At 43.4% G+C, this 111,841-nt stretch overlaps 3 protein-coding genes and 1 pseudogene across 6 annotated transcripts; 2 read left to right on the top strand and 2 right to left on the bottom strand.

Moving 5' to 3' along the window:
- The first annotated feature begins 12,511 nt into the window (after positions 1–12,511).
- LOC135528214 (diphosphoinositol polyphosphate phosphohydrolase 1-like) lies at positions 12,512–19,622 on the top strand (annotated as a pseudogene).
- A 1,417-nt stretch (positions 19,623–21,039) lies between these two features.
- On the bottom strand, positions 21,040–27,211 carry LOC135528213 (small ribosomal subunit protein eS10). Its single transcript, XM_064957148.1, has 6 exons — positions 27,121–27,211; positions 22,477–22,626; positions 21,871–22,045; positions 21,503–21,589; positions 21,267–21,322; positions 21,040–21,149 (listed from the first exon to the last, which is right to left on the bottom strand). The coding sequence occupies exons 2-6, from the start codon at positions 22,624–22,626 to the stop codon at positions 21,102–21,104; spliced, it is 516 nt and encodes a 171-aa protein (XP_064813220.1). The 5' UTR covers positions 27,121–27,211; the 3' UTR covers positions 21,040–21,101.
- A 3,402-nt stretch (positions 27,212–30,613) lies between these two features.
- On the top strand, positions 30,614–87,375 carry LOC135528209 (protein kinase C and casein kinase substrate in neurons protein 1-like). 4 transcript variants are annotated; one of them, XM_064957133.1, is made up of 12 exons: positions 30,614–30,977; positions 42,103–42,167; positions 69,809–69,938; positions 74,019–74,175; positions 74,665–74,900; positions 77,580–77,735; positions 81,501–81,676; positions 84,110–84,230; positions 84,500–84,612; positions 84,756–84,797; positions 85,092–85,324; positions 85,835–87,375. In XM_064957133.1, exons 3-12 carry the CDS (start codon positions 69,876–69,878, stop codon positions 85,942–85,944), a joined length of 1,407 nt encoding a protein of 468 aa, XP_064813205.1. In that variant the 5' UTR covers positions 30,614–30,977; positions 42,103–42,167; positions 69,809–69,875; the 3' UTR covers positions 85,945–87,375. The 4 variants fall into 4 exon arrangements, with proteins under 4 accessions (XP_064813205.1, XP_064813204.1, XP_064813207.1 ...); XM_064957132.1 differs by lacking the exon at positions 42,103–42,167; XM_064957134.1 differs by lacking the exons at positions 30,614–30,977; positions 42,103–42,167 and adding an exon at positions 58,727–58,832.
- Positions 87,376–89,501: 2,126 nt separating this feature from the next.
- Positions 89,502–105,061, bottom strand: LOC135528210 (SAM pointed domain-containing Ets transcription factor-like). Its single transcript, XM_064957136.1, has 5 exons — positions 104,549–105,061; positions 96,601–97,064; positions 94,517–94,714; positions 91,911–92,093; positions 89,502–91,362 (listed from the first exon to the last, which is right to left on the bottom strand). The coding sequence occupies exons 2-5, from the start codon at positions 97,049–97,051 to the stop codon at positions 91,184–91,186; spliced, it is 1,011 nt and encodes a 336-aa protein (XP_064813208.1). The 5' UTR covers positions 97,052–97,064; positions 104,549–105,061; the 3' UTR covers positions 89,502–91,183.
- Between the last annotated feature and the right edge of the window lie 6,780 nt (positions 105,062–111,841).

The raw sequence follows: 111,841 nt of genomic DNA, 5'->3' as shown, positions 1-111,841 counted from the left end.
ATCAACTAAAACAACAACAGGTAAAATGGCGATAAATGGGCAGAGGGTCGGTTAACTACACACAGGGCCTGAGTTTGCGGCTGGGGCTGACAGAAAAACAAAAAGTAAACAGAATGGGGTATCGTGATTATGTTCAACATAGGAGGGCCAATCACAGGAAGTAGCTCTTTCAGTAGTTTGGTCTATATAGGGTCTAGTAGGCAGCTGAAAGGTTTAGAGGCCACTACTATTTTTGTAATAGTTTCTAGAGATACAGGATTAAAAAACTTGAGTGTATCCATTGATCTTAGGTCCTGGCAGTTCTTTGCAGTCTCAGGACAACAAGATTTCACCTCGTGGGGCATCAATGATCATGAGGAAGGTGAGGGATCAGCCCAAAACTACACGGCAGGACCAGGTCAATGACCTGAAGAGAGCTGGTACCACAGTCTCAAAGAAAACCATTAGTAACACACTACGCCATCATGGATTAAAATCCTGCAGTGCACGCAGGGTCCCCTGCCCAAGCCAGTGCATGTCCAGGCCCGTCTGAAGTTTGCCAATGACCATCTGGATGATGCAGAGGAGGAATGGGAGAAGGTCATGTGGTCATGTGTTAGACAAAAATAGAGCTTTTTGGTCTAAACTCCACTCACCGTGTTTGGAGGAAGAAGAAGGATGAGTCCAACCCCAAAGAACACCATCCCAACCGTGAAGCATGGAGGTGGGAACATCATTCTTTGGGGATGCTTTTCTGCAAAGGGGACAGGATGACTGCACCGTATTGAGGGGAGGATGGATGGGGCCATGTATCGTGAGATCTTGGCCAACAACCTCTTTCCCTCAGTAAGAGCATTGAAGATTGGTCGTGGCTGTGTCTTCCAGCATGACAACGACCCGAAACACACATTGAGGGCAACTAAGGAGCTCTGTAAGAAGCATCTCAAGGTCCTGGAGTGGCCTAGCCAGTCTCCAAACCTGAACCCAATAGAAAATCTTTGGAGGGAGCTGAAAGTCCGTATTGCCCAGAGACAGCCCCGAAACCTGAAGGATCTGGAGAAGGTCTGTATGGAGGAGTGGGCCAAAATCCCTGCTGCAGTGTGTGCAAACCTGGTGATGAACTACAGGAAACATATGATCTCTGTAATTGCAAACAAAGGTTTCTGTACCAAATATTAAGTTCTGCTTTTCTGATGTATCAAATACTTATGTCATGCAATAAAATGCAAATTAGTTACTTAAAAATCATACAATGTGATCTTCTGGATTTTGTTTTAGATTCCGTCTCTCACAGTTGAAGTGTACCTATGATATAAATTACAGACCTTTACATGCTTTGTAAGTAGGAAAACCTGCAAAATTGTCAGTGTATCAAATACTTGTTCTCCCCACTGTATTTGCAAAAATGTTTTTAAAAATCAGTTTTTACTTTGTCATTATGGGGTATTGTGTCTAGATTTTTTTTTTCCTCTCATCAATCTAATCAGTTTTAAAATAAGGTTGTAATGTAACAAAGTGGAAAAAGTTGAGGGGTCTGAATACTTTCCAAATGCACTGTATATATACACATGATGACTGACAGGGGTGCTGTTCTGAAGCCCCCATGCCTCCATCTTGACACTTTCCCAACATTGTAAAAAATATTTTGGAAGCTATAGAATTGCATTTACTAACGTCTACAATTGTTTTTGCCACATTTATTATATTACAGACACCTTAATGCACACTTTTGAAATATATTATGAGAGCTAAACATACAAATACAAATTAAGATATTAAAACCTTTTCCTTAAAGTCTAATGTTTAAAAATACTAATGTTACTGTCCCCACTGTCAGGACCCGGTTTCGAACCTGGGTCTCCGGAGTGAGAAACAGTCACTTAACCAACTGAGCCACGAATAGACAGCAGAACCCAGAAGATGAGGCAGACACAGCAGTACTTAAGACGGTGTATTTAATAAAGAAAAAATCCTAAAATACAAAAAATGGCAAATCCAAAAGGTGGTAGGAAAAACACAAAAAGACCTCAAAAGAAACTCACCAAAAATAAACAAAAACAAAAAACAGAATACCACAAGAACGTCACCCGGAATCGACAAGAGCACACAGAACACTAGGGCAGGGTGCTAACATACAAACACAGAGCACAGAACTGAGGGAAACAAAGGGTTTAAATACAATCAGGGGAAACGAGACACAGGTGCAAATAATAATGGGGATCAAGGGAAAAACATAGGGACAAAAAGCACAATGGGGGCATCTACTGACCAAAACCCGGAACAACCCTGGCCAAATCCTGACAGAATCCCCCCCTAGGAACGGCTCCTGACGTTCCTACCAGCTCTCTCAGGGTGGAGGACCCTGAACTGACGAATGAGTTCAGGGTCCAGGATGTCTTTGGCAGGAACCCAGGAGCGCTCCTCAGGACCGTAGCCTTCCCAGTCCACCAGATACTGCCAGGACCGCTGCACCCGGCGGGAATCCAGTATCCGGTGGACGGTATAAGCCGGCTGGCCTCCAATGACACGAGGCGGAGGGGGAGGTCTGTCTGCCGGGACAAGGGGAGAAAAAACAACAGGTTTTAACAATGACACATGAAATGTGGGATTAATCTTAAGGGATCTGGGTAAGTGTAGGCGATAAGAAACTGGGTTAACTCTCCTGGCAACCTTGAAGGGACCGATGTATTTTTGGGACAGCTTGCGAGACTCCACCCGTAGAGGTAAGTCTCTTGTGGAAAGCCAGACTCTCTGGCCGGGCGCAGGGTAGGCCCGGGACGGCGACGTCTGTTGGCTTGTTGTTGATACCTCTGTGAGGAACGCATCAGATTAAGACGGGTCTTCCTCCACATAAGCCGACAGCGTCTGACGAACCTCAAGGCTGAAGGCACTCTGACTTCTGCCTCCTGGTCCGGGAACAATGGAGGAGCATAGCCAAACTGACACTCGTGCGGGGACATACCAGTGGAGGAGGAGCGCAAGGTGTTGTGTGCGTATTCGGCCCAAACAATAAAGGCTGACCATGTGGACGGGTTGTCACGAGTCATACATCGGAGGGTGGTTTCCAGCTCTTGATTCATCCTCTCTGTTTGGCCGTTGGACTCCGGATGGTACCCTGAAGATAGACTGGCAGAAGCCCCCATGAGTTGGCAGAAGGCCTTCCAAAACCTTGAGGCGAACTGGGGACCTCTGTCAGAAACCACATCTTGAGGAATGCCGAAGACTCGGAACACATGATTAATTACCAACTCAGCCGTTTCCTTGGCAGAAGGTAACTTAGTCAGAGGGACGAACCTGGCCGCCTTTGAAAACCTGTCGATTATGACTAGGATAGTAGTATTGCCATGGGATGGAGGAAGTCCAGTAATAAAGTCCAATGAGATATGGGACCAGGGTCTGTGGGGAACAGGTAAAGGGTGAAGGAGTCCTTGAGGGCGGAGGTGAGAAGATTTGCCCTGGCAGCACACGGGGCAGGCATTGACGAAAGTGGCAACGTCTTCTCTTATGGTAGGCCACCAGAACTTACGCTGGATGAACTCCAAGGTGCGACCTACGCCCGGATGACAGGTGAGGCGAGAGGAGTGCCCCCACAGAAGGACCTGAGTCCTCACTGCCTTGGGGACAAACAACCGATTGGCAGGGCCTCCTTTAGGGTCCGGTTCGCTAGCTTGAGCACGTCTCACGGTATCCTCAACTTGCCACGAGATCGGAGCCACAATCTTAGCAGCAGGAAGGACAGGCATGTCCGTGTCATCTCGAATGGCAGGAGCGTAGACTCGGGACAGGGCATCCGGTTTGAGATTCTTCGACCCGGGCCGATAGGTGAGGATAAACTGGAATCGATTGAAGAAAAGAGACCATCTAGCTTGTCTAGAGTTCAATCGCTTCGCCTGCTGGATATACTCCAGATTTTTGTGGTCCGTAAGCACTTGAAACGGGTGAGAAGCCCCCTCGAGCCAGTGTCTCCATTCCTTCAATGCCATCTTAACCGCTAGGAGTTCACGATCCCCCACATCGTAGTTCCTCTCAGTCGGGGTAAGCCGGTGTGAGAAGAAAGCGCACGGATGAAGCTTCTTGTCTTTACCCCTCTGAGACAGGACAGCTCCAACACCAACCTCTGATGCGTCTACCTCCACCACAAATGGTTCATCCGTAGTCGGTAGTATCAGGATGGGAGCAGAGAGGACGCGCTGCTTGAGTCCTTGGAAGGCCGTCTCAGCTTCTCTTCCCCACAAAAACCTTGCATTGCCACCTTTGGTTAAAGCTGAGAGAGGAGCTGCCACCAAACTGAAGTTCTTGATGAACTTGCGGTAAAAGTTTGTGAAGCCCAGGAAACGCTGAACATCCTTAACGGATTTGGGGGTGGGCCAATCCGCTACCGCCCCTACCTTCCTAGGGTCCATTTGGACTCGACCGGGTTCCACTACAAATCCCAGGAATTGTACTCGGGATGAATGGAATTCACATTTTTCCGGCTTAACGTACAGATGGCTGTCCAGGAGGCGTTTGAGTACTTGTCTGACATGCTTAGTGTGTTCTTGAAGGGAGCTCGAAAAGATGAGGATGTCATCCAAGTAAACGAACACAAATATGTTAAGCATATCCCTAAGCACATCGTTTATGAGCGCTTGGAACACCGCTGGGGCGTTGGTCAGGCCGAAGGGCATCACCAAGTATTCATAGTGACCAGTAGGCGTGTTGAAAGCGGTCTTCCACTCGTCACCAGGTCTGATCCGCACAAGATGGTATGCGTTCCGCAGGTCAAGCTTAGTGAAAACAACTGCTTCCTGGAGCAGCTCGAAGGCTGTGGCCATAAGGGGTAGCGGGTAACGGTTACGGACGGTTATGTCATTGAGTCCCCGGTAGTCGATGCAAGGACGTAATCCACCGTCTTTCTTGGCCACAAAGAAAAACCCTGCTCCCGCCGGGGAGGTGGATGGACGCATGAGGCCTGCTTCCAGAGCGTCCTTGATGTAGGTATCCATAGCAGCTCGTTCGGGTGGAGATAGGGAAAAGATCCGACCCCTGGGGGGCAAGTGCCCGGAAACAGGTCGATGGGGCAATCGTAAGGTCTATGGGGTGGTAGCATGGTGGCCCTCTGTTTGCTAAACACCAGTTTGAGGTCATGGTAACACTCGGGAACTCAGGTCAGGTCGATGGATTCTAAAGACTCGGGAGTAGAACTCGGGGAATTCTGGAAAATACAAGTAGCTTGGCACGTAGGACCCCACTGCTTGATAGTGCCCACAGACCAGTCGATGTGAGGGTTATGGCTGTGAAGCCAGGGGTATCCAAGGACGAGAGGGAACTCGGAACAGGAGATCAAATGAAAGTTCATCAATTCCTGGTGTTGTGAAACTGAAAGTCTCAAGGAGGTAGTGACATGAGTGACAAGTCCAGATCCCAAAGGGCTTCCATCCAATGTAGTAACCCTCATGGGGTCACTTAGAGGTTCAGAGGGAACGCCATTCTCCTTCGCCCAGACACCATCCATGAAGTTACCTGCGGCTCCAGAGTCTACCAAGGCTTGAAGGTGAAGCTTGTGGTTGTCCCAGGAGAGGGTGACTGGAATGAGCAGACGGGAGTTGGACGGATGGGAGGAGGTTATGTTTCCCATTACAGTTCCCCCCGGTCTGTACGGGACAGAGCGTTTCCCTGGAGCCCGGGACACGTGGAACGGAAATGGCCCGGTTTGCCGCAATATAGACAGCGTCACTCCCTCATCCGGCGGTCTCTCTCAGCCTGGGAGATGCGTCCAATCTGCATGGGTTCCGGTGGAGCCAGCGATGATAAAGGTGGGGACTCGGAGCTGGGACTGATAGGGGCTAGAGGTCTACGGTTGAGTTCTCTCTCTCTCAGACGCTGGTCAATGTGTAAGGCCAACTTGATCAGGGACTCGAGATTGTCCGGTGGTTCCCGAGTGGCCAGTTCATCTTGGATAGTGTCGGAAAGGCCTTTCAGAAAGCACACCGTGAGCGCCTCGTTGTTCCAGCCACTCGCTGCTGCCACCGTGCGGAACTGGATGGCATAGTCCGTCACGCTGCGCCAACCTTGATGGAGAGTCAGGAGCTGTTTGGCTGAGTCAGAACCACTGCTTGGGCCTTGAAACACTCGTTTGAATTCCTCAGCAAAGGCAGAGTAGCTGGCACAGCAGGAACTATGGGCATCCCACACAGCAGTAGCCCAGGCCAGGGCTTTTTCCGACAGCAGGGTGATGATATATGCGATCTTAGACCGGTCGGTGGGAAACGACGAGGGTTGCAGCTCAAAGGAGAGAGAACATTGAGTGAGAAAGCCTTTACAAGCACTTGGATCACCTGAGAACCGTTGGGGAGGTGGAAGACGAGGTTCAGCCAGGGGGTTAACTGCCATGGGTACGTGAACCTGAGGTACTGGGACGGGAACTGTTGCCGGGGTAAGTCGATCAGATATTTGCTTAATGGAAGTCAGCATCTCCGACAGAAGATGAGAATGTCTAGCCATTAAGGCCTCTTGCTGAACCAGGGCGGCTTCGTGGCGTTGGACAGTCTCCTGGTGGTGGGACAGCGTGGCAAAAGGTCCTGGGAACTGGCTGCCTCTGGGTTCATTTTTGGCTCTGTGTTTCTGTCAGGACCCGGTTTCGAACCTGGGTCTCCGGAGTGAGAAACAGTCACTTAACCAACTGAGCCACGAATAGACAGCAGAACCCAGAAGATGAGGCAGACACAGCAGTACTTAAGACGGTGTATTTAATAAAGAAAAAATCCTAAAATACAAAAAATGGCAAATCCAAAAGGTGGTAGGAAAAACACAAAAAGACCTCAAAAGAAACTCACCAAAAATAAACAAAAACAAAAAACAGAATACCACAAGAACGTCACCCGGAATCGACAAGAGCACACAGAACACTAGGGCAGGGTGCTAACATACAAACACAGAGCACAGAACTGAGGGAAACAAAGGGTTTAAATACAATCAGGGGAAACGAGACACAGGTGCAAATAATAATGGGGATCAAGGGAAAAACATAGGGACAAAAAGCACAATGGGGGCATCTACTGACCAAAACCCGGAACAACCCTGGCCAAATCCTGACACCCACTACAACAAAAAGTACTTAAAAACATATGATTTTGTCCTTGAAACAATTAAATGAAAAACTGTAGAAATCCATTCATTCCTATGGAGGACTGCTTTTCTGAGAATTGCCAATATGGCCGACCAGTGGCTTCAAAGGCTCTCATTGGCCAATACATAGCATCAGAAATCCAGCAATCCAGGACTTTCTACACTTGCTTTCTGTTAAGATTTCCAATTTTTAATTTCAAGGTACATAACTACAGTGCCTTGCGAAAGTCTTCGGCCCCCTTGAACTTTGCGACCTTTTGCCACATTTCAGGCTTCAAACATAAAGATATAAAACTGTATTTTTTGTGAAGAATCAACAACAAGTGGGACACAATCATGAAGTGGAACGACATTTATTGGATATTTCAAACTTTTTTAACAGATCAAAAACTGAAAAATTGGGCGTGCAAAATTATTCAGCCCCCTTAAGTTAATACTTTGTAGCGCCACCTTTGGCTGCGATTACAGCTGTAAGTCGCTTGGGGTATGTCTCTATCAGTTTTGCACATCGAGAGACTGAATTTTTTTCCCATTCCTCCTTGCAAAACAGCTCGAGCTCAGTGAGGTTGGATGGAGAGCATTTGTGAACAGCAGTTTTCAGTTCTTTCCACAGATTCTCGATTGGATTCAGGTCTGGACTTTGACTTGGCCATTCTAACACCTGGATATGTTTATTTTTTGAACCATTCCATTGTAGATTTTGTTTTATGTTTTGGATCATTGTCTTGTTGGAAGACAAATCTCTGTCCCAGTCTCAGGTCTTTTGCAGACTCCATCAGGGTTTCTTCCAGAATGGTCCTGTATTTGGCTCCATCCATCTTCCCATCAATTTTAACCATCTTCCCTGTCCCTGCTGAAGAAAAGCAGGCCCAAACCATGATGCTGCCACCACCATGTTTGACAGTGGGTATGGTGTGTTCAGGGTGATGAGCTGTGTTGTTTTTACGCCAAACATAATGTTTTGCATTGTTGCCAAAAAGTTCAAAAGTTCAAAGAAGCACCTTCTTCCACATGTTTGGTGTGTCTCCCAGGTGGCTTGTGGCAAACTTTAAACAACACTTTTTATGGATATCTTTAAGAAATGGCTTTCTTCTTGCCACTCTTCCATAAAGGCCAGATTTGGGCAATATACGACTGATTGTTGTCCTATGGACAGAGTCTCCCACCTCAGCTGTAGATCTCTGCAGTTCATCCAGAGTGATCATGGGCCTCTTGGCTGCATCTCTGATCAGTCTTCTCCTTGTAGGAGTTGAAAGTTTAGAGGGACGGCCAGGGCTTGGTAGATTTGCAGTGGTCTGATACTCCTTCCATTTCAATGTTATCGCTTGCACAGTGCTCCTTGGGATGTTTAAAGCTTGGGAAATCTTTTTGTATCCAAATCCGGCTTTAAACTTCTTCACAACAGTATCTCGGACCTGCCTGGTGTGTTCCTTGTTCTTCATGATGCTCTCTGCGCTTATAATGGACCTCTGAGACTATCACAGTGCAGGTGCATTTATACGGAGACTTGATTACACACAGATGGATTGTATTTGTCATCATTAGTCATTTAGGTCAACATTGGATCATTCAGAGATCCTCACTGAACTTCTGGAGAGAGTTTGCTGCACTGAAAGTAAAGGGGCTGAATAATTTTGCACGCCCAATTTTTCAGTGTATGATTTGTTAAAAAAGTTTGAAATATCCAATAAATGTCGTTCCACTTCATGATTGTGTCCCACTTGTTGTTGATTCTTCACAAAAAAATACAGTTTTATATCTTTATGTTTGAAGCCTGAAATGTGGCAAAAGGTCGCAAAGTTCAAGGGGGCCGAATACTTTCGCAAGGCACTGTACATGTATGCTACGGTCACAAGACGCAGGGCTCCTATTGTTCCCAGAATTTCTAAGCAAACAGCTGAAGGCAGGGCTTTCTCCTATAGAGCTCAATTTTTATGGAATGGTCTGCCTATCCATGTGAGAGATGCAGACTTGGTCTCTTTACTGAAGACTCATCGCTTCAGTAGGTCCTATGATTGAGTGTAGTCTGGCCCAGGGGAGATAAGGGGAACAGCAAGGCACGGGAGAGACAAACCGCCCCCTCTCTCCACCTGGATTATCTACCTCTGACCCTGTTATGGGGGTTGAGTCACTGGCTTACTAGTGCTCTTCCATGCCGTCCCTAGAAGGGGTTTTGCACCCCTTCGGGCTTGTGCAGTGGAGGAGATCTTCGTGGGCTTTAGTCAGCCTTGTTTTAATGTAGTAAATTGGTGGTCTGTTGTTATCCCTCTAGTGGTGTGAGGGCTGTGCCTTGGCAAGGTGGGTGGGGTTGTATCCTGGCTGGTTGGCCCTGTCCGGGGGCATCGTCGGACGGGGCCACAGTGTCCCCCGACCCCCACTGTCCCCCGACCCCCACTGTCTCAGCCTCCAGTATCTATGTTGCGCTAGTCTATGTTCCGGGACTCAGTCTGTTATATCTGGTGTAATTATCCTGTCTTATCTGGTGGCCTGTGTGAATTTAAGTATGATCCCTCTAATTATCTTTCCCTCCCTCTCTCACTCCCTTCCAAGAGAAGCTGAGCAATAGAACCATGCGTCAGGATTACCTGGCCTGATGACTCCTGGCTGTTCCCAGTCCACCTGGCCGTGCTGCTACTCCAGTTTCAACTGTTCTGCCTGCGGTTATGGAACCCTGACCTGTTCACCAGATGTGCTACCTTGTCCCGGACCTGCTGGTTTCGACTCTCTCTCTACCGCACCTGCTGTCTGGACCTCTGAATGCTCGGCTATGAAAAGCCAACTGACATTTACTCCTGAGATACTGACCTGTTGCAACCACTGTGATTATTGTTTCCCCCTGCTTGTAATCTATGACTGTTTGAACATCTTGAAGAACAATCTGGCCTTAATGGACATGTACTCTCTTAATCTCACCCCCAGCACAGCCAGAAGAGGACTGGTTCAGAGCCTGGTTCCTCTCTAGGTTTCTTCCTAGGTTCCTGCCTTTCTAGGGAATTTTTCCTAGCCACGTACTGCATTGCTTGCTGTTTTGGGTTTTAGGCTGGGTTTCTGTATAGCACCTGGTGACATTTTCTGATGTAAAAAGGGCTTTATAAATTTATTTGATACAGTGCCTTGAGAAAGTATTCACTTGCCTTGACTTTTTCCACATTTTGTTGTGCTATAAAGTGGGATTAAAATGGATTTGTCATTTTATGTCAACAATCTGCACAAAATAATCTGTCACAGTGGAAGAAAATGTCTGACATGTTGGATTAATTAATGGAAAATACAACATTAATATATCTTGATTCAATAAGTATTCAACACATGTATTGCTATGGCGGTCACAAAATTTGGTCAGCCAGTGATTGTCAAGAAAATAACTGTCGGTCTCACAGTAATTTACCGTGAATTAACAAAGACATTTAGCATCTCCTGGCTTCCACATATAGCCTATGCAGACCTTTGGAACATCTACCTTTTAAAAAGTCAAAGAAATCCATGTAATATAGCCTACACCTTCACAATAATTCCATTATTTATTTTAGAAGGGTCTAAAGAAGCATGACATGAAGAAAATATAGTCTATTTCAGAAGAACAGAATAGGATACTCTGAGTTGTCTTTATGTTAGTTCCTGATCTTGCTATGCCAAATGGCTGTGAGCTACACTAGAATTCGGTGGCATTATTTTATTATATTTTATAGTATGAAGAATACAATTGAACAAAGCTGAATCAAATAGAAAGGCTCTTTTCTCCAAACGATTTGCGCACATGTGGCTATTCTGTGTTGAGCATTTAACAAAGAAATACAGTTGAAGTCAGAAGTTTTCATACACTTAGGTTGGAGTCATTGAAAATCGTTATTCAACCACTCCACAAATTTCTTGTTTACAAACTATACTTTTGGCAAGTCGGTTAGGACATCTACTTTTTGCATGACACAAGTCATTTTTCCAACAATTGTTTACAGACAGATTATTTCACTTATAATTCACTGTACCACAATTCCAGTGGGTCAGAAGTTTTACATACACTAAATAGACTGTGCCTTTAAGCAGCTTGGAACAGCTTGGCTTTAAAAGCTTCTGATAGGCTAATTGACATCATTTGAGTCAATTGGAGGTGTACCTGTGGATATATTTCAAGGCCTACCTTCAAACACACTGCCTTTTTGCTTGACATCATGGGAGTTTGTCTGTGGAGATGGGAGAACCTTCCAGAAAGAAAACCATCTCTGCAGCGCTCCACCAATCAGGCCTGTATGGTGGAGTGGCCAAACGGAAGTAAAAGGCACATGACAGCCCGCTTGGAGCCAAAAGGCTCCTAAAGGACTCAGACCATGAAAAACAAGATTCTCTGATCTGATGAAACCAAGATTGAATTCTTTGACCTGAAGGCCAAGAGTCACGTCTGGTGTATACCGATCACCATCCCTACGGTGAAACATGGTGGTGGCATCATCATGCTTTGGGGACTGCGAGACTAGTCAGGATCAAGGCAAAGATGAACGGAGCAAAGTACAGAGAGATCCTTGATGAAAACCTGCGACAGAGCACTCAAGGATCTGACTGGGGAGAAGGTTCACCTTCCAACAGAACAACAACCCTAAACACATAGCCAAGACAACGCAGGAGAGGCTTTGGGACACATCTCTAAATGTCCTTGAGAGAGCCTGGACTTGTACCCGATCGAACATCTTTGGAGAGACCTTAAAATAGCTGTGCAGCAACCCTCCCCAATCAAACATGCCATTAACATTAAACTCTTGTTACTTTTTTTAAAATCATCATGGCCTCATGGTGAAGTCCCTGAGCTGTTCCCAGTTTCACTAAGCGGTTTCCCGCAATTGAGTTGGGAAGGGAGCCTGTATCTTTGTCGTGACTGGGTGTATTGATACACCATCCAAAGTGTAATTAATAACTGCACTGTGCTCAAAGGAATATTCAATGTCTGCTTTTCCCCCCTTCTTTTCAAACCATTGGAAAACCTCCCTGGTCTTTGTTGTTTAATCTGTGCTTGAAATTCACTACTTGACTGAGTGATAATTGTACGGGGTAGTCATTTAAAAATGATGTTAAACAATATTATCCATGCAACATATTATGTGACTTTTTATTAAGGTTTTACTCCTACAATTATTTAGGCACTGGTATACTTTAAATCAGTGACATAAAATCTCAATTTAAACCATTTTAAATTCAGACTGTAACACAACAAAATGTGAAAGTCAAGAGGTGTGAATTATTTCTGAAGGCACTGTACACATCATTGGGTAAAACTAGAGATCTACCAGACCGACCACGACTGCGTTTACAGTTTCATACTCTCATTCTCAAAGATTGACACGTGAATACCGATATGTGTAGGCTACGTTTGACTATTCTATCTACCGTAGCGCGTAATATACGCAGTTTAAAAAATGACAAATGAAGCGGAGAAGAAGTCTGTTGTAGAAATGTATAGCCTTTTACACGGGTTCCCACAAGTGGGCTGTGACCGTCTTTCTGAGTTTGTGGTTCACATTTTTTTTGTTTTATCCCAACATGATGAAGATCAAATCGAATCAAACGCGGATATATGACGGGGATGGCTACAAGAAACGCGCCGCCTGTCTGTCCTTCAGGAACGAGAGTGAGGAGGTAAATCCGAGGCTAGGAGTGTGGAGGTTGAACGGGCCATTTGGAGTACAGGTTGTCTGGTGGGGTAGCTATTTCTAATGTAGAGAATAGGCTACATGTTAGCTAAAGCATATGCTTGTTTAGTGGCAACATCGCCTGCGGTTAACATGTTATTGGATTTTTTTTAAGTACAATTTTAAAACTTACATTAACCTTAACTGTAGAGGCCTAGGCTGAATATATTCAAGTTGAATAACTTTATTTTCCCAGAGTTGCCAAATTAGTTTATTATGCAATGCAGGGTCTGTTAGCTCTGGGCCATTGCAGTACTTTCAAAAGTAGTCATACCACTTGACTTTTTCCACATTTTGTTACATTACAGGCTGTAATTTACAGCGTTAATATAAAATGTGTTTTTTAGAAATAAAAAACAAATATCAGAATTACATATGTATTCAGAACATTTACTCAGTCCTTTTTGGAAGAACCTTTGGAAGTGATTACAGCCTCAAGTCTTCTTGACTATGACGCAACAAGCGTGGCACCCCAGTCTGAGGTCCTGAGTGCTCTGGAGCAGGTTTTCAGCAAGCATCTCTCTGTACTTTGTTCCGTTCATATTTCCCTCGATCCTGACTAGTCTCCCAGTCCCTGCCGCTGAAAAACATCCCCACAGCATGATGCTGCCACCACCATGCTTCACCGTAGTGATGGTGCAAGTTTCCTCCAGACGTGACACTTGGCATTCAGGCCAAAGACCTCGATCTTGGTTTCATCAGACCAGAGAATCTTGTTTCTCATGGTCTGAGAGTCCTTTAGGTGCCTTTTGGCAAACTCCAAGCAGGCAGTCATGTGCCTTTTTCTGAGGAGTGGCTTCTGTCTGGCCACTTAACCATGAAGGCCTGACTGGTGGAGTGCTGCAGAGATGGTTGTCCCATATCCACAGAGAAACTCTGGAGCTCTGTCAGAATGACCATTGGGTTCTTGGTCACCTCCCTGACCAAGGCCCTTCTCCCCTGATTGCCAGCTCTGGGAAAAGTTTTGGTGGTTCCAAACTTCTTCCATTTAAGAATGATGAAGGCCACTGTGTTCTTGGGGGCCTTCAACGCTGCAGACATTTTGGGGGACCCTTCCCCAGATCTGTGCCTTGACGCAATCTTATCTCGGAGCTCTACGGACTATTCCTTTGACCCCAGGGCTTGGATTTTGCTCTGACATGCACTGTCAACTGTGGGACCTTATGTAGACAGTTGTGTGCCTTTCCAAATCATGTCCAATTTACTGAATTTACCACAGGTGGACTCCAATCAAGTTGTAGAAACATCTCAAGGATGATCAACGGAAACAGGGTGCAGCTGTGCTCAATTTCGAGTGTCATATCAAAGGGTCTGAATACTTATGTAAATACGTTTATTTTATTTATTTATTTTAATACATTTACTAAATGTTTTTGCTTTGTCATGATGGGGTATTGTGTGTAGATTGATGAGGAAAACGTTTTATTTAATCAATTTTATAATAAGGCTGTAACGTAACAAAATGTGGAAAAAGTCAAGAGGTCTGAATACTTTCTGAATGGACTATATATATATATATATATCCAGTACCAGTCTAAAGTTTGGACACACCGACTGATTCCACGGTTTTTATTGATTATTTTTTAAACTATTTTTTACATTGTAGAATAATAGACACCAAAACTATGAAATAAAACATATATTTTAGATTCTTCAAAGTAGCCACCTATTGCCTTAATGACAACTTTGAACACTCTTGGCATTTTCTCAACCAGCTTCACCTGGAATGCTTTTCCAACAGTCTTGAAGGACTTCCCTTGTTGGCTGCTTTTCCTTCACTCTGCAGGCCAACTCATCCCAAACCACCTCGAGGTCGGGTGATTGTGGAGGCCAGGTCATCTGATGCAGCACTCCATCACTCTCCTTCTTGGTCAAATAGCCCTTACACAGCCTGGAGGTGTGTTGGGTCATTGTCCTGTTGAAAAACAAATGATAGTCCCACTAAGCACAAACCAGATGGGGTGGCATATCGCTGCAGAATGCTGTAGTACCATGCTGGTTAAGTGTGCCTTGAATTCTAAATAAATCACTGACAGTGTCACCAGAAAAGTACCCCACACCATCACACCTCCTCCTCCATGCTTCACGGTGGGAACCACACATGCGGAGATCATCCGTTCACCTACTCTGCGTCTCACGAAGACACAACGGTTGGAACCAAAAATTTGGACTCATCCGACCAAAGGACAGATTTCTATTGCTTGTGTTTCTTGGCCCAATCAAGTCTCTTCTTATTATTGGTGTCCTTTAGTAGTGGTTTCTTTGCAGCAATTTGACCATGAAGGCCTGATTGACGCAGTCTCCTCTGAATAGTTGATGTTGAGATTTGTCTGTTACTTGAACTCTGTGACAAATTTATTTGGGCTTCAATTTCTGATCCTGGTAACTGTAATGAACTTATCGTCTGCAGCAGAGGTAACTCTGGGTCTTCCTCTCCTGTGGCGGTCCTCATGAGAACCAGTGTCATCATAGCGCTTGATGGTTTTGTCGAGTGCACTTGAAGAAACTTTAAAAGTTCTTGAAATGTTCTGTACTGACTAACCTTCATGTCTTAAAGTAATGATGGACTGTCATTTCTCTTTGCATATTTGAGCTGTTCTTGCCATAATATGGACTTGGTCTTTTACCAAATAGGGCTATCTTCTGTATATCACTCGTACCTTGTCACAGCACAACTGATTGGCTCAAGGAAAAAAGGAAAGAAATTCCACAAATGAACTTTTAACAAGGCACAACTGTTAATTTAAATGCATTCCAGGTGACTACCCCATGAAGCTGGTTGAGAGAATGCCAATAGCGAGCAAAGCTGTCATTAAGGCAAAAGGTGGTTACTTTGAAGAATCTAAAATGTAAAACATGTATCGTTATGTTTCACACTTTTTTGGTTACTGCATGATTCCATATGTGTTATTTCATAGTTTTTTTCTAAAATATAGAACATAGTAAAAATAAAGAAAAAACCCTTGAATGAGTAGGTGTGTTCAAACTTTTGACGGGTACTGTATATATGTATATATATTTCCTCCTAATATTGTACAGTCTGTGTGTCGCTTCATTGGCCTGGGCTATTGCTTGTTTGAATTCAAGACCAGGTTGATCTCTGTTTGCCAGTGTCGGAGTAGCCACTCATTTCGGTCATTTGTGTGGGATTAAAAAAAGATTGAGCTTATGTCTTCTATCATGTAAATTACGTAGAAAAGCATGAAATGCGTTTTTAAAATGTCTTTTTTCTAGTACAAAGCATAGCTCCAGGGTTTATGATTTCTTAATCTGGCCCTGCCTGCAGGTGTTGTTGGTTAGTGGTAGTCGGACTCAAGACAAGTGGATTGTCCCTGGTGGAGGAATATAGCCGGAGGAAGAGCCCAACGTGGCTGCTGTTCGAGAGGTGTGTGAAGAGGTAGGCTGAATTACTTGTCAACTTCATTTGTGCATTCAGAGTTTTTATTATGCAAGGAGCTCATTGAAAGTATCATTTCACTTCTGTGCAGCTGCCCTTTGAAATGGTTTGTAAAGGTTAAAGGCCTGTATAGACTGGTATAGACAGGAAATTACACTTTAATAACGTGTTTATTCATTAATAATCTGATTTCCCCCAAAAAAACTCGATGTCCCTTAGCATAATTGTATTAATAGAAAGGTTACTCTCATGCTAAATTGTTGCCTAAAGTTCTTAGAGGGTATATACGGTATTTGAACTGAAGCTAACCTTTTCTGTTGAACAAATGGGATAATGCCATCTTTAAACATTTACATTTTAGTAAATTTAGACACTTTTAGACACTCTTATACAGAGCAAATTACAGCTAGTACATTCATTTTAAAGTTTGCTAGGTGGGACAACCAAATATCTCAGTAAATACATTTTTCAGAAATAAAGTAGCTATCAGCAAAGGCAGTGCTTGTGGGGTGGGGGAAGTCAAGTGTGTGTGTTAGTTCACAGATGGGAATTATTTTATTATTTAGTTTTTTGGGGGGCGAGGGGGGTTGCTGTGGGATTATTTAAGATTCTCTTTAAAGAGGTAGGGTTCAGGTAGGGTTTCAGATCTTCTAGTCTTTTAAGTTTATTGGTTTTCCATTAACTGTATTCAGCCTCATTTGTGAGTTCCTCGTGATCAATGTTGAGCTCATTTGTTAGGGAAACACAATCTGATGTATTGTTGTCTGGGCCAAATGTTATTGCGGGGTTTTGTTGATGTACTAATTTTACACTAGCTGACTTAGCAGCCCTTATTTTGGCTCTGAAAAATCTAAACGTTCTTCTATGTAAGCTATTCTCTGAATGGGTTGAGGAGCCTCTTGATTGAGAGTCCATGTTTATAAATAGAGTAAAACTGTAACCTGAAGAAGAAAGTACTGCAATGATACCATGTTAATAGGAGCTGATCCCTCCCTCTCCTCCATGACATTGCCCCCGCCCTGGAACTGAAAATGGCAGCAATTCTCAGAACCCCCAGGTCTCATCGGGTGAAAACATTGCAGTGTCCTGCTTTTACTAAGAATCGTTATTCAAGGTTTAATCTGCTGTTTCATTTCTACTGAACATGTTGTCTTTCCAGGATGATGTCAAGGGGACATTGGGGCGACTACGAGGAATTTTCGAGGTGAGCTGAAAAGGATTTTCCATGTCTTTGTGTTGCTTGTCTTTAAACTTGGGGTGGGAGGGACTGCTAGTTTATTTCCACTGTTTGCCTCCTAACCTTGAGCACTAACAATTTTTCTTGATTTCCTCTTTCTCAGAACACAGAGAGGAAGCACAGAACATATGTCTATGTCCTAATGGATACAGAGATGTTAGAAGACTGGGAGGAATCTGTGAATATTGGTACATTGTTACTAGTTTTTTGTGGTGTTTGTGAAAGCTGTGATGACTGGAAATCTATTTTGTTATGTGTGATCAAATTGATTAATCGGCAACAGATTGACCAGCTGATCATAATAGATGCTACAACTGCTGCTACTACTACCACTACTACTACAATTGTAAATCCTTCATAGGCATTTCATTCCTGAGTTAATCTAGACTTAACCTGTTTTTGTAGCCCCCTTTCAAACTCTGCTCATTATCCCTCTGTTGACAGGTAGAAAAGGGGAATGGTTTGAGACCGATGATGCCAGCAGGGTGCTGCAGTGCCACAAGCCTGTGCAGGCCTCGTACTTTGTGGCCCTACAACAGGGCTTCCTGAGCAACAACATGACGCCCCTGGTGACCACAATAGGGGGAGGAGACCACTCCCCTACCTACAACATCAACCATAACTCTAGATCGAAGTATAAGTAAAACACAGAAACTCCTGGAGAATTCTCCACATCTTTTACCCGCTTCTTTTTCTTACCTAATCCTGCTCCTCCTACTACTACTACTTATTTTTTAAACTTCAAAATATCAACAGAAATGTTTGCCTTGACAGACTTTTTTTTGGTGCCAGAGTGGAGGTAGAGACTTGAAGTGTTGGGCGAAGAAGATATAATACTTTGTAATTTGAATGTTTTTTTTCTTGATTTTTATTAATAATTGCATGAGGTATTCCCAAACTCTTCCTCCTTTTCCTCGGCCCCTCATTCCTCTCTGTCATAAATGTGAGGTTTGTTGAATGCAACTCTCTGCTGTGGTGATGTAAAGTATTGCTATGCTATGTGTTTACCATTTAGTTGCCACACCCCTTTACATGTCAGTCATAAGAATGACATAACCTTTCACCGTGTACCGTGACAGATCGTTAGTCTAAGAGTTAAGAGTTATAGAGTGTGACAGGCCTTTTCTGTATGACATTTTCTGTATTTTGTTTTCTTTTCATATCTTTTCTAATCATCTAAAAATGCATTTATTTGGTTAATGGTTAGATGGGCTTGTTGGAAAGCTTCCTGTTTTGTATGTGTGGTTAAGGTACATGGGTGTGTCTTGTGTGATGTAATCTGTAGGAATGGAATTATCTGGTACAAAACGGGCTCCATTGTGACGATAGCACAAGCTTTGGTGATTGGAGAGAGAAGTTTTGATAAGGGGGCTGACATAAAAAAAACATTCCCATAGTAGCTTCGGCTTTTGTTATCACACTAGGGCACATCTAACCAAATCATTGAAATGTAAATAATCTGCACGTCTTGTTGTCAGTCTAGACTATAAAGATAATATATTGATTGGTTTTATAATGAAATAACCAGAAAAACAGAGAATTATGCATGTTATCTGATCCTCATGGGAAAGGAACAAGAACCCAAACTAGTTTTTGGTGCAGGAGACGTGCTCTTGCAGAGTTTTTGAATCATGTTGTGCATCAGGAGGTGGGTAGTAATGTCATCAGGTGTTGTTTATTATGCTTGACTCGTAAGGCTAATTTAAAATGGCACTTGGAAGATTATGCCGCTGCTGGATAACGTGTTTGTCATACTCTGGACCCCACTAAAATGGATGTGTTCATGGTTTTCACTTGATAAGTCTATATCCATTTACTTTGTTGTTAATATTCCTATTTATTTTCTAATGGTATGATGGTGATTGATTGCATATGACGGATGTTTTTCAGTCTGTACTAATCTCTCGGTGTGTGTATTGATGTAAGGTGAGGGCTGTTGATTGATTGGTGTGTGTGTGTGATGCAGGAAGAGATGTTGCACAACAGGAGATGCAATAACAAGGTAAATCACCTGCATGTTTTGGTGAGGGCAAATTTACGCTCATGTGAATCCATCAATTCTAAATTGTATTCTAACAAATGTTTACACTGTGATATAATTCTGCATTTTCCCTTAAATGAACACTGGACTTTTGTTTTTATGTTAGCTATATTTGTTTTGTTAGGTTTTTGTTGTTTCTTGAAATGCACTTTTAAATAGTTCATAAAATATTATTTGTCTACTTTAGGTAGGTTCATCATTGGTTGTTCAAATTGATCATTTAAATCAATCAAATGCCATTGATCTGATGAATGGATGGATGCTGATAAGTCTCAGAACCATAGTGATTCTGGCCCAGTCAAGACTTGTGAACAAGAATAACTGGGATTAGTAGATATGTTAATGTTCTCTAGCCTATGTCAATGCAGAGACCAACTCTCCACTACTGGCCCTGGAGTTTGGTACTGTTGTTTGCTTGTCACCCTGGCCCACGAAAATTGATGTGTAGATTCTACTTCACACTGTACTTTGCCCTGATGGGCTAGTAGATATGTGCCAATTTCAATAATGACGTTTTATAAAATCTTGTTTCAGGACCCCCAAAACTCCCAAGAAAAAACGATGTAAGTTGTCATGTAACTGACTGGCTCTGGCAGAACTGGCAGAATATTTCTCAACTGAGCATAATTTAGGGCACAAAGAATGAGAATATTATATTGTGCCAAACGTATTCATTGACCCAACTGATCTGGCACAAAGAGCTGTTAAGTTAGTTCTCAGCCTTTTTCATCTCCTCTGGCAATGTTTTTAAGTTTTACACAACAGCCTAGTCCTATCCTTGAAATGGCCCTAGACCCGTGGTATGTTGGGCCCTCAGTTGGCTAGCTTTGCTTAGATGGATGCATTGCTTTTACCTTTTAGCTGTTCATGCAACATTTATGTACTAGTAACTGACTGGGGAGGTTTTTTGATTTTCCTTTCCTCTTTTATTTTTACATGGAACCTGAACATAGGGAATATGTGGTGTTTTTTTACTTGTGAAAATAGAAAAGGTCAGGCCTACTCATGGTAGACCTAAGATAGTCATATTGCACCAGGACGTAATGATTGTAAAGACACTCCAGTTGAATGCATTCAGTTGTACAACTGACTAGGTATCCCCCTTACTTTCTAATAAGTACATACATGGCTTTATTTCTCACTATATGGCCAGTAGGGATTGGCAATTTCAGTATGCCCCATGTTGTTTGCGAGTCCTGGGGTGTGTTCAGTTCGCTTTAACGTTTGCACTGAACGACACGTTTCCCCCAAAACGGTGTGCACAGTTCAACAGCCTTTGAGGTACGTTTGGTGGGTGTGACCATCTGAAATCGTAAAACTCGTGATGCACACCATATGATAATGTCCCGCTGGGCCATCATAAGTGTTTTTCAACTGGTCATTCAGTACAGTAGTTTACATTGAATTCAATATTGCACAAAGTTCTATCATACTGAACCCAACCGTGTCATAAGATTTTGTGATGGCGCCATCTAGTGGTTATGGGTCATCTAACTAGGTGATGGCAGTTCTGGGTAATATGTTTCTGTTCTTGATGACTTCAGTTTACTGGTAAGTTTAATGGTTTTAACAGCATATAAAGCAAATCCACACATATCACTGATTTCTTTTTCAATGGGGAATTACCCTTTTATTATACTGTACAAGAACAGAGTCAGTGTTTTACTCCTGTGGTGGTTGCTGTCCTCTGCCACGTCCAAATCCGCCTCTCTGCAACACACAATACCAGTTGGTAAGTTTTCAATCGTTGAAGATCTCAATTGACAAGTGGGCATTAGGCTACAATAAGACATGGCACCCACTATCGATTTTAAATACTTTACTTACGAATTGGAACTCAGTAGCTGCACCAGCGCCTGCTTCAGCCTTCTTGTCTGCGCCAGCTAAAAGGACAGAAAGTATGATCATCAGACAAGTAGAGATTCAGGTCATTTACATAAAGTTTACCATTTGCTACAATGCCCTATCAGCCATCATGGCAAAGCAAATATTAGCATCGGCTCAGTGTTTCCATATTGGTGCATCATTATTGAACGTAATAAACAGGTGGCTTGAGTACTCACGTGGTGCAGCAGAACGTCTGTAGTTGTCTCTGTCTCCTCCTTCACGGTTAAACCTAGCTGGCCGCTCACCTCTCTCACCCTCCATACCTGAAACAGAAGGATATGTTTTACACCACTCCTCTGATCTGCACACTACTATAACACCCGCAACAACATTCACCACTATTCATCCATGACGGGAACCTGCTGACTGACCACAGGAAACAGTAAACCCTGGATTACTAATGGAAGTACAATACAAAAATCACATAAATAGAATGAATAGAGTGGCCATGATCCCCTATTCTACATGACAATTTCTATCTGAACTTTGAACCCTCCTGAACAGGCCCCAGGTGACACAGACATGGTCATGATATGCAGACTACCTTTAGGCCTGGGCCGGGCGGTCTCAGGGCGCATCTGACGACGCAGAGTGGCGGGAACAATCTCTGGGGGCAGATGCAGGAAGTCCCTCAGGTACTGGATGCCCTCATTGGTCAGGTACCAGTAGAAGTGGCGCCAGGCAAACTGCTCCTTCACGTACCCAGTTGACTTCAGAGACTGCAGAGGGAGGGTCACAGTCAAGTTGAGGACAAGGGCAACAGTTGAGAACATATTCTGCTAGGGGAAAGGGGGAAACCTAGTCAGTTGTACAACTCAATACCTTAAACTAAAATGTGACTAACGCATTTAACCGGACCCCTCTGAATCAGAGGTGCGGGGGGCTGCCTTAATCGACATCCACGTCTTCGGTGCCCGACGAACAGTGGGTTAATTGCCTTGCTCAGGGGCAGAGATGACAGATTTTTACCTTGTCAGCTCGGTTACTGGGCCAACGCTCTAAGCACCAGGCTACCTGTCGCCCCATTTTATTGCGTGTCAAAGACAAATTTCCCCTTGGGGACAATAAAGTGTATCCCATTATAGTCTCTATTTTCATTCTCCATCATGTAACACTATATGAGGCACCAGAAGAAAGTACAACATCTAACCTGCATGGCCTTCATTACGTGAAGGTTGGGCACATTCCTATCGGCCAGCTCCGGGTGCTTAGCCAGATGCACATCCTTTTTGGCCACCATCACCCCCTCCTTGAAGAGTAGCTCGTAGATGGCTATACGATTCTTCTTGGGCATCAGCATCTGGAGGGGCGGAGAAGAACATGTCCGTCACCTGTTGAACATGCTAAGCTCATGTTGCTCATGTCAACATGCATCAGCTGCGCCGTTGAGACCTCCATGAAGTGTAATAAGATAATGGTCAGACGAATGCTGCGTTCACGTGCTAGTCGGAGCTCTGTCATTTCCCCATTGGTTCCTGCATGAACACCCCCCTCCCCCCAAAAAAGGACTCCTCCTTGCGAGCTATCAAATCACACTTTATTGGTCACATACACCTATTTAGCAGATGTTATTGCGGGTCTAGAGAAATGTTTGTATTCCTAGCTCTAAAAGAGCAGTAGTATCTAACAATTCACACCAATACACACAAATATACAAATAAAATAATGGAATTAAGAAATATTAGGAAGAGCAATGTCGGAGTGGCATTGAGTAGAATACAGAATATACATAATGAATAAAACAGTATGTAGACATTATTAAAGTGGCCAGTGATTCCATTTATATTTACATAGGGCAGCAGCCTCTGAGGTGCAGTGTTGAGTAACCACTTTTTATGGTGCATCTGTAAAAGTTTGTGAGGGTCTATGGGGCCAAGCCACTTCTTCAGCCTGAGATTGAAGAGGTGCTGTAGTGCTTCCTTCACTGCACTGTCTGTGTGGGTGGACCATTTCAGATTGTCAGTGATATGGAGGCCAAGGAACTTGAAGCTTTTCACCTTCTCCACTGCGGTCACGTCGATGTGGATGGGGGCGTGCTCCCTCTGCTGTCTCTTGAAGTCCACAATCAGCTCCATAGTTTTGTTGACTTTGAGGGAGAGATTATTTTCCTGGCACCACTCTGCCAGGGCCCTCACCTCCTCCCTGTAGGCTCATCATTGTTGGTAATCAGGCCCACTACTCACACTCACACTTGATTATTGAGTTGGAGACATTCGTGGCCACGTAGTCATGGGTGAACAGAGAGTACAGGAGGGGGCTGAACTCGCTCCCTTGTGGGGCCCAAGTGTTAAGGATCAGCGTAGTGGAAGTGATGTTTCCTACCATCACCACCTGGGGGCAGCCCGTCAGGAAGTCCAGGACTCAGTTGCACAGGACAGGGTTCAGACCCAGGGCCCTGAGCTTAGTGATGAGTTTGAAGGACACTATGGTGTTGAAGGCTGAGCTGTAGTCAATGAACAGCATTCTCGCATAGGTATTCCTCTTGTCCAGATGGGATAGGGAAGTGTGCAGTGCGATTGCATCATCTGTGGATCTATTGGGGCAGTATGCAAATTAAAGTGGGTCTAGGGTGACAGGTAAGGTGATACGATCCTTAACTTGCCTCAAAGCACTTCATGATGACAGAAGTGAGTGCTATGGGGTGATAGTCATTTAGTTCAGTTACCTTTGCTTTATTGAGTACAGGAACAATGGTGGACATCTTGAAGCTGGTGAGAACAGTAGACTGGGACAGGGAGTAATTGTGTGTGTCCGTAAACACTCCAAGCCAGTTTGTCTGCACATCTTCTGAGGACGCGGCTCGGGATGCCGTCTGGGCCGGCAGCTTTGTGAGGGTTAACATGCTTAAAATGTCTTACTCACGTCGGCCACAGAGAACGAGAGCCCACAGTCCTCGGGAGCAGGCCGTGTCGGTGGCACTGTGGTATCCTCAAAGCAGGTGTTTAGCTTGTCCTGGAGCAAGATGTCAGTGTCTGTGACGTGACTGATTTTCCCTTTGTAATCCGTGATTGTCTGGAGTCCCTGCCACATACGTCTCGTGTCTGAACCGTTGAATTGTGACTCCACTTTGTCTCTGTACTGACGTTTTTCCTGTTTGATCAACTTACGGAGGGCGTAACTGCACTGTGTGTATTCAACTATATTACTGCATTCAACTTGCCGTGGTTAAATGCAGTGGTTCGCGCTTTCAGTTTTGATCAGGAGAAACATTGGTAGACAGTGTCCTTCTCTCCCACCTGCCCTCAACGTCATTAACAGAACTGAGGAAAACAGTGCCCAACAAGCGGGGCCGAAGGACACTGTCTACCTGTCACCCCCAAGGCGACACTCTGTGCTAGCTTGCAAGTTAGCACACGGTGTTGCCCTCGCCTCCCCCTGCTGTGTACCGGAGAAAACCTGTGCTCGACAGGTGGGGGGCAAAGGACACTGTCTACCCATCATCCACGCCTCCCGCTAGCAAAGGAGACCGAAGGCTAGGGCAATACCACAGATAGAACAATGAGCCAGATATTTCACCAGATGTATAAATGTGAAGCATCCGGTTGGCGTTTCCACTCACTTCCAAATATGGTGATGAGAGGAAGCCCAGGGGCTGGCATTGGGAGAAGATTGAGCGAGATGGATTTTGGATAACATTCTGAAAAAACATTTTATCTCCAAAAAATTACAATTTTCCAAAACTTGAATCTGTAACAAACAGAGTGGACTGCGTTTTGTAGACTTTACCCTTTGCATTGTTTAGAATAACACAGAACCCAAACCGGTTGTGCGCGTGCGCCATCGTGCATACATTTATTTTGTCCCCCCACACCCGATCACGACATGCAGGTTAAAATATCAAAACAAACTCTGAACCAATTACATACATTTGGGGACAGGTCAAAAAGCATTTATGGCAATTTAGCAAGCTAGCTTGCACTTGCTAGCGAAGTTGTCTTATTTAGCTAGCTTGCTGTTGATAGCTAATTTGTCCTGGGATATAAACATTGGGGCGACAGGGTAGCCTAGTAGTTAGAGTGTTGGATTAGTAACCAAAAGGTTGCAAGTTCAAATCCCTGAGCTGACAAGGTACAAATCTGTCATTCTGCCCCTGAACAGGCAGTTAACCCACTATTTGTCATTGAAAATAAGAATTTTTTCTTAACTGACTTGCCTAGTTAAATAAAGGTAAAATTGAGTTGTTATTTTACTTGAAATGCACAAGGTCCTCTACTCCGACAATTAATCCACACATAAAACTACCACCATTGGCTAAGCTAGCAGTGTCCTTCACTCCCGCCTGCCCTCGCAGTCCTGAACAGAACTGTGTGAAAACAGTGCCCGACAGGCGGGGGCAAATTACCTTGTCTACTGGTGTACAGCTGGCTAGCTATCTTTGTTGTCCCTTCCTCTATGGGGTTTATCTGTGGCAGTCAACCAACAGTTATTGTGCATTGTCACCTACTGGAGCACATCAAGCTGAATATAGTATACAACTGTGATTTCTGTGGAATGGAGGAGACAATTTTGCATTTGTTCTTTGCCTGTATTTATAGTAGAATGTTTTGGATTGAGATACATAATTTTGTTACAAAATAAATAGGACCGGTTGTACTATTTAATGGTTTTGATATGATTTATTTCAGAAATTCTGACATAGATAAAGATGTAGTATATTTAATTCAACTGCTAATAATACTAGGTACAGTTCATATTCACAAATGCAAATTGTCTAATTTTAATTTTCACTTTATAAATGAGTTTCAACAATATGGCACCACTAACTAAAACAAAAAACAAAAAGGCAATTAAAACTTGCATTATTAATGAATGATTTGTTTGTTTAGTATTCCTGGCAATGTAAATCGTTTGTTTGTATGCGTGTTTGCATGTGACTATTCCTCTTTTGTTTGTTGATATTTGTTAATAAATAAATGTATTAAAGTGAGCAAAACAAAAAAAGCTACTGGAGCACCCCTGCCTCCCGCCTGTCCTAAGATAAAAAAAGATATATTAAAAAACGGACCAACAGAAGTATAAAGAGGGGTTCCTGTAAACTGGTCGCATTTATACACCTGTTGCGGTCAACCAGTTAACAAGTCGGACATTTCCAAGTTTCCTAGTTCCGACCAGCACCTGAATGCGGCATACTGCAGCTGACCTGACCCACTGCCGGCATCAAAATAATATCAAACGTCTGATTCTGGGTGTGTATCCGGAAATTCAAGACGTGTAATTAACTTGACTTAGTGAGCTACCGCTAACTAGTTGGCAGCAAACATTTCTAGCTTGGGACAGCTAGCTCGCATCCAATAGACCACACAGAAGATACGAACAATATGGTAGAAAGGTTGAGGACTCGTCTGTGTCAAGGCTGTTTGGCATAGTTCGCTAGTTAATTACTGGCTAGAGCTAGCTGCTTGTTACTCGCTTTGCTAACGTTCTCAGCTGGTTAGTTAGCTAATGTTAACCCATTAGTTACTTCCTGGGTCCCTCGATAAATGTTTAAAGGAATAAACCAGGATATACTCGAACGCTATAGTTAGCTAGTTATAAAGCCACCACAGTAATGCTAAATCGTGTTATTGTATCGGTGGAGAACACAGGGCAAGCTAGCTGCCGCCACATAGGTATCAGTCGTGAAGCTAACGTTAGCTAGAAACAGACGTTTAGGGCCAAAAAACAACATTCAAGCATAAATAGACGTTAGACTATTTAAATAAGCACAATTCAAACACGACTTTAATTTATGACAACGCCATTTCGTACGATGTTTGAGATAATACAGAATAATCAAAGTAGGCCGCTTTTCTACCTTGATTCTCGTTTTGAGACCGGAGCCGGAGAGACCGACGCATGCGTATTGATGTGTTATCCAGCGCAGCCGTGAGAAATTAAAACGTCCCTGATTATTCAATGTTTTTGTGCGGGTGTGCGTATACCACTTGGTTTGAGTGTTATGGTTTTCTATATTTTTTACATGTATTTTTCAGGGTACATGGTTTTCTATATTTTTGGTGACGTCACATCATCAGCAGTCATGATTAGTCTACAGTTCATAGGTTAATTATGTAATGTACTTTAAGATATTTGCAAAAAGTAGTAATGTTCTGAGTGGATATAAATACCAGCCTGTTTCAGCTTTTGTCAAGGCAATGATTGGCTATGGTTGGATTTATCGAATCTGTATGCATCAAACTGTATGCACAGCGCCTTAAGCTTTATTGCGCAAAATGGTATCCAGCATCATCTGAATATTTATGCAACATTCACATTCTGCTACCATTTCTGTCAAGCAGTCTACACACAGTTTGACACATACCTTTTGATAAATCTAACAATACAGAACACACTGGAACTGCCTCTGCAATGCAATGATGCAAGGCAAAACAGCTTTCAATTGGAAATTGATGTACTTCTGGTGTACCAAAATGCAAATTCACTCTCGGTGTGATTGAGGCATGGATGGCTTGACAGAAATGGTAGCAGAAGGTGTTTGTTGCACTTTTGTGCACACAGAACCACATGATGGGATGGTCTGTGTGCACCGTCCCCCTGTTGTAAACAACAGCTGGTGCACGAAATCTAAGGAAGTCTCTAGATTTTGCTCGCTTGAAGTAGAGTATCTCATGATAAGCTGTAGACCACACTATTTGCCAAGAGAGTTTTCATCGTGGCTGTTTATTTACCACCACAGACGGCTGCTGGCACTAAACCCGCACTCAGTCAGCTGTATAACGAAATAAGCAAACAGGAAAACGCCCACCCAGAGGCAGCACTCCTAGTGGCCAGGGACTTTAATGCAGGAAGACTCAAATCAGTCTAATCTACTTTCTATCAGCATGTTAAATGTGCAACCAGGGGGGGAAAACTCTAGACCACCTTTACACCAAACACAGAGACGCATACAAAGCTCTCTCGCCCCCCATTTGGAAAATCTGACCATAATTCCATCCTGGTTCCTGCTTACAAGCAACAACTAAAGCAGGAAGCACCAGTGACTCGGTCTGGAAGACTGGAATATGTTCCTGTATTCTTCCGATGGCATTGAGGAGTACACCACATCAGTCACTGGCTTCATCAATAAGTGCAAAGACAACGTCGTCCCCACAGTGACTGTGCGTACATACCCCAACCAGAAACCATGGATTACAGGCAACATCTGCACTGAGCTAATGGGTAGAGCTGCTGCCTTCAAGGAGCGGGACTCTAACCCGGATGCTTAAAAGAAATCCCGCTACCCCCTCAGACAAACCATCAAACAGGCAAAGCGGCAATACAGGACTAATTGAATCGTACTACATGGCTCTGACGCTCATCGGATGAGGCAGGGCCTGCAAACTATTACAGAATACAAAGGGAAGCACAGCTGCGAGCTGCCCAGTGACACGAGCCAACCAGATGAGTTAAATCACTTCTATGCTTGCTTCGAGGCAAGCAATACTGAGGCGTGCATGACAGCATCAGCTGTTCTGGACGACTGTGTGATCACGCTCTCCGTAGCCGGCATGAGTAAGACCTTTAAACAGGTCAACATTCACAAGGCCGCTGGGCCAGACGGATTACCAGGACGGCCCCGGGCATGTGCTGACCAACTGGCAGGTGACTTCACTGACATTTTCAACATGTCCCTGATTGAAGCAGAACACCATAGTCCCTCTGCCCAAGGTCACTAAGGTAACCTGCCTAAATGACTACAGACCCCTAGCACTCAAGTCCGTAGCCATGATCTGCTCTGCAAGGCTGGTCATGGCTCACATTAACACCATTATTCAAGAAACCCTGGACCCACTCCATTTTGCATACCGCTCAAACAGATCCACAGATGATGCAACATCTATTGTACTCCACAATGCCCTTTCCCACATGGACTAAATGAATACCTATGTTAGAATGCTATTCATTGACTACAGCTCAGCGTTCAACACCATAGTGACCTCAAAGGTCATCACTAAGCTAGGGATCCTGGGACTAAACACCTCCCTCTGCAACTGGATCCTGGACTTCCTGACGGGTCTCCCCCAGGTGGTAAGGGTAGGTAACAATACATCTGTTATGCTGATCCTCAACACTGGAGCCCCTCAGGGGTGCGTGCTCAGTCCCCTCCTGTACTCCCTGTTCACCCATGACTGCATGGCCAGGCACGACTCCAACACCATTAAGTTTGCAGATGACACAACAGTGGTAGGCCTGATCACTGACAATGATGAGACAGCCTATAGGGAGGATGTCAGAGACCTGGCCAGGTGGTGCCAGAATAATAACCAATCAACGTAATCAAGACAAAGGAGATGATTGTGGACTACAGGAAAAGGAGGACCGAGCACACCCCCATTCTCATCAACGGTGCTGTAGTGGAGCAGGTTGAGAGCTTCAAGTTCCATAGTGTCCACATCACTAACAAACTAGAATGGTCCAAGCACACCAAGACAGTCGTGAAAAGGGCACGACAAAGCCTACTCCCCCATCAGGAAACTAAAAAGCTTTGGCATGGGTCCTAAGATCCTCAAAAGGTTCTACAGCTGCAACATCAAGAGCATCCTGACTGGTTGTATCACTGCCTGGTACGGCAATTGCTCGGCCTCTGACCGCAAGGCACTACAGAGGGTAGACTCCAGCCACCCCTGTCATAGACTATTATTTCTACTACCGCATGGCAAGCGGTACCGGAGTGCCAAGTCTAGAACCAAAAGGCTTCTCAGCAGCATTTACCCCCAAGTCATAAGACTCCTCAACAGCTAATCAAATGGCTACCCTGACTATGCATTGTGTCCCCCCAACCCCTCTTTTACGCTGCTGCTACTCTCTGTTTATCATCTATGCATAGTCACTTTAAATAATCCTACATGTACATATGACCTAAAATAGCCCGACTAACTGGTGCACCACTCTGTACAGGTACCACCTGTATATAGCCTCCCTACTGTTATGTTTTACTGTTTTTTTGTATTTCTTTACTTGTCCATTGTTTACCTAATACCTATTTTTTTACTTAAAAACTGCACTTTTGGTTAAGGGCTTGTAGGTAAGCATTTCACTGTAAGATCTACACCTGTTGATTTCGGCGCACTTGACAAATAAACTTTGATTTGATTTGATGCTGCATACTATTTTGCGCAATACCCTATCGGTGTAATTGAGGCGTCAGTCAATTCTTTGAGAGAAAAACAGTAATTTAGAGTGTCATTTAATTTCAAAGCTAAAGTGGATGTCTACACTTAAAATTATCAAAATTCCATCTAGTTGTGCTATGCCCGTTGAGACATTTAAGTCATATTTAAGGGCTATTCAAAACATTTGCAATTATCAATATATTGACAATCTTGACTGCACCCATGGGCCATAGCCTCGCAGCACTCTCCATTCATAACACACCATAGCCTACAATGTGTCGATATCGAAGTAACTGTAGAACGACCAAACTGTTTCCAATCCGCCCGATTATTTTCATGACAGTACTCTGATGGTGGACAATATTGAAGTATTTAATGAGGCAAACGACTTCGTTGGACCATCCCCCAATGTGCACGGGTGCTTTGCAGCTCCCCCTTGCTGCGTGCATCGTGATCTCGCAGATGCAGAGCCTCTTGCAAAAGAAGGGTCGCCTTCTGTCATTGCAAAAAGAGAACTGATAAAAATTCTGAAATATTTGGATAACACGCGAACACCCTGGTAAGTCAACCGTACAAGTTTGTCCGTTGTGGACGTTACATAGTGTCGATGATTAGATAATGCTGTGTAGCCTACTAGCAAAGGGAAAGGGGGATGAAGGAATCTTTCTCGCATGGTTCCCACCGTTTACATTAATTTACCTGACCAACGTCAGATTGCAATCCAGTGTTGTTGTTTTTTATTTTTTTTATCTCTTAACGACATATTCTTCATAATTATGAAACGCATATACGAATGCACTGTTATTAAATGGTCAAGACCTTGATCTAGCCTAGTATGTTGTTGTAAAGGGTATAATACTGCTGTTTTATGTTTTCACTTGTCATCTGGAAAATTTGGTTTGCTTTATGTCGTATTTGGCAATTGTCTTATTGCTTTAGGCTACGTGAATTATATATTTTTATTACATAATATTCTACAACAGATTGTTTCCCAGCATGCAGATGTTTTCCTCTTTGATCACACAATGATAATAAATTAGCCGTTTACAGGCTATATGCTCCTGTTTTCCTTGTCAAATTGAAGCATTATGGCTAAGCCTTTTCTTATGGGTAATTGTAACAATGTAATTTAACCTGTGTATGAATAGATCGAATAAAATTAATTTAGAAGAAAGTACTGCAGGCTATCAGCCGCAGATGCTACCATCACACGTCCTTTTTGGTGGTCAAGGTTGTTAGATTGCCATTTATGCTCCCTCCTAGCACTAACAGCGAGATAAACAAGACCATGGAGGTAGCCTGGACGAATAAACAAGTTCGCAATGATGCTTCTGAATACTATTCCATAAAGCAGTCTACCAACGACGAATAGTAGTCTATGTTTATTGTTTAGTAGGCTATTAGGTCTCCCATGTGCAACATTTGTACAATGTAATGCCAGAAAATCACGAGTCAGATTAGGGTATGGAATACTAATGAGGGCATTCCGGTCTGACGTTATGTAATAGCCTGTCATATCACAGTGAGGAGCCATCGCTACTGTATTTGAAAGCCATATTGTTTTTCTTGGTGGAATCTCTGCCGCTCCTCTCTCACGAATCAACAATATTATTGGCATTGATGGAATTGTATTTCCTATCAAGTGTCTCAAGCAAATACACTATGTATACAAAAGTATGTGGACACCCCTTCAAATTAGTGGATTCAGCTATTTCAGCCACACCCGTTGCTGACAGGTGTATAAAATCGAGCACACAGCCATGCAATATCCATAGACAAGCATTGGCAGTAGAATGGCCTTACTGAAGAGCTCAGTGACTTCCAACAAGTCAGTTAATCAAATTCCTGCCCTGGTAGAGCTGCCCAGGTCACCTGTAAATGCTGTTATTCTGAAGTGGAAAGGTCTAGGAGCAATAACAGCTCAGCCACGAAGTGGTAGGCCACATAAGCTAACAGAACTGGACCGCTGAAGCGAGTAACGCGTAAACATTGTCTGTCCTCGGTTGCAACACTCACTACCGAGTTCCAAACTGCTGCTGGAACCAACATCAGCACAAGAACTGTTTGTCGGGAGCTTCATGAAATGGGTTTCCATGGCCGAGCAGCCGCACACAAGTCTAAGATCACCATGCGTAATACCAAGCATCAGCTGGAATGATGTAAAGCTCTCTGCCATTGGACGCTAGAGCAGTGGTGAATCACGCTTCACCATCTGGCAGTCTAACGGACAAATCTGGGTTTGGGGCACTCCAGGAGAACGCTACCTGCCCAAATACATAGTGCCAACTGTAAAGTTTGGTGGAGGAGGATTAATGGTCTGCGGCTGTTTTTCATGGTTCGGGCTAGGCGCCTTAGTTCCAGTGAAGGGAAATCTGAACGCTACAGCATACAATGACATTCTAGACGATTTTGTGCTTCCAACTTTGTGGCAACAGTTTGGGGAAGGCTCTTTCCTGTTTCAGCATGACAATGCCCCAAAGCAAAGCGAGGTCCATACAGAAATGGTTTATCGGAATCGGTGTGGAAGAACTTGACTGCCATGCACAGAGCCCTGACCTCAACCTCATCGAACACCTTTTGGGATGAATCGGAACGCCGACTGCGAACCGGGCCTAATCTCCCAACATCAGTGCCCAACCTCACTAATGCGCTTGTGGCTGAATGGAAGCAAGTCCCCGCAGCAATGTTCTAGCATCTAGTGGAAAGCCTTCCCAGAAGAGTGGAGGCTGTTCTAGCAGCAAAGGGGGGACCAACTCCATATTAATGCTTGAAGAATATTTTGAAGATAAATACACAACTCAGAGGACTAGGATTAACAATCAGCAGGAGTTAGTTTTCAGTTAGGATCTGTGGGATGTCAGTCATGAACTCAGAGCTACATGTGCTACGTGGGCCACGTTTTCATTGGTCTGTACATTGAGTCTGGAGTGGGATACTTTTTTTTTGCCCATTGGCCAAGTTGTCCTGCAAGGACTTCTGATTGGTCAACCCCAGACTAGGGTGGGGGGTTATAAGTGGCATCCTGTCCTTTGTTCTGTGGAGAAAAACTGAAGGACAGGGAAGACTGAACGTCTACTTTTCAGCATAGCACCTATGATTTGTCCTGCTCAAATAAATGTATTTTCTCCCCCTGATTTGCTTTGCGGTCTGTGTTATTGAAGAATAACCTCAGTTGCTAACAATGCCCATGATTGATATTCAACGAGCAGGTGTCCACATACAGGTGTCCACATACATTTGGTCATGTAGTGTCTGTCTAAGTGCAGTCAAAACACAAGATAGACTGGTAGAATGCACATGTATAAACATTTATGCAGTTTGGGGATGTTTATATCATTAGTGATTCTTCTGTACCACTAGTTATGGCTGATGAAACAACCGTGGGGTGTGATGTTAAATCCTTATTCACAGCGCAAGGTCTTCTAGGAGGTAGCCTACAACTGGGCAATAAATAAGGGGATGTCAGGGCCTTCAGAGAAATGGGTTGTTCATGCCTCCCTCATCAGGGTGTCAACAAGGTCTACGAGGGGATCAACTGCCTCAGCATAGTTTATTGATGCAAAGGAAGGGAAGGTAGACTATACGGCCGTTTGTTCTGTCCTCCGTCACTTGGGTGGAGCTGTCCATGGTGCTATGTTGAGCTCTGCCGTCAGTGGGTTGAACCACACCCTCTGCACGTCTGTCAGCAAAGGTGACACTGAGTGATTTGGCTGCAGAGGAGGGAGAGGATGGAGACGATGCAGTAAGGGGCATAATCCAATTGTAGTGCGGCGTAAGGAGCTGTAAGGGTTTGCTTTTTATTAGCGGACTCCATGCACTTTCCTACCTTGGAGTTGAGTCTTTCAACAGGAACTGTTCAATATCAGATGACTAAAAATAATCTTTCTTGTTGACACAATCTGAGTTTATGCTTGGATTACACTTCTCTTTATTAAGGTAGTCTAGCGGTTAGAGTGATGGGCCAGTAACCGAAAGGTTGCTGGTTCAAATACCCAAGATAACAAGGTAAAAAATCTCTCTGTGCTCTTGAGCATGACACTTCACCTTCATTTGCTCCAGGGTGCTGTATTACTATGGCTGAACCTGTAAAACAACACATTTCACTGCACCTATCTGGTGTATGTGAAGAAAAAATAAATAGATCTTTACTGACTATTTTTCTTCTCTGGCTTTTTATTTAATTTATTTAACTGGGCAAGTCAGTTAAGAACAAATTCTTATTTTCAATGACAGCCTACCCCGGCTAAACCCAGACCCGGAAGACCCTGTGCCAATTGTGCGCCAATGGGACTCCCAATTATGGCCGGTTGTGATACAGACTTGAATCAAACCAGGGTCTGTAGTGACACCTCTAGCGCTGAGATGCAGTGCCTTAGACCGCTGTGCCACTCGGGAGCCCAAAGGAGGAGGCCCTTGCAGTGCTAAAACATGCACTACAAGTGCCCACATAATCTCTTCGAGGAAAAGCTATTGTAAAGCTGGCGCCAACATTCAAAGAGGGTGTGCTGTGCATCCAAGTGTCTTAACACAAACTGTTTCCTGCCTTCACCCATTTATTTGTTCTCCCGCACAATGTCATTCTGTCACTGATCTTGGTTCAATTTCTCAGTGTCATGTCCGTGGGTCAGGATCTGCTCAAACTCCGCACTCCAACCCAAGCACTCCGTTCTGACACCATCTTTCTCTCATGGCCCTCCCACCCCTCCAGGGGTTCAGCTCCCACTCAGCCCAGTAAACTCAGCCCAGTAAACGCTCTTCTCTGTCCTGGCACCCCAGTGGTGCTAGGACAGTAGGGTTCCTGCCCACCTTCCGAAAACCTCTGAAACCCTACCTCTTTAAAGAGTATCTTAAATATTCACACAGCACTTTGTTTACGAGAACTTGTTGCAATAGATTGGTTTTGGTGCAATGACATAACTGAGATCAGAGAGGTGTGTGGTGGGCAATTAGTTAGAATTATAATATCTACATATAATATAGGCCCTACTAACCTTTGCCTGTTTTCCCTGGCTCACAGTGTTATCCACAGTAGCCTGTGTATGTGTGGGTTTTAATCACAAAAACATTTGTGGGTTTTTTGAAGGTCTAATAACATGCTTCACTTGTCTTTGCTTCTGAGAGTGGTTGTGGAAGCTGCTGCTGCTTACAGCCTAAGAGTTTGTTATTAGTATTGCATTATGATTTGCGGTCATGCAACCAACAGCTCTGTCACATCACTGTGGTTATCATACAGAGAGTAATGGAATGCACTCTAATTCTGCCGCCAGTGAATGGTCTGTCAGAGGGACGGCAGTGGAAGGAGATGGCAAGCTTGATCACAACAGAGGATGCTAACCATAATGAAATAGGGCACTCTAGGTAGTTTTTAATCCTCCTCCTCTTCAGTGTTCATCTGTTTTTTTAATACATGCTGAAATATAACTGAGGATTAACAGATGGAGCTTTGCGAAACACGCAAGAAGACATTGTATTTTTGAGATTTGGAATTTGATATCAGATTTACAAAATTGTTGTAGAAGACAACCACTGAGTATGGTCAGTGCTACATTTTGGCAACTGTATTATCAAACACCCAGCAACACCTAAGGATCATGAAATGTTGTGTTGGGTCGGTTGAAAAATAAAAATAAGGTTTTTGGGGGGTATTTTTTAAATACCCGGTAATACCGTTATAATTCCGGTAATATTTCTCCTAGCTAACGAGCAAGCTAGCACACAGTGTCGCCCCAGCCTCCCGCCTGTTGTGCTAGGGCCACCGGTAGACAGTGTCCGTCGCCCTACCTGTCAGCCACTGTTTTCCCACAGTTCTTTCTGTTAACAACGGTGAGGGCAGGTGTTCGGCAGGCGGGAGCGAAGGACACTGTCTACCGCTAGCTAGTGAGGAGAAAGCTAGTAAGCAGGGGAGAAAAAACTCAGATATGGAGCGGGGGGGTGGAGGTTCATGCAGGAACCAATGGAAGACCCACATGCAGGAACAATTGTGGGCTGCAGTTGCACACTATTACACAATTTGGCCAGCATGCGCTCCAAATGTACAGCTTTTTGCATAGACATATAATCCATTGAAGGGTTTTGGAACACTTTACCCTGGCAATTTGACTATTAAACTCATGGGTACTCTAGCAATGGCTGCCAGTCCTGACTTGAATGGGAACAGCCATCTATGGATTATATTTCTATGGTTGGTTGAGGCTGTCTGTTGCCTTTTGAACATTTCAAAATACAATCGCGGGAAAATGTACAGTTTGGAAATGCCTACTGCTGAAAAGAGAAGACTAATCTGTCTGTAGAACCAATAGAACCCATTTCTTCTCAACTCCCATTTTTTTGCGAACAGCAGCACTGTTTTTCAAAGTAGCTCATCTAGAGACCCGCGCATCGCCTATGGCTTCATCTTCACCATTAGGTGAGTCAGTGTGCCACTGGAAATGTTATTTAGTAGTAGCCAATATATATATATATATATATATATATATATATATATACACTACATGACAAAAGTATGTGGACACCTACTTGTCGAACATTTCATTCCAAAATCATGGTGTTGGTCCCCCCTTTGCTGCTACAACAGCCTCCACTCTTCTGGGAAGGCTTTCCACTAGATGTTGGAACATTGCTGCGGGGAATTGCTTCCATTCACCCACAAGATCATTAGGGAGGTCGGGCACTGATGTTTGACGATGAAGCCTGGCTCTCAGTCGGCGTTCCAATTCATCCCAAAGGTGTTCGATGGGGTTAAGGTCAGGGCTCTGTGTAGCCCAGTCAAGTCCTTCCACACCGATCTTGACAAATCATTTCTGTACTTCGCTTTGTGTACGCAGGCTTTGTCATGCTGAAACAGGAAAGGGCCTTCCCAAAACTGTTGCCACAAAGTTGGAAGCACAGTTGGAAGCATTTCAAGAAGCTCCCGACAAAAAGTTATTGTGCTGACGTTGCTTCCAGAGGTAGTTTAGAACTCAGTAGTGAGTGTTGCAAACAAAGACCAATGAATGGACTGGACTGACAGCATGTGTTATACACGTGGCTGTGGGCTTCCCAAAATGGTGGACTACATGGCCTGTTTGTGACATTCAACAATCACATAGATCTATGTTTTCCCTTAGCTTGGATTTGTTTAGACCAAAGGATAGATTTCCACTGGTCCAATGTCCATTGCTCATGTTTCCACTGGTCCAAAGTCTCTTCTTCTTATTGGTGTCCTTTTGTAGTTGTTTCTTTGCTGCAATTTTACCCGGAAGGAAGGCCTGATTCACGCAGTCTCCTCTGAACAGTTGATGTTGAGATGTGTCTGTTCCTTGAACTCTGTGAAGCATTTATTTGGGCTGAAATCTGAAGTGCAGTTAACTCTAATGAACTTATCCTCTGCAGCAGAGGTAACTCTGGGTGTTCCTTTCCTTTGGCGGTCCTCATGAGAGCCAGTTTCATCATAGCGCTTGATGTTTTTTGCGAGTGCACTTGAAGAACCTTTCAAAGTTCTTGAAATTTTCCAGATCGACTGACCTTCATGTCTTAAAGTAATGATGGACTGTCGTTTCTCTTTGCTTATTTGAGCTGTTCTTGCCATAACATGGACTTAGCCCTATTTGGTAAAATACCATCTTGTGTTCATTAAGGAAAGAAATTCCACAAATTAACTTTTTAGAAGGCACACCAGTTAATTGAAATGCATTCCAGGTGACTACCTCATGAAGCTTGTTGAGAGGATGCCAAGAGGATGCCATTTTACCAAATAAGGCTATCTTCCTTATACCACCACTACCTTGTGACAACACAAATGATTGGCTCAAACACATTAAGAAGGAAATAAATTATGGAATTTAACTTTTAACAGGGCATACCTGTTAATTGGAATGCATTCCAGGTGACTACCTCATGAAGCTGGTTGAGAGCATGCCAAGCTCTCATCAAGGCAAAGGGTGTGTCGTGTCATGACTACCATTAATGGGATGACTGTTATTTTATCAAATCAATTAACTATGATTAACTTAATCATGTAACAATTAACTCATTAGTAACTTGGGGCACCACGTGAAAAGTTTGTTTAATGAGTTACCTTTTCCCGAACAAACTCAAGAATATATCAGAATATATCGTTATCATACCAGCCATCAATTAATAATTTTCTCATGTCAGTCTCATTCTGAACATCGTTGACCTCGTAAATCTACACAAACCCTAGCCTAAAAGTGGTGATTCAGCGATACACAAATTGTCTTGATCATTTATTTACTAACTAACTCAACAGTCACACAGAAATACATAAACACACAGATGTTATAGGTTATTGATTACTAATATAATGCAATGAAAAGTCCCTAGTGGACTAACCCGATATGACGGCTTGTTACACAATAAAAGGGTTGGGAAAAGAAAGAGCGAGAGAGACAGAGAGTGGGCTTATTGTACATACATGTGGAAAATATGCTCATCGTAAAAATGATATTTAGCACCCTAACAACCGCTCATTCGGATTTAGAAATGCAACACATTTTTACCCTTGTATGTCTTTGTCGTCTCTCTGTTGAAATCACCCGGGCCATCTATGAAAAGTATTTCGACAGAAGTCTCTGGTTTGTCTACCAGAGGTCACAATGTCCTTTGTAGTTGTAGTAGGCTTCTTTGTCTCTGAGTGTTTGTTAGACTGGATCCTTCAGATGTTCCACACACGTTGGTCTTTGGGGAAATGTTATTATTTTCTCGTCTTCGGTTGAGTTTCCTAGACTATTTTACATAGACACATTCACAGTCTGCAGCTGTATATCTTCTTCACTCGTCGAGAGTTTCAGAGGGTCTTACCATTTTCTGGTGTTGTGGTTTTAAACCATTTGTCAGCCATGTAGCCACCGCTCCACACTGTCTGGTCTGTAGAGATTGCAACCATTTCAACGTGTGGATTGTCCTCACTTTCTCTGGTCTAATGTACATTTTGTTACGAGTCCTTTTTAAGCACCCTGGTCAAAGGGGGTGTTCCTTCACACCAGAATAATGTCTGTGCTCACGTAAGCGTGATTACTGACTAGATAAAACTTTATTTGAATTACAATTACTCATTTAGAAGGCTAAAATCACATTGCTATCTTTTCACAAATAGTTTCATATTTAATCATATACGTTTTACAACATTTAGATGGAAATCCGATAACTAGGACGTGCATACTTGCAGAGCTACAGTTATCTTGTTATACCATCCTTAATGACATCACAAAACAACACATTACATGACATGATTAATGTTTGGATCCCCACCAACCGTTCCAGATGTTTGGATTCCAAAACGAATGTTCCAATGTCCAGTCTTTTGATGTTAAAGTCTCTCTACACACAAATTATTTTTAACTCAATACTGCAGAGCAGAAGGGAGAGTTTCTGCCAGGTATTTACAATCCGGTTGTTAAGTGATACATCTCTAGTGGGAGAGAGGAGGAGGGGGGAGTCTGGCTATCTGTCAGCCCTGTGCCAAGCTGATCTGACACCTATGATCCTCAATCAAGAGAGAGAGAGTCATGACAGGTGGTTACTTTGAAGAATCTCAAATAAACAAATCTAAATATATTTCTCATAGTTTTTTTATGTCTTCACTATTATTCTACAATGTAGAAAATTGTAAAATAAAGAACAACACTTGAATGAGTAGGTGTGTTCAAACTTTTGACTGGTACTGTATATACAGCTCTGGAAAAAATTAAGAGACCACTGCAAAATTATCAGTTTCTTTCTTTTACTATTTATATACCCAAACACAAAGGTATGTGTTTGGGTAAAATTCACATTTTTGTTTTATTCTATAAACTACTGACAACATTTCTCCCAAATTCTAAATAAAATTATTGTCATTTAGAGCATTTATTTGCAGAAAAGGGTCAAAATAACAAAAAAGATGCAGTGTTGTCAGACCTGTGGCTTGTAGGTCTCTCCAGGTCTTGCACCCACTGTGAAATTTGGTGTAGGATTGGTGATGATCTGGGGGTGCTTGTGCAAGGCTGGAATTGGGAAGATTTGTCTTTGTGAAGGACGCATGAATCAAGCCACGTACAAGGTTGTACAGGAAAAGAACTTGCTTCCTTCTACTCTGACAATGTTCCCCACGGATTGTTTTTTCCAGCAGGACAATGCTCCATGCCACACAGCCAGGTCAATTGTTGGGGTAGGTTCCTTGTTCCTTGTCAATCATTGGCTTATTGATGAAATCAAACAATATCTTCAAGTAAATCAATCAAACCTTTGTTCATATAATTGCAGACAGAAGTTGACAATGGAAACAGCACGCATGTTTCAGAGTAAGTTCTGCAAAATAAAAAAGGTCAAAGTTGCTTTAATATGCGTGCAGTCAACCCCTTGTGATGTATCTGCCTACGTCAACACCTTCTACTCATGAGACCAAGCCCATGCATATACAGTTATACAAACTTGCAGGAGCAAACAATAGTCCAGGGTTTTCTAAGGGCTCAGCAGTAATTTCCATTCCTGTGTGGCTTACAGTGGAATATCTGACTTGTCTCTTATCTCTTTACTCCCCTGCAGGGTTCTGTGTCTATGTATCTCTTTTAGCCTTGAGGCGCTTTCTCACAGACACCCTGTTTTGACTGCAATGGCTCACACATCTCTCACACCGTTTCTTATAAGAGGCAGAGACTAGAAAATAACTGTGGAACAGTATTAACCTTATAATGAATATATTGCTAATCTGTGGTCCAGGACCCTATAAATGTAGTGGGGGAGGGTCTTATAGCCCTTCCCCTTCTATTAATACAACATAAGCATAATCAATTATTAAAATACATCAATCATTTGGTGCAGCCCCTATCATGACCCCAAGGTGAACACCATCATAATCAAGGTGTAGATGGAGGACCACCAGATCAAGACCCTGTCATGGCCAGCCCATCTCCAGACCTGAACCCCATTAAAAACCTCTGGAATGTGATCAAGAGGACGATGGATGGTCACAAGCCATCAAACAAAGCCGAGCCGCTTGAATTTATGCACCAGGAATGGCATAAAGTCACCCAACATCAATGTGAAAGGCTGGTGGAGAGCATGCCAAGACGCATGAAAGCTGTGATTGAACATCAGGGTTGTTCCACCAAATTGATTTCTGAACTCTTCCTAAGTTAAAACATTAGTATTGGGTTGTTTAAAAATGAATATGAACTTATTTTCTTTGCATTATCCGAGGTCTGACAGCACTGCATCTTTTTTGTTATTTTGACCAGTTATCACTTTCTGCAAATAAATGCTCTAAATGACAATATCTTTATTTGGAATTTGGGAGAAATGTTGTCAGTAGTTTAAAGAATAAAACAAACATTTTCATTTTACCCAAACACATACCTATAAATAGTAAAATCAGAGAAACTGATAATTTTGCACTGGTCACATAATTTTTTTCTTTATATGCGAATAACTACTTTACTAAGATTTACACATGTGGGAGTAAATATTAATAAATGGTGAGCAAACTGTTTATAAAGGCCTTATAAATGTTTTATGTACCCTTAAAAATAGTGTTTACCACCCATCCTTTGTGCTGTGTCTGGTGGTCTGCTTTTTTGTCAAGGTGCCACACTGACATTTTATCTTCTCTCATGTTGAATTATGGTCAGGTCAGGTTTATTCAAATAAGACTGCAGAAAATAGAGGGCGTCTGCAACACGTCTCCCTGAACCTGTCTCTCTGTGTAGGTGACCTCCTGTAGAGGACAGCAGCTCTCTCCAAGGGAAACCTGATTTCCCATCCAGTGGAGAATGTGAGTCTTCAACCTTGGCCTCTTTGTCTCTAAGCCTTTGTATGATTTAGTAGGATTGTCTGTATACTTGGGGTTGCAATAGACCTGCAGTGATCATCAGGCTTCTCAAAGGCACCACATGTTTGTTGGCTGTAGTTTGGTCTCTGAAGCATTGTTCTAATGGCCGTCTGGTTCATAAATGTTTAACTAGGTAAACGCTCCCGGGCTAATTAAAAGCAGCACATCACTAATATGTCATGAGGTGGTCATTCTGTTACAGGCCCGGGCTCACTGGGGGGGGGGGGGTTCTGTAAGAGGGCACTACACTCAGACTAACAGGCCACTCTATTTCCTGTCCGTTCTGTTCCATCCAAAGTAACCTGTGACGTACAGTAAATACTTACCTATGTCCACATACCCTAGACCTCCTCTGACCAGGTCTTGGTGTCCTCTCGTCTTTAACCTTTGAACTATACATTTGGTCTCACCTGGTCTTCTTGTTTGAGTGGAGCGTCTGGATTACAGTTCAAGACTTATGAATTCACAAGCTCTTTCATCATCTCCCCTAAAATAGCACAAACACCGTCAAACAATAATTCAGGAATAATTACTAAGTTCCTTGTTTGATCACTTACTCCGTGTGGTCTGTCAGACAACTTCCTTAGGCTGTGTTTGGTTAGCCCAGTTCTGTGGGTCTGCTCTAGTCCAGGTACCCACAGCTGTCTGGGCTGGGGTGAGAGGGAGGGATGGAGCTGCTTAGAAGGAGAGTTCGAGCTACCACATTCCAAAACACTCATGTGTACTGATCTGTGTTGGTGGAAAATAGGGAGAGTGTGTGTGTGTGTGTGTGTGTGTGTGTGTGTGTGTGTGTGTGTGTGTGTGTGTGTGTGTGTGTGTGTGTGTGTGTGTGTGTGTGTGTGTGTGTGTGTGTGTGTGTGTGTGTGTATTGTGATTCAGCACACGTGAAAATGTGCAATCCAACAGTGTAGAAAACTGCAAGAAGGAAAATAGTAGTCAAATTGTCCATTAGAGTCAAAATGCCCACACTACATAGTCTGATGAACCTTCTTCAACCAAGACCTTTATAGTGACTGATCTGCCTGTGGCCTTAAGAGCTGTTTACATATAGAAGCATAAGATGCTTATGGACTGGACAGTTCTCCTGTTATTGTATCTCAACTGTCAGGCATGGTCTGTCATTTCATGTTAGTGCTGCTCATATACTGCCTTGATGTACTTGAGGTTATGATTGGAGTATGTTTTTTTATACAACCAAACCCGTAGTAGACCCAGACATGGTACAATTTGCATCTGTACCTATGCATCTGCTAAACTCTCTCTGAGACAACATAAACATTGTAGTAAGCCAGTTATGAAGATGTTGTGTAAGTGTTACATGGACTAAGCTGTAAATGAATGTCAGTAGGTAGACATGGTGTTAGATAGCATGTAGATTAATGTCAATCATCATTAGTGCTGCTGCCGTTTTATTTTCACCTTCTATGATAATGATAGATTAACATACATTCTGTATATAGGATTATTGTGAGAGTATCAAGGTATCTAATGTCTCTGCTTGCTTGTCACAACATCAATTTGCACCTCAGAGCAGCGAACCATCCATCATGTGAGCTCTTCCACAAACACTTCTACATTCTGTCTCTATCCTCTTTTTACAGCATTCAGGTTAAGATGAATGATGAATTAAGATGGATTTTAGGCCAGGGGATCACACACACACACGCTCTGGCAGTATTTACCGTGCCTTTGAAGAATCAGTGTTCTGGGGAGCGTCAGGCAGCTAAATGGAGGGAAGGAAGAGAAAGGCTGGTGTTTGAAGAGCTCCGCTCTCAGATTCAGTATCGCCTTCCTTCTCCCCCTGCTCCTTCCATCTCTGTGCCTCGGCTCTGGAAAACTGGACCAGGGTGGAGGGACAAGAGAGCCCTGTCTACATTCACCATCTCTCTCCCCATCCGTTGGGAGTGGTAGAGCGGACAGCCACTGCTGCTGCCTGTACAGTGCATGCTCTTCCCTTCCCCTTTAACACCCTTTACAATATGTCAGTCTTCCTCCGCCCCCTATCTCTTTCTCCTCCTCTGCTTCCATCATTCTCTCCCCTCCTCCCATGGTTTTCTCTCTTTACCACACTCACTGTCACCAGGAGGCTTGTGGCAGAAGGCTTGTGGGTTACATAACCACTGCAGCAGCACTCTGGACAGTGTTAAATCAGTGCATGTGAGGGATGTGTGGTGTGTGTGTGTGTGTGTGTGTGTGTGTGTGTGTGTGTGTGTGTGTGTGTATTGTGATTCAGCACACGTGAAAATGTGCAATCCAACAGTGTAGAAAACTGCAAGAAGGAAAATAGTAGTCAAATTGTCCATTAGAGTCAAAATGCCCACACTACATAGTCTGATGAACCTTCTTCAACCAAGACCTTTATAGTGACTGATCTGCCTGTGGCCTTAAGAGCTGTTTACATATAGAAGCATAAGATGCTTATGGACTGGACAGTTCTCCTGTTATTGTATCTCAACTGTCAGGCATGGTCTGTCATTTCATGTTAGTGCTGCTCATATACTGCCTTGATGTACTTGAGGTTATGATTGGAGTATGTTTTTTTTATACAACCAAACCCGTAGTAGACCCAGACATGGTACAATTTGCATCTGTACCTATGCATCTGCTAAACTCTCTCTGAGACAACATAAACATTGTAGTAAGCCAGTTATGAAGATGTTGTGTAAGTGTTACATGGACTAAGCTGTAAATGAATGTCAGTAGGTAGACATGGTGTTAGATAGCATGTAGATTAATGTCAATCATCATTAGTGCTGCTGCCGTTTTATTTTCACCTTCTATGATAATGATAGATTAACATACATTCTGTATATAGGATTATTGTGAGAGTATCAAGGTATCTAATGTCTCTGCTTGCTTGTCACAACATCAATTTGCACCTCAGAGCAGCGAACCATCCATCATGTGAGCTCTTCCACAAACACTTCTACATTCTGTCTCTATCCTCTTTTTACAGCATTCAGGTTAAGATGAATGATGAATTAAGATGGATTTTAGGCCAGGGGATCACACACACACACGCTCTGGCAGTATTTACCGTGCCTTTGAAGAATCAGTGTTCTGGGGAGCGTCAGGCAGCTAAATGGAGGGAAGGAAGAGAAAGGCTGGTGTTTGAAGAGCTCCGCTCTCAGATTCAGTATCGCCTTCCTTCTCCCCCTGCTCCTTCCATCTCTGTGCCTCGGCTCTGGAAAACTGGACCAGGGTGGAGGGACAAGAGAGCCCTGTCTACATTCACCATCTCTCTCCCCATCCGTTGGGAGTGGTAGAGCGGACAGCCACTGCTGCTGCCTGTACAGTGCATGCTCTTCCCTTCCCCTTTAACACCCTTTACAATATGTCAGTCTTCCTCCGCCCCCTATCTCTTTCTCCTCCTCTGCTTCCATCATTCTCTCCCCTCCTCCCATGGTTTTCTCTCTTTACCACACTCACTGTCACCAGGAGGCTTGTGGCAGAAGGCTTGTGGGTTACATAACCACTGCAGCAGCACTCTGGACAGTGTTAAATCAGTGCGTGTGAGGGATGTGTGGTGTGTGTGTGTGTGTGTGTGTGTGTGTGTGTGTGTGTGTGTGTGTGTGTGTGTGTGTGTGTGTGTGTGTGTGTGTGTGTGTGTGTGTGTGTGTGTGTGTGTGTGTGTGTGAGAGAGAGAGAGAGAAAGAGAGTTGTTTGATGTACTGTATTTGGGGAATGCATGTCATTGTTGTCGGTTAGCTACGTAAACACATCAGGCATTCAGCGGCTCTTCAAAGGACAGTAAATACTGCCAGAGAGTGTGTACTTGAGTGTGTGTGTACTGATACTGTATGTGTGTGTCCTGCAATTAGTGCCTTTTATTTCTTGAATAAAGCAAACATCTTTGCCTACCGTGATATTTCAGTCGTGTAAAGCCTGGGGATCTACACACTCGTTTCGTTTTTTCTCTTCTTGAAGCTCTGTAATCAAAATGATTGCTAATGCAGTGTGTGCAGTGAGGATTTTCAAGACAGAGATAAATGTGTAATATGCACTGTGTGCGCAGGCAATTCATAAATATAAATGCTGAGGCACTTGATAAAACGACTGCAATTCAAACCTTGCATTAAGCTCTATCAATATCTCTATTTATTTATTTTATGTTATTTAAACTTTCTTTAACTTGGCAAGTCAGCTAAGAACAAATTCTTATTTACAATGATGGCCTACCAGAAGGCAAAATGCCTCCTGCGGGGACGGGGGCTGGGATTACAAATACAAATAAATTAAATAAAAAATATAGGACAAAACACACATCACGACAAGAATGACAACACTACATAAAGAGAGACCTAAGACAACATCATAGCATGGCAGCAACACATGACAACACAGCATGGTAGCAGCACAACATGGCAGCAACACAACATGGCAGTAGCACAACATGGTAGCAGCACAAAACAGGGTACAAACAACAGCACAAACATCACGCAAAGCAGTCACAACTGTCAGTAAGAGTGTCCATAATTGAGTCTTTGAATTAAGAAATTGAGATAAAACTGTCCAGTTTGAGTGTTTGTTGCAGAGAACTGAAAAGACGAGCGACCCAGCAATGTGTGTGCTTTGGGGACCTTTAACAGAATGTGACAATTAATTAAACTATGTTCAATGTAAACCTGACTTTGAGCTCTTCATGTTGTAGATATGACATTGATCTGTGTTACAGCTCCAATATATTCTTACTGTGAATATTCTTACTGTGGGTATTTTAAGTTAAAGTATTTGCATGTCAAAATCAAATCAAATTGTATTAGTCACATGCGCCGAATACAACAGTGAAATGCTTACTTACAAGTCCATAACCAACAATGCAGTTTTTTAAAAATGGATAAGAATAAGAAATAAAGTAACAAGTTGTCGCACCCTGACCTTAGAGAGCCTTTTTATGTCTATTTGGTTTGGTCAGGGTGTGATTTGGGGTGGGCATTCTATGTTTTTGTTTTCTATGATTTTGTATTTCAATGTTTTGGCCGGGTATGGTTCTCAATCAGGGACAGCTGTCTATCGTTGTCTTAGGTAGCCCTTTTCCCTCCTTTCAGTGCGAGAAGTTAACTTTGTTTGTGGCACTTAGCACTTTAAGCTTCACGGTTGTGGCTTTCATTTGTTTGTTTTGTTGGCGACATTTTGAACTAAAAAGAAAATGTACGCTCACCACGCTGCACTTTGTAGAGGTCGACCGATTATGATTTTTCAACGCCGATACCGATTAATCGGTCGATTTTATTTATTTATTTGTAATAATGACAATTACAACAATACTGAAAGAACACTTATTTGAACTTAATATAATACATCAATAAAATCAATTTAGCCTCAAGTAAATAATGAAACATGTTCAATTTGGTTTAAATAATGCAAAAACAAAGTGTTGGAGAAGAAAGTAAAAGTGCAATATGTGCTATGTAAGAAAGTTAACGTTTCAGTTTCTTGCTCAGAACATGTGAACATATGAAAGCTGGTGGTTCCTTTTAACATAAGTCTTCAATATTCCCAGGTAAGAAGTTTTAGGTTGTAGTTATTATAGGAATTATAAGACTATTTCCCTCTATACCATTTATATTTCATTAACCTTTGACTTGGATGTTCTTATAGGCACTGTAGTATTGCCAGTGTAACAGTATAACTTCCGTCCCTCTCCTCGCTCCTCCCTGGGCTCGAACCAGTAACACAACGACAACAGCCACCCTCGAAGCAACGTTACCCCTGCAGAGCAAGGGGAGCAACTACTAGAAGGCTCAGAGCAAGTGACTTTGAAACGCTATTAGCGCACGCTAACTAGCTAGCCATTTCACTTCGGTTACACCAGCCTCATCTCAGGTGTTGATAGACTTGAAGTCATAAACAGCGCAATGCTTGACGCACAACGAAGAGCTGCTGGCAAAATGCACGAAAGTGCTGTTTGAATGAATGTTTACACGCCTGCTTCTGCCTACCACCGCTCAGTCAGATTATATGCAACACAGGACACGCTAGATAATATCTAGTAATATCATCAACCATGTGTAGTTAACTAGAGATTATGATTGATTGTTTTTTATAAGATAAGTTTAATGCTAGCTAGCAACTTACCTTGGCTTACTGCATTCGCGTAACAGGCAGTCTCCTTGTGGAGTGCAACGAGAGAGAGGCAGGTTGTTATTGCGTTGGACTAGTTAACTGTAAGGTTGCAAGATTGGATCCCCCGGGCTGACAAGGTGAAAATCTGTTGTTCTGCCCCTGAACAAGGCATTTAACCCACCGTTCCTAGGCCATCATTGAAAATAAGAATGTATTCTTAACTGACTTGCCTAGTTAAATAAAGGTATAAAAAATCGGCACCCAAAAATACCAATTTCCGATTGTTATGAAAACTTGAAATCGGCCCTAATTAATCGGCCATTCCGATTAATCGGTCAAAATCTAGCACTTTGGTCCACTTCCAACGACACCTGTGACACAAGTAGTTAAAGAGCAGCAGTAAAATACCAATAATGGGACTATATACAGGAGGGTACTGGTACAGAGTTAATGTGTGGGGGCACTGTTAAGTTGAGGTAATATGTAGTTGGAGGTAGAGTTATTAAAGTGACTATGCATACATGATAACAACAGAGAGTAGCAGCGGTGTAAAGGGGGTCAATGAAAATAGTCTTTGTAGCCATTTGGTTAGGTGTTCAGGAGTCTTGTGGCTTGGGGGTAGAAGCTGTTTAGAAGCTTCTTGGACCTAGATTTGGCGCTCTGGTACCACTTGCCGTGCGGTAGCAGAGAGAACAATCTATGACTGGGTGGATGTAGCAGAGAGAACAGTCTATGACTAGGGTGGCTGGAGTCTTTTTAGGGCCTTCCTCTGACACTGCCTGGTATGGAGGTCCTGGATGGAAGGAAGTTTGGCCGCAGTGATGTGCTGGGCCGTACGCACTACCCTCTGTAGTGCCTTGCGGTTGGAGGCCGAGCAGTTGCCATACCAGGCGGTGATGCAACCAGTCAGGATGCTCTCGATGGTGGAGCTATAGAACCTTTTGAGGATCTGAGGACCCATGCCAAATCTTTTCAGTCTCCTGAGGGGGAATAGGTTTTGTCGTACCCTCTTCATGACTGTCTTGGTGTGTTTGGACCAAGTTAGTTTGTTGGTGATGTGGGCACCAAGGAACTTGAAACTCTCAACCTGCTCCACTGCAACCTCATCGATAAGAATGGGGGCGTGCTAGGTCCTCTTTTTTCCTGTAGTCCACAATCATCTCCTTTGTCTCAAAGCTGCTTATTTCGATACATAACCTTATAGCGAGGTTTTGGCTTTGCTGTGTGACTAGTCTACTTGGCATGACTTGTAGCATGTAGACCTTTCCTGTGGATATTGTGCTCTTCCTATAGCTGTGTTTGTTCTCAGTACCATGCTCAAGGCTGTGTTCACCCTTTGTTGATAATGTGTATTGACTGCTGATGATTTGACAGGAGTAAGTGTGTGGTGTGAAGGTGGGGAATGTATCACGTCCCACTGATAACATAGATTGATTCTGCTTTATCCACGAGAGAGTTATTTTGGTAGAGGGACAAATCTGTCTGTGTCCCTGGAGTCTTAACAAGATCACAGAGGCCAGTACTGACCTAGCTCAACATGGCTAAGCCTGTCCCATGTAACCGGTCAGTGTCTCTGGCCTGCTGGAGCAATGACATCATCAGCTGTTCCTGCTGCACTCTAATGCAATGTTGGGTTGTATTCATTATGGCACACATTGTAGCAAAATGCTTTAAAGCACTTGTTCAACTTAAAATGAGAACAAGCGGTACATATTGTCCAGTTAGTCCCCCTGGGAAATCCTAGCACCCTTTGTTACGTTTTCTTTTGTTTGGTGCCTAGTGAATACAATCCTGGGCTGGACTGGGAGGAAGGCATGGGAGGGAGCTGGATGTTGTGTCCCTCCACGCAGAAGCCCTGGCCCTGTAGCAAGCCCTAGGGCTATGCGAACTACCGTAGGCCACCTCTGAATCAGAGGGCTGAGTCACTGAAAGGGAATCCGTACAAATGGTGATTCATTTGTCTTCCTGCGTGAGTGTATGTGCCTCTTGTGATGACAGAGAGCAGTTGAATAAGAAGGATGTATTACGCCTGTGTGCCTGAAGGCCAGGTCTGAGCAGACATTCAGTGGAATGTGAATGCAGTCGTGCTACTGTATTTGTACTGTATCTCTCTGGCTGAGCTCAGTATTATCATCCTGATGGTGTGTAGCGCTGTCCCGCCCACATCCATTTGTTCATCATACCGGTTTCACTCCTGCTCACACGAGGAGGAATGCCTCCCACGCACACATGCTGTAGTGCATTCAGATATTGCTCAATACTGCTCAGATTCTGCCTTCGTGTAGATTTGCTTCCAGTCAATGATCCAGTCCTCATTTGAAAGAGCTTCCAAAGAGCAGCCTGTAGACTTTCTCTCACTGCTGCAGAGCCTTCATTCCCTCTCTCTCTCTGAAAGGACATTTGATATAGCGCAGGAGCATTTCAGTCTCTTTCATCACAATATGCAGCGGGTGAGTAGTGGGGGTAGGGCAGAATGCATTGTCGTCCTCATGTGACCTTTGACTCCCCTCACATTGCTCCAAGGGAAACACTAGCCAATGACTATAACTGTACATGATTGAGACACATATGCCCAATTTTTGTCCTGTTTCCCCCAGTTTCATCCAGAATAATTTCAAGGAACATCATCTGTTGTCTGGGTATAGCAGTACAGGTTTTGGAGAGAGAAAGATTATAGGAACATCATCTGCTGTCTGGGTATAGCAGTACAGGTTTTGGGGAGAGAAAGGTGATAGGAACACCTGCTGTCTGGGTATAGCAGTACAGGTTTTGGGGAGAGAAAGATTATAGGAACATCATTGTCACGAATCTCGCCGAAGATGGTGCCTCTTCCTGTTTGGCGGCGCTCGGCGCTCGTTGTCGCCCACCTATTAGCTGCCATCGATTCCCTTTCCGTTTGTTTCTTTTTATTGGGTAATTGGGTACACCTGTTTTGAGTTAGTGTTTGTTTGTAGGCTATTTAAAGGCACTAGGCCCGCTGGGTATTTGTGCGGGCTTGTTTTCTGTTATCTGGTGTATAAGTGTAATCAGTATTTTTTCCGGACAGTTTAGTCCGTTGTATTTTGGGACGGGTTGTTTCATGCGCCCTGGTGTTTTGCATGTCGTGGCTCCACAGTCTATGGAATAAAATATCCACGAACTGAATTACCTGCTCTCTGCGCTTGACTCCTCCACTCACCATTGTTAGAAGTTTGTAACAGAAGCCCACACCACCTAAATGGTGTCAGCAGGAGCAGCGACCACCCCTCTCCCAACTATGGAGGAGCGCGTTCATCACCATACAGCTGTCCTCCATCGGATCGGTACAGCGATGGACCAGATGATGGAGAGGATGGAATGATGGGAGAGGAGTGGTCTACCGACGTCTACCCCAGCTCCCCCACAGACGACGCCACCTACTCCACCTACGTCGTCCTCTGGGTCCAGCACATTGCGTCTCTCCCCCCCGAGGGAGTACGATGGAGCGGCGGCTGGGTGCCAACGCTGTCTGGAACAGCCCAGACTCGGCTCGGGACAACTACCTGTAGTTCACCCGCCGTTTTCGAGCTGTGTTCGACCACCCACCAGAGGGCAAAGCGGCGGGTGAGCGACTGTTCCACCTCAGACAGGAGACGAGGAGTGCGCAGGACTTCGCATTGGAGTTCAGGACCCTAGCTGCTGGTGCTGGGTGGAATGACAGGGCCCTGATGGACCATTACCGTTGCAGTCTCCGGGAGGACGTCCGCCGGGAGCTAGCTTGTCGGGACACAACTCTCTCCCTGGATGAACTAATAGACATGTTGATTCGATTGGACAACCTGCTAGCTGCCTGCGGGCGTTCAGAAGGGGTCCTGTCTATTCCACCTTCCAGCCCTCCCGCTCCCACTCCGATGGAGTTGGGAGGAGCTGCATCTAGGGAGACCAGAGGAGGAGGCTCCTCCTGCGCATATTGTGGATGGAGAGGACACACTTCGGACCGGTGCTGGAGGAGTTCCTCTGGGAGTCGAGCTGGCCGGCGGAACACTTCTCGGCCACACCAGGTGAGCAAGCGCCAAACTCACCCAGAGCTCCCTGTTGGTCACATGTTTTTGTTTATTTTTTTCCCTGCGTTTTTTTCCCTCTCTTCAGCATAAGGCGCTAGTCGATTCAGGCGCAGCTGGGAGTTTTATGGATTGCGGACTCGCCCGTAAATTGGGTATTCCGTTAGTGCAGATAGACCCACCTGTCCCCGTGCACTCCTTAGATAGCCAACCGTTAGGGTCAGGGCTGGTCAGGGAGGCCACGATTCCTCTGGACATGGTAACGCAGGGGGATCATAGGGAGATCAGTTTCTACCTTATTGATTCCCCTGGGTTTCCAGTGGTGTTGGGGGTTCCCTGGCTGGCTATTCACAATCCCCTCATTTCCTGGAAACAGGGGGCTCTTCAGGGGTGGTCAGACGAGTGTTCGGATACGTGTATTCCCCCAGAATATGCCGATTTGGCTATCGCTTTTAGTAAGAAAAAAGCGACCAAATTACCACCCCATCGACGGTGGGATTGCGTGATAAACCTCCAGGAGAACGCTGCACTTCCCCGGAGTCACGTGTACCCACTGTCACGGGAGGAGACGTTGGCTATGGAGACATATGTCACGGAAGCTCTGAGACAGGGGTACATTCGGCCCTCATTGTCACCCGTCTCCTCGAGTATCTTTTTTGTGAGGAAAAAGGAGGGAGGTCTGCGTCCGTGCATTGATTATCGAGGTCTTAACTCGATCACAGTGGGTTTTAGTTATCCGCTACCTCTCATCGCTACGGCGGTGGAATCATTCCACGGAGCGCGTTTCTTCACAAAACTGGACCTCAGGAGCGCATATAATCTGGTGCGTATTCGGGGAGGAGACGAGTGGAGAACAGCGTTTAGTACCACATCAGGCCACTATGAGTACCTCGTCATGCCGTATGGGTTGAAAAATGCTCCAGCCATCTTCCAATCCTTTGTAGATGAGATTCTCAGGGACTTGCACGGGCAGGGTGTGGTAGATGAGATTCTCAGGGACTTGCACGGGCAGGGTGTGGTAGTCTATATTGATGACATCTTGATTTATAATATAATATATCCCATTTAGCAGACGCTTTTGTCCAAAGCGACTTACAAGTCGGCTGGGGCCACTACTTTTACATATGGGTGGTCCCAGCGGGAATCGAACCCACGACGCTTGGCGTTGCAAGCGCCATGCTCTACCGACTGAGCCACACGCGCCGCGCATGTCTCCCTGGTGCGCAAGGTTCTTGGGCGACTGCTGGAGCATGACCTATACGTCAAGGCTGAGAAATGTGTGTTCTCCAAACCAGCCGTTTCCTTCCTGGGTTATCGCATTTCCAGCTCGGGGGTGGTGATGGAGTGTGACCGCATTAACGCTGTGCGTAATTGGCCGACTCCGACCACGGTAAAGGAGGTGCAGCGGTTTTTAGGGTTTGCCAATTACTACCGGAGGTTTATCTGGGGTTTTGGCCAAGTAGCGGCGCCCATTACCTTACTGCTGAAGGGGGGGCCGGTGCATCTGCGGTGGGCGGCAGAGGCTGATGGAGCCTTCAACCAGTTGAAGGTGCTGTTCACTGAGGCTCCCGTGTTGGCGCATCCGGACCCTTCGTTAGCATTCATAGTGGAGGTGGATGCGTCCGAGGCTAGGGTTGGAGCCGTGCTGTCTCAGCATTCGGGCACGCCACCGAAGCTCCGTCCCTGCACTTTTTTTTCTAAGAAGCTGGGTCCGGCGGAGCGGAACTATGATGTGGGGGACCGGGAGTTACTTGCTATGGTAAAGGCCCTGAAGGTGTGGAGACACTGGCTAGAGGGGGCTAAACACCCTTTCCTCATCTGGACTGACCACCACAATCTGGAGTATATTCGAGCAGCGAGGAGACTGAATCCGCGTCAGGCTAGGTGGGCCATGTTCTTTACACGCTTTAGATTTACGATCTCTTATAGACCAGGTTCCCTTAACACTAAGGCCGACGCGCTGTCCCGTCTCTATGACACAGAGGACCGGTACATCAAACCCACTCCCATCCTTCCAGCCTCTCGGCTGGTGGCCCCGGTGGTATGGGAGGTGGACGCGGACATCGAGCGAGCGTTGAGGGTTGAACCTGCGCCTACACAGTGTCCGACCAGTCGTAGGTACGTGCCGCTTGGTGTCCGTAATAAATTGATTCGGTGGGCTCACACACTACCGTCTTCGGGTCATCCGGGGATTGATAGGACAGTGCGGGGTCTTAGGGGGAAATACTGGTGGCCCACCTTAGCTAAGGATGTGAAGTTCTATGTCTCTTCCTGTTCGGTATGCGCCCAGAGTAAGGCTCCTAGGCACCTTCCTAGAGGGAAGTTACAACCCCTCCCGCTTCCACAACGGCCATGGTCCCATCTCTCGGTAGATTTCCTTACTGATCTTCCCCATCTTGGGGGAATACTACCGTTCTGGTCGTTGTGGATCGGTTCTCTAAGTCCTGCCGTCTCCTCCCATTGCCTGGTCTCCCTACGGCCCTACAGACTGCAGAGGCTCTATTTACCCACGTCTTCCGGCACTATGGGGTTCCAGAGGATATCGTATCTGATCGGGGTCCCTAGTTCACGTCCCGGGTTTGGAAGGCATTTATGGAGCGTCTGGGGATCTCGGTCAGCCTTACCTCTGGTTATCACCCCGAAAGTAATGGGCAGGTGGAGAGAGTAAACCAGGAAGTGGGTAGGTTTCTGAGGTCGCATTGCCAGGACCGGCCAGGAGAATGGGCGAGGTACGTCCCGTGGGCAGAGTTCTGGGCCAGAACTCACTTCGGCATTCATCCACGAATATGTCGCCATTCGAATGCATACTGGGCTACCAGCCGGTCCTGGCTCCGTGGCATCAGAGTCAGACCGAAGCTCCTGCGGTAGAGGAGTGGGTACAGCGCTCTAGAGAGACCTGGCGGGCAGTCCAGGATTCTCTCAGGCAGGCCAGTGAACGGCAGAAGAGAGACGCTGACCGCCACCGCAGTGAGGCCCCGGTGTTCGCACCAGGGGACAGGGTCTGGCTCTCGACCCGAAACCTGCCCCTCCGCCTGCCCTGCCGGAAGCTGGGGCCGCAGTGTGTGGGGCCATTTACAGTCCTGAGGAGGATAAACGAGGTGTGCAACTTCCCTCTTACTATCGCATTAACCCCTCATTTCATGTGTCTCTCCTCGGGCCGGTAGTAGCTGGTCCCCTACAAGACAGTGAGGTACCGGAGGTCCCTCCACCCCCTCTGGACATCGAGGGGTCCCCGGCGTACACAGTACGAGCTATTCTGGACTCAAGATGCCGGGTGAGGGGCCTGCAGTACCTCGTGGACTGGGAGGGGTACGGTCCGGAGGAGTGCTGGGTACCGGGGGAGGGACATTTTAGATCCTTCCCTCTTGAGGGATTTCCACTGCCTCCATCCGGATCGCCCCGCGCCTCGTCCTCCGGGTCGTCCCCGAGGCCGGGGTCGGTGCGCTGCGGGAGCCGCGAGTCAGGGGGGGGGGTACTGTCACGAATCTCGCAGAAGATGGTGCCTCTTCCTGTTCGGGCGGTGGTCGTCGTCGCCGGCCTATTAGCTGCCATCGATTCCCTTTCCGCTTGTTTCTGTTTATTGGGTAATTGGGTACACCTGTTTTTAGTTAGTGTTTGTTTGTAGGCTATTTAAGGGCACTAGGCCCGCTGGGTATTTGCGCTTGACTCCTCCACTCACCATTGTTAGAAGTTGTAACAATCATTTGTTGTCTGGGTATAGCACTACAGGTTTCGGGGAGAGAAAGGTTATAGGAACATCATCTGTTGTCTGGGTATAGCAGTACAGGTTTTGGGGAGAGAAAGGTTATAGGAACATCATCTGTTGTCTGGGTATAGCAGTACAGGTTTTGGGGAGAGAAAGGTTATAGGAACATCTGCTGTCTGGGTATAGCAGTACAGGTTTTGGGGAGAGAAAGGTTATAGGAACATCTGTTGTCTGGGTATAGCACTACAGGTTTCGGGGAGAGAAAGGTTATAGGAACATCTGCTGTCTGGCTATAGCAGTACAGGTTTGGGGGAGATAAAGGTTATAGGAACATCATCTGTTGTCTGGGTATAGCAGTACAGGTTTTGGGGAGATAAAGGTTATAGAAACAGTTTTACTTTGCTGCAGACTCCCTATCTGGGTGGTCACGTCAGCTCTGATCATTCCACGGCCCAGCAAACAGAACAGAACAGAGCAGAGCACAGGGCCCATGGCAGGACACGTTATGCTGATAAATACAACAATCCCCCTTCTCTATCTCGCTCACTCTCTTTATCACATTCACACTCTGCCTCTTCAAACAACCGTTTCTCACTCACTCACTCACTCACTCACTCACTCACTCACTCACTCACTCACTCACTCACTCACTCACTTACACTGCTAAAGGCCTGATGTGTTTACGGAGCTCGCCTGTTCATTTTCACCAGAGTGTAGATGCTATGCGGTTATGGACATGTGGAGGCCCTATAGGAGTTGATTGCGGAGTGGCCTGATGGCACTCATCCACCTAACCACCCCTCATGTTCTCGCCTGATTAATCTGTGTAATGGCCAGCTTCCCACCCTCATCTCATCTACACTGACCCCTCCAACCTTCTGTCACGTGACAGGCTTATTGATGGTCTTGGCTGTCATGGTATCTGTGATGCAAGCACTGAGCACACAGCTCTGTAGCGCTGTCTTTCTCCTGGCAACATTCAACAGCCTGTTTATTCCACCCTACCGCTGTCATGTCATCGCCCGCCGCGGAGATGAATCACATCTCTCTCATGATCTATTTAGCTACCACTCTGACCCATCGGTGCTCTCTATTCTGCTCACCAACTGTCTTGCTCACAACAGCTTCCTGCGCTCTCTGCACCTGCTCCACCCAGTCTCACTTGGGACAGGCTTAGCCATGTTGAGCCTAGTCAGTATTGGGCTCAATGATCTTGTTAAGACTCCAGGGACACAGGAGGATTTGTCCCTCTGTCCCTGTTAAAAGACCTCGGTTTCTCTCTCTCAAAAGCCTCACTCTCTCTCTCTCTCTCTCTCTCTCTCTCTCTCTCTCTCTCTCTCAAAAGCCTCACCCTTTCTCTCTCTCTCTCTCTCCCTTTCTCTCCCTCTTTCTCAGAAGCCTCACTCTCCCCCTCCCTATCTTTATTTCTCTAATTTCTTCTCTCTCCCCTTGAGGAGCCTTTGCCTCTCTTTCCTCCTCTCTCCTTGTGTCTTCCCTCCCAGCATCTCAATATAAGGTCCTCTCAGAGTGTTGTTTTTTTGTATAGCAGCCGCCATGACAGGTAGAGTGTATCAAGAACCCAACATGTTCTAGAAAGTACACGGCAGATAGTTGCTATTGGATGCCAGACAACCACCATTATGTAATTCATATTGTTTGGATATGAGTGAGTTTTAGATGAGCTCAGGCGTGTTTGAGTAAACTACCTACCTGGTTTGGTAATCAGCTTCCTTTCTAATCAGTGACAGAAAGGGGGATGGTGGGGTGTAAGAGAATAAAGTTAGACCCTGACTCTGAAATCTGATTACTGTAATAGGTTTACATGTGTGTTGTGGTTGTCTCTCAAGGCTTTAGAAGAGCCACGAACAGCCCTATTACGATGGTGTATCCTTTATATATTACCCCAAAAATATCAACGATATTTCATGCTGAAACCCTCAAATGAAACAAGTTGATGGTATATATTTAGGATAATGTTTTACAGCTTTGTCATTCCATTTTTAGTATTAGAAAATCATCTTATTTAATTATTTCATATATGTTACGTGTGATAATGCCACACAGAGGGCCAGAGGTAATTACAAACACCAGTCAAAATCTGAAGTAACAAATAAAATCTATTTTATTGGTCACAGACACATATTTAGCGGATATTTTTGTGGGTGTAAGGAAATGCTACTAGATTTCTTATGATAAATTACATAAAATCCTTGAAAGATACCAAAATGCTGGTAGTTTACTGGTAAACTTCTAAAGTTTCCAGTAATATACCCCCCCCCCCCCCCGTTGCAACCCTAGACTTGTGTGTGGCTTTTTTGCATGTACACACAATCACACACACAGAACACAGCCCTACCTCTCTCTCACGCACACAAATGTATGATGCCTGGCACGTTTATCTAGCTAGTCTATCAATACATAATCACACCCTGCTAGGTAGTGTAATCTCAGACTTCTTCTCTCTTTCTATCTTTGCAATGCATGTATATTCTATTGCTCCTCCTATCCTCTTCTTTACCCTCCCTCCCCTTCTAAGCCATTCAGCTGGAACAGTTGCAGGATTATCTTTCCACCATTGAGAAACACTGGCTTGTTCACACTGGGTCTGGCTAAGACGGCCCAAAACAAAGATATTCAACAGAGGCCTCTGTTCTCTCTGTTGATGTATGCATCAACAGAAGCCAGATCTGGACTAAAAAATAATACTTGAATAATAGTTGAAGAGGGAGTAGCCCGTGCATGGTTCCCACAAGGGCTTGTGGATATACTTTTCTGTTTGATAGTGTCCTTCAATCTGTTTTCATGGGTGCATTTAGGGTAAGCGAAAACAATGAATATTGTTGCTAATTTGTGAGCCATAATGGCTTTGCCTTTTGCCGTAGATTATTTCCTTGTTGCTGTACTGTTAGACAGATGGCAGAATATTTATTGTACAGTGCAATATCCAACAGGCTTTGTCTTCAAGAGAAGTCTTTGATTAATTTATTGCCCACGGCTTGGATCAAAACTTGAATATAACATTTGGCTGTATGTTACTTATTCAAGTCATTTGAATTGACTTCAGTTTGTTAAATGGTCTGTCCTCTTGCATTTAAGTGTAGTTATTGAGGGAGACTGTGTTCTGGTAGTTTTTTTATATGGACGCCTAGTTTATAGTAGACGTGGTTTGATATAGGCTTATGGTTTGAAAGATTTGGGAGGGTTTCTCTGAGATACTGATGGTAAATTACTTACATCAGCTTACGTAATCAGTTCAGGTACAATAAGTGAAAAGAACCTTCTGAGTCTTGCTCTAAAAAAGAAGTCGAATGGGTATCTGTTTGGATTGGCACAATTGCCCACCTTGAAGCCACACGTAACACAAAAATTATGTGCAATATATTGAAGCCTTGATATAGATATTTTCATGTTTAGATATGACACCTGTCATACTGAACATCAATTGATGAATCAATCAATTATTCTCTCTTCCTCTCTTTTTGTCGTCTCCTTCTCAACATCCATTGTGAAGGAAGGCAACTTACTGGCGGAATTGACCCAAATAACTAAGCAGCATGTCTCCCGACCCCCCCCCCCCCCCACACTTCCCCTCATGTGATGATTACTTTTTTTTGTGGCACTCTACAATCCTGAGTACCAGAGGAGAAGGTATTGTAACTAAGAATGTGTTCTTAGCTAACTTGCATAGTTAAATAAAGGTTCAATAAAAATAATATAGAATAATTCTCATTCTGTAGTTTAGCCTAGTGACCATCTGAACCGGAGGACCTTGGTGTCCACATTATCCTTTAGTATCAACAAACATTGTGCCTCGTCTATCAATGTACCCTTGATACTATAATAGTTTGAGTGGTTATAATGCATAAAAAGACTGTGACCTTACATGTAGCTTTTCTCACAAGAGAATTTTGTAATGTTATGAGGTCTGTTTTTCCCTTGTTATTTCACATTCATGGTAATGCTTGCTGAAGGTTAGCTGTGATTTAGTTAGCTTTTCAATGTAACAAGTGTGTGTACATGTATATATCTTAATGTTGATCATCTAAGATACAAACTTGACACTAAAGCAAAGGTTTTATGCAGTTTTTTCAAAGAGTATACATTTACAGTTGAAGTCGGAAGTTTACATACACATTAGCCAAATAAATTTAAACTCAGTTTTTCACAATTCCTGACATTTAATCCTAGTAAAAATTCCCTGTTAGGATCACCACTTTATTTTAAGAATGTGAAATGTCAGAATAATAGCAGAGAGAATGATTTATTTCAGCTTTTATTTCTGTCATCACATTCCCAGTGGGTCAGAAGTTCACATACAATTAGTATTTGGTAGCATTACCTTTAAATTGTTTATCTTGGGTCAAACGTTTCGGGTAGCCTTCCACAAGTTACCCACAATAAATTGGGTGAACTTTGGCCCATTCCTCCTGATAGAGCTGGTGTAACTGAGTCCGCTTTTTTTTTCTGCCCACAAATTTTCTATGGGATTGATGTCAGGGCTTTGTGATGGCCACTCCAAAACCTTGACTTTGTTGTCCTTAAGCCATTTTGCCACAATTCTGGAAGTATGGTTGGGGTCATTGTCCATTTGGAAGACCCATTTGCGCCAAAAAACTGATGTCTTGAGATGTTGCTTTAATATATCCTCATAAATTTCCATCCTCACCATGCCATCTATTTTGTGAAGTACACCGGTCCCTCCTGTAGAAAAGCACCCCCACAACATGATGCTGCCAACCCCGTGCTTCACGGTTGGGATGGTGTTATTCGGCTTGCAAGCCTCCCCCTTTTTCCTCCAAACATAACGATAGTTGTTATGGCCAAACAGTTCTATTTTTGTTTCATCAGACCAGAGGACATTTCTCCAAAAAGTACGATCTTTGTCCCCATGTGCAGTTGCAAACCGTAGTCTGGCTTTTTTATGGCGGTTTTGGAGCAGTGGCTTCTTCCTTGCTGAGCGGCCTTTCTGATTATGTCGATATAGTACTCGTTTTACTGTGGGTATATAGATACCTTTGTACCTGTTTCCTCCAGCATCTTCACAAGGTTATTTGCTGTTGTTCTGGGATTGATTTGCACTTTTCTCACCAAAGTACGTTCATCTCTAGGAGACAGAACGCGTCTCCTTCCCGAGCGGTATGACGGCTTCGTGGTCCCATGGTGTTTATACTTGCGTACTATTGTTTGTACAGATGAACGTGGTACCTTCAGGTGTTTGGAAATTGCTCCCATGGTTGAACCAGACTTGTGGAGGTCTACAATGTTTTTTCTAAGGTCTTGGCTGATTTCTTTAGATTTTCCCATGATGTCAAGCAAAGAGGCACTGAGTTTGAAGGTAAGTCCTTGAAATACATCCACAGGTACACCTCTAATTGACTCAAATTATGTCAATTAGCCTATCAGAAGCTTCTAAAGCCATGACATAATTTTCTGGAATTTTCCAAGCTGTTTAAAGGCACTGTCAATTTAGTGTATGTAAACTTCTGACCCTCTGGAATTGTGATACAGTGAATTATAAGTGAAATAATCTGTCTGTAAACAATTGTTGGAAGAATTACTTGTGTTATGCACAAAGCAGATGTCCTAACCGACTTGCCAATACTATAGTTTGTTAACAAGAAATTTGTGGAGTGGTTGAAAAACAAGTTTTAATGATTACAACCTAAGTGTATGTAAACTTCCGACTTCAACTGTATGTTTAGGTGTGGTTTGTGTTTTCCAATATAATTTATTGTATGGATGCCTGTAAAATGGAGCATGTTTTACACAACATTTCACATTCACCCAAATGAATGAATGTTTAAAACATATTAGAAACTGGGTGGTTCGATCCCTGAATGTCGTTTGGCTGACCACGGGTATTACAAAACATTTATTTTTTACTGCTTTTATTCCATTTAAAGACCAGTTTATAATAGCAATAAGGCACCTCGGGTGTTTGTGATATATGGCCAATATACCACGGCTAAGGGCTGATGCGTTGCGTCGTGCGTAAAAGGACAGCCCTTAGCCGTGGTATATTGGCCATATATCACACCTCCTCAGGCCTTATTGCTCAAATCTATCTTTATTCACATTTAGAAACTGCTTCACTATAGTATAATAACCATATTATAGTGGTGTGTAGTGTAGAGCCATATGGGTTTCTTCATGAGCTCAGCTTTTCAAATCAAATCACATTTTATTGGTCACATAAACATGGTTAGCAGATGTTAATGCAAGTGTAGCGAAATGCTTGTGCTTCTAGTTCCGACAGTGCAGTAATATCTAACAAGTAATCTTAACAATTTGCCAACAACTACCTAATACACACAAATCTAAAGGGGATGATTGAGAACATGTACATATAACTATATGAAGGAGTGATGGTCGAGCGGCATAGGCAAGATGCAATAGATGGTATAAAATACAGTGTATATACATATGATATGAGTAATGTAAGATATGTAAACATTATTTAAAGTGACATTGTTTAAAGTGACTAGTGATCAATTTATTAAAGTGGCCAGTGATTTGGTCTAGGCAGCAGCCTCTCTGAGTTAGTGATTGCTGTTTAGCAGTCTGATAGCCTTGAGAGAGAAGCTGTTTTTCAGTTACCTCGGTGGCAGCTTTGATGCACCTATACTGACCTCGCCTTCTGGATGGTAGCAGTGTGAACAGGCAGTGGCTCAGGTGGTTGTTGTCCTTGATGATCTTTATGGCCTTCCTGTAACATCGGGTGCTGTAGGTGTCATGGAAGGCAGGTAGTTTGTCCCCGGTGATGCGTTGTGCAGACTGCACCACCCTCTGGAGAACCTTACGGTTGTGGGCGGAGCAGTTGCCGTACCAAGCTGTGATACAGCCCGACAGGGTGCTCTCGATTGTGCATCTGTAAAAGTTTGTCAGGCTTTTGGGTGACAAGCCAACTTTCTTCAGCCTCCTGAGGTTCAGCCTCCTGTTGCGCCTTCCTGTTGCACCTTCTTCACCACAATGTCTGTGTGGGTGGACCATTTCAATTTGTCTGTGATGTGTACGCCGAGGAACTTAAAACTTTCCACCTTCTCCACTGCTGTCCCTTCGATGTGGATAGTGGGGTGCTCCCTCTGCTGTTTCCTGAAGTCCACGATCATCTCCTTTGTTTTGTTGACATTGACTGAGAGGTTGTTTTCCTGACATCACACTCCCATGTCTCATCGTTGTTGGTAATCAAGCCCACTACTGTTGTGTCGTCTGCAAACTTGATGATTGAGTTGGAGGCGTGCATGGCCACGCAGTCGTGGGTGAACAGGGAGTACAGGAGGGGGCTGAGCATGCACCTTTGTGGGGCCCAAGTGTTTGAGGATCAGCAGAGTGGAGGTGATGTTTCCTACCTTCACCACCTTTGGGTGGCCCATCAGGAAGTCCAGGACCCAATTGCACAGGGCGGGGTTGAGGCTCAGGGCCTCCAGCTTGATGATGAGCTTGGAGGGTTCCCTGGTGTTGAATGCTGAGCTGTAGTCAATGAACAGCATTCTTACATAGGTATTCCTCTTGTCCAGATGGGATAAGGCAGTGTGATGGCGATTGCATAGTATGTGGACCTGTTGGGTTGGTATGCAAACTGAAGTGGGTCTAGGGTGGCCGTTAAGGTGGAGGTGATATGATCCTTGACTAGTCTCTCAAAGCACTTCATGATGACAGAAGTGAGTGCTACAGGGCGGCAGTCATTTAGTTCAGTTATCTTTGCCTTCTTGGGTACAGGAACAATGGTGGCCATCTTGAAGCATGTGGGGACAGCAGACTGGGATAGGGAGCGATTGAAAATGTCTGTAAACACACCAGCCAGCTGGTCTGCGCATGCTCTGGGGACGCGGCTGGGGATGCCGTCTGGGACAGCAGCCTTGTGAGGGTTAACACGTTTAAATGTTTTACTCACGTCGGCCACGAAGAAGGAGAGGGGGGCTTAGCCGGCTCTGGAGGATCCAGGGATCCATAGGCTAATTGGAGGGCCAGACTGACAGACAGGTAGACGGACCTATGATCTCACTGAAATGAGAATCACACCAATAATAATGGGTAGGTCATAGCTTGTGAGTGATGTCATCTAGAGAACTGGACCAGCAGGTTGAAGTGTGGAATTTCATCTCTTACTTTCTCATCGGCCTATTGACATATTGAAAAATAAGTATTGTGAGTGTTATAGTACAAACAGTGAAGCAGATTCTCACTCTCCTGTTGTCTTGGCTCCGCCGGCTGAAGCAGATTTAATGCCTTTGCTGAGTCATGACATCTGATTATTATGCCTGATATAGATTTTATTGCCCAAAAGAATAACAGGACAATGACTCTGACAGTACACAAAGAGACCCTGAGCTCTTTCTTCACCCACGGGTCTCTGTGTATACACCTGCTCTTCAGCACAGCTGTAACCTTTACTCTGGCAAGGAAATGGTCATTTCTGGAGGCGGAGGGCAAACCGTGTGTCCTTGTTCTTTCTGCATGAGGAGTTCTCTTTTCACAGAGAATATGAAAAGAACTGGCAATATTACTTCATCGTCAAACAACAGTATTTAAAGGTCTCTCTCATAGTAAATCTGTCAGTGTGAGCCGCAGTGACTGTAAATATTGTGTTTGACAAACTGCACTGCATTACTGTGCGGCTGATTCAGCCATTGCTGTACTGTAACTGCAATATAGCTGCCCTGCCTGTGCTCCTCGGTGCTCCTGCTAGTGTCACAATTCATCACACAGTACAAAATGTTCCCTGGTTCAGATTGAGATGAGTATCCCATCATCGAGGCTTCGAGGTTACATACTGCAGAAATGTGTTCAAAGTAAACACACTGTAGAAACACTGTACCTCTCTGTTGCATACTTTTTCAAGTAGCAGGCACAGCCACACAAACCACACAAATTCAGTCTTAATGCCAACTGCTCATGATTATTGTGGCGTTGTGACAGATTAAGACTGAAAAGTTTGAGCTGTTATCTATCATGTGCATATAAATTGGCCTCTGAGTTCCACCAGTCCCATCTTTCAGGTGTAAAAGTCAAACTGATCACAGCACTCAACTTACGCAGGGGCAGCAGGTAGCTTAGTGGTTAGAGCGTTGGTCTTGTAACCCAAAGGTTGCAAGACCGAGTCCCTGAGCTGACAAGGTAAAAAAATCTGTTGTTCTGCCCCTGAACAAGGTAGTTAACCCACTGTTCCTAGGCTGTCAAAATAAGAATTTGTTCTCAACTGTAGTTAAATAACGGTAACAAAATGCTGCTCCCTCTGAAGATTTACTCAACATGATCAGAAGCGGGAATATTCAGAGGTGGAAACTTTCCGTGGGAATTAATGGAAATACAGTGCCTTGCGAAAGTATTCGCCCCCCTTGAACTTTGCGACCTTTTGCCACATTTCAGGCTTCAAACATAAAGATATAAAACTGTATTTTTATTGTGAAGAATCAACAACAAGTGGGACACAATCATGAAGTGGAACGACATTTATTGGATATTTCAAACTTTTTTAACAAATCAAAAACGGAAAAATTGGGCGTGCAAAATTATTCAGACCCTTTACTTTCAGTGCAGCAAACTCTCTCCAGAAGTTCAGTGAGGATCTCTGAATGATCCAATGTTGACCTAAATGACTAATGATGATAAATACAATCCACCTGTGTGTAATCAAGTCTCCGTATAAATGCACCTGCACTGTGATAGTCTCAGAGGTCCGTTGAAAGCGCAGAGAGCATCATGAAGAACAAGGAACACACCAGGCAGGTCCGAGATACTGTTGTGAAGAAGTTTAAAGCCGGATTTGGATACAAAAAGATTTCCCAAGCTTTAAACATCCCAAGGAGCACTGTGCAAGCGATAATATTGAAATGGAAGGAGTATCAGACCACTGCAAATCTACCAAGACCTGGCCGTCCCTCTAAACTTTCAGCTCATACAAGGAGAAGACTGATCAGAGATGCAGCCAAGAGGCCCATGATCACTCTGGATGAACTGCAGAGATCTACAGCTGAGGTGGGAGACTCTGTCCATAGGACAACAATCAGTCGTAAATTGCACAAATCTGGCCTTTATGGAAGAGTGGCAAGAAGAAAGACATTTCTTAAAGATATCCATAAAAAGTGTTGTTTAAAGTTTGCCACAAGCCACCTGGGAGACACACCAAACATGTGGAAGAAGGTGCTCTGGTCAGATGAAACCAAAATTGAACTTTTTGGCAACAATGCAAAACGTTATGTTTGGCGTAAAAGCAACACAGCTCATCACCCTGACCACACCATCCCCACTGTCAAACATGGTGGTGGCAGCATCATGGTTTGGGCCTGCTTTTCTTCAGCAGGGACAGGGAAGATGGTTAAAATTGATGGGAAGATGGATGGAGCCAAATACAGGACCATTCTGGAAGAAAACCTGATGGAGTCTGCAAAAGACCTGAGACTGGGACGGAGATTTGTCTTCCAACAAGACAATGATCCAAAACATAAAGCAAATTCTACAATGGAATGGTTCAAAAATAAACAGGTAGCTTAGAAAGCCATCTCAATTGGGTTGAGGTTGGGTGATTTGTGGAGGCCAGGTCATCTGATGCAGCACTCCATCACTCTCCTTCTCGGTCAAATAGCCCTTACACAGCCTCGAGGTGTGCTGGGTCATTGTCCTTTGGAAAAACAAATGATAGTCCCACTAAGCGCAAACAAGATGGGATGGCGTATCGAATGCTGTGGTAGTCATGCTAGTTAAGTGGGCCTTAAATTCTAAATAAATCACTGGCCGTGTCAACAGCAAAGCACCATCACACCACCTCTTCCGTGCTTCACGGTGGGAACCACACATGCGGAGATCATCCGTTCACCTACTCTGCATCTCACAAAGACACAGTGGTTGGATCCAAAAATCTCACAGTTGGACTCATCAGACCAAAGGACAGATTTCCACCGGTCTAATGTCCATTGCTCGTGTTTCTTGGCCCAAGCAAGTCTTTTCTTCTTATTGGTGTTCTTTAGTAGTGCTTTTTTGCAGCAATTTGACCATGAAGGCCTGATTCACACAGTCTCCTCTGAACAGTTGATGTTGAGATGTGTCTGTTCTTTGAACTCTGTGAAGCATTTATTTGGGCTGCAATTTCTGAGGCTGGTAACTCTAATGAACTTATCCTCTGCAGCAGAGGTAACTCTGGGTCTTCTTTTCCTGTGGCTGTCCTCATGAGAGCCAGTTTCATCGTTGTGTTTGATGGTTTTTGAAACTGCACTTGAAGAAACTTTCTTGAAATGTTCTGTATTGACTGACCTTCATGTCTTAAAGTAATGATTGACTGTCATTTCTCTTTGCTTATTTGAGCTGTTCTTGTCATAATATGGACTTGGTATTTTACTAAATATGTAAATATCTAAATTCTGTATACCAACCCTACCTTGTCACAACACAACGGATTGGCTCAAACACATTAAGAAGGAAAGAAATACTACAAATTAACATTTAACAAGGCACACCTGTTAATTGAAATGCATTCCAGGTGACTACCTCATTTCTATTTTATTTTAAATGTGAATTTTATTTAACACGTTATTGGGGTTACTACATGATTCCATATGTGTTATTTCATAGTTCTGATGTCTTCGCTGTTATTCCACAATGTAGAAAGTAGTAAAAATAAAGAAAAACTCTTGAATGAGTAAGTATGTCCAAACTTTTGACTGGTACTCTTTGCTTTGGAGAAGTCAGCATAAGGCCAAACAGACATAGGTTATCACCTTTACTCCTAAAAATTCCTTACTAACTTAGTAGGATCGTTCAACGAAATAAGTCACTTTTGCGTCCCTTTGATATTTTAAGTAGAGTTGTGGCACCAATATTGGTCTTTAAAAGCATGTTATATTGATTGAAGTGCCATTTAATATAGACCACAGACACAATTCAATAAAGTGCCCAAATCCAGCATATTGACATGTCCCTCTGTGTACTCCATCCACATTTCCACCATCATTGTAAAGCCCTAGTTTTGTGTTTAGTTAATGTGATTGGCGATTCATTTAAAAAAAAGAAAAACACCTGTCCCTCATTTTAAGGTCAACCCTGTTACGTGAACTCTCATTTTAATATGGTGAAACTATTCCTTTGTAAATATCTAATAGTTAAATAATAGTGTAAAATCAGGTGAGCTGGTTCTAATCCTTTCAGCCATTGTCTGGTGTTTTGTGGTGGAAAACTGAAGTGTGTCGAGCATATCACGTCAACCCTCTTATCCACGGAAAGACAGGCGAGAAATGTTTTAACAATAAACTGTTTTTTTGTGAAGCTTGCATTCAATTGCCCCTCACTTTTGAACACAACACGATTCCATTCCCCCTGTCACAAGGGGATTTATGGATGATTTAAGATTAAATCACCAACCCTGTTGTGGTCAACCCTGTTCGGCACTAAATAGGCACTTACTATAGACATTTTTTTATTTAACAGTCAGAATGGAAATGTTTTTAATTGAGTTGAACATGTGCTCGTCAAAACAGAATGTTAAAACTAGGTTAAATAAAATTTTAAAATCAACCAAGTTACACTACCCAAAAGGGACACATTTGTGGAATGACCTAGTAAGTGTCTTACTCTATGATAACTTCAAACCTGAGGTTTTTGCTCCATTTTTTTATGTGTGAGGAAACATACCATAGCATGTTCTGTTCTAAATCAAGTGTAGGGGTTGTTGTTGGGCTAGTACACATTCTCCCGATTCTGGCTTTAATTCGTTTCCTACCTTGTTTGGGAACCATTTAACATTGTTTAATGTAGTGTATCCCTCCATGTGCTGTTTTGCGCTGGGTAGTTGTTGTGGAGACTTCCAGGCCTGAAGGAGATGCCACTAAAGAACAGTTCATTGAGACAGTAAAGGAGAGCAAACTGAATTAGGTTTCAATTAGAGCTCAATACAAGAATAAACGCTAACCAGTCTGTGCTATTTTATTCTTCGTGGAGAAGAATCGAACATCCGTCAAAGGAATAGATACAAATCGTCTCAAATCTTGGAGGAAAGCCAGGAAGCACTATATGTTTTAGAGGGAGGAAGGGTTTACAAACGAATTGGCAGTTTAATCACATTGTTAGAAGGCACCTACAGTTATATAACCTTAGATGTTTATGTGAAATCAATTAAAACAGGACTGCAATTTGTTTATTTTGGTCTCTTTTCTGATCTCTGGGCTGTGTAACTTCATGTAGACTTTTCAGAGGAAGATATAGTGAGTGGGTGTGAGTGGTGTGCGTTCCTGCCAGTCTGTCTGTGTTGGGTCTATGTGTGTTAGTACAATATGCATGTGTGTCTGTGTGCAGTGAGTATGTGTGTAATGTAGCACTCTTCCAGAAGGAACATGTCATGGGACAGGGACAGTTTATGCTGAGCTACTGTACAGTACGATACAGGGTCAGAACTCCATGATTACAGTGATCCTGTGGTGTGCTGTGGTTTCTGGGACATGCGTGAGGAAGATGGACCTTTCTGTTCCTTGGGGCCACAGAGCAGTGTGCATGGGGATAGAAGACCTATTTTAACTTCATTATTAGAACGGTCTCAGAGCCTCCAAAAGAAGCCTTTCATCAGTGCTGCTCACTGATTGGCTATGGAAAACATATGGTTTCTGAATACCATAGAGAGCCCAAGTATCGTATTTCATAGCATATAATAAATAATGAATGTTGCAGGATGTTCTACTCTATTGTATTTTCTACATGTATATGTATTGCAATCTCACTCTCTCCTCTTCTCTCTCTCTCTCTCTCTCTCTCTCTCTCTCTCTCTCTCTCTCTCTCTCTCTCTCTCTCTCTCTCTCTTTCCCTTCCAGTGTGTGAGGGACCCAGCTCTGCTGCTGACACATTTCGAGTTTAGCCTGCTTTACCACAACCAGGAAAATGTCGGGGTCCTACGATGAATCTGCTGCTACTGCTGACGACGCTATGGACAGCTTTTGGGAGGTACTTCAGAAACACCATCCATACAGGTCATCTGGGCTATGAAGGGAAACCAATAGACCTTTATCAGCCAACTCACACACAACGATCCCTCTTTAGGAGACATGAGTCATAGGATCACTGGCCACCATCATCCTCTCTGGTGAAAAAGTTCTTGACAACATGATACTATAGGTCATGTAATTTCATTTCCATGAGGATCAATAGGAATATGGTTGGTTAATCCAATGCGTTGATGTTGTTGAGCAGAAAATATCCAATTAGTGCTATGGAATTCACTATAGAGCACTATAGAGTCCCTTTTGTGTCATCGTAGGAGGAGGGTCACAGAGACCGACCGACAGAGCCTCTCAGTTAGAAGCAGCACTGAGGCAGCCATTCAGCCCACATCCACCTGCCCTAAAATCTATACACGGCCAAGAAAGCTCTGGCCACAGCATACTGAATAGCATAAGGACTCTTGTAGGGCTAGATGTTTGGTTTAAAATGAAAAACACAGCAAAAATATAAAAAAATGTTTATTATCTATATACTGTAAACTCTTCTTAAAGGGACTTTGTTTTTGACACAGACACTGTACCCCACACCAGTCCCAGCCAGCCTAGGGCCCATCCTCGCTGAGTGGACTGAGTGGTCTTTGTCTGTGGGCTGCATTCCTGTCTCTGCCTCGTCCTGTCAGTGTCCTATCCCTGATAATCTGTCTGCCTGCATTAGAGCACAGTAAAGGATTATAGCAGTCAGTACACGAGCACACACACACACGCAGACGTGTGCGCGCACACAGAGGGGCACATACACATACATGCGCGGGTCATTACAGTGCCTTCGGGAAAGACTTGACTTTTTCCCAATTTTGTTAGGTTCCAGCCTTATTCTAAAATTGATTAAATTGTTTTTTATAAACTGTATTAATAGCTACAATAATGACAAAGCAAAAACTGTTTTTATACATTTTTGCAAAAATATTTAATGAAATATCACATTTACAGAAGTATTCAGACCGTTTACTCAGTACTTTGTTGAAGCACCTTTGGCAGCAATTATAGCCTCAAGTCTTCTTGGGTATGATGGTACAAGCTTAGGACACCTGTATTCGGGGAGTTTCTTCCATTCTTCTCTGCAGATCCTCTCAAGCTCTGTCATGTTGGATGGGGAGAGTTGCTGCACACCTACTTTCAGGTCTCTTCAGAGATGTTCGTTCGGGTTCAAGTCCGGGCTCTGGCTTGGCCACACAAGGACATTCAGAGTCTTATCCTGAAGCCACTCTTGCATGGTCTTGGCTGTGTGCTTAGGGTCGTTGTCCTGTTGAAAAGTGAACCTTTGCCCCAGTCTGAGATCCTGAGTGCTCTGTAGCAGGTTTTCAAGGATCTCTCTGTACTTTGCTCCGTTCATCTTTGCCTCGATCCTGACTAGTCTCCCAGTCCCTGCCGCTGAGTAACATCCCCACTGCATGATGCTGCCACCACCATGCTTCAATGTAGGGATGGTGCCAGGTTTCCTCCAGATGTGACACTTGGCATTCAGGCACAAAGAGTTCATTCTTAGTTTCATCAGACCAGAGAATCTTGTTTCTCATGGACTGAGAGTCCTTTTTGGTGACTTTTGGCAAACTCCAAGTGGGCTGTCATGTGCATTTTACTGAGGAGTGTCTTCCGTCTGGCCATTCTACCATAAAGGCCTGATTGGTCGAGTGCTGCAGAGATGGTTGTCCTTCTGGAAGGTTCTCCAATCTTCACAGAGGAACTCTAGAGCTATGTCAAAGTGACCATTGGGTTCTTGGTCATCTCCCTGACCAAGGCCCTTCTCCCCTGTTTGCTCAGTTTGGCCAGGCAGTCAGCTCTAGGAAGTCTTGGTGGTTCCAAACTTCTTCAATTTAAGAATGATGGAGGCCACTGTGTTCTTGGGGAACTTCAATCCTGCAGAAATGTTTTGGTACACTTCCCCAGATCTGTGCCTCGACACAATCCTGACTCGGAGCACAACGGACAATTCCTTCAACATCATGGCTTGGATTTTGCTCTGACATGCACTGTCAACTGTAGGACCTTTATAAAGACAGGTGTGTGCTTTTCCTTAATCACGTCCAATCAATTGAATTTACCACAGGTGGACTCCAATCAATTTGTAGAAACATCTCAAGGATGATCAATGGAAACAGGATGCACCTGAGCTAAATATTGAGTCTCATAGCAAAGGGTCTGAATACTTATGTAAATAAGGTACTTCTGTTTTTTATTTTTAATCAATTTGCAAACATTTCTAAAAACCTGTTTTTGCTTTGTCATTATGGTGTATTGGGGACATTTACAGTGGCTTGCGAAAGTATTCACCCCCTTGGCATTTTTCCTATTTTGTTGCCTTACAACCTGGAATTAACATAGATTTTTAGGGGGGTCTGTATCATTTGATTTACACAACATGCCTACCACTTTGTAGATGCAAAATATTTTTTATTGTGAAATAAATAAGAAAGAAAAACAGAAAACTTGAGTGTGCATAACCCCCCCCCCCCCCCAAAGTCAATACTTTGTAGAGACACCTTTTTGCAGCAATTACAGCTGCAAGTCTCTTGGGCATGTCTCTATAAGCTTGGCACATCTAGCCACTGGGAATTTTGCCCATTCTTCAAGGCAAAACTGCTCCAGCTCCTTCAAGTTGGATGGGTTCCACTGGTGTACCACAATCTTTACATCCTACCACAGATTCTCAATTGGATTGAGGTCTGGGCTTTGACCTGGTTATTCCAAGACATTTAAATGTTCCCCCATCGAGTGTTGCTTTAGCAGTATGCTTAGGGTCATTGTCTTGCTGGAAGGTGAACCTCCGTCCCAGTCTCAAATCTCTGGAAATCTGAAACAGGTTTTCCTCAAGAATTTCCCTGTATTTAGTGCCATCCATCATTCCTTCAATTTTGACCAGTTTCTCTGTCCCTGCCGATGGAAAAACATCCCCACCGCATGATGCTGCCACCACCATGCTTCACTGTGGGGATGGAGTTCTCGGGGTGATGAGAGATGTTGGGTTTGCGCCAGAAACAGTGTTTTCCTTGATGACCAAAAAGCTCAATTTTAGTCTCATCTGACCAGACTACCTTCTTCCATATGTTTGGGGAGTCTCCCGCATGCCTTTTGGCGAACACCAAACGTGTTTGCTTATTTTTTTCTTTAAGCAATGGCTTTTTTCTGGCCACTCTTCTGTAAAGCCCAGCTCTGTTGAGTGTACGGCTTAAAGTGTTCCTATGGACAGATACCCCAATCTCACAGGTGGACTTTATTTAACTAATTATGTGACTTCTGAAGGTAATCGGTTGCACCAGATCTTGTTTAGGGGGTTCATAGCAAAGGGGGTGAATACATATGCATGCACCACTTTTCCATTTTTACTTTAAAAAATTAAACAAGTAATTTTTTTTATTTCACTTCACCGATTTGGACTATTTTGTGTATGTCCATTACTTGAAATCCAAATAAAAATCTATTTAAATTACAGGTTGTAATGCAACAAAATAGGAAAAACCCAAGGGGGCTGAATACTTTTGCAAGGTACTGTATTATATTTTATTCATTTTAGAGTAACTTAACAAAATGTGGAAAAAGTCACAGCGATGGCCACACACACAAAGCCGCTGCCATTGCATAACTACACATGCACAGGCATGAGCCGCCCCCCCCACCTCCCTATGTCATGCACCAGTAGCTTATGCCTCCTGCAGGCACTGCAATGCCTGTGTTAAGGTGGCATCTCTTAAGGTGGTATGAGAATGATGAAAGTGAGTACAGGTGATTCTTTATTGTTACTGCAGGGTATTAGTAGATAATTTATCATTTCCGTCACTACACCACAGTTAAACAATTTATTTGAACAATTTTATCTCCATTTCTTATTTGACTCTCTCTTATTTTACAGTTTATGCTGGCTCGTCAGATTAGTTATTCCCACCTAAAGATATCTTAGTGCTCTTAGAGATTTGGCATATTGAGTATTGCACTTGACTGCATCCTCATCTTCAATCATTGATATATAGGGAAGCCTTGTGTTTTGCTCTTGTACCTCATATGTCTACCCTCCTCTGACCATTCTCAGGTGGGAAACTACAAGCGCGCCGTTAAGCGGATTGACGACGGCCACCGGCTCTGCAATGACCTCATGGGCTGCCTTCAGGAACGTGCCAAGATTGAGAAGGCCTATGGTGACCAGCTGACCGCCTGGTCCAAGAGATGGAGACAGCTGATCGAGAAAGGCCAGTATTGGGATTGTCTGTTTGGCGTCTGTTTTGAAGTCTTCATCCCATGTTAAATTCCTTTGATTTAACTCACTGCTCAGCTCCACCTGTCCCGATTGTATTGTGAGTGTTTTCTGTAAGATGAGGAGGCTTAACTTGTGCAAACTGGAATGGCTCATAAGAGCAGGAGCGTGAGACAGCTTGATGTACAAGTAGCGTGAGACGGCTTGATGTACAAGTACACCCCCTGGAAAGGACGCTAGTCTATCGCAGGGCCTTACCCCCAATTATCTCCTTAATACTAAAGGCCAAACAGAGATGCATTGGATCCCATTTCTTCAGTCTTTGGTATGACTCGGTTGGGGATCAAACTTCCAACCTTTCAACCTCAGGGCAGACACTCTGACCACAAGACCACTGAGTTGGTCACATTCACATTTTCAATATTTTTTTCTGAAACCTATATGTTTTGATTGAATGTCCTCCTGTGATATTCTCTAACCCCAGGACCCCAGTATGGCACCGTGGAGAGGGCGTGGCTGGGTGTGATGACCGAGGCTGAGAAGGTGAGTGAGCTGCACCAGGAGGTGAAGAACGGCCTGCTCAACGAAGACCTGGAGAAGGTCAAGAACTGGCAGAAGGAGGCCTACCACAAGCAGATGATCGGAGGCTTCAAGGAGGCCAAAGAGGCTGACGAGGGCTTCAAGAAGGCCCAGAAACCATGGGCCAAGAAGCTCAAAGAGGTAAGTGGACAGGAAGTTTTAGGGAAGGGGATCTGTTGTATCCTCCTTATTGCAACATCATGTGTACTTACATGGCTAACATGAATATCAGTTACTTTTAGAGTGATTGGGAAAACCACTTTATTATTAAATACAAAGTGTACAATACAGTGAATGTATGAATGTGGGTAGCTATTTGACACGCTTGGCTGTCTTCATGACTGACCTCTGTAACTACAACTGGTTGATTAGTCTATTTGGTTGTGCATCAGTCTGTCTGGCTGCCAAGGTACTGCATGGGAGTAGGATGGGTGACGCACACATTACACAGCTGTCATTGGACTGGGACTCGCTGGAGTCAAATCAAATCAAAGCCAATTTTATTTGTCACATGTGTCGAATACAACAGGTGTAGACCTTACAGTGAAATGCATACTTACAAGCCCTTAACACACAATGCAGTTTTCAGAAAATACCAAAAAAATAAGTAAGAGATAAGAATAACATATAATTAAAGAGCAGCAGTAAATAACAATAGCGGGGCTATATACAAGGGGTACCGGTCCAGAGTCAATGTGCGGGGGCACCTGTGTCGAGGTAATTGAGGTAATATGTACATTTAGGTAGAGTTATTAAAGTGACTATGCATAGCTAATAACAGAGAGTAGCAGCAGCGTAAAAGGGGTATGGGGGGGTAATGCAAATAGTCTGGATAGCCATTTGTTTAGCTGTTCAGGAGTCTTATGGTTTGGGGGTAGAAGCTGTTTCGAAGCCTCTTCGACCTAGACCTGGCGCTCTGGTACCGCTTGCTGTGCGGTAGCAGAGAGAACAGTCTATGACTAGGGTGGCTAGAGTCTTTGACAATTTTTAGGGCCTTCCGTTGACACCGCCTGGTATAGAGGTCCTGGATGGCTGGAATCTTGGCCCCGGTGATGTACTGGGCCGTACGCACTCCCCTCTGTAGTGCCTTGCGGTCGAGGGCCGAGCAGTTGCCTGGTATTGCCATACCAGGCGGTGATGCGACCAGTCAGCATGCTCTCGATGGTGCAGCTGTAAAACCTTTTGAGGATCTGAGGACCCATGCCAAGTCTCCTGAATAGGTTTTGTCGTGCCCTCTTCATGACTGTCTTGGTGTGCTTGGACCATGTTAGTTTGTTGGTGATGTGGACGCCAAGGAACTTGAAGCTTTCAACCTGCTCCACTACAGCCCCGTCGATGAGAATGGGGGCGTGCTCTGTCCTCCTTTTCCTGTAGTCCACAGTCATCTCCTTTTGACTTGATCATGTTGAGGGAGTGGTTGTTGTCCTTGCACCACATGGCCAGGTCTCTGAACTCCTCCCTATAGGCTGTCTCATCGTTGTCAGTGATCAGGCCTACCACTGTTGCGGCAGGGTAGCCCAGTGGTTAGAGCGTTGGACTAGTAACCGGAAGGTTGCAAGTTCAAACCCCCGAGCTGACAAGGTACAAATCTGTCGTTCTGCCCCTGAACAGGCAGTTAACCCACTGTTCCTAGACCGTCATTGAAAATAAGAATTTGTTCTTAACTGACTTGCCTAGTTAAATAAAGGTTAAATAAATACAAATCAGCAAACTTAATGATGGTGTTGGAGTCATGCCTGGCCGTGCAGTCATGAGTGAACAGGGAGTACAGGAGGGGACTAGGGTGGCTAGAGGTTGTTTTCCTGACACCACACTCCGAGTGCCCTCACCTCCTCCCTGTACCCAAGTGTTCTTGGGCACAGAAACTATGGTGGTCTGCTTGAGACATGTTGGTATTACAGACTTAGACAGGGAGAGGTTGAAAATGTCTGTGAAGACACTTGACAGTTGGTCTGCACATGCTCGGAGTACACGTCCTGGTAATCCGTCTGGCCCTGCGGCCTTGTGAATGTTGACCTGTTTAAAGCTCTTACTCACATCGGCTACGGAGAGCATGATCACACAGTCGGCCGGAACAGCTGATGCTCTCATGCATGTTTCAGTGTTACTTGCCTTGAAGTGAACATAGAAGTTATTTAGCTCGTCTGGTAAGCTCATGTCACTGGGCAGCTCTCGGCTGTGCTTCCCTTTGTGGTCTGTTATAGTTTGCAAGCCCTGCCACATCCGACGAGTTTCGGAGCCGGTGTAGTACGATTCGATTTTAGTCCTGTATTGATGCTTTGCCTGTTTGATGGTTTGTTGGAGGGCAAAGTGGGATTTCTTATAAGCTTCCGGGTTAGCCTCCTGCTCCTTTACCCCCTTTAGCTCAGTGTGAATGTTGCCTGTAATCCATGGCTTCTGGTTGGGGTATGTACGTACAGTCACTGTGGGAACGACATCCTCAACGCACTTATTGATAAAGCCAGTGACTGATGTGGTGTACTCCTTAATGTCATCAGAAGAATCCCGGAACATATTCAAGTCTGTGCTAGCCTATGTAGTGTTTAGGCCATCTTTAAAATATTTGTCATTTGAGCTACATCTGAGTCAGCACACAAGCTGCTCTGCCAAATAGCTAGGTACTATAGCTACAGGTGTTTATGTGTTAGTTCTGTTTTGTTTAGTATAATGAGTCTTGCTGAGTCACTCATCCAAGCTGACCATCAGAGAAGAACATTGCCCTTTCAACAATAACTAAATTAAGTCACCTGCATGCTTAAATGTATTAGTATTTAACAATGTATCTATAGAGATACTAAGATTGTATACGTGCTTCCACAGATGGAGACTGCTAAGAAAACGTACCACATGGCGTGTAAGGAGGAGAAACTGGCCGCCACCCGAGAGGCAGACGGGAAGACACAGGCCTCCGTCACAACTGATCAGCAGAAGAAACTCCACGAGAAAACAGACAAGTGCAAACATGACATGCAGAAGGTGAGACAGAGGCCCAACAAATGGAAAAAAGGACATGACTACCCTTTTTGTACAAATGTATGAAAATGTAAGACTTTACGCCATAGAATTTGACGTTATGCATATCAAACATGTCGTGACTTGACTTTAACATTAATATGAAGACTGTTATTAATCTAATTAACTAACTATGTTTAATTGTTAACCAGTTAAATGAATAATGTAACAATTAACTCATTAGGATCTGGGACACCAATAGAGCGGTTCTTTAAAGATTTACCATCTCCCGAATTAAACTCTAAAAGGTTTTTACCTATCACATATATAAACAGTCAACTTATTAATCATAAACCCGTATCATATCATCATTCTGAACAGTCGTAACCTCCTGGCATCTGCAAAAACATGAGCCTTACTTATGATTCAGTACTACACAAATTGGTTTAATTATTTATTTACTAGCTAATTAAATGGGAACACAGGATAAACACTGGTTATTGACTGGGGACTTGGTACGTTGAAAACAGGTCCCTAGCGGAATGATAACAACATGGCTGCTTGTTAAAGAAGAGATTGAGAGAGTGGCACAGAGACACTTAACATTTGTACATTCAGAAACAACTTTCACCTACAGTAACCATATACTTTGCACACAAACTGCCGCCCGCTTTGAGTGAGAAATCATGAATGTATTTACGTGAAATGCCTGGGTCCGCCGGGGTTCTCTCGGTGAACAGGACAGCCTTGGAAAGGGGGATTGGCCCTTTCGCAGCACTCTTGTAAGGCTCTGATTGTCTGAAATGGTTTGAACAAGTCTTCTACTGTTATCCTTCTTTGTAGTTTTTCGTATCCGGTTTTGTAGTTTTTTGTATCCGGTGACTTGTCATGTAGTGCTGAACAGAACTACAGAGTTGATTTTCCTTCCATTCCCTCTTGAAGATGCTTCTTTGAAGATAGGCTAGACAACCGTATCGATGGTTCCCCAGTAGGGTGATGAGATTAGAGTAATGTGATAGCTTGTGCAGAGTAACAGGATGGTCCTACTTAAATTCGCTTTCGAAGATGCTTTACTTCGGTCAGCTAATCAGCCATACCAGTGATTGTCAGGGAGGGGAGTTTATCTTCTCCATCTCATGTTGAGATTCAAAGTTCAAACCATTTTAAATGTGCAGCTGCGCGCTTCACACTTTTTCTGGTCTAATGTGTTCTTAACCCATCATTTATACCTTTTGCTCGAAGGGGGTAGTTCGGGTAGGCTGACACACTCTCTGGCCTCACTTCGGGGCGGTGACTACTCACAGTGCAAAGTTATGGAAAACAATTATCTCTTATAGCTCTTCACATCACTTCCCTCTCTTAACAAACACTTTCATCATTTTTCCTATTACATGCACAATGCATAGTATGGGAACTTGGGTGGGTATACTTTCCAAGTTACAGTATTTCCTTTATAATATTTTTAATGACATCACAAAATAACAAACAAAATGACATTAGTGTTCTATAGATCGCCTCTGACCATTCCCCACATTCTACATTAGAAATATTTTTCCAGTATTCGCTTTTCAACGTATTCGAGTTTCAGCTGAAAAAAGGTCTGTTGAGACAAAGCACATTCCTTTAGTGAATTTGGAGGGCGCAAGCCTGGATCTTCTCCTTTGATTTACAACAAGACATTAGTTGTTCATCCCCACTAGTTCTTTCCTTCCCCCTCTACAGGTGAAAGGGGATCAGATTGAAGTTATTCGTTGCAAACCTGATGTGACCTATTTGGATTCTTGTGGACAGTCAGGACAAACATTTACATGAACATTTTAGTCATTTAGCAAACGGTCTTATCCAGAGCGACTTACAGTTGGTGCATTCACCTTAAGATAGCTAGGTGAGACAACCACAACCAAACAGGTGACAATTCCATTTTGACTAGTGTCATTACAACTGTTTTAAAATACAGTTGAAGTCGGAAGTTTACATACACTTAGGTTGGAGTCATTAAAACTCGTTTTTCAACCACTCCACAAATTTCTTGTTAATAACAATTTTTGGGGGGCAAGTCAGTTAGGACATCTACTTTGTGCATGACACAAGTCATTTTTCCAACAATTGTTTACAGACAGATTATTTCACTTAGAATTCACTGCATCACAAATCCAGTGAGTCAGAAGTTTACATACACTAAGTTGACTGTGCCTTTTAAACAGCTTGGAAAATTCCAGAAATGATGTCATGGCTTTAGAAGCTTCTGATAGGCTAATTGGAGGTGTACCTGTGGATGTATTTATTTCAATACCGCTCAGGAAGGAGACGCGTTCTGTCTCTTAGAGATGAACGTACTTTGGTGCGAAAAGTGCAAATCAATCCCAGAACATCAGCAAAGGACCTTGTGAAGATGCTGGAGGAAACATGTTCAAAAGTATCTATTTCCACAGTAACGAGTCCTATATCGACATAATCAGAAAGGCCGCTCAGCAAGGAAGAAGCCACTGCTCGAAAACCACCATAAAAAAAACAGACTATGGTTTGCAACTGCACTTGGGGACAAAGGTCGTACTTTTTGGAGAAATGTCCTTTGGTCTGATTAAACAAAAATAGAACTGTTTGGCCATAATGACCATCATTATGTTTGGAGGAAAAAGGGGGAGGCTTGCAAGCCAAAGAACACCATCCCAACCGTGAAGCATGGGGGTGACAGCATCATGTTGTGGGCATGCTTTGCTGCAGGAGGGACTGGTGCACTTCACAAAATAGATGGCATCATGAGGGAGGACAATTATGTGGATATATTGAAGCAACATCTCAAGACATCAGTCAGGAAGTTAAAGCTTGGTCGCAAATGGATCTTCCAAATGGACAATGACCCCAAGCATACTTCCAAAGTTGTGGCAAAATGGTTTAAGGACAACAAGGTCAAGGTATTGGAGTGGCCCTCACAAAGCCCTGACCTCAATGCTATAGAAATTGTGCGGGCATAACTGAAAAAGCGTGTGCGAGCAAGGAGGCCTACAAACCTGACGTAGTTACACCAGCTCTGTCAGGAGGCATGAGCCAAAATTCACCCCATGTATTATGGGAAGCGTGTGGAAGACTATCCGAAATGTTTGACCCAAGTTAAACCATTTAAAGGCAATGCTACCAAATACTAACTGTGTGTATTTAAACTTCTGACCCACTGGGAATGTGATGAAAGAAATAAAAGCTGAAATAAATAATTCTCTCTACTATTATTCTGACATTTCACATTCTTAAAATAAAGTGGTGATCCTAACTGACCTAAAATGTTTACTTTTTAAATATCAGGTGTTGTTAAAAACTGAGTTGAAATGTATTTGGCTAAGGTGTATGTAAACTTCCGACTTCGACTGTATATGTAGTGGTATTAACACTGTGGTGAGTGCATGTGCTATTGCAATATACTACGTACATCATATCTCAAACAGACTAATCATTATTATTAGTTTCTGTTTCTGTTAGTGGTTCAAGTGAAATAAAGCTGTGAAAAACAGAATCAATGCAGGACTATTTAAGAAGACTTGGTGAGATTACAGTGGTGAACACACAGGACGTAATCCAGCAAGGTGGATCTCCGACTCTATTCACGGAGCCCTGGTGATGACAAGAGCAGATTACTCTGGGCCAGGGAGAGTGAGATGCTTACAGTGTACACACCCACGGTGTATGGATGCAGGTTGCTTGGTATTCAACCCAGAGTGCAAAACATCTAGTTGTAATGACGTCAAAATGACATCATTATCTGTCAGAGCTGATGTTGTCCTTATCATCCCCTAGGCTAAGGAGAAGTATGAGAAGTCTCTGTCGGAGTTGAGTGCGGTCACTCCCCCATACCAGGAGAGCATGGAGCAAGTGTTTGACCAGTGTCAGCAGCATGAGGTCAAGAGACTCACCTTCCTTAAAGAGATCCTGCTGGACATTAAACGCCACCTCAATCTCACTGAGAACCAAAGGTCAGTGACTGGTGTTATCCTCTATCATCCCATACATACTACAGCCCATCCTTTATTACATAACCTACATCAACCTATCCTCCCACATGGCCTTTGAATGAAAGGGTTATTGAGGAAAACTTTTCAGTTGGTACAGGATCAGACCTGTGTTTAAATACTATTTAGGGTATTTCAATACTTTTAAAGACATTTTGATGTAAAATTGTTTACATTTTTTAAATTGGAAAATGAACATGGTTGAATATTGGATTGTATTTGGAAATACACTCGGAAAAGTATTGGCGCATATTTGGAAATACACAGACACAGGAAAGTGTATTTTCAAATGCAGATATTTAATTACTTAATGCGTTCAAAACCCTTTAGTCGTAGGGGTATTTGAAATAATGTATTTGGAAATACAAGAAGTACATCTTCTTGGCTATTTATAGAAAGTTATTTGAAATTACTTTAAAATACTTAAAATAGAAGTAGCTGATTTGGCCACATTTTTTGAAAATACTCAAATAAACAGAAAATAAGTATTTAAATGACATATACTTCAATACTCATGTGTTTTAACCCAGGCTTGTATAGATGTTGTACATACAGTGCATTCGGAAAGTATTCAGACCCCTTGCCTTTTTCCACATTTTGTTACATTACAGCCTTATTCTAAAATTGATTAAATTATCCGCTTGGAGTTTGCCAAAAGTCACCTAAAGGCTCTCAGACCATGAGAAACAAGATTCTCTGGTCTGATGAAACCAAGATTGAACTCTTTGGCCTGGACTAGTCAGGATCAAGGGAAAGATGAATGGAGTAGAGTACAGAGAGGTCCTTGATGAAAACCTGCTCCAGAGCACTCAGGACTTCAGACTGGAGCAAGGTTCACCTTCAAACAGGACAACGACCCTAAGCACACAGCCAAGACAACGCAGGAGTGGCTTTGGGAGAAGTTTCTGAATGTCCTGAGCCCGGACATGAACCCAATCGAACCTCTCTGGAGAGACCTGAAAATATCTGTGCAGCGACGCTCCCCATCCAACCTGACAGAGCTTGAGAGGATCTGCAGAAAAGAATGGGAAAAACTCCCCAAATACAGGTGTGCCAGGTTTGTACTGTCATACCCAAGAAGACTTGGGTAATGGCTGTAATCACTGCCAAAGGTGCTTCAACAAAGTACTGAGTAAAGGGTCTGAATACTTATGTACATTTAATATTTCAGTTTTTGCTTTGTCATTATGGGGAATTGTCTATAGATGGATGAGGGGAAAAAACAATTCATCCATTTTAGAATAAGGCTGTAACGTAACAAAATGTGGAAAAAGTCAAGGGTGTCTGAATACTTTCCAAATGCATTGTATAATGAAATTGGTATCATCTACACAACAGCAAATCTGCCTTGAAAAACAATTCAACATTCATGTTGATAATACAGTCAAAATTCCTTAATTACAGCATTCATCTCTTTAAGTGCTTATCTGCATTATTTTGAGTTATTAGTTGAGTCTATGGATTATTTTATCACATTCAGAGGAAATCTACTCCCAATGTGCTTGATTTATGTTGTCACTGTCATTGCAGTTAGTTTCAAATAGATAAATCTCAATGATGCAGTTAATTACATTTCAGACAAATTGCATCATGTCAGAGTGAATGCTTGTCATATTCTTGGCTGTGAATCAAATTGCATGTGATACAAAGCCAGGTTCCATGGTGATTGGAATAAGGAGTTCATTCAAGCTGTTTCCTGGGTGTTTGGTCTTGGTTTATGATTAGAATGGAGGATGAGTGTAGGCTTTTATAGTGTGGTATGGAGTACTAAGTACACTGGCCTTTTGGACGACAGTATTGGTGATAACCCATAAATCAACCATAGACAGGGTTATTGGTATGCTAACAACTACAAACCCAGGCCTCAGCTTCCACCAACACACTCATGCAAATACAGACAGCTTGTCTCATTGTCAGCAGTAAAAGCAGAAACATCACTTGTAACTTGTATGTGTTTGGAAGAATTCGAATCGTCCATTTGATTGTCCTTTATAGCATTTTACGCCTACATTTTTTGCAATATCACCCAGGAAATGTCATCATCTGTAGGGCTTGACTGTCAGTTATTCTGTGTTTTTGTCTCCACCTTTTGGTGGAAAAATGCCATCTGTCGGGACTCCACCTCATATCTCACTACTCCAATTTGAATGCAAATGTGTTGTCTGTATTCTGTGTAGCCTCACCTCATGCTATGAATGGGCCCGAATTACCTTGTCTTTCAACCATTCCACTCTGTTGTTCTGAGTGCTGACCCTTCATAAACAACTAGAAACCCTCCAGGAAAACAGTACCATCAGCGCTGGACAGTTTGCACTGGCAGCCCTACTGTATTATTGTCCCTTAAACAGGCCCCCTCTCTCTCTGCGTGTTACAATGTGCTCTCTGTCTTCTCCCCAGCTATGGCACGGTATACAGAGAACTGGAGCGCACCATCCTGACTGCCAACACACAGGAGGACCTGCAGTGGTTCAGCAACCACCATGGCCCTGGCATGCATATGAACTGGCCCATGTTTGAGGTACTGTGCGGTACTCTGCATTACTTCAACATAGTTGTCTATTCAGGAATATTTACAACAACATGTAGGCTAACAAAGGTTCAGCTATTCATAGACATTTCTCCCCAGATACAAGTATGCATTTTTAATAACCCTGTTCAGTAAATTGGCTTTCAGTTGGAAGATTGTTGATTTACTGACTGATTTAAAAAGGAAAAGTTAAATGCCATTGGCCAGATCTGAGTCTCTGCTTCAGTGTAGACGTATTTATCATCTGCTCTGCCTTCCAGGACTATAACCCAGATGCCGCTGCTGTTGTTAAGAGGGAGAAGGTGCAGAAGCCGGCTGGGGCCCCACCGACCCCCAGCACTGACCATGTCGCACCGCCTGGAGACCGCGGCAGGTGAGAGGATCACTCCACTGGTGAAATTGCTACTGACAAAAAACACACACACACACAACACACACAAAATGGCATGCCAGGGTTAATCAATATCTCCCATGATGCCATACCATTTGTTTTTCTGTCTTCCTTCAATTGATCAGCATCAGCGCTGATCATGTGGCACTGCCTGGTGACCGTGGCAGGTGAGAGGACCACAACACTGATCAAACACTACACACACCATCTACTGCCACACACCATCTACTGCCACACCGGGACCTACCCTAGTCAAACCATTTAAATGTCATCAAACACGCGGGATCTAACATGCCTTTTTTTACAGTCTCCATTTAATTAACTGGATATATATTGATTATATAGATGTCTTTCATTTACTCTGTTAATTACTGTTGCTCTAGTCTACATTAGTCATGTTTGTATTATCTATGAAATTCTCCCGATCAAACCCATGTATCTTCCTAACCCTTCTGTTGCAGTGTGAGCAGCTATGAAAAGAACCAGGCCTACTCCACTGATTGGTCCGATGATGAGGCGCCTGCAGCTCATTCAGGCGGTGAGACCAATGGGGGTGGGAATGAAAACTCCTTTGAGGAAGACTCTAGCAGCGCCGGAAAAGGGGGTGCTGGGACCGGGACCGCGTCTGGGGTCCGGGTGCGTGCTCTGTATGATTATGACGGACAGGAACAAGATGAGCTCACCTTCAAAGCTGGTAAGCAACGACAACACTTCACCATCTTTGATGTCTCTTGATTTGGCTACGATGTATTTCCAGTTTAACCCTATTCTTGGCCCTATGATTTGAGTCCAACAGTGCAGTTTACCTCAACTATCAGTGCCAGATGGCTTATTATGGCCAAGCTGACTTGATAGGGGGGTGGAGATGAGGTCATGGGAAATGACCTGCCTTATCTGTGCATTCCATTCCAAAGTCACTTTATTCCCAGAGGAAGATTGTAGTGGTTAGTCAATAATGGCCACATTCAACTTCCTCCAATTACAGGCACCTGCTAGTCATTAGCAATCGTCTTCTGACTGTCCCTATATTAGAGGGTGTTAGTAGGGTCTTCCTAACAACATGATGCACATCCTGCCTGATCTTTGCTAATAGGGATGTGATAAAGGAAAAAACAAAGATGTCTAAATGTACTATTGACCATAATGTTGTTCCGTCATGGAAAGAGCATGGAATGCAAGTTGATTAAGGAGATGTTCTTCACAGGTGATGAACTGACCAAGACTGAGGATGAAGATGACCAAGGCTGGTGTCGAGGTCGCCTGGATACAGGCCGAGAGGGACTGTACCCGGCCAATTACGTCGAGGAGATTTAATAACCCCAGAGGAGGAGGGTATGCCATTGGAGGCAGCTCGGACTGTCCCATCCAATGGCACTGCACAGAGACAGAGACTTATGAACAACACATCCCTTGCCCAACAGATGCGCCAAGCAGTCTTGACTAAATATAATCTTAGTAATGTAAGAAAAGACAATATATCAATATTATATTCATCCAGTATTTGAGGTGGGGAGGACTTAAACACTAAAACAGGAGCAGCATTTATTCCAGTCGACACAAACTCAAACATAACATTGAGCCAATGCAGGGACACATTTTGCATATCTGTGCTGTGTTTGATATAAAGATCATGCAGCTGATGTAAAATACATTTGCACTACATTCTCCTATAACAGTGTGACAATAATGTAACCAATTATACCTACCTACCCGTTTAACCAGAACAAGCTACTCAGCCTGCATTGTGTGTATATGGTGCCATTTTGTGTAGCATTTTCAATGCTATGTGTTCAGTCCTCATGTTTACATTGGGAATGCTGTGTATTGTTAAAAGTACCACAAAATGTACCATAGATTTTATTTTTTGTGATTTGGTCCCTAATCCCTTTTACCAGTGTGTGCATTGCTACACTAAGTGTTTATCTCAGAATGTGCTATGCAACAGGCTTTCCCTAAACCTCCAAGCCATATTAAGGCTACAAGATGCAACAAATCCGCTGATATGAAAACCAATGCAGAGGATCAGAGTTCACCATTAGACACAGAAACAGCATTGGAATAGCACCACAAACTTGTGTCTGACTTCATAACCGGAAGTGGAGTTGGTGTATATACCTTTTTCTCTCTTTCCATCACCACCCTTGAATCATAACATCTCATTTCAATTCATTGCAGGGTATATCTACAATACCTGTTAATTGCAGGGTATATCTACAATACCTGTTAATTTGCTGGGTATATCTACAATACCTGTTAATTGTTCATTTCAATTCATTGGGGGTATTATCTAGAATGCATGTGAGGGGAATTCTGTATTTTTTGGGTCAGTGGGCATGATATTATCACCAGTTTGCTTTTATTTTATCTGTCAGTGGTAACTAGAAAGGTTTGATTGTTCAGGTGACTTAATCAGGCATATTAACTTTAGTTGTTTTAAGGATATAAAATGAAAATGTGGACATGAATGCAGTTGTAGGGGCCTGGATGGAGACATGCTGTTTTTAAAGAGACATGTTGTATTCCACTGTCATGGAGAACCCTACAAGGCAAAAAGCACTTATGAACCCATTCTCCTTGGGGCCCAATTCTGACTTAGGAGTGTACGCCCTTTCCTACACACGCCTTTCCTGCGCACTTCTCAGTAGTTGGTATTCAGACTTACCTTATGAAGGTGCGTAACATTCTTTGCAGGCGTGGTTCCCTTGTGCGTGCTGAATGCATTTAATTAAACAGCTAATAAACCCTCCCACTTGCTGGCCAACAGATTTTCTCTGGGATTTTTCATTCATTAGGGTTTTCAGTACATTTATCTTAAGCCATCCCTTTAAATACGGTGAACCTTTAATTAGAACTTTGACGACAGACTAGAATACATCTAGAGAACGGGTTCCAAATATAGGGATCAATGAAAGAAAGGTATCTAAATATATGCATATTCATCTCCATTTCAGCACCAGCTGGTAGATTTAAAAATGCTCTGATCTTGTAGATTATGTAGGCAAATTTTAAGGGTTAGGAAAGTATGTATAAATCATTAAAAAAAAACAGGTTTGGAAAGCCTTTATGCATGAAATATATTGATTAATAAAAAATACAGTGGTTTGAATTATCCTGAAAGTTATCATATTCAAATTCAATCCATGAATTAGTGGAAGGTGTATGAGGGTGGAACAATAATCGAGTCCTAATCATGGAACTGTTGGACAACGATGGTCCAGTCGTTGTGAACCGTGTGGTCTGAGTTCCAGAATGATTAAAATATGCTACATGTCCCAAATTATTGCACAACGTTAGCCTAATATGATCCAGAAATGCTAGCAACCCTCAGCAACAACTGCACAGAGGTGACAGAGGAAAGAAAGGTAAACAGAATAGAATAGAAGGATGCAAAATGTAAGCTACAATAATTTTTTCTACTGACACTAAAGTGACTTTTTTAGAAATCTATGTGGGTATTACTGACGGTGGTTCCCGATATTGGCTAATATTTAACATGATTCAAATGGTAAAATAAAAAGGAGAAAAATCTGGGTATATAATTAAAACATTCAAATGCACAAACATCAACTAGCCAGGTTCAGCCCTACAGAACCCTATATCTTGGGTCTCCAAATTTCATCCACGCAAATTATGAGGGCACACAATTAAATTTCTTACTAATGGCAAAGTTATTTATGGCCTATTTCACTGCGGAAAAGAGGCCGCAATACATGTCATGTTGATATGATTTTCAGTTTGCTTCCATATGACAGATTTCACATTCGTCTCCTGGGATCATAAGGAAGAATCATATAAAACAATTGCTGTGTGTATTTATAATCCCCTTCTCCAAATAGAATATTCTTTAACCTAGCTCTTATCAATAGCTCTTATCAATTGAAACATTGAAGTGCATGGATAATGCTGTTATTTCTATATAAGAAAAAAATGGATGCTTTTTCCAATTGGAACCGGCAGATTCGCTACAGTGTCAAAGTAGTGGAATTATTAGGGAATTAGGTCACGGTCAGAATACGGCGTATCTGTAGACAAACCTCCGTCACGCCTTCGTTTCTTAGATCTCTACCCCGAACGAATAGCAGGTGAATAGCATGCTATTCGCATGCTTAAATTCAAGGTCAGTACAAGCATAGAGGTAAAAGTTCATTAAAAGGGACTATGTTCCATTTACGCCACTTAACTCGGGTCGGAATCGCCCCCCTACTGAGCCAAAGAATGACCGAAATCTGAAATACATAAAACTCTTTCCTCATGCAATAACTCAACTATCACATAACCCTGTCATGCAACTAACTGCTACCTGTTGTCTCAGTATTTATTTGATCATTCAATATTTGATCCACAGGGGGGAAGACAAGAGCATACCACAGTGACTACAGTATATAAGAAATCCTTTCTTTGACAGAAGTAATTAACTCTACTTTAGATTGCTCATGGTAGTATACTTCACATGCTCACACCTAACTCAGCCCCTGCTTTAAATGCACATACTGTATATACAGAAAATATTACAGTACTTGCTGACAAATCTAGTTTATCAGATGTTTATCCGATTCAAATATTTTTGCCAATGGTGGGCTATCTAAATCAGGCATGCAATAATGTTGTGAGAGCAGAAAGCTTTGCACAGAACAGGGGTCATGAACATGAGGTTAAACCGCATCAAGTTTGATGTCATAGAACATTATTATATTGGCGAGATGTGTTTTGGTTATGGCTTCAGAGGAGATTTCACCAGGTCTTGGTATCACTGTTGAGAGAAAACATCACCAGCTCACAAGTTATGTATCTTCGTGTAAACTGCCCAGCAAAAATAACTAATATCATCAAATGATCTTATAGCCTTTACACACACACACACCTCGGGTAGATATTTTTTGGAAAACAAAAATCTTTATCATTCAGCGTGTATGAGTTGTGTAATTGTAAATAAAATAATAATAAAAAAATGCAAGTGATCAAATACTAAGACAAAATGTAGTATCATACATGCAAATGTGTTACAACAAAATAACAGCAATGGAAAGCATATTAAGTAATAGGTACCATATCGTATGAATTGCATCGCAATGGAATTGTCAATGTACCATATAAGAGCGTGATGTTACCCCACGCTGTCAGATTTGTATATGATGATGTAATTTAAGGATTTTATTCTATTGTAACTGTACAACTGTGTTGAGTTGGAAATTAAACCTAACTACATTGAGGCAGTAAAAACGGTGTATATGTAAATGCTTTTTTAATGTTGATTTTTCTCTTCCTTATGCACACAAGTGGGACAGGGCTCATGTTGTGAAACCCCTGTATTGGCAGACGTGTGTATGTTTATAGTTAGTGATGTAATTTGATCTCCTAACTGGTGTAGTGCCTGTTCATCTTAATGTAACACAAGGTTAATTTAAATATGCATAAAGATCATTATGATTATGATAATAAGGATGATATTCTGAATCAAAGTTGTTGTGATGGTGTCAATATTACAATATTGGTTTGAAAGGGGAAAACAAGTTTGTTGAGAATACAAACAAAATGTTTTGTGTCCTGTGTGTGTTTTTTGGAATGATTTTGACTGTGCATTATGGGTTATGATATGCTATGATTGTAGTCTTAGGGTGCTTGATGAAAAAAAGGCTGCTTTGTTTTAAACACATTCAGTATTTAAACACATTCTTACACATTGTCATTATAAATATTCAATATTATATTCCAACATTTGTATGTATCCAATCACTAAATCTCTGACACAGGTGTTCGACTCTACATACAGTTCCTAGCACTTGAAATGTGTCAATGGTATTGAAATGCTTATATTACAGTAGTTCACTGTATTCACTAATTCCTATTAGACTGTATTCTTCCGCCAGGGAATGGGCACCGGAGTCAAATCATTTCAATTCAATGAGATCTGTGATATTACAAATCAACATCAGGATCATAATTGGCCCTACTGTATGGGGTAAACAGCTGTGACTGTGACCTATGAAGTGGCCTTAACATCGGACTGCTACTAGAGATCGGCAGTGAACATATTCAATCCATTCTATAGTACATTATATACTCACCATAGCTTAGTCCACTGTAGTTTCCAAAACAAGCTTCAGAGAACTAATTATGTAAAATGTAACATTTGTAAGTGCTATGGATTGTAAGGAGGGACATGTTGAAATGTAAATGGCACTAAAAAGAGCAACCATTACAAATGAAGAAATAAATAGTAGCTGATATACTGGTGATTAAGAGAAAAAGTATACAAACATGGAATTGATATTTGTGAAAATGAAATATTGGACAATTAATATTAAAATTATTTCAACAATATTGGAAATGTAAAACATTGCATATCTAATGCAATGTGACAATAAATTCCCATATGCAATCAGGTTACACATAAGAATATTGAAATTAGGCAGGAGTGCACAATGCAGGAGGCAGTCTATGCAGTGCATTGTTAATGCTGGAGCTAAAACAGCAGCTAGAGGCTTCTTTTCAGTTAGTTGTCACCAGTCATCACCACTCGTGTTCTCCTCTTCTAGCTGGCTGCTCAACAGCTTCATACAGGGTGGACAAACTGATAGACCAGTCTCTGGGACACATCAGGCTTGCGGATGATGCCCTTCTTGTAGTACTGCCGGATAGAGCGACTCAGCTTGTCGTAGTTCATAGCTGGACGGTTCTTCCTGAGGCCCCATAACCTGGCTACATAAGCCGAGTTTTCGATTTTGAAGATACCTGATGATTAAAGGAAAAAGAAAATGCAAGACATTTCACTTTTTTCAGCAACCAATGGAAAATAAGCCCCAAATGTTGAATAACTCAAGTCAGTTCACATGGCCAAATGTTCTCACCCATACAGTGTACATTTTAGGACACCCTCAGCTTTAAAGCCCCCATCCAGTCTTTTTATTTTAGCTTTTAAATCATCACTATATTTCTAATAAATTACTGTTGTGTGTCTATTTCATAAAAATAAGCTTCTGCCATTGAAATGCTCAGTCTGATCCTGTCGGCGTGTTTATAGGAATTTAAATATATTTACATACACTGCCCTGATTGGTGCATCGGACCGTCTTGAATCTAGAGCCTATCCCGCGTACCCTTTCAAAGTAGGAGGAATCATATGCAAAATAAAAGATGACTGGTAATTGGTCAGAATAATCAGATAGTGATGTCATGATCTGGGCCAAAAACTCTATCCCACCTGAACAGGCTGAAATTCCAGGCTAAAATGTACACCATACACCTGTCTGCACTCCCCCCTCTTTCCCCTGGCCACTAACCTTTCTCCTTGTTGAGCCATCGGATGCAGCGTCCATAGTTGTGTGGCTTGAGGAGCAGCTGTCTAAGGAACTGCCACAGGTGAATGGGCTGGCTTGAGCAGGATGAGTCGGCCTCTGGACACGTCTCCTCAGCACTATGTAACTTGGTATCTCCTGGTGTGCAGCACTCCTTCATGCACGCAGCTGTGACAAAAACAACATTGAACAGGATTACGCATTTGTTATCTCAACATAAGACTAAGAAAATATCTGAAAACTACAGTACAATCTATATAGTGAATGAGCCAAGTACTCATTTAGCTTGTGGCTATTAAACATTCAATAATTTTCTATGGAATTACGCACACCATAAATGAAATATATGCCATATTATAATATAAGTGTACAAAACATTAAGAACACCTGCTCTTTCCATGCCATAGACTGACCAGGTAAATCCAGGTGAAAGCTATGATCCCTTATTGATGTCACTTGTTAAGTCCACTTCAATCATTGTAGATAAAGGGGAGGAGACATGTTAAATAAGTATTTTTAAGCCTTGATACAATTGAAACATGGATTGTGGATGTGTGCCACTCAGAGGGTGAATGGGCAAGACAAAATATTTAAGTGTCTTTGAACGGGGTATGGTAGTAGGTGCCAGGTGCACCAGTTTCAGTGTGTCAAGAACTGCAATGCTGCTGGGTTTTTCACACTCAACAGTTTCCCATGTGTATCAGGAATGGCCCACCACCCAAAGGACGCCCAGCCAACTTGACACAAGTGTGGGAAGCATTGGAGTCAACATGGGCCAGCATCCCTGTGGAACGTTTTCGACATCTTGTAGAGTCAATGCCCTAGCGAATTGAGGCTGTTCTGAGGGCAAATGAGGGTGCAACTCAATATTAGGAAGGTGTTCCTAATGTTGTGTACACTCAGTGTATATACAGTGCCTTGCGAAAGTATTCGGCCCCCTTGAACTTTGCGACCTTTTGCCACATTTCAGGCTTCAAACATAAAGATATAAAACTGTATTTTTTTGTGAAGAATCGACAACAAGTGGGACACAATCATGAAGTGGAACGAAATTTATTGGATATTTCAAACTTTTTTAACAAATCAAAAATAGAAAAATTGGGCGTGCAAAATTATTCAGCCCCCTTAAGTAAATACTTTGTAGCGCCACCTTTTGCTGCGATTACAGCTGTAAGTCGCTTGGGGTTTGTCTCTATCAGTTTTGCACATCGAGAGACTGAAATTTTTTCCCATTCCTCCTTGCAAAACAGCTCGAGCTCAGTGAGGTTGGATGGAGAGCATTTGTGAACAGCAGTTTTCAGTTCTTTCCACAGATTCTCGATTGGATTCAGGTCTGGACTTCGACTTGGCCATTCTAACACCTGGATATGTTTATTTTTGAACCATTCCATTGTAGATTTTGCTTTATGTTTTGGATCATTGTCTTGTTGGAAGACAAATCTCTGTCCCAGTCTCAGGTCTTTTCCAGACTCCATCAGGTTTTCTTCCAGAATGGTCCTGTATTTGGCTCCATCCATCTTCCCATCAATTTTAACCATCTTCCCTGTCCCTGCTGAAGAAAATCAGGCCCAAACCATGATGCTGCCACCACCATGTTTGACAGTGGGGATGGTGTGTTCAGGGTGATGAGCTGTGTTGCTTTTACGCCAAACATAACGTTTTGCATTGTTGCCAAAAAGTTCAATTTTGGTTTCATCTGACCAGAGCACCTTCTTCCACATGTTTGGTGTGTCTCCCAGGTAGCTTGTGGCAAACTTTAAATGACATTTTTTATGGATATTTTTAAGAAATGGCTTTCTTCTTGCCACTCTTCCATAAAAGCCAGATTTGTGCAATATACGACTGATTGTTGTCCTATGAACAGAGTCTCCCACCTCAGCTGTAGATCTCTGCAGTTCATCCAGAGTGATCATGGGCCTCTTGGCTGCATTTCTGATCAGTCTTCTCCTTGTATGAGCTGAAAGTTTAGAGGGACAGCCAGGTCTTGGTAGATTTGCAGTGGTCTGATACTCCTTCCATTTCAATATTATCGCTTGCACAGTGCTCCTTGGGATGTTTAAAGCTTGGGAAATCCTTTTGTATCCAAATCCGACTTTAAACTTCTTCACAACAGTATCTCGGACATGCCTGGTGTGTTCCTTGTTCTTCATGATGCTCTCTGCGCTTTTAACGGACCTCTGAGAATATCACAGGGCAGGTGCATTTATACGGAGACTTGATTACACACAGGTGGATTGTATTTATCATCATTAGTCATTTAGGTCAACATTGGATCATTCAGAGATCCTCACTGAACTTCTGGAGAGAGATTGCTGCACTGAAAGTAAAGGGGCTGAATAATTTTGCACGCCCAATTTTTCAGTTTTTGATTTGTTAAAAAAGTTTGAAATATCCAATAAATGTCGTTCCACTTCATGATTGTGTCCCACTTGTTGTTGATTCTTCACAAACAAATACAGTTTTATATCTTTATGTTTGAAGCCTGAAATGTGGCAAAAGGTCGCAAAGTTCAAGGGGGCCGAATACTTTCGCAAGGCACCGTATACCACAGTCTGATTAACAGATCCGTTCAAGGTTGTCAGTTGCCCTACCTGATCTCCAGATGTCCAGGTGAGCAAACAGCAGGTCTCCACATTGCATTGAGCGCTGCCTGAAGTCCTCCTCTGTCATGGAGCACAGGTCCTTCCCACTGAGCTCCTGGAACACCTTTCCCACCTGGGGTAGTCTGTACAGGTGCTCTGTCCACAGCAGCCACTTCTGGACGTTCCCACAGTTCCACTCCATGGGTTCTGCAGAGGCGATGAGGTACATTGTACTGTATGCAATTTCTGAACTGATATTTGTCTTCCCTATGACAAGTAGTGAGTGAGTGAGCATGTGAAATGAGGCGTGTGAAATTATGAATTGTCAACAGAGGCATTTGCACAGGGCGGAGAGGCCCCAGACACTTCTGTCATTGAGCTTAGCCCAGCGTCAGTGATATTAAAGTTTCAAGTTTCAGAAATTATTCAAGTTTTGAAGTTTATTCGCCACGTGCACAGCACACAACAGGTGTAAAACAGTACAGTAAAATCCTTATCTTGAGAGCTCTTTCCCAACAATGCAGTGATAATAATAATAATAATATATTATTAGCATAGAAGTCTTATTTATAAGCATAGAAGTCGCAAAGTTGCATAAAAAAAGGGCACCCTACAGTGAATGGTGACCTTTACTGTTTTGTTTGCTTTCCTATAAGTAATATCTGACAGTGGATAATGGGGTGTTTCAACTGTGAGACTTTTCTCCGTGCTCTTTTATCCGTATTCTAGTCATTCTACAGACAGTGACAGATCACATGTTTAACTGTGGTGAACATGACAGACCCTGAGACTGATAGAGACATGAGGTCTATCCCTTTTGGAGACTTCAGACCCCTTGACTTTTTTCACATTTTGGTAGGTTACAGCCTTATTCTAAAATTGATTCAATTGTTTTTTAAATCTGTATTAATCTACCCACAATTCTTATGTAAATATCACATTTACATAAGTATTCAGACTCTTTACTCAATACTTTGTTGAAGCACCTTTGGCAGCGATTACAGTCTCAAGTCTTCTTGGGTATGACGCTACAAGCTTGGCACACCTGTATGTTGGAAGTTTTTCCCATTCTTCTCTGCAGATCCTCTCAATCTCTGTCAGGTTGGACGGGGAGCATTGCTGCACAGTTATTTTCAGGTCTCTCCAGAGATGTTCGATCAGGTTCAAGTCCGGGCTCTGGCTGGGCCACTTGAGGACATTCAGAGACTTGTCACGAAGCCACTACTGCGTTGTCTTGGCTATGTGCTTGACCTGTCTGGGTTGTTGTCCTGTTGGAAGGTGAACCTTCACAACAGTCTGAGGTCCTGAGTGCTCTGGAGCAGGTTTTCATCAAGGATCTCTCTCCGTTCATCTTTGCCTCAATCCTGACTACTCTCCCAGTCCCTGCAACTGAAAAACATCCCCACAGCATGATGCTGCCACCACCATGCTTCACTGAACCAATCGGGTTCTTGGTCACTTTCCTGATCAAGGCCCATCTCCCCCGATTGCTCAGTTTGGCTGGGCGGCCAGCTCTGGGAAGAGTCTTGGTGGTTCCAAACTTCTTCCATTTTAGCATGATGGAGGCCACTGTGTTCTTGGGGACCTTCAATGCTGCATAGTTTATTTGGTACCCTTCCCCAGATATGTGCCTCGACACAATCCTGTCTCAGAGCTCTACAGACAATTCCTTTGACATCATGGTTTTTGCTCTGACATGCACTGTCAACTGTGGGACCTTATATAGACAGGTGTGTGCCTTTCCAAATCATGTCCAATCAGTTGATTTCATAGCGAAGGGTCGGAATACTCATATAAAGAAGGTATTTCTGTTTTTTATTTTTAATACATTTGCAAAAACCTGTTTTCACTTTGTCATTATGGTGGTATTGTGTGTAGGATTTACATTTTTTAAATCCATTTCAGAATAAGGCTGTAACGTAACAAAACATATAAAAAGTCAAGGGGTCTGAATACTTTCCGAAGGCACTGTATGAAACAGTAGCATAGTGTACAGCACAGTAATAACAGTAATAATAACCGTAATACCATGGTAACAATATGGTAACAAATTATAGGCACACAATAACTTGGTAGTTAAACAGTTTTCCTACCTGGGGTAATGTTGAGCAGCTTGCAGGCGGTCTCTATGTCCTTCATTACTTCTCCCAACACAATGCTCTGAACCTGCTCCAGACAGCGTTCCTCCACCTGTCCCTCTAGCCCAGAGGGGACCTCCAATCCCAGGCCCAACCCCAGGCCCTGGCTGTCGATGACAGGGCACTGCTCCAAGGGCTTACAGGGGGGCTCAGGGGGTGCTGCCTCTTTCTTCTTCAACAGCCACAAGCTGTCTTCAGTGAGTAGCATGTCAGAGCAGGGCAGGAACACCCCTTGCAGGCTGCGTTCAAGAGTGGTGTGTTTAGGCACACTTATCAGTCCACGGGGCGGCTTGGTGTCCTCCTCCTCCCAGGCCCTCAGACCAGACACACTGTAGGGGTAGTCATTGAAACTCATCAGGGGAAGGGGCACTGTGCTCCCCACGCGGTCACAGCCTGGACTCCCCATAGCTTCAGCAGTACTGGAGATCAGAAAGGAAGACTTTCATCAGGCATGTTATATAAAGGGATTTATACTGGATACACAAAAAGACCCTTTCCGAAAGGTCTCAAAACAATAGTGAACTTGATGGCAAACTGTTCACATATCGACATAGCAAATGTCAGGTGTAACAATTTGTAACAATTTTTTATCATGTCTGGTGAAAAAAATCATCTGTCATCCATGAGTGACACTTTCTAATTACAATTTTCTAGTCACTTTGTTTGACTGGCTTATTTTCCTTTTCAATTCACATGGCAAGCTTTTCCCTCAGACAGTGTTGTCTTAATGCAACATTGAAACCATATCCAAATGTCAAAATATGAAACAGTAGTAATCCGAAACCAAACATGACATTTCATTAATGTTGTTTGTTCTGTTGGTACTTTCTTTGAAATGTTGAATTAACCAATCTATTTTCATAAAAACAACACTTCATTATGTAGAGTAGCACGTTTGAGTATGGTGTGTAAGAATTTCAAAGGGTTGACTTTTTGTCATGTTATCAGTAACCTCTTCCCCTAGTCAGAGCTACAGAAACCCTGAAAGGCGCTGCACAACCAATGCAGACGCTGCTTGGTCAATCCAACGTCTGTACTGGCCGTGCAGGATTTACAGGGACATGGCCTCTGCAGAAGTCAAGGCATTCATACTTTAAGTGCTTCGCGGAGCAGAAGTGAGGGAAGTTGTCAAGGAAGTGAGTTTGTGTTCTACTGTCAACCAATCATGTCAGTGCGGAGCTATAAGGAGCCCTGTACATTGTTACAAAATTTGGGAGGTGCACAGCGATGCAGTAAGTAGCTCAATTTGGCTTCTTCGTGCCTCCGAGGCTCCGATTACGTCACATCCTCAACATATGGAGCCTGAGACCACACTTACAGATCAAGCATAAATGGGCTTTACCCTAACGCTACAAGTGACAAATGACAGTTAGTTTGATAGTTGGTTCTGTGAGATTATACAACGGGTGGGTCTAATCCTGAATGCTGTTGGTTAAAAATGCATCCCAGATGGTGTCTATTCCACAAATTACCACTGGTTAAATCTATTATGTTAAAATACCTATTTACTCTGTTCCATCTGACTGCGCAATCCACTGTCTCATCAGCCCAGCAAGGCAATTTATAAACTTGATCTCCACTATAAAAAGCATCTAGACATGATCTCACATTTCTTTTAGACTAACATTTAGTTTCCAACAGTGGAGATTTGTATAAACCTTACTGTCTGTCTCTCCGACATTTGCAACTTTGTTTCAATATTCAACTTCGATCTTCAGCTGTCCCATAGTAATGAAATTGTCTTAACCAGACAGACAGGCAGACAGCTTTTCGCAGACAGTCAAAATCATGAATCTGCTGGCATAATCTTTATGGACGTATGCAAATGTCAATAGAAAACAGGTCAAACTAAACGAAATGCAGCCCGTTTGCAGTCTTTCCAGCTTTAGTTTGAAGTGATTGTGTTAGCTGTGTTGTTGGCAAGGTCCTCTGTACAACAGTGTCCTGAGGAGAGTGCACATTTTCTATGCCAGACGAAATCGCACATCATTACCTCATTGTTATGGATATATCCAAATAAATATCACTAGAAAACAGCTTAAACAAACGCAAATGCAGCTACTTTGCTGTTATTCTGACTGCACCGTTTGACGTGACTGTAAATTAGCCGTAGTTGCCCAGCTAGCAATAAGAACATTGACAATAGAACGAAGGACTGGGTCACGTCCAGATACAGAACAAAAAGATTTAAGACCGGGTCGCGTCTCTGGCAACCGAACCGAAAGAACAAACGACCAGCCGGTTTGGCTAGCAACCTTAGATTTGTGTCGGTACTATGTATCGTGGAAGGATGAAATAGTATGAATAAATTCATTAAAATAATATTTTTGATGAAAATACGTAAATTGTTATTGACATTTTAGCAGACACTCTTATCCAGATGAATTAGGGTAAAGTGCGTTGTTCAAGGACACATCAACAGATTTTTCACCTAGTCAGCTCTGGAAATTGAACCAGCAACCTTTCGGATAATGACCCAGCGTCCTTTACCGATTTTATAATAGTGATAATGCCTCGTCTCGGGCCTAACAACACCCGTGCCAATATACCCTCCAAACACTGGCTTCTCAGACCTTATCACTTAAACATAAGGTAACAGACATCATGTAATGTCAAGACTGGGTGCTAATGCATTAAATTAAACTACATGTGAGTATACTGGCGTCCAGTCTATTCATTATAATCACTGGGTTAAGAGGTGATAATCTAGGATGAAGTAAGTAGCATTGTCCCATTAAAAGCTAGAATCCTTAATTGAAACAATATCAAAGTGGTCACCTGCCCTCTGTTTTGGTTGTTTTTTTAAAACTGAGGGATGGGCCTGGAGGAATGTAACCACTTTCAAACTCATAGACAGAGCTATGGATGCAAGGACTGACCATCCGTGATATCAAAATAACAATGTTAACCATGTTTTGAGGCTATACAGCACTTGTTTACCTTTACATTGTTTACAATCATTTGATTAAAACGCGCTAATATTTTGGGTTCGGATGGGGTAAACTCATGAGACATTTCTAAGTTATATTATTCAAGAATCAATGGGAATACAGTGCATTCGGAAAGTATTTCGACCCCTTGACTTTTTCCACATTTTGTTGTTACAGCCTCATTCCAAAATGGATGAAATACATTTTTGTCCTCATCAGTCTACACACAATGCCCCATAATGACAAAGTGAACACAGATTTTTAGAAATGTTTACAAATGTATAAAGAATTTAAAACAGAAATACCTTATTTGCATAAGTATTCAGACCCTTTGCTATGAGACTTGAAATTGAGCTCAGGCGCATCCTTTTTCCATTGATCATCCTTGAGATGTTTCTACAACTTGATTGGAGTCCATCTGTGGTAAATTCAATTGATTGGACATGATTTGGAAAGGCACACACCTGTCTAAATAAGGTCCCACAGTTGACAATGCATGTCAGTGCATGTCAGAGCAAAAACCAAGCCATGAGGTCAAAGGAATTGTCCTGAGAGCACCGAGACAGGATTGTGACAAGGCACAGATCTGGGGAAGTGTACCAAAACCTTCCAGAAGGACAACCATCTCTGCAGTACTCCACCAATCAGGCCTTTATAGTAGATTGGCCAGATGGAAGCCACTCCTCAGTAAAAGGCACATGACAGCCCACTTGGAGTTTGCCAAAAGGAACCTTAAGACTCTCAAACCTTGAGAAACAAGATTCTCTGGTCTGATGTAACCAAGATTAAGTGTCACATCTGGAGGAAACCTGGGAGGTTCACCTTCCAACAGGACCATGACTCGATCAGACATCTCTGGAGAGACCTGAAAATAGCGTTGCATCGACGCTCCCCATCCAACCTGACAGAGCTTGAGAGGATCTGCAGAGAAGAATGGGAGAAACTCCCCAAATACAGCTGTGCCAAGCTCGTAGCATCATACCAAAGAAGACTCAAGGCTGTAATCGCTGCCAATGGTGCAAAGTACTGAGTAAATGGTCTGAATACTTATGTAAATGTGATATTTCAGGTTTTTTTATTTTATACTTTTACAAAACTTTCTAAAACCTGTTTTGGTATAGTCATTATGGAGTTTTGTGTGTAGATTGATGAAAAAAAAACAATTTAATCAATTCTAGAATAAAGCTGTAATGTAACAAATGTGAAAAAGTCAAGGGGTCTGAATACTTTCTGAAGGCACTGTATATCAGTTCTTTTCAATCACTTTGGCACATTTTTAAGATGTAAGTGGTGTATTTTCAAAACTACAAAACTCTAAACTGATTCACTTGTAATGTCCCCATTCCTATGTTCAGAACTCTTGATTAGAGTTCATAAAAATAACATGGCACTGATAGACACGGTCGCCTGGTTCCTGGCTTCTAAGCAACTTTGCAGTATTATTTTGTGTGTGTGTGTGTGTGTGTGTGTGTGTTATTTCTCACATTATATTCGCTAGCATTTCTCTACACTCGCAATAACATCTGCTAAATATGTGTATGCAGCCAATGACCATGATGATTTGATTTTCATTTAAATACCATAAGAACATTTTGTTTTGCCATCAATACATCAAATTTACATTTACGTCATTTAGCAGACACTCTTATCCAGAGTGATTTACAGTATAGAGTGCATACATTTTTCATACTTTTTGTAACTTGTCCCCCCCCCCGTAGGAGTCGAAACCAAAACACTGGTGTAGCAAGCACTGTGCTCTACCAACTCAGCCACACAGGACAAAATAATGATAGCCTCACCATTTACTCATTTTAACTACCCTTTAATCCAATAGCAAAAAATACAAGATACACATTTCTAAATGTACATTTTTTTCTATAGAGTATTTGACTATAACTTGACATGCAATTTGTTTTTGCAAACCAATGACAGGTTGAGACCATGTTCAGAAATATGTCAGTCTTACGCTTTCATTATCTTTACACAGTACATACGTGGAACAGATTTTCCGATATAACGGTATTGTAGGGTATTGTAAAGCAGTTGGCTACTGTAAAAATGTATATATGTGTAGCAAGATGCTGTGTATTCCATTTCTGCCCAATGCAACATTGTAGAAGATCACCTTTCTAAGTAAACTGATAACAGCATCGCATGTCCCTCTCCTTGGCAAAATGAATCAGCTCATAGTGTATCAATAATATTCAGATGATGAGTGGAATATATTGTTATATACAACCCAGGTATTATAGCAGTGCATTGTACAACACACTATAATTCCAAATGGTAGCACATAGTGCCTCTTTCCACTTTGAAATATTGAAGCACACTGGCTGATGGAGGACGATGATGTAGTATTTACAGCCACATCCATATATGATTTGGTTTTACTTTCCAACATAAATGGATTTCAATTGATACATTTATGATGTAAAAATATAGAATTGTACAGTGTTCAGCACTTATTTTTTTGTCGGTACTTTAACCCCTTTTCCTCCCAATTTCGCGATATCCAATTACAGTCTTGTCCCATCGCTGCATCTCCCCTACGGACTTGGGTGAGGCGAAGGTCGAGAGCCATTCGTCCTCTGAAATATAACCCTGCCAAGCTGCACTGCTTCTTGACACACTGCTCGCTTAACTCAGAAAGCAGCAGCACCAATGTGTTGGAGGAAACACCAACCAACTGGCAACCGAAGTAAGCTTGCAGGCACCCGGCCCACCACAAGGAGTCACTAGAGCGCGATGGGACAAGGAAATCCCGGCCGGCCAAACCCTCCTCTAACCCGGACAATGCTGGGTTAATTGTATGCTGCTTCATGGGTCCTCCGGTTACTACCGGCTGTGTCACAGCCTGGGATCGAACCCAGGATGTAGGGACGTTTCAAGCACTGCTATGTAGTTCCTTAGACCGCTGCGCCACTCGGGAGGAAATTGATATGCGATTTTGATTCAGCAGTTAGCAGTTTTGAGCAGATTGATAAAGTGATAGTTAAATGTATTGTCAACAAGTAAAAGAAAATCATACAAAAATGTGAATATTGTATTTTGAAAAGCAGGTATGAACAGGTATCCAAATTGAAAGATGGTGCACATGAGCCATTTTGATGACCTGTTTAGATTTTTGTACTTAGAGTTGTGAAACTTTACCACATACAGTACTTGCACCAAAATCATTGGAAAAAAACGTGTCATTAATATACAGTAAGTTAATTTATATAAATTTCCACAATGTCATGCAATACTGTATCCATGATAGCTGAATCAGCACTTATAGACTGAGGCCCTGGGGTGTTTGGATGGTTGCTCAGGTACTGGTGGACACTGACAGGGTTAAGTTTTTTAGGTCAACCAAACGAATTTGAGGTTAATTGCAAAATGAAAGTATCTGCCCTCAAAGCATATTAGACAAAAGATGGACAATAAATAACCCAGCCCTTATCCATGGTGTGAGTAACAGCTGAGGTGGAGGTGGCATTGTATCCTCTGACGTGCTGGTTTAACCGCAAAAGCTCACAATACTGTGCTGGCCGTATTCACATAGTATAGAATGATCCAGCAAACATGAGGGCTCAGATGAAAAACTGTACATACATTCAATATTGAGACTGTTGAAAAATGCTGTGTCTCTGTGTACTAGAACCAGAATGTACCAACCTATGTATGACTTGTGCTGTATCTTTCTATTGGCACTAAGGTGTATAAATGGCAGTATAGTGCAGTTGTGTGATGAAGTGGGAAATGTGTTTAGGTTTTTATTACATTTAGTGCTTGAGGGGATTTGGCTGATTGCTTATCATTTCCAATACTAAGTGTAACATAATTGGTGAGTTATTACAGGGAAGTTAAAATAGCCGGAGGACCAAATACTGTAAAGTGGGGGCCTTCTATGGATAATGAAATAGTTCAATAAAGGGAAAGTATTGTTTGAGTATAACATCATGTACAAATCATGAATGTTTTAATAGTTTGAGAATTGAGATATATTCATACTAATGAAGAAGTTAGTGTCTTACAATCACGCTCTATTTCTCTGTTTTCCTGGTGGGTATGTGTGTGCGTGTGTGTGACTATTGTATACACGTGAATTAAATACTTCTTTAGAACAAAGCACTGGGTTCAAAAATACACCTTGATAGATAACCATTTCTAAAGTGATATCAGAGGCATTCAGTCGATATGAAAGATATTTGGTCATGTATTACTCATTGCATTCCCCTACACATTAAACAAAGGGAGGGCTACTTTAAATTCACACCTATTTCTTTATCTCGATACTTTACTCGCATTAAAAAATAATTTCTCAGTGTGTGTGTGTGTGCATCTGTGTGTGTGTCATCTAAACCTCCAAACAAAGTTCAGGCACACAGTCATTAGAAGAGGGTGGTGAAACTCTCATTACACCTGTTGAACTGGTTTGGTGTCCCTTGGGGCCTGCTTACTAAAACTGAAAAACATTGCAGGTGTGTGATTAACCTGTGCGTACTAAAAAGCAGTTTGGTCCATGGATTCAAGGGGAAAAAAAGAAATGTCAATGTATCAAAAGGAAACAGATCACGTGAACTTTATATCTGAGGTGCATGAAAATGCCACAAGAAAGAGAATCACCTCTGATATTGCAAAAAATCGGAGTGAATTTGTAAAAAACAGTAACAGAGTGAAAAACTGAATACAGTGTTTCCTTCAAACATACTTCATCAGTGTCCAGTACAACTGTGACCCCTTCTGTAAAGAGTGGCATGGTAGATACAACACTCCGACAGTTCACTGCTACAGTGTAAATCCCTGTCTGAAAGTCTTCCTATCAAACTGGTTCCATGGTATGTCATCCTCAATAATATAACTCATAGTAATCATACTGATCAACATCTCCATCATCCCCACCTTGCATAGTTCAAGACAGTCTACCACTTCATTCTAAAAAAAATCCACCTCAATATCTTTCCCAAACCCAGGCGTGTCCGTAGACATACCTGGTCAGAGGAGCAGGCTGCTGATGGTGTTTGAGCTGGTAGACTGTCACTCTGGATATCTGTCTTCACGTCTGTCAATGGACTTCTTGTACAGGTGCCGAAGAGTTCCACAGTGAGTCACAATGCAGATGGGCAGAAGCTCAAGTCCCAAGCTCCTCTGGTTGTGGATGAGTTTAATATGTAGGCTCTCTTCTAGTGGTCTTCTGTGGTTGGCTGTTTCAGTTGTCAGGTTGTAACAGATGTTTGTGGCCCTCAGGTCATGAGGCAGTGATGTGTCAGAGAGAGAGAGGAGGATTAGGCAGGATACCTGGAGCCGTGTCTCAAACACTATCAGGTGGTCGGAGTGCTTTCTTCTGCTCTGACAGTTGAGAGAGTCCTCAGCTGGCCTGCTTGGTGGGGTGTGAGGCGAGGTTGTTGGTCATCATGGCCAGCCAGCCTTATCTGTGATGAAGTTCTCACTATACTGACAAATTCATGCCAGAGGGTGCAAGCGTAGGAATGCTTGCTTCAATGTGACTTCAGGTCATATATATAAGGAGCTATTTTCACCTAGGTAAACAGTATGTGGTTCTACCTAGCTACAGGTGTATGAGCAACTCCGTGACGACATCCCTAACTTCCCGCCTCTCTTAAGAAGAGTGGCAGTTAACTCTTTGCTGTCAGCCATGGCTTCTCATTGTAAAAGGATGAGTTTCCTAAATGTGTTCCCTTCAGTATTTTGATGTAATCTATACAATGTTTGTGATTTGTGAATAAAACAACATCCCATTGGCGTGAGGGAATTTTCTAAGATTTCTTATCACTCAAAGATTTACATAATGAACCAGGCTGCATTGTGTAAGCCAGGTAACAGCACATTTGCCTACCAAATTAGAAATTCCAAGCTTTCTACTTTTGTGATTTTAAGTGAAGTTGATTTAAAAAAAGAGGAAGAGTCGCACGCTCTCTATATACAATCGACCACATATTTTCCATGGTTCTGAAGTCCGTAGACTCAAACATTTTGATTTTGTGGCCAACTAACAATTTCTTTGTGGATTTTGTTGTGTGCTTGGGTTTATTGTCTTGCTGGAAGATTCACTAGGGGCCAAGTTTTATCCTTCTGGCATAGGCAACCAGATTTTTGGCTAAAATATCCTGGTACTGGGTTCATTATGCCGTTGACTAAGGGCCCCAGCACCAGTGGAAGCAAAACAGCCCCATAACATCAAAGATCCACCACCATATTTTACAGTAGGTATGGGGTTCTTTTCTGCTCATGCATTTTGACTCCAAACCGAGTCAAAATGTGCATTGCCAAAGGGCTCTATTTTCAACAAATCTACTTGGATTGGAACTGGTGCTTTGGTCAAATGACACTAAATTCTACAAATTTTGCCAAGGGTCAAAGAGAACAATTTGCAGTTTTATAGCTAATCTCATGCTCTTCTACACATTTTGAAATGAGGCTGAGACAAAATGTTGCTGTTTTAGAGGTAGACTCAGCTAAATCACGTTGCAACGAGCAGTACCGCAGATATTGAGATGAGCAAGATGCAAGACTTTGCTCTCACACAGTCGCACACAGTATCTGCGCATGCAGACTGGTACAGGACCAAAACAGGGGAGAAGTTAAGCATTGTGCTTCAACAATCTTAGTTGTTACTTTCTGCATCTACTTCATATCGCTGAGTCTACCTTTAAAGCACATTTCCTGCAATTCTACCCATTGTCATGGGGAAGACAGAAAAATGTGCTGTTTAAAAGCTAATTACACGCTATTCTACACATTTTACATAAGTATTCAGCCCATTTCTTTAGGCAAACCTACATTAGTTCAGGAGTAAAATGTGGCTTAACAAATCACTTAATAAGTTACAATTACTCACTCTGTGTGAAATAATAGGGGTTGACATGATTTTTTTATGAATAACCCTTCCTCTGTCCCCCATACATACAACATCTGTAAGGTCAGTCAGTCAAGTATTGAATTTCAAGCTAAGATTCAACTGCAAAGACCAGGGAGCTTTTCAAAATCTCATAAAGAAGGGCAGTAATTGGTAAATGGGTAACAATAACAAATCAGACATTGAATATCTATTTAAGAGTGGTCAAATTAATAATTAAGCTGTGGATTATATATTAAACCATCCAGACACATCAAAGATACAGTCGTCCCTTTGAACTGAGCTGCAGGACAGGAATTAAATGTTACCATGAGGTCAACAAGAAAGGTGGAGGTGTACACTACCAGTCAAAAGATTTAGAACACCTACTCATTCAAGGGTTTTTCTTTATTTTTACTATTTTCAACACTGTAGAATAATAGTAAAGAAATCAAAACTATGAAATAACACATATGGAATCATGTAGTAACCAAAAAAGTGTTAAACAAATCAAAATATTAAATATTTGAGATTCTTTAAATAGCCACCCTTTGCCTTGATGACAGCTTTGAACACTCGTGGCATTCTCTCAACCAGCTTCATCTGGAATGCTTTTCCAAGTCTTGAACGAGTTCCCACAAATGCTGAGCACTTGTTGGCTGTTTTTTGTTCACTGTGCGGTCTGACTCATCCCAAACAATCTCAATTTGGTTGAGATCAAGTGATTGTGGAGGCCAGGTCATCTGATGTAGCACTCCATCACTCTCCTTCTTGGTAAAATAGCCCTTATACAGCCTGGAGGTGTGTTGGGTCATTGTCCTGTTGAAAAACAAATGACAGCCCCACTAAGCCCAAACCAGATGGGTTGGCGTATTACTGCAGAATGCTGTGGTAACCATGCTGGTTGTGTGCCTTGAATTCTAAATAAATCACAGACAATGTCACCAGCTGTTACACTCATCGTCGGAATGAGGAGACCAAGGTGCAGCGTGGTAGGCTGACATCATAAGTTTATTAAATGAACACCAAAAACAAGAAAGAATAAACGACACGTAAAGTTTTGTAGGGCTAACACAGCAACTAACCAAAAACAAGATCCCACTGTCATTGTCATGTCTTGTTATGTCTGTTCCTGTCCTTTCTCTTCACTCTGTCTCTCTCTGGTCTTTTTAGGTTACCTTCTCTGTCTCTCATTCCTCAGCTGTTCTACATCTCCCCTAACTAGCTCATTCACTCGTTCCCACCTGTTCTCTCTTCCCCCTCTGATTAGGTCTCTATTTCTCTCTCTGTTCCTGCTACTTTCAGTGTCTGATTCTTGTTTGTGTTTTTTGATGCCAGAAGCAAGCTGTCGTCTCGTTTGCTTCCACCTTGTCCTGTCCTGTCGGAGTCTGCCTGGCAGGTGCATCCTGCACTATACTAACGTTCTTTTTGTTCCGCTGACAACGTTGGAAGAGGATTTATGCCATTCCTGTTTTTTCATTAAAGAACTCTGTTTTCTGTTAAAACCGCTTTTGGGTCTTCACTCAAGTTCATAACAGAAGAATCAGACCAAGAATGGACCCAGCGGCTCCGGACCCTTTTCACTCCGCCGTCGAGATCCAGGGAGCGATGCTAGGCAGACACGAGGAGGAATTGTCTGCTGCTCAACATGCCGTTGAGACCCTGGCCGTCCAAGTCTCCGACCTCACAAGACAGATTCACCAACTCCACCTCGATCCACCGCCCACTTCCAGGGTTTCCGAGTCTCCGGAGCCCAGGATCAACAACCCGCCGTGTTACTCTGGGGAGCTCACTGAGTGTCGCTCATTCCTCACTCAGTGTGATGTGGTGTTCTCTCTCCAGCCCAACACTTACTCCAGGAGCGCAGCCCGCATCGCCTACGTCATTTCTCTCCTTACCGGACGGGCGCGTGAGTGGGGCACGGCAGTCTGGGAGGCGAGGGCTGAGTGTATTAACCAGTATCAGGACTTTAAGGAGGAGATGATACGGGTTTTTGACCGTTCTGTTTTTGGCGAGGAGGCTTCCAGGGCCCTGTCTTCCCTATGTCAGGGGAATCGATCCATAACGGATTATTCTATTGAGTTTCGCACTCTCGCTGCCTCTAGTGACTGGAACGAGCCGGCTTTGCTCGCTCGTTTTCTGGAGGGTCTCCTCGTCGAGGTTAAGGATGAGATCCTCTCCCGGGAGGTTCCTTCCAGTCTGGACTCCTTAATAGCTCTCGCTATTCGCATAGAGCGACGGTTTGATCTTCGTCGCCGAGCTCGTGGAAAGGAGCTTGCGTTCTCCGTTGCTCCCCTCTCCACATCACTGCCACCTGCCGCATCACTGCCACCCTCCTCCGCCGGCTCGGATGCTGAGCCTATGCAGCTGGGGGGTATTCGCATCTCGGCCAAGGAGAGGGAACGGAGAATCACCAATCGCCTCTGTCTCTACTGCGGCTCCGCTGGTCATTTTGTCACCTCATGTCCAGTAAAAGCCAGAGCTCATCAGTAAGAGGAGGGCTACTGGTGAGCGCAACTACTCAGGCCTCTCCTTCTGGATCACGCACTACCTTTCCGGTCCATCTCCGCTGGCCCGGTTCATCTGCTTCCTGCAGTGCCTTGATAGACTCTGGGGCGGAGGGCTGTTTTATGGACGAGACCTGGGCTCGGGAACATGACATTCCTCTCAGACAGTTAGGGAGCCCACGGCCTTGTTCGCTTTAGATGGTAGTTCTCTCCCCAAGATTCAGCGTGAGACGCTGCCTTTAACCCTCACTGTCTCTGGTAATCATAGCGAAACCATTTCTTTTTTAATTTTTCGTTCACCTTTTACACCTGTTGTTTTGGGTCATCCCTGGCTAGTGCGCCATAACCCTTCTATTAATTGGTCTAGTAATACTATCCTATCCTGGAATGTTTCTTGTCATGTAACCTGTTTAATGTCTGCTATCCCTCCTGTTTCCTCTGTCTCTTCTTCACAGGAGGAGCCTGGCGATTTGACAGGGGTGCCGGAGGAGTATCACGATCTGCGCACGGTGTTCAGTCGTTCCAAGGCCACTTCTCTCCCTCCACACCGGTCGTATGACTGTAGTATTGATCTCCTTCCGGGAACTACTCCCCCGGGGTAGATTATACTCTCTGTCGGCTCCCGAACGTAAGGCTCTCGAGGATTATTTGTCGGTTTCGCTCGACGCCGGTACCATAGTCTCCTCCTCCTCTCCCGCCGGAGCGGGGGTTTTTTTTGTTCAGAAGAAGGACGGGTCCCTTCGCCCATGCGTGGATTATCGAGGGCTGAATGACATAACAGTTAAGAATCGTTATCCGCTTCCTCTTATGTCTTCAGCCTTCGAGATCCTGCAGGGAGCCAGGTTTTTCACCAAATTGGACCTTCGTAATGCCTACCATCTCGTGCGCATCAGGGAGGGGGACGAGTGGAAGACGGCGTTTAACACTCCGTTAGGGCACTTTGAATACCGGGTTCTTCCTTTCGGCCTCGTTAACGCTCCAGCTGTCTTTCAGGCACTAGTTAACGACGTCCTGAGAGACATGCTGAACATTTTTGTTTTCGTTTACATGGACGATATCCTGATTTTTTCACCGTCTCTCTCGATTCATGTTCAGCACGTGCGACGCGTCCTCCAGCGCCTTTTGGAGAACTGTCTTTATGTGAAGGCTGAGAAGTGCACTTTTCATGCCGCCTCTGTCCCTTTTCTCGGTTCCGTTATTTCCGCTGAGGGCATTAAGATGGATCCCGCTAAGGTCCAGGCTGTCATTGATTGGCCCGTTCCTAAGTCACGCGTCGAGCTGCAGCGCTTTCTGGGCTTCGCTAATTTCTACCGTCGTTTCATCCGTAATTTCGGTCAGGTGGCAGCTCCTCTCACAGCCCTTACTTCTGTTAAGACGTGCTTTAAGTGGTCCGTTTCCGCCCAGGGAGCTTTTGATCTTCTTAAGAATCGTTTTACATCCGCACCTATTCTTGTTACACCTGACATCTCTAGACAGTTTGTTGTTGAGGTTGACGCGTCAGAGGTGGGCGTGGGAGCCATTCTTTCTCAGCGCTCTCTCTCTGACGGCAAGGTCCATCCTTGCGCGTTTTTCTCTCATCGCTTATCGCCGTCAGAACGTAACTATGATGTTGGTAATCGCGAACTGCTCGCCATCCGCTTAGCCCTAGGCGAATGGCGACAGTGGTTGGAGGGGGCGACCGTTCCTTTTGTCGTTTGGACTGACCATAGGAACCTTGAGTACATCCGTTCAGCCAAACGACTTAATGCGCGTCAGGCTCGTTGGGCTCTGTTTTTCGCTCGTTTCGAGTTTGTTATTTCTTATCGTCCGGGCTCAAAAAACACCAAACCTGATGCTTTATCTCGTCTCTTCAGTTCTTCTGAGGTCTCCACCGACCCCGATGGGATTCTCCCTGAGGGGCGTGTTGTCGGGTTGACTGTCTGGGAATTGAGAGGCAGGTAAAGCAAGCACTCGCTCACACTCCGTCGCCGCGAGCTTGTCCTAGGAACCTTCTGTTCGTTCCCGTTCCTACTCGTCCGGCCGTTCTTCAGTGGGCCCACTCTGCCAAGTTAGCCGGCCACCCCGGTGTTCGGGTACGCTCGCTTCCATTCGCCAGCGTTTCTGGTGGCCCACTCGGGAACGTGACGCGCGTCGATTTGTCGCCGCTTGTTCGGTCTGCGCGCAGACTAAATCTGGGAACTCTCCTCCTGCCGGCCGTCTCAGACCGCTTCCCATTCCCTCTCGACCGTGGTCTCACATCGCTTTAGATTTTATCACCGGACTGCCTTCATCAGCGGGGAAGACAGTTATTCTTACGGTTGTCGATAGATTCTCTAAGGCGGCTCATTTCATTCCTCTCGATAAGCTCCCTTCTGCTAAGGAGACGGCTCAGATCATTATCGAGAATGTTTTCCGAATTCATGGCCTTCCGTCTGACGTCGTTTCCGACAGAGGCCCGCAGTTCACGTCTCAATTTTGGAGGGAGTTTTGCCGTTTGATTGGGGCTTCCGTCAGTCTCTCGTCCGGCTTTCATCCCCAGTCTAACGGTCAAGCCGAACGGGCCAATCAGACTGTTGGTCGCATTTTACGCAGTCTTTCTTTTCGTAACCCTGCGTCTTGGTCAGAACAGCTCCCTGGGCAGAGTACGCCCACAACTCGCTTCCCTCGTCTGCTACCGGTCTATCCCCTTTTCAGAGTAGCCTCGGGTACCAGCCTCCGCTGTTCTCATCTCAGCTCGCCGAGTCCTGCGTCCCCTCCGCTCAGGCTTTTGTCCAGCGTTGCGAGCGCACCTGGAAGGGGGGTCAGGTCGGCACTTTGCCGTAATAGGGCGCAGACTGTGAGGGCCGCTAATAGCGTAGGACCAAGAGTCCTAGATATTGTTGCGGTCAGAGAGTATGGCTCTCCACTCAGAACCTTCCCCTTAAGACAGCTTCTCGCAAGTT

This window comes from Oncorhynchus masou, chromosome 33 (assembly GCF_036934945.1).
Source record: "Oncorhynchus masou masou isolate Uvic2021 chromosome 33, UVic_Omas_1.1, whole genome shotgun sequence".
Taxonomy (NCBI): Eukaryota; Metazoa; Chordata; class Actinopteri; order Salmoniformes; family Salmonidae; genus Oncorhynchus; species Oncorhynchus masou.
The sequence above is the reverse complement of the archived record's forward strand: the minus strand, read 5'-3'. Positions and strand labels throughout refer to the sequence as shown.

What these genes read in the sequence shown, in the direction of transcription:
- LOC135528210 (XM_064957136.1), bottom strand. Translation starts at nt 97,051, where the DNA reads ATGGGGAGTCCAGGCTGTGACCGCGTGGGGAGCACAGTGCCCCTTCCC. An exon ending in GCTGCTCAACATTACCCCAG is followed by an intron (nt 94,715 to 96,600) that starts GTAGGAAAACTG and finishes TCGCCTCTGCAG; the next exon opens with AACCCATGGAGTGGAACTGT. An exon ending in CCTGGACATCTGGAGATCAG is followed by an intron (nt 92,094 to 94,516) that starts GTAGGGCAACTG and finishes TTTTTGTCACAG; the next exon opens with CTGCGTGCATGAAGGAGTGC.
- LOC135528213 (XM_064957148.1), bottom strand. Translation starts at nt 22,626, where the DNA reads ATGCTGATGCCCAAGAAGAATCGTATAGCCATCTACGAGCTACTCTTC. An exon ending in CAGACGTTCTGCTGCACCAC is followed by an intron (nt 21,323 to 21,502) that starts GTGAGTACTCAA and finishes CTGTCCTTTTAG; the next exon opens with CTGGCGCAGACAAGAAGGCT. An exon ending in CAGCTACTGAGTTCCAATTC is followed by an intron (nt 21,150 to 21,266) that starts GTAAGTAAAGTA and finishes TGTGTGTTGCAG; the next exon opens with AGAGGCGGATTTGGACGTGG.
- LOC135528209 (XM_064957132.1), top strand. Translation starts at nt 69,876, where the DNA reads ATGTCGGGGTCCTACGATGAATCTGCTGCTACTGCTGACGACGCTATG. An exon ending in AATCTCACTGAGAACCAAAG is followed by an intron (nt 81,677 to 84,109) that starts GTCAGTGACTGG and finishes TCTTCTCCCCAG; the next exon opens with CTATGGCACGGTATACAGAG. An exon ending in CCGCCTGGAGACCGCGGCAG is followed by an intron (nt 84,613 to 84,755) that starts GTGAGAGGATCA and finishes TCAATTGATCAG; the next exon opens with CATCAGCGCTGATCATGTGG.